Source organism: Mercenaria mercenaria, chromosome 6 (assembly GCF_021730395.1).
Source record: "Mercenaria mercenaria strain notata chromosome 6, MADL_Memer_1, whole genome shotgun sequence".
Classification (NCBI taxonomy): domain Eukaryota; kingdom Metazoa; phylum Mollusca; class Bivalvia; order Venerida; family Veneridae; genus Mercenaria; species Mercenaria mercenaria.
In genome coordinates, this window is record NC_069366.1 from 24,596,414 (window position 1) to 24,720,354 (window position 123,941).

The window sequence follows — 123,941 nt, forward strand, 5'->3', positions numbered from 1 at the left end:
TTTAACGTTGCTCAGCGCGCGCGCGTGCATGTGTTTGTGAGTTTATTTATAGTCGCCATCGGTTACCCATATGGGCGACTCCTCCAGAAGACTGTTAGTAATGTTAGTAGGAGGATAGTGCAAGATACAGAAGACGCTCCAATTCCAGAAGTTTCCCTGGTTCTTTAACGTGCCAGGTGTAAAGCATCCATACACGGGACTCTTATCCCAATGTTAGTAAATTTTAGTTGGAGGAGCGGTGGCTCGAACTCACGACCCCTGGTTACGTAATCAAACAGTGTTACCTCTGGACCACTGCTTCTGCTTAACGTTTCCAAAGAAACAACATTTAAAACAGAATTCAAGAATTAATTCATTTTAATTGGTCTATTTACAATCTCATTTTATTTTTGCCAACAATCCATAAACTTTGAGCTATAAGAAGGTAGTATTTCGCCGGCGGTAAGAGGTGTAACTTAGTAACACCGCATAAATTCTAGAACGGAGTAATAACGGAAAATAGTCTGACAATTTGTTCATTGGTTACTTTATAAGGACCCGGATGTTCAGTCGGTTCCTGTAAACTTCTGAATGGAAAATTATTTCGAGGTCAAAACATGAATTTTAACCTGTTTTAACCCAATTGTCAGTGCTTTTATCACTCAATTTTTTTAAAATGGTGTGTAAAGAAGATCTTTGTACGTGGTTCAAAAACCTGAGTCCACACAAAAGGATAGATTATATGTGCGGAATGTTACAAATGTGTCTCCCTATGGAACTACGATTCATAGGGTCATATGTTGAAGACTTAGCAAGGAAAGATTTCCACCAATTGAGGGAATCTGAGGGCAAAGCAAACAATCGTCATGAACTGTCAAAATTTAATGAAACAGATGGCAGAGTGTTTAGAACTAAAATGGCAGTGTACCTTGCTCTCATGCATTCGTCAAACAGAACCTGTTCCAACATTATATTCAGATTGTTGGAAAAACATGTTCGAGAGGCCTTAACTGTGATAGACACTATGGATGTAATAACTGTACACAATATTCTTCTGGTTTTATCAATGGCAATGAATCATCCAGCATTTACTTTCCACCAAAAATCGAGAATGTACGAGTATTACAGAGAAGCTAATGAAGCAGCTGAAAGGATTCTAAATAAGGTATAATGTTATTAATGAAAAAAATTAAACACAGTGTTTTCTAATCTGTTGAGGCTTTTAAATCGCCAGAATTTTTAGACGTTCAGATTGCAATTTACCACCGTTTCGGCGTTTGATGAAAGAGGATGAAATGATTTAAAATTAGCTTGGGAACTTACAAAGCTGCCCAGTCTGGGCATTATAATTTGGTGTCCTGGTTTAGACTGAGTTGTTGTCAAAGGCAGATGAACTTACCTAGTGGGCTTTGGCTTTGTGTTTGACCTAATAGTACTCAGCAAGAGGAAGCACTGACTAGGCTGGAGGGTGGATTAGGCTTGACAAATCTACTCTCCCCCATGCAGTTTTTGAAAGGAAGTGGCTATTCCTACGGTCCCGTAAGAATAGCCTCACAGGCTATTCCTACGGCTCTCCCGTAAGAGGAGTGAAATAGCCCGCAGGTGGCTATTCCTACGGCTCTAAAGACAGTTTTGTATGTCCATCTTGAACTGCATTGTACGGAATTAATTTAAATGGTATATTTTCGAACAAATTGTTTACCTTTTAGTATCACATCGAGAGAGAACTTTGCATGTCAATTTTCAAGAAAAAACAGTTATATATAAGGTGGTTTTGAAACGAAAAACGTATACGGGTGTTGATTTCGCCAGGTTCACTGTATAACGCAGAAATTTTAAATGACAGGCAAAATCAAGATATAAAATTTATAAGTGATATTTTTTAAAGAATCATTTAAGCTTTATTCACGAAAAACGTTTGAGGGTGTTGATTTGGACAGAATTTATATGGGGAAGAAATCTCAAGTAAAAGGCAAATCAAGACATAAAATCTAAAGTGTTGATTACTTTTTAAAAATCCTTTTAAGCTTTTATTAAGTATATATTTCTAACGTGTGCATGCCAATTTCAAGAAAAAATATACTTATACTAAGTATTATTAGAAACGAAAAGTATATACGGGTGTTGATTTTGCCAGATGGTCATCGACATGCAAAATCAAGTCATAAAGTCATAAAGATTACAGGGAGCACTTCAAAATGGTAAAAATTATTATCATTTCATTTCAAACCACAGTTTGTGGTTCCCATATCTTGCCATCCAAATTAATTGCCTTATTTTTCAGTTCACTTAGAGATAATCGTCTTTAAGATATGTAAGTGTTATTTTACATTGTTTTAAAGAAAAGGAAGTAATATTCAAATCACTGAACTTAGCACAAATATCGGTTAAAAACCATAAATTACCGGTATGTTGTTAGGCAAGGTAGAGTTATAATTCTTGCACACTGCACTTCCCCCCAATGTGTTCTATCAGTGTATGAAGTTTGAAGAAAATCCCTCCAGTACTTTTGGGGTTATGCTCCGGACAAATTTTAAGAAAATATGATAAAGGGGAATAACTAAAAAAATAGGCAAGGTAGAGTTATTGTTCTTGCACACTGCACTTCCTCCCAATGTGTTCTATCAGTGTATGAAGTTTGAAGAAAATCCCTCCAGTACTTTTGGAGTTATGCTCCGGACAAAGATCGTTGCGGACGCAAGCACGGACGGAGAGCATTTCTAATATCCCCTTTGCATTTGGCCTCCATTACATGTTCATTATCATTAAGTCACTGTTAAATTTTGATTGGAAGGTAGACCTGTGCATTTTCTTTCGGGTGGTGATCAGATATTCTTGCATTAAGGCTTTCATTGCTGGACAGCTACATATTGTGTGTGAAAATGCTTAACATAACATTGACAGGAAAATGTGTCATTTGATGATTTTCCAGCCTTTCTGGTACTAGAGGAAGAATCCAGGCGCTTGCCAGGCACGTAGGAAGCATTTTTAGAGTGGGGACGGCAGCTAGGGCGGCGTACATTTTGAAAGTCAGCCGACCTATAACAAACCCAGTTCCATAAAATGTTAAACAACGTTTTTTTTTGTGTGTTTTTTTTTTTTAAAAAAAAGTGGTTGTTAAAACCTCAAAAACAACTACAAAACTGCAGGACACAGCTAAAATTGACTCGTTGTCAAAAGATTGATAAGAGAATTAGCTTAATTGGTCAAATTATTGGGAGGGGGCGCCCTGGGCGTGAAACTGAAAAGTAAACAATTTCTTCGAAAATATACCAGTTGAATTAATTCAGTACAATGCAATACAAGGTGGACATGCAAACTGTCTTTAGAGCCGTAGGAATAGCCACCTGCGGGCTATTTCACTTTTCTTACGGGAGAGCCGTAGGAATAGCCTGTGAGGGTATTCTTACGGGACCGTAGGAATAGCCACTTCCTTTTTTTTCTGGCCAATTTGGGGCCAATTTCCCCAAAACTGGGCCCCAATTCCAATGACAAATAGTATGTTTTTTTTCCCCAGTTTCGAAGCTAAAATTCACAAAGTTAAATTTTTCTTACTTTTTTCAACTTTTTTTTACAAGACTGTACCTATGAAACCTTGAAACACGAGACAACATGCCTGCTTAATGTATAATGATCAATTTTATGACAATTTTTTTTTTAAATGTGACATTTTTATAGAAAATGTGACTTTTAACAATTCCCAAATTATGTGTTTTACTACACATTTTTCCCAATTGTAAAGGCCCCGGCTCCATTCCCAAATCAGTGGAAAAAAACACTGCCATGTAAGCTGTGAGTAGAAATCATCTCTAGTCTAGTGGAACTGCTACATAGTACTCGTCTTGTTTTTACTATGGATAAATTAAAACAATTTGAAAAGCAGGACTCTTAAACTTGTGGAAGTTGGAATGATTGTTGCAACTTTAAAATCTGTCATGTTTAATGAATTCCGGCTTAGTTCAGATTGTAGCAGGATGACTGAAAATTCCAGGCAGCTTATTCTGCAGGATGGCTTCCTTTCAGAGAATTTGTAGAGCCCTATCTACAGTTTTAGATTCTGATTTAAATAACATCAATTTCTCTCAACAAAATAAAAAGCCTACTAACTAATTTTTGGAGCATTACCCTTCAAACAAACAATATTTTCAGACCTAAGTCACCTAACCAGACACAAAAATGGTGCAAGTTCATCAAGAAATATGTTATGAACCCGTCTTTTCCAATCCAGTTTTCCATTGAATTGGTATAAATTAAACCATGTATACATATAAATCTAAGGCAAGCCATATAGATAGAAATTTCAAATATTAAACTGCATTAAGTTACAATTATTACAGGACAGACTGTTGAATTGGTAAACAAGTGTGATTGGCATTGGATTTTTATGCCCCCGCCATAAAATGGAGGGGGGCATATAGTGTTACCCCTGTCCGTGTGTGTGTCTGTTTGTTTGTGTGTTCAGGAAAGGGTGGTGTTCATGTCCAGGCCATAACTTTGACATGCATGATCCAGTTTCAGAATAATTTGACACAAATGATAAGCATGGATAGACAATGTGTCATGCGCAAAACCATTTCACTAGCTCAAAGGTCAAGGTGACTCACAGTGCTTGGTTAAACTTAGGCAATTTTCAGTACATATATACTGATAATGTGGTCTATTGTTATTTCTAGAGCTCAAAAAGGGCAAGGTGCTGCCTAAAAGGGGCAGGGTGCTGTCCGAAAGGGGCAGGGTGCTCTTTTAGACGTGAAAGTTATTGTAGCTGTAGTTGCATTCCTAGATATCTATAGTTAATATGTATTCCATTTATCATTGTATCATAGCTTGGTGTTTTTTCTTAACAAATTTGGTGCAGGTAATTCGTATACTCTGACTACAGGGTGCGGTAACTAAAAGTGTGCAGGTATTTAATACCCGCACTCTAGTTACCGCACTGTTGGATAGGAAAGTATGCCAGCATGTCTGGAACAGTAGACAGCGACGTGTATTTTATTGATTTTCTGCTCTAGCATTGTTTATTTTACCTGGCTTTACACATTTGTAAGCAAGGATTTTAGTACTCACAAACTGCTGTATAGACAATGTGGAACGCCTACAACTACATATATGGATGGCTATGATACAAAACAGAAAGAACATTAAAACTCTCGGGTAAACGATTTATACTCGGGGGCTATGCCCCCTCGTACAAATCGTTTACCCTCGAGTTTCAATGCTCTTTCTATTACTTATTGCACACTTAAAAGAAATGTCACAGAATAAAGTGGTAAGTCTTCCCAAAACCAGTAACATAGTTTACAAAGGTTTTTTACTTACTTTATAGTTTAGGTTAAACCATTCAAGCCTTTGTCTTAAAAATGTCACCAAGAATGTCAACTTATTCATATGAATATGAAATAGTGGAGGGCCTCAATGTAAGCTTAATCTTGAAACCAAGATCATGTTGTAAACAACATAGTAAAAGGCCTGTTTCAGGTCACATTGTAAACTGATAATTATCAAAAGTCATGTTGTATTGATCAGGACTTTCACCAATATTTCATTAACAGAAAAGTGCTAAATTTTTACAGTAAGGTTAAAGTTTACTAAAATACATATCCAAAATATACTATCCGGATACTGGTACACTTTCGGAATGTTGTCTGAAAGTAGTTTGTACTCATTTTACATGACCCACTAGGGTAAACCAGAGATAGTTCCTCAAAGTTTGATGTTTCTCATCATAAAAAAATACACCGACAGTCAGCTTTTTTGAAGGAAATATGGAAAAATTGCATACGACATCGGGAGTAATAAGACTCGTGAACGGACATTCAAAACTTACTTTTATTTTCGATATTCATTAAAATTTGTGCATTTTCTAGTTGAAATTACAGTAGAATCAAACTGCGTTGATATATACTTGTTATTATACTAAACAACGGTCTAATTTTAAATTTTGCACAAAGAAATCTGGGGCACTTTTCACGTACTCGGTAATCAGCTGGCCGCTTACGAACGCCTTTTTGACATTACACAGGATCCATACTCTTTATCAGTTAGTTTTAACACTTCATTGATTCTTATTACCTGTGTGCACTTGCTGTGACGTAATTTGCTGATCAAAAATCGTCGAGGCGTGTCAACAGGGAAATGTCGGGATTTAGCAGAAGATCAAAGGCAAGAGGGCGAATTTTAAGGGCAGCGTGGCGGCAGTAAAAAAGGGCAGGGCGGGGCGCCCCGCTGCGTCGCTCTAGAAATAACACTATGGTCTTCGTGTCTGGTCCATAACTTTGACATGCATGGTCTGAATTCAAAATAGTTTGACACAAATGTACAATGTACATGTACTAGATTTTTGCCTACTCCTGGTTGCCTAACCAAAACAGAATGATTTTAGCTTACATAGTTTAAGTATTAAATTTATGAACTTACTTAGCATAGGGAATAACATGAATATTTCATCATACTTGTGATAGATTTTCATCATGACTGACAGTCATATTATTCAGCTGAAATTCATGATAAATGCAAGCTTGTATGGTTATTGTTACCTCCCTTTGTCTGCCTTGGATGCATAATCAATATAGTTTGAAAATGAATTAATTGCAAAATTATACACTGTTTTAAAACATGCATTGATTTAGATTAATGAAATATTCCATTATCTATTTAATGCAAATTTATATAAAACTAGAACTTTTGTTGAAATCCAAGGAAATTTTCTGGAAAGTACTTCATTTCTGATTCTTAAGAGCTTTCAAAAATCCTTAAATATGGTTAAGAATAAGAAGTTCTCAGATTGAGTGATGTTTTGTAGTTTTTATTAACTGCATGAAAACACAAGTCAGGGGTTCCACTAGACCTGAAAACCCAAGAGTCCCAGGACCCTTGGGTCCAAATTTTGAAGGGTCCTTTTTCAAAATACAAGAGTCCTGTCCCAATACATCAATACAATTGACTATATTTTCTTACATAGTAATACTATGTAATAAATAGCTAATAAAACAATAAAACCAAGAACATGTTACAGCATAATAAGTGTCTGTTTCAGGTCATATAACCTCATATTGTAAATTAATATTTATTAAAATTCATATTAATTTGATGAGGTTTTTCTTCAATATTTTTTATTTCTTAACAGAAAAGTGCTAAAACACTGTAAAAATGTATCCAAAACGTACTATCCGGATACTGGTACACTTTCGGAATGTCGTCTGAAATGTTGATTTTGCTCAGTTAACTTGGTCCACTAAAGTAAACCAGAGATAGTTACTCAAATAATGATGCTACTTTTCATTAAAAATTGCATTGAAAGTCAGTTTTTTTAGTGAATTTTGGAAATATTGCAGTATGTCATTGGTTGCAATTAGAATCGTGAACGGACATTCTAAACTTATTTTTGCTTTCCAAATTCATTAAAATTTGTGGATTTTCTTGTTGAAATTAAGGTACGATCACTAAACAATGGTCTAATTTAAAGTTTGCATGAAGAAATCTTGCAGGGCACTTTTCACATGCTCGGTAATCAGCTGGTCGCTTTAATACAGATAATTTAATAATTGGCGCCTTTTTGACAGTACACAATCAATACGCTTTATCAATTAATCTTAACACTTCATTGATTCTCATTACCTATGTGCACTCGCCGTGACGTAACTTGCTGATAAAGAAATATCAGCCAGGCATGTCCACAGGGTAAAGGGCGGGAATCAGCAGAAGATCAAAGGCTGGAGGGCATGACGGCGAGTGTTTATTTTGAATACACGTGTTTATGGTGGACATAGCTTTACTGTAGAAAATGAATGATAAGAGGAAGGATTATCAAAGGAAAATGCCTCCGGGTCCAGAGTGATGCACAAGCAATTATCATGCCGGGTCCTTTGAGCGTCTTTTGAAAATCTCCCGGGTCCAGACCCGGGGTCCCGGCTCAAATGGAACCCATGACAAGTGTTATATCTGTTGGCTATATATTATGTATAGGGGCAAAATATAAGAGGGTCATACTACATTGTAATAGTGGGAGCAAAATACAGGTTCCTCGCTTGCACTTTCGCGTTATGAAGTTGGCACAGATCTAGCATTTTTGGCGTTCTGTTTCTGTCTGTCAGATGGTGTAATTAAAAAAAGAAATTGACTGAAGAAGTTCCAATGGTTGATCAATGTTAACTACAGGGTTCTCTGAAACGCTGAAATTGGCGTCCCTGTACGCATAATTGGTCCCGGTATACGCGTTTTTATTGTAGCTTGGGAGTCCCCGGACGCACGTTTCTGCAGTGAGACGCAATGAAAATTAATTGATTACATAAACCTGCGAATACACAAGGTTTGACTCGAGAGCAAAATATGTGGGCGGAGTTACTCGCTTGTAGGGTTGGATATCGTTAAGGACGAAGCGGTCCGATACCGATACCAACGAAACGATACGGTATTTTTAACGATACCGATACCATGCTTTGTAGTACATTACATAAGCAATGACTTGCTTAGTATTATATATACACCTATGTAAGTAGATATACATGAAAATTTGCTGTGATAAATAAACATTTAAGTCTGTTAATGGAATATTGTATGTATTAGATTATGAAAGAGTAAAAAATAAACATATCTTACAGACTAGTTTTCCAAAATAAAAATCTAGAGCAGATACCTTGCTCACTATGCAATTTAAATCTATGAATACACTCGCTGTAGTAATGCTTTTAAAGCTCAGTACTGTCTAGAACTGTTAAACAGAACACTTATTAGCTTTCAAATTACCCCTCTAACAAGTCAGACTCGTTCTCACTCATGATAATCTTCGACTAGGTTGACTAGTAATGTTTTTAAAGTGAAACACTTTGCAACACATTTTTAATTGAACAGTAACCTTCAAAACACTTGAAACAACCAACATTCCAACAATAACATTATTTCTAATGGTTCGCGAAAACGGATTATTTGTTTACGTAGGTTACAGCTTAGTCTCGTAATTTTTTATTTACATCATTTTTAGCTCATCTGATTTTTTGAAAAAAAAATGATGAGTTATTGTCATCACTTGAGCGGTTGTCGGCGTCTGCGTCTGCGTCGGCGTTGCCTGGTTAAGTTTTATGTTTAGGTCAGCTTTTCTCCTAAACTATCAAAGCTATTGCTTTGAAACTTGGAATACTTGTTCACCATCATAAGCTGACCCTGTATAGCAAGAAACATAACTCCATCTTGCTTTTTGCAAGATTTATGGCCCCTTTTGTACTTAGAAAATATCAGATTTCTTGGTTAAGTTTTATGTTTAGGTCAACTTTTCTCCTAAACTATCATAGCTATTGCTTTGAAACTTGGAATACTTGTTCACCATCATAAGCAGACCCTGTACATCAAGAAACATAACTCCATCTTGCTTTTTGCAAGAATTATTGCCCCTTTTGGACTTAGAAAATCAGTTTTCTTGGTTAAGTTTTATGTTTAGGTCAGCTTTTATCCTAAACTATCAAAGCTATTGCTTTAAAACTTGCAACACTTGTTCACCATCATAAGCTGACCCTGTATAGCAAGCAACATAACTCCATCCTGCTTTTTGCAATAATTATTGCCCCTTTTGGACTTAGAAAATCATTTTCTTGGTTGAGTATTATGTTTAAGTCGACTTTTCTCATAAACTATCAAAGCTATTGCTTTAAAACTTGCAACAGTTTTTCACCATCATAAGTGGACACTGTACATCAAGAAACATAATTCTGTCCTGCTTTTTGCAAGAATGATGGCCCTTTTTAGACTTAGAAAATCGTGGGTAGGACAATATTTCTATTACACAAAAAAAATCAGATGAGCGTCAGCACCCGCAAGGCGGTGCTCTTGTTTTTCATTGGTTTTAAAAGAAAACTGCAAAGAAAGATAGTGTCGTATATTTTGAAATTAAGTATTGGTTTACGTTGTTTAAAACGACGGCAAAAGAAGTATTTCAGGTAATATTTAGCATACGAAACTATTCGCTCGGTTAGCTCTCCATGTCAAGGGAGGTTACTCTGAGCAGTTTCACAGTAAACAGTGTCGATCGAGTTATTACGCTATTTGCTTAAATTTCTGCTTTATTTTGCCGCAGATTTTGTAAGAATTTTGTTTTTACTTTTATGGAAATACCGAAATCGGAACCGGTTCTTTTATGAAACGGTATATACCGGTACTTTTCGAAGTGATTATTCGGTATTGTACCGATACCGGGAACCGGTATCCAACCCTACTCGCTTGTCACTGATAGCCGTGTATAGCCAATCAGCGTTGCCCATTTCCGCTACACCGCGAGGCGGCATATGTATCAGGGTTTCCTCTGGGTCAATTTCACTTTGCGCCAACAAATTTGCCAATCAGGAAAAGTTTGCGCCAGTGGCTCTCAAGTTGGAGCCAATAGTCTGTGATCACTGATGGGCGACATACCATTTTCTTTTTCAATCTCTTTTTCATTTGATTCTTTACAGTAACCATGCAATTTGCTCTTGAACCAGTCTATCCTAATATCACATTAAATCAAAAATAGTTTTTAATCTTCTCAACCATTTTCAAGAACATTTTCTAAACAATAGTAACTGCTCAATCTATAAAATTATCCCTTTATATAGTTTGCCATTTTTAATTATCTCCCTTTAAGGGTCATTTTCACTAAATAGATGTTTTTAAAACATGAATATTTATCCTAATATCACATTGAATCAAAAAAAAGTTTTTAATCTTCTCAACCATTTTCAAGAACATTTACTAAACAAAAGTAATTGCTCAATCTATAAAATTATCCCTTTATATAGTTTGCCATTTTTAATTATCTCCCTTTAATGGTCATTTTCACTAAATAGATGTTTTTAAAACATGAATATTTATCTCTTTATTCTTTTAACTTTTTATTTCAAAATAAGTTTAGGTCATTTATCAAAAACAGTGTTGTTTTATATTATTTTATAGCTTTTGAAAAGCTTTTTAAAATGCTTAAGTTTCATTATATATATAACTAAATTTCTGTTTCCTTTCATACATACTAATGAATAGCGAAAACACCACCTATAGGTATTATAAGCTCTTTGTTTCGAATCTCTGGGGTTGAGCTTTTTAAAATTATCCCCCGTGTATCAATGCTTTACGTTGGGCATGTAAAAGAACCAAAAGAACTGCTTTAGTTCATTTGTATCTCAAAAATTCTCCGATTGAAACTATACGACCGCGACTGAAATTTACGAACGTGTAGATTTATTTAACAACCCTTGTGCAAGATTTATCTATTTACAATCAGAGAATATGTGTATCTTTTGATCGCGCTGTGACGTGTCATTATTTCCGGCATTTTCTCGGTCTCAATTACCATGGCGAATCGGATTGTCATTAAAATAACCTGAAAATTTATCTCGCGTTTTTTGCATCATAAAAATGGTGATGCATTCGACGAAGCACGCAGCTATTATTTCGTTTCATTTGCTTTCGTGTAAGTAGGCAGGGCTAAATTTGGCGAATCAGATTGACTGATAATCGTTCTTGCGTTGAGGAACGCTCTAGTGACTCGGCGAAGTTTTAAATTATGCCCCGAGGTGTAAATCGATATTGACACGTGTATTGTCTTCGTGTAGTGTTAAATATTGGAGAATCCGTTATTGCGTCATTGAGAAAGATCAGAAGATCAGATCGACGATTATCTTGTAGGCGCCAATGAAATTCGCCAATTGAAGATTTTTGGCGCCAGAATTTACATTTTGTCGCATTTGGCGCCATTGGCGACCGACAGTGGGAACCCTGTGTATGATCAGCTCGAATACATGTGACTGTCGGCATGATTGCATAGGTTACAATTTCTAATTGTTAACGACGGATTACGTAGTGTTTGAAGTAACTCCGATTGTTTTCTCACGTACTAATTACCAGGCAGTTTTTAAGAACTTTTTAGAAAAAGTGATAATTAAGTTTAATTATGAATGTCCGAGTAATTTTAAGATGCTGTTGATGTCGGTCTAAGTAATGTGATTATTTTTCTGCAAAATTGAAGGATTTCAAAGAAACTTGACACAAATGTTTACCACACCGAGATGACGTGCAGAGCACATGTTTTGGATTGTTCACTTCAAGGTCAAGGCCACACTTTGGGGTCAAATGTCGTATGACTGTTTCATATATGCTCTGTAACTCTAGAACTGCTTGAAGGATTTTTAGGAAACTTGACACAAATGTTAACCGCATCGAGATGTCGTGCAGAGTGCATGTTTTGGATGGCTCACTTCAAGGTCAAGGTCACACTTAGGGGTCAAAGGTAATACCTTCGGGCATATATTGCTCCGCATTGCTGTGCTCTTGCTTTACCAAGTTACGTTGCAAGTAACTGTATTGAGACTGTTCTAGGCTAACAACAGCAACCAGATGAAATAAGCATCCCTGCTAAACAGAGAAAGGCTTGTATTATTTGTAACTTACTCAAGTACATATAAGTTAGTTTAATTGTATGTCTTTTCATACGTATATCATACGTATAGCATGAAAAAAGCAGTGTACAGTCGAGACTGCCTTAACGACCCCCTGAATTTAGCGACTCCCTGTCATATGCGACCCTATTTTATGCTCCGGATGCAATTTACTATAAAAAGAGTCTGAATTAAGCAACCCCCTGCCTTACGCTACAAGCGACTGAAATCGGGCTCCCGAATCGATATTTAGACCGTTTTCAGCGACTTTGAGACGCTCCCTCACAAGTTTTTACACGATAGAGTTACTGTTCTTTATCTCGCATGAAGTTGTTTGAGACAAGAACTTATTTGTTTACAAAAACTGGCTGATGAAAAACATAAAAAAGAACTGTTTTGACATTTGAACAGCGTGTTAAGGCACTTGAATTGCTCGATTAGGGAAAACCAGCATATAAAGTCGCTGAAGAATTCGGAGTTGGTGCATAAATTAACTTTATTCCTGGTGAAACAAAAATATGGCAGTATTTAACAGGAAACGACGGAGTAAACACAGATTAAAGATGCAGTCAATAATCGAATAAATGTCAATGAACAATTAGTACACAAAAATATAAATATCATAAACCTCAGTGTGTAAACAGTTCAAATGGAACATTTATATTTTACTGCTCCCCTTTATTTTCTTGCCAGATCATGAGCTTAAATTTGTTTTATCAACATCATACGAATGATGCAAATTATTTGAAATTTATATTTTATCAATATGCAATTAAAGAAATAGTATTTAATCATTTTCCACTCCTACCTTAAAAGAGGCCAATATATAAGTATTCGATATTCATGTACTTTAATTGGAAAAATATATGAAACCAGCGTCATCCTGTTAAATGAGACTGTTTTAAGAGACTCCCTGTCATATGTGACCTTTTCCGCTGCTTCCCAAAGTCAGTCTCTTAAAACAGTCTCGACTGTATTATTAAGACATTAACTATTTTTGCCTTTCTTACTAGGGATATGATTTCAGTAGGCTGGATAGATATCAGGGATCGAATTTAACTTTTTTTCCAACTAGCAAATTTTTGCTAGTGCCATTTTTTTCCACTAGCAAAATGATGGGTTCAATTAGCAATTATTTAAAAGCTGTTTACGTGCTAAATTCAAGTTGTTTTGTTGTTGTTTGGTTTCATATAAAAGTTCACGGTTCGGACAGGCTTGGGACTTTCTGGTTTTGTAAGTACGATACAAACCAAAGTACTCAATGATTCTTTGGACTTTTGGCTTGACGTTGATCTTTTAAGTTTTTCTCAGGTCACTGTTGGTCGTGTTGCTAACATTTTCGAGCTCCGCCGGCTTTTTTGCACCAAGAAACATGTTATTTCCTCTCCATTTTCACAGAACTTTGCAAATTACAGACGTCCAAAATGAAAACAAATATTGCCTAGACGCTTACTTACATATCCCATAATTACTTTTGTATAGAGCGACAAGCGTCTAGAAGCAGTCACGTGATTATCGGTAAATTAACTGCCCGAAAGGAGTTTTTAAAGAGAAAAGGACAGTTTGAGCGAATTCCCCGATTTTCGAACGTGATCGCAAAAATATTCGAGTGCCATGATTTTCTACTCGCATTTTTTTATTCTTACTCGAATTTTGCGAGTTAGCGACCGTTAAATTCGATCCCTGAGATATCAGATTCTGCAAAAGAAATATTATTAAAGTTAACTAAAATTTCATGTAAGCAGTGATTTATTTTTGTTTTTTCAAAACAACCTGTGGCTTTTTGAAGGGGAAAACATAGTGCGGGACAAACCAAGTTACTTGATTTTCTTGATAACAGGCACAGTACCAGTTTGCAAAAACTGATGCTACTGTTCTTATGAATTCGGCACCTGATGAGAAGTAAACATAGTAAGTATGACTATGATATAATATCAGTCCATAACAGCTGCCAAGTTGTGAATTTGAAGCAATATAGGGGTAATTGGAGTTGAAAAACATAAAACGGCTTTTTATCCTTATATAACAGGGGCTGATATTCGGCCACTTCCCAATTATTGAAAATAAGGTCATTTTTTTCCCAACTGTGGCAGAGGAACTTCCCAAAGTGTTAATTTTTTTTTTTTATGGCAATTATATTTCACAATTCATAGGAAGCAATGAGCTGATTCATGATTAGGAAATCATCAAATTGTGTCCACTGTTAATACCTCGTTTGCAGACAGAAAAAAACAACCCTGTTTCAATAAAACACTCTTTTCCCAAAATGAGAATTATCACATATGAATTTCCCAGTTTGAAAGGCCTCTTCCCAATTTCCTGATGAAAAGCCAGGTGTAAACATAGACTATCGTAAAATTATTCACTACATTTATTAATATGGAATATTTCTTTAAATTCCAAGGGGAAAATATGACCTTCTTTAAGGGAAAATATAATAATTTTAGGCGAAAATATAGATATTTTTGGCTAGGGGAAACAGTTGTATTTGAATTTCTTTTTAGCTGTTAAAGATAGTAAAAAAGTCACTGGTAAGAAGATAATCTAATTATTGTCCTTTCTTTACTCAGAGTACTATATATATTGATTATTTAATACTGGAATATGTAAACTATAGAGAGATTGTAAATTAGAAATAATATTATGATTAAAATAAGGGATATGCAGTATTACTGTTGACAGTGTATAATGATTGGGCTGTAAAAAAGATATAATTAATTAAGTATACAGTCGGTATGGAATTTCAAATGTGATACATCTGTATTATCTATTATGACTTTGTCAGAATTATTGCCCTTTTTGCACTTTGAAATTTTGAGTTTCTTGGTTAAAATGTTTGTTTAAGTCACCTTTTCTCAGAAACTATAATAGTTACTGCTTTGAAACTTTGCACACTTGTTTATCATCATTAGGGAACAATGTAGGTCAAGCAACTCTAACCTGCATTTTGTCAGAATTATGGCCCTTTTTGTACTTAGAAAATCTGAACTATAACTCTTTTCTTACATATTGTCCAGCACTTGCAGACGAATGATGATACCTGTAGGTGGTGCTTTTATGTATGGTGTAAAGCATTGCACTTTTAAAGAACGCTAAAAATAGACATTGCTATAGGTTGTGTGTATGTCATATATATATATTGTGTTGTCTTTCAATATAGAGTTTGGGAGAAAATCATGATGGTATAATGTGGACTAAAAAGTGGTTACAGTATGTAATAAAATCCCATTACAAATGTTTTACTGTATCTATATATTTGTAAGACCAAAACAGCAGTCATCAATTGATATGGCAGGTGCATTCCTCAATTACTCAGATATACCTGTTAGTGAATATAATAATTAATTGATAGCTTGTTCGATGGATGTCTGTATTGCAAGTTTTTTTCTGTATAACTGATAATCTTACTAGCATGCCACTCATACAGAAACATGTATAGCTTTACACTTCGTTGAAACATCACTTTACACTTAACCTTTAGCCTGCTCGCGACAAGTGCTTTTGCTTTTGCGACCAGTGCAGACCAAGATCAGCCTGCATGTCCGTGCAGGCTGATCATGGTCTGTACTGTTTGCTATTCAGTTAGTAAATTTTCAGTGAACACCCTTTGAGTAAGAAGTGGTACTGCCCACATTGAATGATGGACTGGTTCATTTTAAAAATGTAGCAGGGTAAAGGTTAAAGATACATTGTGATACGTATTGCGATAAGGTGTTGCCGTATGACACTATATTGTGATACAAAATTTCTAATAATACCCATCCATAACTGAATGGTGATAATGTTTTTCTTTTTATGCCCCCGAAGGGAGGCATATAGTTTTTGAACCGTCTGTCGGTCTGTCGGTCTGTCAGTCTGTCCGCAATTTTCGTGTCCGGTCCATATCTTTGTCATCGATGGATGGATTTTCAAATAACTTGGTATGAATGTGTACCACAGTAAGACAACGTGTCCCGTGCAAGACCCAGGTCCGTAGCTCAAAGGTCAAGGTCACACTTAGACATTAAAGGATAGTGCATTGATGGGCGTGTCCGGTCCATATCTTTGTCATCGATGGATGGATTTTCAAATAAGCATTGGCATGACAGTGTGTACCATCCAGCTAAGTAGAACTAGACAGTAGTGTGCGCGCCCTTGCAAGACCTGCAGTGTCCGTAGACTCAAAAGGTCGTGTCAAGGTCAACACTTAGACATTAAAGGATAGTGCATTGATGGGCGTGTCCGGTCCATATCTTTGTCACATGGATGGATTTTCAAATAACTTGGCATGAATGTGTACCACAGTAAGACGACATGTCGCGCGCAAGACCCAGGTCTGTAGCTCAAAGGTCAAGGTCACACTTAGACGTTAAAGGTCATTTTTCATGATAGTGCATTGATGGGCGTGTCCGGTCCATATCTTTGTCATTCATGCATGGATTTTAAAATAACTACGCATGAATGTGTGGCACAGTAAGATGACGTGTCGCGCGCAAGACCCAGCTCTGTAGGTCAAAGGTCCTAAACTCTAACATCGGCCATAACTACTCATTCAAAGTGCCATCGGGGGCATATGTCATCCTATGGAGACAGCTCTTGTTTAAAATGTTTCCTTGAGAATCCACTTCGTGTATTTCAGAATAGCAATATTTATACGGCAACATTTATTTCAATGGAAGCTTCTGTTTTCACATTTAGTTCCAGTAACTGCCACCTGTAGGGATGTGGTATATAAACTCTCTCCAGAAAGTCAACATTTAATGGGTAGCATTACATGTGCTATATCTGCAGTCTACATGCCATCACATAATTCTGTATCTCAGACTGCATCTTGATCAAAAACATGTGTTTGTAAGTTTGTTAAGCTGCAGTTGTTATGTCGGTGACAAACGTCATTAAGTTTGACTTGTTGTTAATGCATGCAGCACTCCTACAGAAACAGTTTGAACTAAATTAAAAATTGTACTATAATTAGCTGTCATAGTTTATTTTGTTTTGATTACTGAAAATTTAACTTGAAGTACTAGTATATCCATGATATTGTTTTTTTGTAATTTTTAAAGAGTACTTGAAGACAGCCATTACTCATTTTCGGAAACTTCCTGTTTATGTGTAGGTCAAGTTTGTGTTGTTCAAACTAAACATTCATAAGTCATTTTACAGACACTTAAAACTGCAGATATTTTCCCTTCTGGTGTACCTAGTTAAAACATATATAGCAAACTTACATTATTAATTGTACTTCAACATAACTGTTGGGACGGGGAACTAAAAGGAAACACTTTGTCCCTTCCACTCCTGTCCCATCTAGGTATAGATATCATATTGGAACTTATAAAATCTTTGTAGGGTAATAAGACAAGTTGACAGTACTGGCCTCGTATTTAGGTGAGAGACACTCAAGAGCATCTCAGAATTTCCAGTGCCTGAACTGGGATTCGAGCCTGAAACCATTGGATTGACAGTGAAGCGTGTTACCACTAAAACACTGTGCCCCCTTTAACATGTATAATAAAAGAAGTATGATGAATTAAGTAGTAAAAGCTCAATGAATATAAAAGAAATAGTGCTTTGTAAATCCATCTTACTTCCTCATAGTGGAAAAGACTTGTTAAGATTATATTGGGGTGTAAAAAATTTACCAATATGGATTGGTAAAAGACATTAACCCTTACTATGCTAAATTTCTATAATGAACTTGTGCATCTTTTAATTTGGGCAGTACCATTGACTGTTTAAAGGGGTGCTTACCTAAAAGATACTGACTGGATGGCGAAACATGCAGATCATGATCAGACTGCATGGATTTGCAGGATGATCATGATCTACACTGGTTGCAAAGGCAGAATCAGTTGTGTCCAGCATGATTAGGGTTAAGGGTATTTAGTATTTTTTTTTCTCCAAAAACTTCTTCATAAGACCTTGGAAACTACAGTCATGACTGTAATTTTTCTACTCTCGTTATAGGGTTTTATTTTTAATTCAAGTCTTTTTATATTTCAGACTCTACCAGAGCAAGAGCTGTTGATCTTATCCGAATCTTGTGACATGCGGTCATGTGACCAGCGGTTATCACCAATGTGTTCTCCACGAGTACCTCAGATGCATTTATTACCTAGTCCAGTAGCACCTTTATCCTCACAGTATATACATAGTCCAGCAACACAAGATAAAGGTGAGAAATACACCTTTCTATACATCAAAGTCTCGCACATTGAGTGCCAGCTACGCAAAGGTCTCACTGGCTCAAACGTGACATGATTAGGAGTTTAGTTATAAAATGCATGTAATATTTCCAAAAAAAGAAAAAAAAAAAGAGCTTGGTAACGATGGGAATAGTTCAGATGACAGATGGCTGAATGACCCCTGTTACACATTTTGGATTCCTGTTCAAATCAAATGAACAGTTAAAAGCAAGTAAAATTTCATGTATTTGGTTGTTACTCTTTCCGCTGTTGTTTTACTGTGGTAACTTAAATTTGGTTTCGAATTTCTTACTTTTTTGTCATTGTATATTTCAGTGTATGTGTGTGAAATAAATGTGAAAAGTTCAAGACAGAGAGACAAAGAAAAGAACACTATAGAATATATCATTCAGGTATGTCCTTATTTCTGCATGCCAGCATGTTTATACCATGTTCAGTTGGTTTAAAGTCGTGTTGCCTGAGATATTCATGTTCAGATTTTCAGGTGTAAATGATCTTGTCTTTTGAGTTGAGCATATCAAAGATTAACGTCCATCCTCTTTTGACAAGACCCATAAAGTGCAATCTCTGCACAGCGGCGATAGGTAGTGCCCACTTTGAGTGCGGGCAGTTGTGGGGTCTTTCCTTGGTCATATTATACCAAACAGATGGACAATGGTACCAGTAGCTTCCTTGCTTGGCACTTAGTATTAAAAGGAAAAATGGCTACTCTTTCTCGTACCATCGTGGTGATGGATGCCATCAGGGATGATAAGTCGAGAGTGATTAATATAGGTTGTAGAACTTCAGTTTGCTTCACATAAGTTAGTTAGTATAAACCAAACACTACCTATGCAAAGACTGTTATTGTCATTTCTAATAGGTAATAATCTCTTAAAAGCAACAACTCTACTCAGCTGTGTTTTCTTTTCAGTGAGCTTAGGAATTATGTCTCCGAGACTTATAGTTTTTGCCTTTGCCGTCTGTCGGTCCGCATTAAGCTTGTCCGGCTTTCACAGGTCAAACTGCTGGTCGGATTTCGATGAAACTTCACAGGAGTGGTCAGCACCAAGCCTAGTTGTGCATATCGCCGGCACGTTCAGCTTCGCTGCACAAAATGCTCGCAAGAGCTAAAAATAGAAAAATCATGTCTGGCTTTCACAGGTCAAACTGCTGGACAAATTTCGACGAAACTTCACAGGAATGATCAGTACCAAGCCTAGTTATGCATATAGCTGACATGTTCCACTTTGCTGCACAAAATGGCCACCAGAGCTAAAGGTAGAAAAATCTTGTCTGGCTTTCACAGGTCAAACTGCTGGCTGGATTTCGACGAAACTCACAGGAGTGATCAGTACCAAGCCTAGTTGTGCATGTCGCCGACACGTTTCACTTCGCTGCACAAAATGGTTACCATAGCTAAAAATAGGAAAATCTTGTCCGGCTTTCACAGGTCAAACTGCTGGACAAATTTCGACGAAACTTCACAGGAGTGATCAGTACCAAGCCTAGTTATGCATATAGCTGATATGTTCCGCTTTGCTGCACAAAATGGCCACCAGAGCTAAAGGTAGAAAAATCTTGTCTGGCTTTCACAGGTCAAACTGCTGGCTGGATTTCGACGAAACTTCACAGGAGTGATCAGTACCAACCCCAGTTGTGCATATTGCTGGCACGTTTCGCTTCGCTGCACAAAATGGCCGCCAGAGCTAAAAATAGAATACATAGGGTTCACAAAAACACCTTCTAGTATGTGCCTAATTTTCCTAAAAAAAGAACTGACTGTTGCGTAATAGTTGTTGTTGGAATTTCGTATCAGTCTAGCAAAAAATCAAGCACACAACCTTTCATTTTCTGGGCTTGACGAATTCTTAGGTTTTAGATTTGCAAATATCAAATCGACTTCCGTTTTAGGTTTTTTAGCTAGGTTCCTTTCTATTTGGATTTATCATTTATTATATTTTTTGTAAAAAATTGCCCTGTACTACAACAAGTTCCACTCACTTATTTCTTCTTTTATTTACCAGCAGACAGGTGGATTTGTCAAGACCTACTTTATGTTTGCCAGAAATTCCAAGTATATATTCACAACTTTTTTTAACCAAATTCTACGTTTTAGAAAAAAATGTTGATTCAAACATGTAGAACTACAAAGAAAGGTTGGGGGATTGTATTGGTGGCTGTGAGTAATAGTCACCATTAGGTTAAGGTCATTGTTACTAAAAATAGAAAATGTTTAAAAAACCTGGTTTGTGGGGAATTACCATGTCTCTTGAGTTTCCTTTTTTTTTTTGAAAAAAATTTCAGTTTTTAACATTTCCAAATATACCACCAATTTTTGTTGCAAAAATATACCTGCCATTGAATGGCAAGTACACTTCTTCAAGGGTGTCCATTGGAAAATTGGGTAATTTTCTTTGATTAAACGTCAAAGTTAGGAAAGAAAAGTAATTTGACTAATTGACAAAACTGAGAAGAAGAGTGAGTTCTGTTCAGATTTTGTGACAATTCATTACATGTAAATTTGTTTTATGTACTGGTGATTCAAATATTACTGGAAAGATTGCTTCTGTCAAACCAATCACTGAAAATCATTTTCTCTTGTAACATAATGTAGATATTCTGTGTTTACTCCGAAGTACAAAAACTGTTTATCTAAATTACAGTAAAACTGTTATTAGTAGGTTTTTAACATATGCAAATAATACTTCAATATTGTTAAAATTATATTGAATACATAAATCATGTTAGAGGACATTGATATTGGTTGTAGTGACATTTGAACATATCATATATATAGTTTTAAATGGCTTTTTATCTGTCACAGTGAAATTCTAGATCAAAATCATGCACACACTGTCTAAAAATAGCATCTGTTTCATCCTACATTGAAAAATCTAACAGTGTGAAGAAAAAGTAAATAATGAAAGCTTCATTTAAAATTTTCAAGTTGACAATCAAATATGTATTCAAAATTTATAAATGGAAAATCCTTGCCAAAAGCTATTTGAAATTTTATGATGAAAGAGAAGCGATCACATTCACATGGTAAATATTGTGAAATTTATTGTCCAGTTCAAGGTTAAATATGCTGCTATCCTTTAGAGATGTTCCTCCCAGAAGCTCTCTCCCTCCCTTTATTCACACATTTGGGTGATTTTTTTTTGTTGTGTAAGAAAAAAGAATTACTACTGTTATATGGTTGTTTCCAGTACAAATGTACTTGTGGCTGTAGTTGATAGGCAGCTTTATTTAATTCTTATTGATTACTTTTATCAACTGGGGCAAACTGAGAGTGTCTGGTCAGAAACTGTAGTTGTAGAGGAAATCATCTGTATTTAAAAATGCTGTAAATCTTGAAATAAAGCTGTTTGTATTTAGACTTATGTTAAGCCATAATGGTGACACCTCTCCAGGACTGTACAGGAGACTCTTATTCTGATGTTAGTAATTCTGATTTGAAGGAGTTTGGGAATCAAACTCGTGAGCATTGTTATTACTGCCATACTGGACCACTGCCCCTGCACTTTTTCTACCTTGTCATTTACTGCCATTGTTTGTGACAGGTTAGTCAGTTTTATTATTCCCCCCCCCCCCCCCCCACCCACACTTGGGGAGACATATTGTTTCTGCCCTGTTAAACTTCATAGGATGCTTGGACATGCAGAGCAGATGACCCTAATTATTTTGGTAAAGGTCAAGGTCACAGGGGCTTGAACATGGAAAATCATTTCCAATCAATAGCTTGAAAACCAGTTGACCCAGAATGTTGAAACTTCATAGGATGATTGAACATGCAGAGTAGATGACCCCTGTTGATTTCAGGATCAGTCTATTAAAGGTCAAGGTCACAGGGACCAGAACATGGAAATCAATTACCAATCAGTAACTTGAGAACCATTTGACCTAGAACCTTCAAACTTCATAGGGTGATAGGACTTACAGAGTAGATGACTCCCATTGTTTTTGTGGTCACTCCATCAAAGATCAAGGTCACAAGGGCCATCTGTCCATCACACTTCATTTTCGATCAATAACTGGAGAACTGTTTGACCTAGAACCTTCAAACTTCATAGGATGATAGGGCTTACAGAGTAGATGACCCATATTATTTTTGAGTTTACTAGATCAAAGGTCAAGGTCACAGGGACCAGAACATGGAAAATGGTTTCCGATCAATAAAGTAAGAACCATTTGGCGTAGAACCTTCAAACTTCATAGAATGATAAGACTTACAGAGTAGATGACCCTTATTGTTTTGGGGGTCTTTTGAGCAAAGGTCAAGGTCACAGGGGCCTGAACATGGAAAACTATTTCCCATCAATAACTTGAGAACCACTTGACCCAGAATGTTGAAACTTCATAGGATGATTGGACATGCAGAGTAGATGACCCCTATTGAATTTTGAGGTCACTTGATCAGAGGTCGTGGTCACGGGCCAGAACATGGAAAACCGTTTCCAACCCATAACTTGAGAACCACTAGGCCCAGAATGTTGAAACTTCATGGGATAATTTGACGTGCCAAGTAGATGATCCCTATTGCAGACAATCATCAGTATCTCTTTGACTTTCGCTCCTGTCCCCTATTGACTTCTTGCCTATTACTTCTATGCATTCAATGGGGGAGATATGAGCTTTTTCTACAAAAGCATCTTTTAGTTAGGATTTCGTTCTGTACTGTGATATTTTTTGTGGGTCAGTTGCTGTTGAAGCAGATTGTTTCTAAATAATAATTTGGAGAATACTGAAACTTGCAGGCATATTGAAGGTCATATTGACAACAATAAAAGAACAGAGTGGTGGGGTCTACAGACATTTAAACTTGTTACATGTGAGACATTTTGAGTTACAGGTCTCTGAATTCCAAAATAATAACCAACTTTTGAACCTAGAAACAAGCATTAGCATAAACTGACATGAACCTTTCTGTGTAATTTTTATAGCTTAATAAAAACAGCAACACATTTTAAAGCTTGTAGCTTTGACCCTCCAAGGCTTTGAAAGGCAGCTGAAATGGTTGGTAACTGCTGTAGCTCAAGCCCAATTGACCCATGTGGTTCTGGGATGATCTTTGTGTAAAAAGAATTTGAACCACTGTCCTACCATTGCATGATCGCAAGTGGCAATTAATAGAGTCTGAACACTGCTTTGCTGTATCTCTGTGATTCCAGCAGGTATAAAAGTTTTGATTCCACACCTAAGGTTTTTATTTCTATGAATGAAAATATTTAGTCCTGTTCGGAACCATATAACCTTTACTGTGTTTGGTGCACAGTAAAACCCAAATCAAAATCAGATCAAATCAAGTCCTGATCATGCACACAGTTCCATGGACTTGGTGAGTTATTATGCCCCTGGCATCTACTGATGCGGGAGGCATATAGTGATTGTCCTGTCCCTCCGTTCGTTCGTCCGTCCGTCCCTATGTTCGTTCATCCGTCCATACGAGGTTAAGCAAATGGGACCGTTTCGTCTAGCATTATTACCCCTTACTAGAATGACTTGATACTAATGCAGATGTAACCTGTGACCATTCCTCATCTTCAGACATCACCTGACCTCAGTTTGACCTTGAATTTGGCCTCGTTTTGGACTAAGGTTGCTTTGTATCGACAAGGATGCCACCGGGGGCATCAAGCGTTTATTGAACGCAACTTCTTGTTTTCTTTGCTAAGTTCGATAACCAGCCAGATAGTCTTTGTTATGGCTGTTGAGAAAGTGGAAAATGAAAAAAGAAATTGACAGCTAGTGTGCTCAATATTAAAGTGTAGTATTTTAAAAGTCAAAAGTAATTTGCTATTGCGAGCTTATATTGTGACAGTTTGGCACTCTTATTTAGGATGTGTGATTCTTATACTCATAGAATCCTAACACTTCAGTATTGTTACTTTTAAGTCAAACTGATAATATGGAACAGATGTATAACTTGTATATTTATGGCTCAAAAAGTGGTGTTAATTAAGATATGCTTGAGAAACAAGCTGCTTTTATAGTTATGATTATATTACAAATGTATGCTAACTGGAAATCAATTAACACTATTGAATTGTATAAAAATATTTTACCTACCTACCTACTTACCTACCTACCCTAGGCATGGGTTGTGAGGGGAAACAACCCCATTCACCTAGATGAATTACGATGTTATATGTCTCCCATGATTTCGAGGTCATAAGGTCAAGGTCACACTGAATCTGAAGGAGAGCTTTTCACTACTGATATCAAACTATATAGGTTTTTGTAATACCAGACTGATTAAAATTGTGTAATATGAAGTTTGGATTTGAAATAATTCATGTATAGATTGCTAGCATTAATCAGTGTATCCAACTTTTATAGAAGTTATGTTGTAGTTACATTGCCACACTAGAATTTGAGTGGTCAGTCATGTTAGAATAGAGAAAAAAAGTTTCAGGTGACTTCCATAAGCCTATATTGCAAAAGGAAGTAGCTTTACTGTTCCTTGCCTTCTTCCTATAAGAGTATAAACACTAAGTCACAACGACATCCAGTTAAGTTCATTTAATGTAATTATTAATACTGGTGACGAATATTGTTGTCTCTTAAAGTTTAATGACTGCACATCTTGTTAATTAACATCTGTTGTCTCCTTTCCTCTTTTTCTCACTGCCAGTGATCATATAGAAGAAAACAGTAAAATACATTGACATAAATGTCATCTTTAGACTTTTATTTTGTTGAGTAAGCAAAATATATATTTTGATGAGGATGTTTCACTGGTAATTAAAGTTCACTACTGAAATTAGCAGAAAAAAACCTGAGATAACAATGATGCATGAGTTATTTATTGTGATGTATCTTGTTTGAATGTATGTTAGTGTGCTGCAGTGTTGTGCAAGATTGATGGCCTTACTCTGACCTTTTCAATATTTGCAGTGTATTTGTGGGGACAAGACTTAAATGTGATTTTGCGATAGAGGTTGTTGGTCTAAAGAGGTTGATATGCTAAAATTACAAAATCGATTGTCAGACTTGCTCAGCTTGTCCCAGAGCCCACATGGACCAGTAGAATTTCACCTTACTTTACTGTATAACCATTATAACGCACAATTATATAATAGCTCTTAGCAATGACGGCCAAGTATTCGCCACACCGAGGTAAGGTGTGAGAAAATATTTGTCTTTGTAGAGGTTTTTGCTCTTCAGAAGTTTTAGCATATGACATATGGACAAGGATGCCGGGTAGAATATATTTTAAAAGATTAAGTGTAATTTCCGACTTCGAGCATTAATGAAAACAGTCCACGGTTCCTGATATTGTTATGCTTTTTATTTTCAGGTGACCTGGTCAAATGGTGAGAAAAAGAATGTGTTCAAAACATATCAGGAATTGGTTGAGTTTCATAAAAAGGTAAAGAAGTGTTTTAGAATTTTAGCAAAATGGCTTCATTTGAAAAGTTTCTATTCACGTCATCACATGTCGAGAACATTAAATGATTTCAAGCAGTGAAACTTCTGTTTTGTCAGAGTAATTTTTGATGACAGACAAAAATGTCAAGTATGTTGTAAGAGACTATAAAAAGACTTTTTATGCCCCCGAAGGGAGGCATATAGTTTTTGAACCGTCTGTCGGTCTGTCGGTCTGTCAGTCTGTCAGTCTGTCCGCAATTTTCGTGTCCGGTCCATATCTTTGTCATCGATGGATGGATTTTCAAATAGCTTGGCATGAATGTGTACCACAGTAAGACGACGTGTCGCGCGCAAGACCCAGGTCCGTAGCTCAAAGGTCAAGGTCACACTTAGACATTAAAGGATAGTGCATTGATGGGCGTGTCTGGTCCATATCTTTGTCATCGTTGGATGGATTTTCAAATAACTTGGCATGAATGTGTACCACAGTAAGACGACGTGTCGCGCGCAAGACCCAGGTCCGTAGCTCAAAGGTCAAGGTCACACTTAGACATTAAAGGATAGTGCATTGATGGGCGTGTCCAGTCCATATCTTTGTCATCGATGGATGGATTTTCAAATAACTTGGCATGAATGTGTACCACAGTAAGACGACGTGTCGTGCGCAAGACCCAGGTCTGTAGCTCAAAGGTCAAGGTCACACTTAGACATTAAAGGATAGTGCATTGATGGGCGTGTCCGGTCCATATCTTTGTCAGCCATGGATGGATTTTCAAATAACTTGGCATGAATGTGTACCACAGTAAGACGACGTGTCGCGCGCAAGACCCAGGTCTGAAGCTGAAAGGTCAAGGTCACACTTAGACGTTAAAGGTCATTTTTCATGATAGTGCATTGATGGGCGTGTCCGGTCTATATCTTTGTCATTCATGCATGGATTTTAAAATAACTACGCATGAATGTGTGGCACAGTAAGACGACGTGTCACGCGCAAGACCCAGCTCCGTAGGTCAAAGGTCCTAAACTCTAACATCGGCCATAACTACTCATTCAAAGTGCCATCGGGGGCATATGTCATCCTATGGAGACAGCTCTTGTTTTCTTAATTTTCCTACATTAGCTCCCCGTTTAATATTCAGGATTTCTAGTTTTCACAACTTCCAGTCGTGCATGTGTGCATATATCGGTAGCTGCATGTTAATTATGATGCACAACAGACTGGAACAGATGCTAGTAATTAAATCTCATTTAATCATCTTAATTGATCAAAACATTCGTTAATTTCAATAAAGTATTTTAATTGTCAATTTCATAGTCTGGATGCATTTTATTTTCTGTTTGTATGTTAATTTTGTCATTTTTAGCTCATCTGATTTTTTTGAAAAAAAAAATGAGTTGTTGTCATCACTTGATCGGCATCAGCGTTGCCTGGTTAAGTTTTATGTTTAGGTCAGGTTTTCTCCAAAACTATCAAAGGTATTGCTTTGAAACTTGCAACACTTGTTCACCATCAAGAGCTGACCCTGTACGGCAAGAAACATAGCTCCATCCTGCTTTTTGCAAGAATTATGGCCCCTTTTGGACTTAGAAAATAATAGTATCAGATTTCTTGGTTAAGTTTTATGTTTAGGTCAACTTTTCTCCTAAACTGTCAAGGCTATTGCTTTGAAACTTGCAACAGTTGTTCATCATCATAAGCTGACCCTGTACATTAAGAAACATTACTCTGTCCTGCTTTTTGCAAGAATTATTGCCCCTTTTGGACTAAGAAAATCAGATTTCTTGGTTAAGTTTTATGTTTAGGTCAGCTTTTCTCATAAACTATCAAAGCTATTGCTTTAAAACTTGCAACACTTGTTCACCATCTTAAGCTGACCCTGTACAGCAAGAAACATAACTCTGTCCTGCCTTTTGCAAGAATTATGGCCCCTTTTGGACTTAGAAAATATCAGATTTCTTGGATGTTTTATGTTTAGGTCAACTTTTCTCCTAAACTGTCAAGGCTATTGCTTTGAAACTTGCAACAGTTGTTCACCATCATAAGCTGACCCTGTACATTAAGAAACATAACTCTATCCTGCTTTTTGCAAGAATTATTGCCCCTTTTGGACTTAGAAAATCAGTTTTCTTGGTTAAGTTTTATGTTTAGGTCAGCTTTTCTCCTAAACTATCAAAGCTATTGCTTTAAAACTTGCAACAGTTGTTCACCATCATAAGCTGACCCTGTACAATAAGAAACCTAACTCTGACCTGCTTTTTGCAAGAATTTTGGCCCCTTTTGGACTTAGAAAATATCAGATTTATTGGTTAAGTTTTATGTTTAGGTAAACTTATCTCCTAAACTATCAGAGCTATTGCTTTGAAACTTGCAACAGTTGTTCACCATCATAAGCTGACTCTGTACATCAAGAAACATAACTCCATCCTGCTTTTTGCAAGAATAATGGCCGTTTTTGGACTTAGAAAATCATGGGTAGGACAATCTTTCTATTATATAGGCTGGGATATCTGTGGAATAGAAACTTAGAATAATTTTATGCTGTTTAAATCATTGTTTCATGTATGAAAGATCATGTAAATGTTTACAAAAATACTGTGAAAGTGGGAACCTTGGAGTAATTTTGATGGCGTTTTGGTGTGCTGGGACTTTTTAACTTTGCCCTGAAAAATGACATTTGTATGCAATTGACAACTTCCTGCTTCTTTAGCATTTATTATGTTTAATATTGAACTTTATTTTTCCACCAATTGAAAAATAATCATAAAGCTTTTATCAAATGTGGATGCATTTCATGTGTGCAGTCCATTCTTGCACCTTGTTACTTAAAAGAGTAAATTTGGTACCTGCAAAATGGATTGCATAATAATTGCAATTGCAAATGGCATTTCAGGAAGTCATAATGTAGAAAAATGTAATGTCTTATCAGCATGATCAATGCCATGAAGTTTTTGTGGTTTGATGTATTCAGATGTAATAGTAAAGTACACTTGTTGAATTTTAATGATCTTTACTTGGAAAAGGGCAAGTAATTTGGATTATGGCATGTCTTCAGTGACATTGTTTTGAGAACAACAAAAATAATACATTTTGTAGTTTTAATTTTAAATGAAACTCTGGTTTCAAGGTGGAAACTTGAATGTGGAGATTGGTCCTTTGACCCTTGAAATGCTGTGGTCTCATAGGACAGACAAGCGGGTCTGGCTGATAGGCAAAGAGTCTTGATTTATGCTTTCATGTAATTTTCAAGGATCACAGCTAACAATTGTTTAAGGCACTGACCTCCAGATTATGGCTAAAAATGGTCTTTCTTTAAGATTAAAGTTTGGTCATGCTAAGGGTTTAGATCCAGTCACCAGTTAATTGTTCCCAGATTAACGGCTCTGAGAAAATTGGAATAAAATGGCTACTTAGTCTACTAGGCAGTTTGGTATCATGTATTGTTGGAATAAGGCAGAATTTTAAGTGATTCTGCCATTGCGACCAGTTCAGACCAAGATTTCAGAAAACACCCCTTTGAATAAGAAGTGGTACTGCCCAAATTAAATGATGGACCAGTCCATTTTAGAAATATAGGAGGGTAAATGTTAAAAACATTGTCAGGTACAGATAAAACTTTTGTATGGATTGTTCCTAGTGGAATGTTCCCAGTGCTCATAGATTGGTAATTATCATGTTTACAGAAAAAGATTGTTTAGAAAATGTCTTAAGATTATTGTGTTCATTTATTTTGCAGTTAGTGAAGACATTTGAAAAGGATATACTGTCTCATCAAGAAGCATTCAAACTGCCGTCTCTAAAAGGTTAGTTCAACCTTTATGTTTTATATCAATTTCTGTTGGCCAGGTTGATGTCTAAAATTTGAAGGCGCTTTCCAAAACAGAAGCTGATTATGTGTTACAATTGTTTTTTTTTAGCTCATCTGATTTTTTGAAAAAAAAATGATGAGTTATTGTCATCACTTGAGCGGTTGTCGGCGTCGGCGTTGCCTGGTTAAGTTTTATGTTTAGGTCAGCTTTTCTCCTAAACTATCAAAGCTATTGCTTTGAAACTTGAAATACTTGTTCACCATCATAAGCTGACCCTGTATAGCAAGAAACATAACTCCATCTTGCTTTTTGCAAGATTTATGGCCCCTTTTGTACTTAGAAAATATCAGATTTCTTGGTTAAGTTTTATGTTTAGGTCAACTTTTCTCCCAAACAATCAAAGCTATTGCTTTGAAACTTGGAATACTTGTTCACCATCATAAGCAGACCCTGTACATCAAGAAACATAACTCCATCTTGCTTTTTGCCAGATTTATTGCCCCTTTTGGACTTAGAAAATCAGTTTTCTTGGTTAAGTTTTATGTTTAGCTCAGCTTTTATCCTAAACTATCAAAGCTATTGCTTTAAAACTTGCAACACTTGTTCACCATCATAAGTTGACCCTGTACAGCAAGAAACATAACTCCATCCTGCTTTTTGCTAGATTTATGGCCCCTTTTGGACTTAGAAAATATCAGATTTCTTGGTTTAGTTTTATGTTTAGGTCAACTTTTTCTCTTAAACTATCAAAGCTATTGCTTTGAAACTTGCAACACTTGTTCACCATCATAAGCTGACCCTGTACAGCAAGCAGCGTAACTCCATCCTGCTTTTTGCAATAATTATTGCCCCTTTTGGACTTAGAAAATCATTTTCTTGGTTGAGTATTATGTTTAAGTCAACTTTTCTCATAAACTATCAAAGCTATTGCTTTAAAACTTGCAACAGTTTTTCACCATCATAAGTGGACACTTTACATCAAGAAACATAACTCTATCCTGCTTTTTGCAAGAATGATGGCCCTTTTTAGACTTAGAAAATCATGGGTAGGACAATATTTCTATAACACAAAAAAAATCAGATGAGCGTCAGCACCCGCAAGGCAGTGCTCTTGTTTAATCTGCAATTGTGGTCAAAATTTGTTGGGAATTCTATGATTAATATCACGTGTAAAAAGTTATGTCAGTTTACTGTTGGTGGAAATGATCAAACAAAGTGTGTTGATTGACACATGATCTGTCTTCTAGATTCTATATCCTCCTGAAGCAAAAAATGCACCTGTGTGTACAGGAAAAAATGTTTCTGAGAATTACTTCAAATTTCTGCTTCAGAATGATTAGATATTTCTAATTTTCTAAAGTCTCACAAACAGATGACTTCCAGTGGTGTATATCACAGAATGTACATTCTTTAATGTCTCCCAACATTTTTGGGGGGGATTTAGATGTGCCCTTGTCTGTCAGTTCATTCGTCTGTCCATCCGAATTGTGTATATCTCAAATAATATTTCGTCTAAAGTCATGAAACCATGTAAGAATATTATTCAGCATGTGAATTTATGCACCCGAGTTATTTTGTTTTTGATTTCACTCTGCAAGACAAGTGTTTTTACCCTTATTTGGTCAAAAATATACATTTAGGGCAAAAAAGTTTGTTTCCCATGTATCTCAAAATGTACTTAGCTAGAGTCATAAAACATTAGAGGATTGCTAAAGCATGTGAAATTACGCACCAGGTGTTCTGTGTGTGATTCCACTCACCAAGACCAGAGTTGTGGACCTCGTCTTGGTGAAAAATACACATAAAGTGCTTAGAAGTTGTGTTGCATATATGTTAAAAAATATTTCTTCTAGAGTCATGAAATTATGTGCAGTGACAGGAAGTGGGGGCACCAGTGTCCTATGGACACATGTCTAGTTCATAACTAGGCAACCATTATTGTCCTGTCTGTGGTTACATATAAACTTTACAATTTGTAATTTACTTGTTTGGTCATGTTTAGGGATGCAGAACCATAGGAAAGAGAACAGAGAACTTTTGAGTCAATATGCGTCGTCCTTGTCGGACTTGCCGGAGCACATACAACAGAGCAACTTCTTCACATCGTTTTTCGAGAACACGATACAGAGGCCCGTCAAGATGACCGATGCATGTACTAGTCCCCGCCCGTCTGTATTAGCCGATGTCCCAGTAGTGCAGCGATTACCCAACTCAGGAGGTATAATACATAATAATCTATTATATTAAATTTCTATGGCATTTATTGGGTACTGCTTGAAATGGTTTTAGGTTTTCAAGAACTTTCTAGTTCTACACTAGAAGCTGACAACTTACTTAACCCTTACCCTGCTAAATTTCAATAATGAATTTGTCCATCTTTCAGTTTGAACAGTACCATTTACTGTTAAAAGGGGTGCCCATCGAAAAGATACTGACTGAATGGTGAACAGTGCAGATCTTGATCAGACTTCACAAATGTGCAGGCTGATCAAGATCTACAGTGGTCACAAAGGCAGATTCAGTCGTTTCCAGCATGGTAAGGGTTAAATGATAGTTTGGAGGAAAAATAACTTTGGAAATCTAGTCTGCTGTTAAAATTAAAGGAGAAAATTTACCTTGCTTGGGGAAAAGATCTTTTCAACATACTTCATTACATGGATATAAATATAGCTGTAACTTTTTAATGAGTGATGAAAATAACATTTGTAAAACCTGTCTGGATTTATAGATGTCATTCATTTTTTAATACTTTTTTTTTTGCAAAATTGCAACATCTTTTCCTACAATGATTTGAGCACAGCAGACAAATCTGTATTCTTTTAAAACAGCTGTTACATTAGTGAAGAGAAGTTAATATTAATGGGCATGTTAGCGGTTAATAAGCTATTTAAGTAGATTTCAGTATTGCTGCTATTTCTGAACTTCATTATTAAAGTCTGACTTGTAATTCTTTGTTAATAGACTGTAAAGCATTTTGTATGTAAATGTTAAAATGGGAGAGGCAGTATGCTAAAATTATAGTCATTTAGAGAAGAAACATTGAAAAAATGTTCCATTTATGTCGCCTCAAGGTAAGGGTCATAGGCTTTGAGCTTTTTGTTTAGTGTCCTTTGAATTTTTCATAAAGCCCACAAAGGATTTTCATGAAACTTTTGTCACATTTACATCTCATTAAGGTGCTATGGCAAATCCATGTTCCATTTAGGTCCACACAAAATTGCAAGGTTTAAATCTTTTATGAATTTCGAGTCTGATTTATATCTGCTAAACCTGTGAAAGGGGAGTCATGAACCTTAAAATAAGTATTTACATTATGTAAACCTGAAGGATTTTTCATGAACCTTATGATATATTCACTGCATAATGTTGCAACCACTTTGATTCAAGGTTATATGTTGGCATAGTGCTAGGTCAATTGTCAAGTGCCTGTATTTCTTGTTTGTTCAGATTTGTTTATTCTTGATTAGGAAACAATATATTCAGCTTGTATTGAGACCCTTCAGAATTGAATCAACCTCACAGAAAGAGGCATGAGACAATAATTGACCACTAACATTTCCCTCAACTGTTGTAGACCTATTTCAAGTATGGGAGCTGTCCACAGGGGTGTAAAATTCCACTGGGTCGCTCACATTGGCGAGTTAAAGTCTTGGTAGGACGAGTGGATCTCGCTGTATACTCGACTGGTCGGACGAGTGGGTTTTACGTCGTAGCTTTAATGAAATTCAGAAATTACATCTTGAAAAACATCAACAAACTTTGAGATAGTTCAGTTGCTACTTTGATTGACTGGAATTTACCTGCGAATCGTAAAGATATCAAAACGTTATGCCGGTAATTTCCATTCCGGGAGCACGTGCGACCTATCATAATATCAAATTTACATCTTCGTTACTTTTGTTTATCGACACGTACACAAAAAAATGTGCTTAGTGCATTCTTTTTTAACATTATCGCTTCAGTTTTTCAACATCGCTTGAGAAGTAATACAATTTGAATTCTAATAAGATTTAAATAAAATATCGAAGGAAGCGTAAGAAAATTTGTATGAAAACGGTCGAATTTTCATATAATCATTTGTTAAATTTCAAACAGCGCGATCTTAATTACTGATTTCTTTCTAAGAGAAAATAAGTGATACATACTATGGGCATAAAATTTGGACTTTTGACCAGAAAGAACAAAAAACGGAATTAAAAAATCTTAAATAATGAAAAAGCGGCAGTAATTTAAATACACTGAGTAAAACGATTTGTTTGGTAAAATGGTGCTAGGGGGCGTGGGCAGTGTTGCGTTTTCCATATCTGCTCATGAACAGACTTAATCAAACCGAGTCTGCAATTTTCACTTTTTGCTTTGTTTTTGGTGCTTCCGAGGGATCTACTTTTCATATAATATATTCTGTTAGTGCGGTGGAATAAGGTATCTGACCTCGTGGACGTAGCTAGAAATGTGGTTTTAAAATAAAACAAAATGATGTTGTTGCAGTTTTTAGTAAGTTTTAAATGAATCTTTGTACATGTATTTTTTTATTATAAAATATTCTTCTCAAACGATAATGTAAATTCCTTGTTGGCAAATAGGTCACATGACGTAAAAACTGTAATATGACGTAATGCCATGACAATCTCGTGCAACAATATCACTTTGATCTCCACTTCAGAGGTCATGATACCGACTCACTTCTTTTAGCTCTTTGAGAGGATGTTAATTGATGATGAAAACAGGCCAATTACTTAGTTTATCAACAGAATAATTACAGATGATCGTCAACTTTTTTTTTTCGCCTTCAAGACGGGTAGGTGGATGATGATTATTGTGTCCATATTTTTAGGGCATTTTTCAAAATAATTATTTTTCGGAAAATAAGTTTTGAAAAAATGAAAATAACTGATGTTTAATACTTTCTTGACACTTTAGGAAACTACGATAGGGGTTAAAAACAAAAAATTAAAAAGAAACACAAATGAATAATCAAAAAGGAAACTTAGTGTACGAGCTATGTGTTATGTTTGAAATTTGCTTGTTGTGTTGTATATAATACTCCTGTCAATTATTAGGGCGAGTGACTGTGCACAAAGGGCGAGTAGATTTTACTAGCTACTATTCCTGCAGGGCGAGTGGTGTGAAAAAGAATTTTACACCCCTGGTCCAGCTGGTTTTTTGTCGCCCTATGAGGTCATCCATTAAAAACAAAGCAGGTTTCTATAAGTTGAATTTTTAGCTCATCTGAGCAATGCTCAGGTGAGTTTTTCTGATCGCTCGATGTCCGGCGTCCGTCGTCTGTCGTCTGTCTGTCAACATTTAGCTTGTGTATGCGATAGAGGCTGTATTTTTCAATTAATCTTCATGAATATTGGTCAGAATGATAACCTTGATGAAATCTAGGCCGAGTTCGAAAATGGGTCGTCACGGGTCAAAAACTAGGTCACAGGTAAAAATCGAAAAAAAACCTTGGGTTATGGATAGAGACTGTTTTTTCAATGTTTTTTATAAAATTTTGGCGGAGATTGCCTTAATGAAATCAGGTCGAATTTGAAAGGGGGTATCGAGGGTCAAAAACTAGGTCACTGGTCAAACAAAGAAAAAACTTGATGGATAGAGCTGTTTTTTTTCAATTGACTTTCATGAATTTTGGTCAAAATGATTGCCTTGAAAAATCTAGCGAGTTTGAACAGGGGTCATCTGGTAAAAAACTAGTAAAACTAACTAAGAAAAGTTGTTTTATCACAAAACCTTTTTTTTTGGTCCAATCTTAATGAAAATTGGTCAGAATATTGTTTTCCAAAAATCCTAGGTCAAAATGTTTTACACGTTATGGTGTGTTTCTTAGGTGAGCGCCCGGGGCCATCTGGCCCCTCTTGTTTATTAACCCCCACCACAAGTGGGGGGGGGGGGGTTTAGGAATGGTCCCTTTTCTGTCCTCCTCCCCTGTCCGAACACTTTCTGCCGCTCCTTCCCTAAACCCCTTTGAAGGATTTTCATAAAACTGGGTCAAGTGTCACCCACAAACGATGTGCAGAAAACATGGTCACCCTTTGTCAGCTCAAGGTAAGGCCCAACCAAAGGTAAAAAGGTTTTGGCCCTTCCTTTTTGTCCACCATACCCAAACCCTTTTAAAGGAATTTTATGAATTTGAGTCAAAGATCACCCACAAGAGATGTGCAAACCCATGGCGCCATCCGGCTCAAGGAAAAGGCAAAACTTGGGGAAAAAGGGTTTTGACCTTTCATTTGTTCCTCAATAATTCTCCAAACCCCCTTTAAAAGAATTTCATAAAACTTGGTCAAATGATCCCCCTCATAAAAGGAAAAGTGAGCCATATGAGTCAGCCAGCCGGCTCAAGTCAAGGTCCCAACTGAGGTCAAAGGGTTTTTGAGCTTCCCTTTTTGTGCCGTCGACTCCCTTTCCCCCTAAAGGGATTCATAGAAACTTGGGTCAAATATCACCCACGGGGGGATGTTAGAACTATGAGTCAGCCATCCCGGCTAAAGGGTCAAGGTCACAACTCAAGGTAAAAAAGGTTTTAGCCTTCCTTTTATTCCGTCATATCCAAACCCCTTAAGGAATTTATAAAATTGGGTAAAATACACCCATCTAAACGGGGTGCAGAACTTTTTATCCCATCCCGGGCTAAGGCACAACTTAGGGCCAAAGGTTTGCCCCTTCATTTTTTTCCATCGTATCTCCTAAACCCATTAAAGGGTTTTCATCAAATTTGGGTCAAATGATTACCTAATCAAAAAAATCAAGAAACCATGCAACTCAAGGCAAGGTCAAAACCGGGGTAAAAGGGTTGAGCCTTGTAAAAACCTAAACCCCTTTTAAGGTTTTTCATGAAATTTGGGGCCCAAATGATACCTCATAAAGACGTTGCAGAATTCATGAGTCAGCCAGTCTTTTCGGGGCAAGGTCACAGCTAAAGGTAAAGGGTTTACCCTTTCATATCCATAGCAGTGGGGGAGGTTTATTTTTCAGACGCCTTGTTAATTGAGTATTAATGAATATAAACTAACATCAGGCTCCAAGTTCGAAACTGAATTTGGAAACCCAACTTTAGTTAAAAAAATTGTGCTCAGAAAGTCAGTCTGCTCCGAAATCACCAAAAGAAGTTAAGACTGATCCTAGCCCCAGTTTGTTATAAACATTTTTAAAAGATAATTGTAAATTTTTTTTTCAGATGAAGACCGTGATAGACCGCCATATTTGGGTAAACCCCGCTCAAAACTTATACACCTCATATCTTCAATCCCCAGCAAGGGTAAGACTTTTTTATTTTTTGATTTCATGTACGTCGTATAATGCAAGGGAATCTAATTTTTTCGGGTGATTTTTCTGTCGAAGCTCATCGAGTAATGTAAAAAGAAGCATGAAAGCCTCACCTGAGCAAATCTTTGTGTTTTTGCTAAGGAATCTATAAAAAGTTAAGTTAAATTGTTGTAACGACATAGTTTGTTTACAGTACTAAATGTTTCATGACATTTTGTTAATGAAAGTAGCTTTAGCGTAAATTGCTGGGAATTTTTAAAGGCTATGATTCAGAACTAAAAATCAGAGAAATTCAACATTTTTTCATGTCTGGTGAAATTTTGAAGTCTTTTAGAAATATTTTTGTTTGTACACTGCAGGGTAGTGGAATTGTTAACCCCCCTCAGAAGAGGGGTTAAATTTTTTTGCAGATTTCGGCCTGGGGTCCTTAGACCGTTTGGTTTCCATAAACCAAGAACACTTAGGCCTAGGACAAAAATTTTATAAGGAGGTTGGTCGTGCCCAGCGATGCCCCCAAAAAGTTTTTGAACAGTAGGTCGAGGTAAAGGGTAAACAGTGCCCGGAACATTTTAAACTTTTCGGATGAAACTCAAAAACACGGGGCCGGATCTGAAATTTGATAAAAGCTTTGCATGCCACAAATGACCCCTATGTTTTTGGGGAAATAGTAAAAGGTCAAGTAAATATGACCCAGAACATTAAACGGTTTAAAAAGATAACTCGAGAACGTTGGGCCCGGGATCTAAAAGGATAGGGGGGTTTGGGTCAGACCAGCAAATGACCCCTTTGATTTGAGGTCAGGGGGTCAAAAGGAAAGGGCACAGTGACCGGGACATTGTTGTAACTGAATTTTAATGAAGGGAAAAGACGGGATACAAGATTTGTATAAGTTATACTCCCCACCATAATTGGCACCTAAACGCATTCGCTTTGCAATAATAATCTTAGCGGAAATAAATTTTATACTCCCCCCAAAAAGCTTGTTTCGTGTATTTTTAGAGTTTTTTGCCAAAAGATAATCTGAGGGAAATTTTAATTCCAAATTTATTGGTTGCTGATTTATATGCTTTGATATACAGATAATTTGTTATATAGGTATTGTTATATTTTCAGGGGACATGAGTAATTTATCTCCCCACAGTCCATCACATCATGAATTAGTATACCAGGCTGCCGCTCATAGGTAAAGCTTTCTTTGTATTAAAGTTACATTGTTCAGTTTGTAGGGAAAATGTAAGTTTGCTAAAAAACTAGAAATCAAGCTTAAGCATAAGTCCCTGTTGTAAAAAATTTTTTCCCATTCGGGAGAAAAAATAGCTCCATGAAATTTAATTTCAGTGCGTTAAACACAAGACATTTTGTAAAAAAGAGAAATAGTTTAGCAGCTGTTTAAAATTGCTAAGCTGTGTATGTATGGGGTTTAGAATGACACCAACACAATTTGGGCATAGGGGGACTTTTCCAGCTTTTCATAGTTCCTTTCCATTTAAAATGAAAGGGGGAGAAAAAAAACTTGAGAATGTTTCATTCTGTTCAGTTTTGTAAAACACTGGCTACCGGAACAGACGGGTGCCAAAGTCAACCCTTTACCTAAAGTTTAAGCCTTCCTCCCCTGCAATTGGGGCATTTTTAAGGGGGGAGACAACGTGTTTTTATTTTTTATTATTATCTTTTTCAGTCCCGCCAGCTAAAAAATTTTCTCCCTTGAAACTCTCCTGCCCTTTCCCATCTCCCCCAGGAATCTTTGAAAACATGTGCCTGGTTCCCCTCCTACAAGATAAAAAACTAGCCCAAAAGCTAACAGTAATACATACCAGGCTTCTCATAGCAGGGTACCGTCTACTTAATCAAAAGCCCAAGGTTTCCCCCGGCTGAAGTACGGAGGCATGGCACTCTCGAAGCAGAGGATTTTAGTGTCCCAAATTTACTGAATTTAATAATTTAGCTCTGTATGCTGAATTCTTTATTGGCTATACCTTGGAACAGGTAAATATTTGTTTTATATGGTTTATTCCAAAAATTATTACCATAAAACTTTGTAAATCCAATCAGTTAATCAGCCTGGTGTGTCTTAAGTTACTGACAATGTCCCCCGCATGATTCAGAGATGAACTTTGAATGACTTCTTCCAGATTGTTGTGGAAAAATGCCCTTTCATGATCAAACATTGGGTATCATGAAAATACTCGGTCCCCTTCTCAATTGAGCTAGTGGTGGCAGAAACAAGAGTGAAAAAAAACTTGTATTTTTTTTTAGCTCCCCGGGGCCAAAGCTCATGGGATTTTTAAAATTTTTTACTGCTAAATGTCCGTGGTGTGGCGAAGTCCGCCGTCAACTTTTAAAAAAAAAAAACTTCTTGAAAACCACGGGCAAAAACACCAAATTTTCACTTGACCCGGGGGGTCCCCTTTCAAAATTGTTAAAAGAATTGAATTCAAGGAAAAACTTTAAAAATCTTCTTATCAAAAACCAAGGCCTGGGGTTTTGGTATCTGTATGAACATAATCTAGGGGTCCTCCCAAGATTGTTCAAATACCCCCCTGGGGAAAAAATTTGGGCCCGCCCCGGGGGCACATTGTTTATTAGCTCACCTGTCCACGAAGTGAAAAGGTGACTATTGTGACCGTTTGGGTCCCGTGCTTTGTGCGTCGTGCGTCAAAAATTTGAAAAAAAATCTTCTTCTTGAAAACCACTGGAATTTTTAAAACCAAAACTTCACGGGAAATGATTTTTGGGGGGCCCCCTTTAAAAATTTGTTCAAAAAATTGAATTCCATGGAAACTCGGTTGCCATCAACCAAAAGGGAAAAATTTTAAAAAATTTTCTCAAACCAGAACCCTAACTAGTTTTTGGTTAAAACTTTGCCAGGGCCCTCCCCAAATTTTGTTCAAACTACCCGGGGGGCAAAATTGCCCCGCACGGGCCTTGATTTACATAGGAAAATTTTAAAAAAATCCTTCTCAAAAATCAGAAGCCCAGGCTTGATATTTGAAGTAGCTTGCCAAGGGGACCTCTCTAAAAGTTCAAATAAAACCCGGGAAAAAATTAACCCCGCCCCAGGATCACTTGTTTTTTACATATAAAAAACTTCAAAATTTTCTGAAAAAAAACCAGAAGGCCTAGATTTTTGAATTTGACTGTAGCATTGCCTAGTGGAACCCTCAAAATTTGTTTAAATCACCCCGGGGGTCAAAATTGACCTGCCCCGGGTCACTTGATTTTATGAGGTAATTTTAAAAAAATTTCTTTTTCTCAAAAACCAGAAGCCCTGGCTTAGAAAAAGGGTGAAGCTTGCCTAAGGACTATACCTTTGTCAAAATGACCCCACCCTAAGGGTTACTGATTGTACAAAAAAACTTAAAAAATTTTTTCTAAAAAAGCATAAGCCCGGGACTAGTATTTGACATGTAGCTTTGCCTGGCCTTACAAAAAGTTCAATCAGACCCCGGGTCAAAATTACCCCGCCCCAGGGCATTTTGATTTACAATGAAAATTTTCAAAAATTTAAAAAAAAAAACCAAAGCCTAGAGTTAGATTTTTCCTGTGCTTTGCCTAGTGGACCTCAAAAATTTTTTTAAAAATTCATACCCAGGGGGGTCAAAAGGGCCCCCCCGCTGGGCACCGTTTTTACATAGGAAAATCTTAAAAAAATCTTTTTCTCAAAAACGGAAACCCTAAGCTTAGAATTTACGTGTCCCTTGCTAGTGGACCCTATTTAAAATTTGTTAAATCAGCCCCGGGGGTCAAAATTGACCCCCCCCCATGGTCACTTATTTACATATAAAAAATCTTCAAAAATTTTCAAAAAAAAAAAAAGGGGCCCTAGAGCTAATATTTGACATTAGCAGGCCCTAGGGACCTCTAAAACATTTTTTCAAATCATGACCCCCGGGGTCAAAATTGACCCCGCCCAGGGCATTTATTTTACTAAAAATTTTCGAAAATTTTCTAAAAAAAAACCAAAAGGGCCTAGGTTTTAGATTTTTGCAGGTAGCATTCCTATAGATTCTAAAAAAAAAATTTAAAATCATGACCCCCGGGGTAAAAATTGGCTCCGCCCCATGGGTTATTGATTGTACATAAAAAAAAACCAAAAATTTTTCTAAAAAAAAAAAAACCCCAAAAAGGCTTAGACTTAGTTTTTAAATAAAGCATTCCAGGGACCTTACAAAATTTGTTAAATCTTGCCCCCCCAGGGTCAAATTACCCAGCCCAGGTTGTTGTTGGCAAAGGTAAAATTTTCAAAATTTTTGCAAAAAAAACCAAAGGCCTAATCTAAAAGCTTTAGCTAAAATTTGTTCAAGAAAAGCAACTCTACTCAGGTAGCTATAGGGCCATCAGGGCCCCTTTTGTTAGATTAAAAGGGGAAAACTTTGAAATTTTCTTGTACAAAACCAAGGGCCGGGGCTTTGATTTTTGGGTTTGTAGCACATCTAGGGGGTCCCTACCAAGGTTGTTCAAATTTTTCCCCTAGGGTGAAAAATGGCCCCGCCCCGGGGGGCCCTAGTTTTACATTATTGGGAAAAAAAGGGTTTTAAAAATCTTTTGTCGAAACCAAAAAAAAAAAACCCTTTTGATATTGGGGTTTGTGCTTTGCCCAGGGTCCTCAACCAAAATTGCTAAAATTGTCCCCCGGGGATGAAAAGGGGCCCTGCCCTGGGGCCCAAGTTTACAAGACTTATATAGAAAAGGCTTTAAAAATCTTGTCCCGAAACCACAAGCCTAGGCTTTTGTATTTTAGTTTATGCATTGCCTAGTAGTCCTCACCAAAATTTTCAAATTATGCCCTGGGGTTAAAGAGGCCCCCCCCCCAGGGTCCATAGTTATTATACGGTTTATAGGAAAAAAAACTTAAAAAATTATCTGATCCCAATTTTTAGGATGTTTTAATTTTAATTACCTGATGACCCAAGTAAAATGATGTCATTTACGTGACCTTGACCTGCTGACCTACTTTCTTGTTTTTTTACAGCCCCTTAAATTTGGGGAAAATACACAGTTTTGCACACCGATCGTAAAAAGACTTTCATTGACCATAAAGTGACCTACGACTTTCTTAATATTTTATCATCAGTTTGAACTTGAAACATGAAACTCTATTAGTCAATGACGATCCAGGGTCACCCGACCCTTTTTGCTCATTAGACTGATTTTTTTTTCTCAGTAAAAAAACTAAGCTATGACTAGTGGTTAAGTGTTGTTGGGTAAAATATTAAACACATTTAAAGGGCATAAGAGAACTTTTTAAGACATTTTGGCAGGGACCCCAGGGCCACAGGCAAAGGGAGGCACGTGGCACTGACAAGCAAGCTATGTGGGGTGGCCAAAAAAACAACACCAAAACCCCCAGAGGTGACCAAGTCACAATCTTAAAATTTTGTTTAAAGGGCCCCCCATGGGAAAGAAGTTTAAAATAAAACACAGTAGAGGTTATTCAGTGTTTAATATGTAGTAAACAAGTTTAAAGATAAACAAGGTAATAACTGAAAATTTTTTTGGGGTTTTTTATTGAACGATTATGTATGTTGCAGGTTGCTTTTAAGAAATGAAGACTAGAAAGATGGGGCAGGGGGTTTTCCAAAAAGGGGATGTTGGCAATTAAATCTGCAGTAAGGAAAAAATTTGGGAATCAAAAAATTTTTTTTAAACTATATATACTTTTTTTCTAAAGTGGATGGGGTTTTCGAGGGAAATAGTATTTTTTTTAGTTTTATTTTAGCTCACATGTCACAAAGTGACAAGTGACTTTTTGATCGCGCAGCGTCCTCGTCTGTGCGTCGTGTGTCCCCGGGGTGCTAAACTTTTCTTTTGACCCCTCTAAGGCAAGTTTTCATGGGACCTTTTTGAAATTTGGTCAGAAAGTTTATCTTTTGATATCTAGATCAATTTCGAAACGGGGTCAAATTTCGATCAAAAACTAATCATAGGGCAAAAATAGAAAAAAACCTTTTGACCCCCTAGGCCATATTTTCAATGGATCTTTATTCCGAAGTTCCCCTTTATAATCAGGCAAGTTCGAAACTGGGTACGTGCCATCAAAAACAGGTCAATAGGTCAAAAAATAAAAAAAATTGTGACCTCTCTAGAGGGGCCATATTTTTAATGGGATCGTTGAAAATTTTGTCAAATGTTCATCTTGAGTTTCTGGTCAGGTTCGAAACTGGTCAAAGCGGTCAAAAACTAGGTCAAAATAGGGCTAAAAATAGAAAAACCTTGTGCCTCCTAGAGGCCAAATTTTTAATGGGTCTTCATGAAAGTTTTTCAAATGTTCCCTTGTGATATCTAGCAAATTCGAAACCGGGGCACGTGCCAAAAAACCCAGGGCAGAGGTCAAAAAAAAAAACCTGACCCCCAGAGGCCAATTTCCAGGGGTCGTATGAAAGTTTGGGCAGAATGTTCATCTTATGAAACAGTTCAAGTCGAAAATGGTAACTCGGTCAAAAAAATAGGTCATAAATAAGCAGGGGCCCTAACTCCTACAAAAGTAAAAAAAAAAAAATTTTGCCTCTCTGGGCCATATTTTTTTCATGGATCTGTATGAAATTGCAGAATGTTCATTGATGATGTCTGTTTAAGTTTTTTAAACTGGGGCACTGCTCAAAAACTAGTCAGAGGGCTAAAAAAAGAAAAAATGTCCTCTCTAACCATACTTTTGAATGGATCTTCATGAAAATTGGCTAATGTTCACCTTTATGATATCTAGGTCAAGTTCGAAAATGGTCAATGCCTCATAAATAGGTCAGTAGGCAAATAACAAAAAAAAACCCTTTTGACCCTTAGAGGCCGTTTTTTATGGGATCTTATGAAAATTTTTTGAATTTTCATCTTGAGAAAACAGGTCAAGTTCGAAACTGGACAACTGCGTCAAAAAAAGGTCATGGGCTAAAAATAGAAAAAAACCCGTGACCCTCAAAAGGGGATACTTTTTAATGGACTTTAGAAAATAAGTCAAAAGTTCACCCTTAGAAATTTTTAGTTCAAGTTCGAAATTTTTACTTTTCAAAACAGGGGTAGTCAAATAATAAAAAACCTTTAACCTCTCTAGAGGGGCCCTATTTTTTCATGGGGTCGTATAAGGTTTTGGGCTGAAGTTACTTTAGATATTTGGTCAAACCAAAAATGGGTCAACTGCAATGAAAAACAAAGGGCTTGGTCCCAAAAAAGAAAAACCTTTTGACCACTCTAGAGGGCCTATTTTTATTAGATCTTCAAAAATTGGTCAGAATGTTCACCTTGATATATCTGGTCAAATTCGAAAAGGTCACATGCCGTCAATAACTTGGGCAGTAGGTCAAATAATAAAAAATCTTGTACCCCTCTAGAGGCCAATTTTTCAAAGGATCTTCAAAATTGGTTAAATAAAATCTTGGGAAATCTAGGTCAGATTCATCCGGGTCACAAGACTCAAAAACTAGTCACAATGCAAAAAAGAAAAAAACACATCATGCTCGTTTAAAACGGGATGTGGGGACAGGGGAGTGAACAGGCCATCATGGGGCCCTTGTTGAAGAAAATTAAAATCTGTTTTATTTAACATTAAAAACTAGCAATACTTTAGCTATGATTAACAGTGAGGGCTATTTTTTTTTTATTTAAAACAAAAATACTGTCCCTTTGATACCTTAGGGAGGTCAAAATGGAAAAACTGTTTGAAAACAAAGACACCAGGAAAAAAAATTCAAGATATGATTACGTAACTGGTATTTTTGTACCATTTTTATAGCTAGTCAAGAGCTTATTTGCACGTTTTTAAATACGGCATTTTCTTGTTGCTTTTACTTTTAAAGGTTATGATCAAACAGCCAAACCAAATTTCTTGATTTTTCTGTTTTGGGGAGTTATACTTGTTAGAATTTTTAAAAGGGGAATCCATCACTTATAAATATTTTATAGAATGTATTGTTGAAATTTACCCCATTTTAACAAAACTTTTTTCTTTTTCAGTGAAAAGCACCTCCGAACTAAAAGGATTTATATTTAAAAACCTCCGGCAGGTTGTGGGCAGCCTACCTACATCACCAATACCGGCCCAGGCCCCGCCTCCCAAAGCCATATCATTTCCCCCCCCCCGGGGTTTTCCCATATTTAACTATCCACCATTCCAGATGGAGTTGCTATGGTGCCTGGGGCCAGATCTGTCTCCAAACCAAATTCTGAGTATTCAAGTCCACACCAAATCCCCCCTGCCTCATCCCGCTGTACCAAACCCAGCTGATGCACCAGAACCAGACAGTCCTCGGGGGATGGTAAAGGGGGAAAGGGGGTTTTTTTAGTATTTGAAAATTTACACCATCCATGCTCGAGTATATTTTTGCACATTGATGGTGACCCTTTTTTTCCCTTTAAGAATTTTTTTGTTTTGTTTGTAACAAGACTTATTTCTTTTTTAAACCCTTTGAGGGGGGGGGGGAGCATATAATTTCCCCCTTTTTCCTCCATCCCCTACGTCCTTCCGAAAATTTGTGTCGGCCCAGCCCCCAAAAAAATTTGACATAAGTCACAAAACTTTCAGGAAAATTTCAGCATGTATAGTTGTCACCCCGGGGGTTTTGTGTCCGAATTTATTCAGTCAGTAAGTTTTACCCCTGACTTTGTTTAAAAATTGGGCATTTTAATGTTGTGTCACACGTAGCTCCAAAGATTTGACCAAGTCACCCAAAATTTTTAGGAAATTTGGGCCAGCATGTGCAGGTTTTGGGATATGGGGTTTCGCGTCTGGATTCATTTAGGGTTTAGGGTTATGGCCCCACTTAGTTAAAAAATTTGGCATTTAATGTTGTGTCGTGCTACCCAAATATTTGCCTAAACACCCAAAATTACGGGAAGGGTCACAGGCAGTTGTCCCTTGGGTTTTTGTGTCCGTTTTTTCAGTCATGTAGGAGTTATGGCCCCATTAGTTAAAAATTGGGCATTTTAATGTTTTTGTCGCCGTATCCAGAATATTTGCCTAGAGTCACCAAAATTTTCGGAATGTTGGGGCAGATGTGAATTTTTGGGAACCGGGGTTGCTTCAGGATTCATTCAGTCGGAGGAGTTTTTGGCCCCGATTACTTTAAAAATTGGTCATTTTTCCCCCCCCCAAAGGCGAAGGGGTATTTGAAATTCTTCCGGTGCGGCTCCGCAACGATCTTTGTCCGGAGCATAAATCCAAAAGTACTGGGGGGATTTTTAAAATTATCACTATAGAACCCCCAAAGGAGGAAGTGCAGGTGCAAGAACAATAAATCTACCCTTTCCAAAATTTTTTTGCTCACCTGCAAAGCTCAGTGATTTTTTTGAATCGCTCGATGTCCGCGTCGTCCCTTCGCGCGTCTGTGTCGTCAACATTTAGCTTTGTATGCGATAGAGGGTATTTTTTCAATTTTTCTTCATGAATATTGTCGAATGTAACCTAGAAAATCTAGGGGGAGTTTGAAAATGGGTCCTCGGGGCAAAAACTAGGGCCTAGGGGCAAATCAAAAAAAAAACCTTGGTAGCGATAAGGTGTTTTTTCATTTAATCTTCATGATATTGGCAAAGATAACTTTGATGAAATCTAGCCGAGTTCAAAAAAGGGGCTCCGGGTCAAAAACTAGGCACTAGTCAAATCAAAAAAAACCTTGTTACGAAGAGGTGTATTTTTTAATTAATTTCATGAGATTTGGGCAAATGATAACCTTTATAAATCAAGCCGATTCGAAAAAGGGTCATTGGGTCAAAAAAAAAAGGTCCAGGTTCAAACAAAGAAAAACCTTTGTTGCAATAGAGGGTTTTTTTCAATTCTTCTTCATAATTTGGCAGAATGAAAACCTTTATGAAATCTGGGGGAGTTCGAAAATGGGGCTCTCGGGCAAAATAGGTCAAGTCAATCAAAGAAAACCTTGTTATCGATAGAGGCTGTATTTTTTAATTTAAACTTTATGAATATTGGGGAGAATGATAAACCTTTTATGAAATCTAAGCCGAGTTCGAAAATGGGTTTTTCTCGGGTCAAAATCTGGTCACAGTCAATCAAAAAAAATTGTGTATGCAAAAGGTGTTTTTTCAATTCTTCTTCATGAAAATTTGGCAAAAAGATAACCTTGATGAAATCAAGCCAGTTCGAAAAAAGGGTCTCTCGGGGCAAAAAAAAGGTCACAGGCAAATCAAGAAAAAAACCTTTTTATCATAGGGCGAATTTTTTTTTAAATTTATCTTCAGAAATTTTTGGGCAGAATGTTGCCTTGATGAAATCTAGGCCGATTTTAAAAAGGGTCACTCGGGGGCAAAAATGGGCACTAGGTCAAATCAAAAAAAAACCTTTTGGGATGCGATAGAGGCGGTATTTTTCAATTTTATCTGCATGAATTTTGGTCAGAATGATTTCCTTTATAAATTTAGGCCCAGTTTTGAAAATGGGTTCACTGGTCAAAACTAGTCACTAGCAATCACTAAAAAACCCGTGTATGCGATAGAGGCTGATTTTTTCAAAGATTTTTATGAATTTTTGGGGCGAATGTTTCCTTGATGAATTTTGACCAAGTTTTAAAAGGGGCAAGGTTAAAAAAATAGTCACTAGCAAAACAAAGAAAAACCTTGTTATGCAATAAGGCTGTTTTTTCAAAATGTCTTTATGAAATTTAGCCAGAATGATTACCCTTTAAAAAATCTAGGTGATTTCGAAATGGGTCATCTGGGGGCAAAACTAGGTCACAGGCAAATCGAAGAAAAACATTGTGTATGCAATAGAATTTTTTCAATTGATCTTCATGAAATTTGGCAAGTGATTTCCTTGATGAAAAAAAAGGTCGGTTTTGAAAATGGATTATCTGAGGTCAAAAGCTAGGTCACTAGGCAAATTAAAGAAAAATCTTGTGTATGCGATAGAGACTGTTTTTCAGTTGAATTTTTAAATTTTTTTCAGGTTGTTGCCCTTTAAGAAATCTGGTCGAATTTTTTAAAAGGGACTGAGGCAAAAACTAGGGCTCTTGGTCAAAACAAAGAAAAAACTTCTGTATTGATAGAGGCGTATTTTCAGTTGATCTTCATGAATTTTGGTCAGAATGATTGCCTTGATAAAATCTAGGTCAGTTTGAACAGGGTCATCTAGGTCAAAAACAGTCATATCTAAGAAAATGCTTGTTTTTAATCGCAAGAGACCAATTTTTGGTCCAATCTTAATGAAAATTGGTCAGAATATTTGTTTCCATGAAATCACTAGGTCAAACTTTTTTACACTGTTAAGGAGTGTTTCTTAGGTGAGCGACCTAGGGCCATCTTGGCCCTCTTGTTTGGGGTTATTACCCTTTATCATATTTTCTTAAAAAAAATTGTCCGGAGTATAACTCCAAAGTACTGGAGGGATTTTCTTCAAACTCATACACTGAATGAACACATTGGGAGGAAGTGCAGTGTGCAAGAACAATAACTCTACCCTTGCCTATTTTTTGAGTATTCCCCTTATTCATATTTTCTTAAAACATTTGTCCGGAGCAAACTCCAAAAGAAACTGGAGGGATTTTCTTCAAACTTCATACACTGAAGAACACATTGGGAGGAAGTGCGTGTGCAAAAACAATAACTCTACCTTGCCTATTTTTGAGTTATATCCCCTTTATCATATTTTCTTAAAACATTTTGTCCGGAGCATATCTTCTTCAGCAGGGAGGGATTTTGATATATCTTGGCACAAATGTTTACCACTACGAGGCGGATGTCTGCGCAAGAACCAGGTCCCTAGGTCTAAGGTCAAGGTCACACTTAGAGGTCAAAGGATACAAGAAGAAAACCTTGTCCGGAGCATTTCTTCTTCATGAAATAGAGGGATTTTGATATAACTTGGGCACAAAAGTTCACCCACCACGAGAGGGAGTGCCCACGCGCAAGTTTCCAGGTCACTAGTCTAAGGTTCAAGGTCACACTTAGATGCCAAAGGTCAGATACAAGAAGACTTTGTCCGAAGCATTTCTTCTTCATGCAGGGAGGGATTTTGAAAAACTTGGCATAAAATTATACACCATCATGAGACAAAGTGTCATGCGCAGTTCCCTTCTTTAGAATTACTTCCCTTTGTTGTTACTAAAATACTTTTATTGTAACTTTTCATTACTAGTCGTAGGGAAAAATCGAGACCACTTTTCTGTAGTACAACATCATGCTATATCCAATTTTGAGGTGTATTTTCACCAGTTTCTACCTGATAAAGATTTTTGTGTGGACGGGGTTTTTTTTTTTTTTTTTAAGATTAACTTTAAAGCCCCTGATGCGGACCACAACTAAACGGTTCTTCAAAAGCTTTCCCCAAAATGAAATACTTTTAGACACTAACTTGCCAGGAACTTTAGCCTTCAATTATAATATGCCCGGCGGGGGGATTAGCCATGTGTAACATGGCTCTTGTTTTAATGTTGTCACGCATAGCTCTAAAAGTATTTGAACTAGAGTCACCAAAGATAACAGGAATGTTGGTCAGCATGTGCAAATATGCACCTGGGGTTTCGCATCCAGATTCATTCCAGGGATTTTTTTTCGGCCGTTTTTATAGCCGTTATGTGGCTATATTCCCAATGCCAAAAAGTATGTATTTTTCCTAAAATGAGTGCAAAAATTCCCAGTCTACATTCTGAAAAAAATTCATCAAAATTGCAGAAACATTGACCAAATTATTGACAATTTTGTAATGGAAGTATGTTAAAGAGGTTGTACAATGTGAAACAAGTGTATGAGAAAGTGCTTAAACACATCCTTACTATATCCTATTGGACTAAATATTTCCCAATTTGGAACATTTGCTCATCAAAATTCCCAATTTTGGGGGTATAGGCTATGTTCCCAAATCAGCTAGAAAAAAAACATGCATTCAGTATTGTAGGAGTTATGGCCCCTGACTTAGGAAAAAATTGTCATTTTAATGTTTTGTCATGCGTAGCTCCGAAAATATTTTACCTACAGTCATTATGAAGAGAAATGAGTTAGTTGATCTGTGTCCTTTGTCATGTAGTGGGGGCATCTGTGTCCCATGGACACATATCTAGTTTAGCAGTATATTATAAAGGAAATACCAGGTTTTGCTAGTTTAGAAAATAGAAAAACATTATTTCCGTAACTGTTTTTATGCATGATTTAATGCACTGATGCTTTCATTCTGCAAGCATTGCATTTTCGTAAAATAAAACCTATCTTTCAGACAAAAAACCTGGCCAGTATAGAGGAAATGTCAGAGTTAAAGGACATTCTGCCCCTAACTCAGCTAGATCAGCTCGTCCGGAGAGAATGATCGATTCTAAACAAGACACATACTCTAATAATGGCACTCCTCCACTCCCAACAGAGAAAAGTGACTCTAATGTTAATAATGCTGGAAGTAATGGGAGTAGCGGGTACACCTCGGATCCTACATCAACACGACCTTTGATGCGGACATACAAAGCTCAGCCAGCACACACCAATAACATACAGTCACATTCTAAAGTTATCAACATGCCTGAAAATAACTTTAAAGGTGGTGCACAACCTTTTGTGCAAATAATGGCTCCTCAACACTTGAGAGATATGACCTTGAACTCGACCTCTGGACATCCAGGTTACACCATGTCTCCAGCTGATATAGGTCATAGGTCAATGATATATTTTCCACAGGGAACATCCAGTTGTTTGGCAAGATCTCATTTCAACCCAGTAATGTGGGCTGGTTTCCCGGCCCATTTTCCATCCTGCACTGCAGTAAACCAGTCAATATTCCTGCTCAACCTACAGTTATTAATGGGAATGCCCAGGTATAGCAGGAAAAAAGCTAAAGGTTTTCCCTGGATCTCCAGCAGTAGTTACAACCAAATCCACTACCAGAACTTTAAACAGGAAAATCTCCAAATGTACTACTAAATAGTGTAGATAACCAGGTGCAGACTTCAGATACCAGCACGCATAGGTGTCCTGCTACACAGACTGTAGTGAGCTCTGCTTCATCCAGTAACTCAACGGCTACCTATACAAGTAGTGGCCAAACTGTGACAACAAATCGCCCTGCATCATGTTCTAATTGTGGTTGCCCCGGACATAGAGAGGGATCAATTCCTAATAATATATTCTTGCCTCCAATGCAAACCAATATGTGGCCAACGCCTTACCCAAATGGCCTCGTACCAATGCATATGCAAATGCCACATCTCTATCATCATCATATGCCCTATCATCCAAATGGACTCAACCAAGAGCTGTATAATCCTACTGTGTATGGAATGTCTCATTCAAACAGTCAAGGGATGGCTGGTATTTCAAATGTGATATATAATAGTTTTAATAATCACCAGCCATCGAGTGGTGGATATAATCAAAAGAAGCCAAGGAAAATAAACTGTCACAATTGCGGCTCATCAAAACACACTGCAGGAGACTGTCCCGAGGTCTCCATGGAAGCCATGTCAGGTATGCTGGATTTTTCCTATTCAGATGCTTTCCTATTTTATAATTTATAGAAATGTTTTTTCTTACTTCAAAAATGGTATAAGTTATTGTATGTTCATCTTGTTTTGATTTTGTGGTTGGCAAGTGCCAACTTTTAAAGAGGTGTAAAGTGGTCTTAAACTGTAATGTTATTGTTTGACAATTTCTGCAACTTTTTTAATGCAGTTTACATTGAATTTACTAGGAATTAGTTTAGTATTTTGACTAGTGATGCATTTTGGGGTTATGGTATACCTTTTACGGTCTATTTCAGACTTGTTAAGAACAATAAATTTCACTCTGAACTATTTGTTATAATTATCAGTTGAAAACCATGCTGACTCCTTGTTACCATGGATTGTATATATGAATAATAAACAGGAAATTTTGGAGTAGTTTACCCCATTGAATGAATGAAGAATTTTTTTTGAAGTCTTGTAAAAATAAAACAATTTTACTCTATTTCAGGCCATCCAATTTATTCGTACAAACCAAAAAACGAGTCTGATTGACAGAAAGCCAAGGCATAGATCTGCAAGAAATGTTGCATTCATCCTTCGTGTATAGGAGAGTATTTATTGGAGAAAGGCATCAAACGGAATTTAATTTTTTTACTGTATATTGTTAGGGCAAAATGAATTGTGCAAGAAATTTATCATAAAATATTACGGCTGTTTACATTAATTATACAATGTCAGGTTGTTTCTAATAAACCGGTAGTAGTAAAAAAGGTAGTACTTAAAGATTTTGTTTTGAAAATTCTAAACCTATTTTTGTAGGAGCTTTTAGTCTTCTTTTATTTAAGTGGCAAGCAGTTACTGAGAAAATTTAATTTGCTTACAGCTAATAAAGTCTCCTTGCAAATAAAAATAACTTTGAAACAATTTTGAATAGTTTTCTTTGTACATAAAGACTTTTTTACTGATCAGTTTTGATTTCGTCATGTTCATATCTGTTCTTCAAAGATGTTTTAAAATTATGAAAAAGTAGATTCCCCAAATCCACGAATATTTTCCAGCTTTATTAAAATTGCAGTATATTAGGATTTATTTTTGCCTGTACATGCCATTATGTTTTAGATGACAGTTTTAGTTACTTTTCTACCTCGGTGTTTTATGCTTTTAAAATTGGATTGTTTACTAACTTTGTCACAAACCAGGAAGTATTGCAATACAGAAACATATTTGTATAGATAATTTTACCTTAAAGTTTAGTTAAATAAGAAAAAAAAGGAGAAATCTGAGGAGCTGATTTTTGCCAGCCTGTATTTAGATTGCATCTGATTTTGCAACGTTACATTCATAAACTTTATCAGAAAGAATTGTGTAATATATCATGCATTAGGATGTTTTAGACACATACAATGATTGGCCTAATTGTAATTTAGTCTACTGGGAAATACGAGAAATGATATTACACAAGCTTGACTCGATCGTATAAAAAAAACCATGTTGTTTTGCTTTAAGTACTGGACTATCCAAAGTATTCCAAAGTAATTAAAACTGCTTTCAGTCAGAAAAAAAGATAATTTTCTTGTTTTATTAAAATGAGATATGTAAGAATGGCCTAAAATGTGAGGCTTGAGTGCCAAATTGTTCATTTTAGATGTAAATAGTGACATGATGTATAAAGTTAATCTGTTAACTCTCGTGTGATGTAATGAATATGCATATTACAGCTTGTGTTTACGCTTAACCCTTAGCCTGCTGGCGGCAGATGATTCTGCCTTTGCGACCAGTGCAGACCAAGATCAGCCTGCACATCCGTGCAGACTGATCATGGTCTGCACTGTTCGCTATTCAGTCAGTAAATTTTGAGTGCAAACCCCTTTGAATAATCAATGGCACTGTCCAAATTGAAAGATGGACCAGTCCATTATAGAAATATAGCAGGGTAAGGGTTAATATGATAAATACAGGAGAGGGAAAACAGGTAAAGCAAACTTGCAAGGACATGTTCGGTTTTACATATGATTATGCTTTAAGATTATCTAACAACTAGGGCAAAATTCAGCTGCAATATTGTATAATTCAGTCTATTTTGAAATGTTTTGTTACATATTTATCTGCATAATACATATTACTGTGTTACAGTGCTGTTGTAGATCTCATTATGTGACTCAAAATGTGAAAAAGTGTTGTGAATGAAAAAAAAAAAGAAAATAGGGTCAAGTGGATAGTACATGCTAGTGAAAGTGTAAAATAGGAAAATGGGAAAGTGTGTGAAATAGGGAAATATGAATGTGAAATAGTAAAAAAGCACATGTTAGTGAAAAAGATGTGAAAATGTAAAAACAAAAAAACAGTGAAAGTGAAAAATAGTAAAATTGGAAAAAATGTGTAAATATTTGATAGTTTTGAAAATGTTAATCTTGTAAATCAAAGATAAGCATCATGTATGAGTGTATTGTTTTAGTTGCCTAGTTCTTATTCAAGTGCTGTAACATAAAAGTTTAGATAAAAGTTGTGATAACAGATATAAAATAAAATCATTTATATTTAAACAGACATTATCAAGCTCATCTCAGTTCTTGTAACCTAAGTGTTTATTTTTCTTTCTTTTTTCATTGAAAATACTACATGCTTTTGTCTAGTCATTGCGGAAGTGCTGAAAAACATGCATTTTGACATGCACAAAATTGAAATAAAACCTACATTTTGACATGCGCAAAATTGAAATAAAACATACATTTTGACATGTGCAAATCTGAAATACAACATACATTTTGACATGCGCAAAACTGAAATCTTTAGGTTGACCAGCCAGGTTAAAAATCGATTCTTTCAAGAATAAAAATTTACAGTGATGTGTTGACTTTTGGCCTGAGGTGTAAAGCTTGTATATGTTTGTGCAAAAAGATATTGAAAAATCCATCATAATAGTAAATGTTTACGTATCACTCTGGATAACCAGCTATCCCAATGCTGACGGACAAATAACCTCAGTGGAAAAATTAACCTCAGTGTAAATAGAAAGGTTGATTTTAGTCGAGCCCGCTTGCGGTGAGCTCGACTTAGTCGTCACTTTTGCCGGGTAGGTGTATGTGCGACTGTGTGTGCGTCTGTCCGATTTTGTCCGGACCCTAACTTTGACATGCATGGACCAATCTTGTTTATATTTGGCATGAATGTTTACCTTATTGAGGAGTGTCATGCGCAAACCCCATGTTCCTATCTCAAAGGTCAAGGTCACTTTTGGATGTCAAAAGTCAAATTGAAGTTTGTCCGGAGCATTTCTTCTTCATGCATGGTGGGAATTTGATGTAACTTGGCTTGAATGTTCACCATTATGAGACAGAGTGTCATGCGCAAGAACCGGGTCCTTAAGTCTAAGGTCAAGGTCACACTTTACAGCTGGCGAGCTTGACATTCTGCCCGTGAGCATACTTGTTTTATTTTGTTGATAGGAAGGCACTTTCTGCTCATACCTGTTAAAGCAAAAGGTCGGGGTTCACAGATTGAGTAAAACTTTGGATTTTCGTTCATTTTTTAGTAAATGGAATTTCTAGAAACATAAAGAATGTTCTGAGAACAGAAGGAATAAATGTAAGTCATGCCCATTCCATAACAAAACTGTCGTGTTGATATGCAAAGATTGGCTCTGTATCAATAGAAATAAATGAAAAAATCACCCTACCTATTTACATCTGGGTTAATATTTCTATCTGGGTTGTTTGTCCGTAGGATGTGGGAACAGCCTGTTACCCAGTATGCATATAGATTATGGTGATACTGAATATGCATGTTTTTATCATTCTGCTAATAGGTTTACAATTCTATGCCATCTTTCTATAATTTTGTTTATTTTGCTGCATTTGAAAACAATAAAGTTATGTTCAAAATTAATGAAATAGTGATGTTGCTTTTGTTGAAAAATAAATGTTTAAATTGCAAAACTTAAATCAAAATTATAACTGTTGAAACTCTGTTTTTCAGATTCAGTCATTCTAAAGAGACCAAGCTTTATAAACTTGAAAAAAAACCCTGAAATTTAAACTTAAAAAAAAGGAAGCTTTATGTAGGGTTGTTTTTTGTAGTGTCTTAGACTTAATGTACTGGCAACATATTGCATTCAAATAAAGTAGGAGGACTGTTTCAGTGTTTTTGAAATACATGTTAAACAATTATTTATTGATTCAAAAGTTTTTCATATTAAATATTAAGCAAATTTTTTTATTAAAAAATATACATGGAATATATTGCACTGAGAATTCATAGCATTTGATACTTAAAGAAGGAAGTTATGTTTCAGAAATTAAGTCAGTTTTACAAGTCGTATTAAGGGTATTTCTGTAAAAATATAACTGTTTGGCACTTTCAAAAGTAGGAATTAGGTACCTATTAAAACAGTGACTACCATTTATTAAACACACAATCACCAATAATATAAATTGGGCTTTTGTAAAAATGTTTTGATTTTTAGCTCACCTGTCACAAAGTGACAAGGTGAGCTTTTGTGATCGCGCGGTGTCCGTCGTCCGTGCGTGCGTGCGTGCGTGCGTGCGTGCGTGCGTCAGTCCGTAAACTTTTGCTTGTGACCACTCTAGAGGTCACATTTTTCATGGGATCTTTATGAAAGTTGGTCAGAATGTTCAACTTGATGATATCTAGGTCAAGTTCGAAACTGGGTCACGTGCCGTCAAAAACTAGGTCAGTAGGTCTAAAAATAGAAAAACCTTGTGACCTCTCTAGAGGCCATATTTTTCATGGGATCTGTATGAAAGTTGGTCTGAATGTTCATCTTGATGATATCTAGGTCAAGTTCGAAACTGGGTCACGTGCGGTCAAAAACTAGGTCAGTAGGTCTAAAAATAGAAAAACCTTGTGACCTCTCTAGAGGCCATATATTTCATGAGATCTGTATGAAAGTTGGTCTGAATGTTCACCTTGATGATATCTAGGTCAAGTTCGAAAGTGGGTCACGTGCCATCAAAAACTAGGTCAGTAGGTCAAATAATAGAAAAACCTTGTGACCTCTCTAGAGGCCATATTTTTCATGGGATCTGTATGAAAGTTGGTCTGAATGTTCATCTTGATGATATCTAGGTCAAGTTCGAAAGTGGGTCACATGCCGTCAAAAACTAGGTCAGTAGGTCAAATAATAGAAAAACCTTGTGACCTCTCTAAAGGCCATATTTTTCATGGGACCTGTATGAAAGTTGGTCTGAATGTTCATCTTGATGATATCTAGGTCAAGTTCGAAACTGGGTCACGTGCGGTCAAAACTAGGTCAGTAGGTCTAAAAATAGAAAAACCTTGTGACCTCTCTAGAGGCCATATATATCATGAGATCTTCATGAAAATTGGTCAGAATGTTCACCTTGATGATATCTAGGTCAAGTTTGAAAGTGGGTCACGTGCCATCAAAAACTAGGTCAGTAGGTCAAATAATAGAAAAACCTTGTGACCTCTCTAAAGGCCATATTTTTCATGGGATCTATATGAAAGTTGGTCTGAATGTTCATCTTGATGATATCTAGGTCAAGTTCGAAACAGGGTCATGTGCGGTCAAAAACTAGGTCAGTAGGTCTAAAAATAGAAAAACCTTGTGACCTCTCTAGAGGCCATACTTGTGAATGGATCTCCATAAAAATTGGTCAGAATGTTCATCTTGATGATATCTAAGTCAAGTTCGAAAGTGGGTCACGTGCCATCAAAAAGTAGATCAGTAGGTCAAATAATGAAAAAACGTTGTGACCACTCTAGAGGCCATATTTTTCATGGGATCTGTATGAAAGTTGGTCTGAATGTTTATCTTGATGATATATAGGTCAAGTTTGAAACTGGGTCAACTGCGATCAAAAACTAGGTCAGTAGGTCTTGAAATAGAAAAACCTTGTGACCTCTCTAGAGGCCATACCCTTGAATGGATCTTCATGAAAATTGGTCAGAATGTTCACCTTGATGATATCTAGGTCAAGTTTGAAACTGGGTCACGTGCCATAAAAAACTAGGTCAGTAGGTCAAATAATAAAAAAACCTTGTGACCTCTCTAGAGGCCATACCTTTCATGGGATCTGTATGAAAGTTGGTCTGAATGTTCATCTTGATGATATCTAGGTCAGGTTTGAAACTGGGTCAACTGCGGTCAGAAGTAGGTCAGTAGGTCTAAAATTAGAAAAATCTTTTGACCTCTCTAGAGGCCATATTTTTCAATGGATCTTCATGAAAATTGATCTGAATGTTCACCTTGATGATATCTAGGTCAGTTTCGAAACTGGGTCACGTGCGGTCAAAAACTAGGCCAGTAGGTATAAAAATAGAAAAACCTTGTGACCTCTCTAGAGGCCATATTTTTCATGAGATCTTCATGAAAATTAGTGATAATGTTCACCTTGATATCTAGGTAAAGTTCAAAACAGGGTCACGTACCTTTGAAAACTAGGTCAATAGGTCAAATAATAGAAAAACCTTGTGACCTCTCTAGAGACCATATTTTTCAATGGATCTTCATGAAAATTGGTCAGAATTTTTATCTTGATAATATCTAGGTCAGGTTCAAAACTGGGTCACATGAGCTCAAAAACTAGGTCACTATGTCAAATAATAGAAAAAACGACGTCATACTCAAAACTGGGTCATGTGGGAAGAGGTGAGCGATTCAGGACCATCATGGTCCTCTTGTTTTTGTTCAAGATAGGTTATGTCATCAACCTTTCTTTTCGATAGGGAGGCAGTGTTTTTCAACTAGAAATGTCAGGTGTTAAAACAGGAACTTTACTTGCTGAAATAAAAATTTGTTTCAGTGTTACCAGAACTTTGTGACAAAAAAGTTTGAGATACAGAATTTCAGCAGCTGTAATTCAGATAAAAATAGATCCAGTTACTTCAAGGGTCATGGTCCATTAAATATCAGAATTATCATTTTAGTGTGGGCAGCATAGCATATACTTTGCGGCAGATTTCAAACAAGTTTTTATGATCTGAAATAATGTAGTGATATAATGTTTAAAGCAAATACTGAGTGCAAGATAAACTGCCGTCAGCCCCTTTGTCCCAAATAATAAAGAATTGATGATGTGTACGTACATTGAAGTGGTCAGAAATGAAGATATTTGAGCCACGCCATGGGAAAATCAACATAGTGACTTTGTGACCAGCATGGATCCAGAGATGCGCAGTCTGGTCAGGATCCATGCTGTTCACTTTCAAAGCCTATAGTAATTAGAGAAACTGTTAGCGACCAGCATGGATCCTGACCACTATGTTGGTTTTCTCATGGCACGGCTCATATTATTTAGATTGGTTATGAACTACACTATATTTTCTTTATTGTTTCATTGTAGTAATATTCATTTCATTAATGGTCCTGTTTTTAAACATTTATTCAAACTTTGTAGCATATTTTAAATCAAATGTAAACTTGCAGTAGCAGCAGTCTGACCATTTCACAAATTGCATCTTAGTAATACTTGAAGTGAATCTTAATGTAATAATTTGTACCAATAGTCACTTTCAAAGTACTCAGATTTTATGGATTTTTTTAGAGAAATTCTTTTTCGCCTCATATGTGTGGGTTAGTCTCTTTGATTATATTGTGCAAATGTGGGATTAACCTTTAGCCTGCTGGTGGCAAATGCTTTTGCCTTTGCGACCAGTGCAGACCAAGATCAACCTGCACATCCGTGCAGGCTGATCATGGTCTTCACTGTTCGCTAATAATAAATGGTTTTGCCAAAATTGTATGATGGACCAGTCCATTTTAGAAGTTTAGCAGGCTAAGGATTAAACACAGTACATTGTACCACTGGATTTATTGTCAAACATTGCTCAGTTACTGTCATAACCATGTAGTCTCAGGTACCTCGTCGGCAAGAACCAAAAAAACATCAAACACCTGTCCAGGTATAAATAGAGCTCTTTGAATTCTTTATTTACTGTAACATATTTTAAGTGTGTTTTATACTGGCTGGATATTCACTCTTCAGAATCAAAGTTTATTAGCTAAAATTGAAGGTTTTTTTTACATGTTACATTTGTTGTCATATTTTACATACTATATTTAAGCAAGAATAATTTCAGCATTAGTGTCTATTTTGGAGTCTAGTTCAGTCTGCAAAATTAGGTTTTAGAAATGGTTGTCATTCAGTCAACCAATTTATCAAATTTGGTTGGCTGAAGTAAAAAGTGGTTGCTCGAAATTTTTGTTGAGAAGTTCTACATGCAGTTGAAATAACTGATGTAAAGCGCCTCATAATATTTTAACCAATGAAACATGTACATGTCTCAGCAAAAATGTCAGCCAGTAATAACTGGCATCCCTCAATGTGTAAGTGCATGCCTGCACCAGTTACACAATTACGAGAGGGGGATTATTGAATTATCAATTGCTGATAAATTGAGACTGTGCGCTGGTGTTTTCTCACACATTTAATCAATGATTTTATCCGTATTTGCCAGTGTTTTGAAGAAATTTTTTTGAAAATTCTTACTTGTCCATCGGTAAGCAAACATTATAAAAGTGGTTGTCCGAGCCAAAAAATGGTTGCCCGGAGCAATTGGACAACCGCTAATTTCGCAGACTGCTAGTTTGAATTATTGACTTATACACTGGTCTTTTTATTAGTAGTTAACTCTCACATAGTTTGGTATTATTTCATGTTTCATAGAATTTCTTCATTTCTGCAGAAACTCTCTGAGTGTAGTTTGCAATTGTTTATTTCAGGATTATTTACTGAACTCACTGTAAATATACCATATATAATTTAATCAACCTTATGAAGATACATTTTGAAGTCCACATTCTTGTCAATCATAACTGTATAATACGCATTTGTCAGTTGGTTGTTCTGTAAATGGTACAATTTATTTGTTTCATAAATATAAAATTAATGTATGTATTTCAGAAATACAGGAAGGGGATTGTAACAATTTGGCCCAATGTTAGCTACACTATAGTGATAATATTAAGTTCCTGCTTTATAAACAGGCATTTCTAATTCTGTTGCCTTTACGTCAGTAATTTTGTTTTAACTGTTGGAGATTTCACATGGCAACTGTAATGGTGGGTGAAGTATTGCAGGTAGCGGTAACAAATGTTTGTAAGTACTTTTTAGCTCACCTGAGCACAAAGTGCTTATGTTGAGCTATTGTGGTCATGCGTCCGTCCGTCCATTGTCAACAACAACAAAACGACATCTCCCCCAAAACCACTGAATGGATTTTGCTTAAACTTGGCATGAATGTTCCTCTACCAAAGTTGTTCAAACAGTTCTGCTTGGTTGCACATAGGGGCCACCAGAGCTAAAAATAGAAAAATCTTCAAACGACATCTCCTCGTTTGGTCTGATATTGAAATAATTTCGCACAAATGGTCCTGACGTCACCCTCTACCAAGATTGTTCAAATTATACCAATTCGTCAAAAAGCATGGCCGCCAGGGGGCGTTGTCACTTTTCCCTGTATGTATTTAGTGGGAATTAAAAAAATATTGTGTGAAACTGTTGGGCGGATTTTAAAATAATTTTACACAAATGGTCCTTGTGAGACCCCCTGCCAAGATTGTTCAAATTATTTTGATTCGTCAAAAAACATGGCCTACAGGGGGCATGGTCACTTTTCCCTTTATGTATATAGTGAAAATTTTTAAAAATCTTGTGTGGAACTGCTAGCCCGATTTTAAAATAATTTTACATAAATGGTTCTTGTTTGACCTTCTACAAATATTGTTGAAATGTTCTGATTCGTCAAAAAACATGGCTGCCAGAGGGCATGTTCACTTTTCATCAACAATTTCTTTAAACAATATCTCCTCCAAAACCACTGAATGGATTTGGATGAAACTTTACACAAATGATCTCTTGGTAACCCTCTTTCAAAGTGTTTAAATGGTTTTGGTTCATTGAACATATGGGTCTTTTTGGTTAAAAATAGGTTTTTAGCTAACATACTTGTAAATGAGATGTGAAACCAAAATTTGTAGTCCTGTTTGGCGCCATATAACCTATACTGTGTTGGTGCGCCGTAAAACCCAAATAAATAAATATAGAAATCCTTTTCCCTAAGCTTTGGTATTTGGCCTGTGATATAATGGTTTGACTCTGTACCATACCTACTACGCCCCTGTGTCTGACATGTACTTACTATAGGCTTTTATATAAGAAACATTAAAAATTTTCTTCTCTGAATCAATAATAGCTAGGGCCTTGATATTTGGCAAGTGATATCAGATTTGTAATTTCTACGCAATTATTCAAATTATTGCCCTAGGTTCAAAAATGTGTGTGAAATGTATATAATATAAGCTAACATAGAAGAAACCTAACTCTGTACCTATACAAACACACTTGAAGCCTTTCACACAGGTGAGCGCTTTAGGATCAATGACCCTCCTATTATCAAAGTTTATTTATGTCAGATCAAAAGAAAAATGAATTAGAAATAGGCGAGTCTGTAGCATTTGATGTGACAGATTATAGCTTGACAGATTTCCAGCACATTCCCTGGTCAGTTCAGAGATAAACATCTCAGGAGATGAAGTTTTTTAACAAGATAATCAAATGAGAAAAGGTTTCATACTTGACACATTTAGTCGACTTCATTCTCATATGTGATGGTTCAGAGTATGCTGGTTGTATTCTCTCTTGTAAGCATGCCATATTACAAAAACATTGTTAGGGGACCTAGTTGTCCAGTTGTTTGAAAAGTAACAGATTATGATAAAATTACTCTGCATAAAAAGTTTCTTTTAATATTTATGTATTGCATGCATTTTTTAAGCCAAAGTATTTTTACTTTGTTGCTATGTAGTATGTGTTAAAAGTTGTATGGAAACAAGATCAAAATAATTTATTGTATTTAATAGAAATGAAATCGAAAAAATATTATGTGTGACATCCTGTAGAATTTTTTGATTATGCTGTGTACAAAGACAGTAACATGGAAATTAAACTAGATTTTTCTTATTCCCTTTATTAAAACACTGGACTCCTTGAAGCTTGGATGCATTTGTGAACATCCTATTTAAAAAGACCAAAATGTTAAATACATATAATGTACACTTACTCAGGTCAGTAGTCAAAATTATCAGCTACATTCATGTAATAAAAGACTTTCTAAATAGTTTGCCAGCTAATAGCCAAACCTGTTAGCCTTCAGACTGTGGGTAAATAGTTTTTACTATTGACCAGTCATTTAATACTGTATAGCGGGCTATTTCTACGGGGGGGGGATATTTATGCGTTTCTGCGGTCTCGCGGTAGAATCGCAAAAATATTTCCAGCAGAATATTCATCCAGCAAAAATTTAAAACGCAAAAAATCTGCATTATTTTCACCAACGTTGTTTCACGCTATGTTTCCTTAGGTAATCCGAAATTCACAATGGCATGGTCTGATTATTGGAAATTACCATCGCCATCTGACAATTACCGATAATTGTATAATTAGGTGTGAAGGTCAATCAAAGTCCTAACTGTTAATCCCTCAGGAAACATTTTTCTTCTGTGAATGAAATAAACTGAGTGAATTTCACTTGTGTTATTAATCCCTTGTGAAGATCTTCTGAAATTTACTTTAGTAACCTTTATATAAGCAGTGTAACCGTTATGCCGATATACTGTAGTTTGAAGTTGTTGTTTGTGCAGTTGTTGTTAGACTTATATTTTTTCAATTCACATGTTATTATATCCTGCAGTGTATTACTTAAATGCAAAGATATTTTACAACAGTTACCAGTAATTTAGTTTAATGTTTTCATACGCTATCATTCTCACAACGCCCGAATATGCGAGGAATACCTCCTCTTTGGCATAAAAACGCAGAACTTTCTCTTCCTTTTATGTGAAAATGCAGAAATTAAACACGCAGAAATTTGTTTCTCAATTTTTGGGGCCAAAACGCAGAATATTTTGACCACAGAAATAACCCGCTATACGGTAAGTGCTGTATTACATGACATTAGAATAAATTTCAGTGTTTTTTTTTGAACTTCAGCCGAGTAAACCTAGGTTGACTGAATGACTAGCGAGTAGCAAAAGTTATCTCTGTTGGCAGTGGTTGGAAGGCTAGTAGTTTGGATTGTTACCAGCAAGCCATTCAATATGTGTTTTATTAATAAAAAGTAGAAATGAATTTCATTTTTTTTTTTCCCAGTATTTGGCTTTATCCTGAACTTTAGATTGGTCAGTAGCACGAATTATAGACTGGCCATTTACATAAGTTTTCTGCTGGTATTTAACTCTGTTCTTTAAAGAAAAGTTACTATGGCGGTATGTGTGTGTCTATAAATACTGTTAAACAGTATGACTTGATTTTTAATATGGTCAAAATAATGTTTTTATTGTTATTTTTATATGCATTAAAATTGTGAATATTATGCTTTGTGTAAAATGTATAACTTGCAGAGTACATAGATTATTATCCCCCGCCGATGAAATCGGGAGGGGGGTATTGAAATGGCGTTGTCCGTCCGTCAGTCCGTCAGTCTGTCAGTCTGTCAGTCCGTCCGTCCGTCCATCCGTCCGTCCGTCCGTCCGCAGCCATTTCTCAGTAACTACTTGGTAGAATTTCATGAAACTTGAAATAAACATGAACCAACATACTGCGATGATGCCCGTCAAGTTTTTTTTTTGATTGGTCAATTTCCCTCAGAGTTATTGCCCTTGATTTAATAAAAAATGTCCATCTGCAGCCATTTCTCAGTAACTAACAGGTAGAATTTCATCAAATCTGAAATAGACATGAACCAAGATACTGCGCTGATGCCCGTCAAGTTTTTTTTTTTGATAGGTCAATTTCCCTCAGAGTTATTGCCCTTGATTTAATGAAAAATGTCCGTCTGCAGCCATTTCTCAGTAACTAGCAGGTAGAATTTCATCAAACTTGAAATAGACATGAACCAAGATACTGCGACGATGCCCTTCAAGTTTTTTTTCGATTGGTCAATTTTCCATATAGTTATTGCCCTTTAATTGTTTAAAAATCCACAGATCTGTACATAACAAACCAACCAATTGGAAGAATTTCATTAAACTTCTTTCATTCTTTTCCATGAACATTTATTATAAACATGTGATGTTGTGTACCTGCACCTGGTCACCACCTTACCTTGGTCCCCCCCCCCCCCCCCCCCCCCCCCCCCCCCCCCCCAATTTTTTTTTTTTTTTTTTTTTTTTTCATTTTCTATCAATATTTATAATCAACATGTAAACTGTTGTATCCTCACCCCACCCCCCACCCAAACAAACCATTCATTTTCTTTTAATTTGATTTTGACTAATGAAATTATTTGCTTCTTGGTAACATTCTTAACTTTTTGCTGGATATATTTTTTTGCCGTTCCTCAACTCTGACCCTTTCGGCGGGGGATTCCAATTCATCGAATTTGCTTGTTAACTTAAAGATAATTTGCAAAACATCTCAGTCAAGACATAATGGTTTCAATTTTAGAAAATACAAGAAACATCTGTCTTATTTTTAAAATCTAACTTTGATCTTTGGAACTTTACCAAATTAACCAAACTCTTTCTGGTGTTTTCCTGAACTTCAAGAGTATCATCATTTGAGCCGTGCCATGGGAAAACCAACATAGTGGGTTTGCAACCAGCATCCGCGCAATCTGGTCAGGATCCATGCTGTTCGCTAACGGTTTCTCTAATTGCAGTAGGCTTTAAAAGCTAACAGCATGGATCCTGACCAGACTGTGCGGATGCGCAGCTGGTCTGGATCCATGCTGGTCGCAAACCCACTATGTTGGTTTTCCCATGGCATGGCTCATTTTGCATTTGTTTCTCTGCAAGTTCCTTTTCATATGTTCCAACTTCATTTGTTGATTATAATCAAGCATTTATCAAGTACAGTCAAACTTGTGTTCAGGGCCACTTGATTGAAACATTAGAAGTTTATTTCAACCTGTGAATAGAGATGCCTGCAAAATAGAGGACAGTTTGGGCTCTCTGAAATAGATCTTCATATTCAGGTCTGATAGTACTTTAATGGCAAACATGGTCACTATTGAGAGGTCTGACTGTATTTTAATGCCAGACATGGTCATTATGCACAGGCTTGACAGTATTTTAAGGATGAGAATCAGACCTTGAGAAACAAAACTCAAACAACACTAAATCATAGAAAGAAAGAGTTGTTTGACATGAAAATTGAACAGCATGTAAAGCATGTATATTACTTTACGAAACTAGTGTCAGTAGACTGATAAAAACATTGAATTCCGGAAAAGGACCGCCTAAAAGGGCTCCACTTCCGGACAGTTAAACGCCTGTAAAAACTCACCATTTTTAAAGAACTGTTACACATGTTCGTTTTGATGCATTTGCAATAGCATGCGAGTGATGAAATTTCGCATAACAAGGTGGAACACAGTTTTCAGCAATTGTTTATCTTTATTTCTTTACAAATGTCATTCATTGTCAAAGGGAGACAACTTTTCCGGAATACTTCAGGTACAAATGGCATTCATTTTCAAAGGGAGACAACTTTTTCGGAATACTTTAAGTACAAATGGCATTCGTTTTCAAAGGGAGATAACTTTTTCCAACTATTTTAAGTAATCGTCGAGAAAAAGTTGTTTCCCTTTGAAAATGAATGCCATTTGTAAAGAAATAAAGATGAAAAATTGCTGAAAACTGTGTTCCACCTTGTTATGTGAAATTTCACCACTCGCACGCTACTCCAAATGCATCAAAACAAACATGTGTAACATTTCTTTGAAAATGGTGAGTTTTTAAAGTGGTTTGACTGTCCGGAAGTGGGGCCCCTATAGGCAGTCATTATCTGGAATTCAATGTTTATATCAGTATACTGACACTTGTTTCGTAAAGTAATATACATCTTTTACATGCTGTTTAATTTTCATGTCAAACAAATCTTTCTTTCTATGATTTGGTGTTGTTTGATTTTTGTTTCTCAAGGCCTTCATCGTAACCTTAATGCCAAACCTAGTCAATATACATAGGTTTGACAGTATTTTACAATTTGTGTCAAAATTGGTTGTATCTGGTTACTACCAATGTTTGTTTTAATTGTGAAATGAGTGATGCTTGTTAGTTCTGGTAAAAAAAAAAAGAATAAATCGGCAGTATTTATGTATAAAATACATGTTCATGTGAAAAAAAAATGAATAAAACTGTTAAAATGTGAAAAAAATACAATAAACTGAAAAAAAAAATTGTTGTTCTTTATCTTTAGGAGAGTACGAGCTGCAATAAAGATTACAGATGTTGTTCAGTAAGTAAGAATACAGAGTTTTTTGGCCAAAGCTGTTTAAAGAAATTAAATTAGTCAAAAGTATTAGTAAATATAAGAGGGCCATGATAACTAGAACTGTCACAGGAGTGCGGAATACCCCCACAATAATCTTGTCACAGAAGAATGGCAACCATAAGAAAGACATGGCCACAACAAGGTGCAATTTAAATCGAATTTGACCTGTATTTTATGATGTTACACCTGTGTACCAAAATTTATCTAGATATGTCGAGCCTTTCGTGAGTTACTGTCAGGCAACCACGAGTTTGGCAAATTTAAAGTTGGAAAAGGGCCATAACTACATAACATTGTAGCCAAAGTCAAACTTTACCTGTATTTTATGATGTTACACCTGTGTTACAAAAACATTTAAATCTGTCGAGCCTTTCATGAATTATTGTCAAGGAAACATGAGTTTGGCAAATTTTAAGTTGAAAAGAGGCTATAACTATGTAAAACAAGAGCTGTCACAGGAGACAGCGCGCTTGACTATTTCGATGCTGGATAGTGAAACGGCACATCTGAGGAAACTGGAACTGTCACTGGAGTGTTTAATGACTCCAATGGTGGAAGAATATTGCACAATAGCTTGAGTCTGTGTTAAAAAATATCAAATAATACGAGAGGCACAGATAAAGTGTATCAAAACACTATACAAGTATAATTCTAAGCAAAAAGGGGGCGTAATTCAGGAAATATTGGTGCAAGAGTTATGCACCTTGTGTCCTATGATGTGGAACAACTTCAAGTTTGAATCAAATGCACTTTGTAATAACAGATACAGTGAAAATGCATCAAAATTAGCCTTAAATTCTAAGTAAAAGGGGGCATAATTCATGAAAATTGGTGTCAGAGTTATACACCTTGTGTCACATGATGTGGGTGATAAGATGTAACATCTATTTTAAGTTTGAATCAAACCCATTTAGTAATAAAAATAACTGAGACTGAGTGAAAGTGTATCAAAACTTTAACCTGAAATTCCAAGTAAAAAGGGGGCAAAATTTATGAAATATTGGTGCAAGAGTTATGGCCCTTGTGTCATATGATACGGTGGTGATGTTGAACAACTATTTTAAGTTTGAATCAAATCCATTTAGTAATAAAACCCTTCCAGGCACATGGAAGTTATTTAGCAAAAACCAAATAGATATCTAATCTTTGACCTTGAATTGTGACCTTGACCTTTGACCATCAGGCATAGGTGATGTGTTCAACAAGTCGTCTGGTCTTGAGAAATAATAATGTGAAGTTAAATTAAAATCCTTCCGGCATATAGATTTCGTGACGGGATGCGACAGGACATGCCAAACTGATTCCTATATAGCCCCCACCCCCAACATGTTTGGTGGGGGTATAGAAATGTAGGTAGAAGTTGGCCTTGTACTTTCTGAGAAACAAGCTTACATGAAAAACTTTTCTAATTTGAATCAAATATAAGCCATAGTAATGAAATCTGCTCTGTGACATCATCTCTTGATGATAAAGATTTGTGACAAATTTGAGAGCATCCAGTCAACTATATTATGAGAAACCTGCTTACATGCAAAACTTAAAGCAATATGTTTTAGTTTAAAAAGGGGGTAAATTTCGACAAAATGAAAGCTGAAGTTGTATATCTTGTTCTGTGAAGTCATTTCATGATGGAAAAGTCAAGTGTGAAGTTTGAAAACGTGAAGTCTATAGTAGAGCAGCAAACCCCCAGTTTTAGCATTCAACCTGGCCATCAAAAGTTACAAAATATGTCATATACCAAAATGTTTGGGAGGGTCTGAAGTTTATTGGACTGCCGGCATAAATTGCAAATTTTTGGTGCGGACCGAGAAATCCAAGATGGCGTCCAAGATGGCCACCATTTTTAGTCCTTGTACGTAGATTTGAAAATAAGGCTAGTAAATATTTATGAAGAAAACACAAGTCACTTAACCACATACAAGTATATAAACTAAGAAAGTGTTAAATAACTGTTATATTCTCGAGGTCACTCAAGGTCATTTCAAGGTCATACTTAAGGTCAAAATGTCAAAAACGGTCTAAAATCACTGTTTCAGCTACAATCTTTTTAATTGTCTCCAAACTGAATGATGTAATTTGTCATTTCTCATATCAGAGTAGATCAGTGTGTACTGCAGTTTCATTTGCACTATTTTAGGCGAGTACAATTGGTTAACATGGTTACCATAGTTGAATTAAATACGTTACAATATAGCCGCTATTTCAGATCTATTTAATGGATTCATATACAAGTTTTTAAACTGTCTTTGAAAAGAACAAATGTTACAAACTTACTTCTATTGTGTGTAGTAAGAAGAAGTGTTATAATTTTGAAACTGGTCAATGTCATTTCAAGGTTAAGGTCAAGGTCAAAATACTTACAAATTGAGGGGATGGATCTGGTAACTATAGTAATACCTAAATGTTCTTTACTATGGCCAGAATTTAATCTCTATTAGGCAGATTAAGATATACTTATGAAGAAAACGCATGTAACAGAAAACCTGTTTTTTTTTTCTGAAAGACAGTTTTTAACAAACAGAATATTCTGGTTCATAGTCAATGTCATTGCAGTGTTTTAAGATGGCCGCTATTTTTGTCCTTTTAGGTCACGTCAAAAATAAAGCTATTAAATATCAATGAAGAAAACACATGTGACCTAATTGCATACAAGTATTCGAACTAAAAAAGTTTAAAATAAATGTTATATTTTTGAGGTCACTCAAGGTCATTTCATGGTCATACACAAGGTCAAATGCGGTCTAAAATCACCGTTTCAGCTGCAACCTTTTTTCATTCTGAGACTCCAAAATGAATATCATAACTTTTTATTTTTCATATATCAGACTAGGCTTGTGTGTATGACAATTCATTTGCATTATTTTAGGGTGAAAAATTGTGTTACCATATACAGTTACCATGGTGAAACCAAATGCGTTTCAATATAGCCACTAGTTTAGATCTAGTTAGTGGAAACCGGTCACGGCCAATTTCAATGTCATATTCAAGGTCAAAGGATGAAAATAGCCTAAAACTACCTAGACCCTATACACATTTTCAATATTTTAAATTGCACGAATTTTCATATTAAAGATTGTACATTTGTTTAAACATATATAATGATACATATTTTGCTCGTTTGGCTGTGTAGAAGTAACAATTGTAGACGTCAAGATCACGAAGTTAATATATGGTTTCGGGGGGCGTTCTGGCCATAATGACCCGAAGGCCATTGTGAAACTAGATGTGCCATTAGTATGTACTTTTTTTCAGCTTGATTATGACGAAAGCTTAAAGCTTATTTGAACCACTCTCGAGTCTGTCTCCTGGAAAAACTAGTACCAATGCCACGTGAGTTTGCATGGTCATGACCCTAGTAGGGCTCATACTCAGAGACCCCGGGTTGTTTGTTTTGTTTTGTTTGTTTTGGGTTTAATGCCATTTTTCAACAGTATTTCAGTTATGTAACGGCGGGCAGTTAACCTAACCAGTTTTCCTGGATTCTGTACCAGTACAAACCTGTTCTCCGCAAGTAAATGCCAACTTCCCCACATGAATCAGAGGTGGAGGACTAATGATGTCAGACACAATGTTGTTTATCAAATAGTCACGGAGAACATACGCCCTGCCCGAGGATCGAACTCACGACCCCGCGATCCGTAGACCAACGCTCTTACCTACTGAGCTAAGCGGGTGGGCTAGACCCTGGGTTGAGCGGTTGACACCTTAACCATAAGACCACTGCCATTTAGAGCAGAACGCACACGTAAGTCATTTATTGACAATATCATGTTATCAACAAATGTACCTAAACGTTTTTGTTTACTTTTAACGTAAATCTGGTACTATTCATACTATACGTTTCAACACCACGGCTGTCATTAGTGACGTCACACACCTGAGTTAACAACAATATTGACAGATGTTCCATTTCAAAGTTGAAAATAGTATGTAATAATAGAAATTACATAATTACTTTAGTGACGTATGCAATTTTTGATTTTGTAATTGGTATGGTAAATAATCTACATCCGATTGTTATTGTTATCATGTCTTCTTCAAACATCTTAATCATTTAAATGTATTACAAAATATTGCAGACATAACGCTTCCTTTAGCATTTTTAACCACATATAAAAGAACGTTTCCAATCAAAAGGAAGTATTTCTTTGTACAGTTAGTTAATATCTCATCTCAGAATAAACATTATCTTCAAATGTTTTTGATATCTACTCCATCGGCTTCAACATCTACAAATGTAAAATGATTGTACAAAGGCAGATCTTTTGTGGTAACTGATGTCACCAGCACAAAATATTTTGCAAGTCACTGGAAAATGACACTGCTAATGGCTTTTCACCTTCAAATTGCCACTTTTCCGATATAAACTAAATATATTTATAGTTAAACTCTAGTAGATATTTACATCCAACTTAAATTTGCAGTTTCAGGAACCATGAAATCAAACAATAAAGCAAATTTATTAGATACCAAGTTTCAATCTGTATTGGCCAACAAATCACCATAATCTTTCAAACAAGAAAAGGTTTTCAAAAACAGAGGGTCTGTATCTTTCTATTGTAACATTGTCAGTATCCCAATATTTCTTAAATCCTAACTGATAGAATTGCATGGTCTCAAAATGCTAGCTAACCTTAAGTCAGACAAAGCTCCTGAATAAGACTGTATTCACCCAGTTGTCCTTAAGCGCTTTGGGTAAAACTTGTTGATGCTCTAGTAATAATTTTCCAAACCTATCTCCTTTGGTTACTAGCCCAGCGGATTAGTCCCGCTGCTCAAAAAGGGAGACAAAAGTAACTTAGCAGACTATTGGCTTATACCATAAACTTGTATGTTTTGGTTAAGTTTTTGCTCACCTTACGTAACACAACATTCTTCATGACCTCCAACATGGCTTTCGTGACAAAGTCTTGTCTGACTCAGCTGATTGTATTTAATTTAACAGATGAAATGACTAGAAACATTACCATTTATAAACAAACTAACTTGATCTTGCTCGACCTAAGTTTAGTTTTTGAAAAGGTAAACCACTCAAACTTCTTCTAAAGGCGTTTGCCTACAATTTCTCGAGTGGCTTGGGGCATTCCTACTCAATAGAAGTCAGTCTGCAGCCATGGAGGTGAAGTACCTGTAACATCTGGTGTTCCACAAGATATAAACAATCTTCCACCTCTATCAAATAACAAGTCCGACACATTGTTGATGATATTGTAATCAAACTTACACAATCTTTCTTAACAAGTTTAAATGGGGAAATGAGTGGGACATGGAGTGGAATCCTTCCAAATGCAACACAACAAAAACAAAAAGAGCTGTCTTTTGACAGCGCGTTAGACTAATCGAAGAATTTATGGAAATATGGGGTCAAAATATAACAAGAGATTTTCAGACAAACGAAGAAAAATAGACAAGACAAACAATGTACCACTATTTGTGGATTTGGATAAGTCTTGCACTATGTGTGACCATGATGGTAAGCATGTGTTCAAAGCCAATTATATTAAACAGTTTAGACAAAATATGGAATGGTTTGCAAAAGTTAACTAATTTCTGTGTCAAAGAAGGGCCATAACTGAGCTACAGTACTTGTCCTAGTTATGTAGTATTGCCTACATTTGTAAACTATGATGGTAAACAAGTTGTCAAAGTGTCAAAGCCATATGACAAACATGTTTGACAAAATAGTTGAACTATTGCCAACAGATGGAAATCATTATGAAAAGCAAGTGTTCAAAGTTTCAAAGCCACATGTCAAATACTAGTAGTTTCGACGAAACATGTACGAAAACTGAACCAATATCCAAGTCCAAAAAGGGGAACAAATCAACCAAAATATGTAATAGAGTTAAGACTTAAAGTACTCTTGCCTACAGATAGAGACTAATATAATAAACAATTGTTCAAAGTTTCAAAGCCACATGTCAAATAGCTGTTGCAAAAATGGACTTGAATGAAATCTGAACCAATTTCCAAGACCAAAATGGGCCATAATTCAGCCAGAATACTTGACAGAGTTACATACTCTTGCTTACTGGTAGATACTGTTATAATAAACAAGTGTTCAAAGTTTAAAAGCCACATTTCAAATAGTTTTTACAAAACATGGACTTGTACGAAATCTGAACCAATTTTCAAGTCCCAAAAGAGCCATAATTCAGCCAAATTACTTGACAGAGTTATGTACTCTTGCCTACAGGTAGAGACTAATATATATTTAAACAAGTGTTTAAAGTTTTAAAGCCACATGTCAAATAGTTGTTAGAAAACATTGACTTATCATTAGAATAGCTTCAAATGCAAATTTAACTTCAGGCTTCATAAAACGAAACATCACAACAACCAACGAAAATGTCAAAATTCTACCATATAAAACTCTTGTCCACACATACATGCCATAGCTGGAATATACATCTACCATCTGCATCCATACACTCAAGTTAAAACACACAAGATTGAAATGGCTCCACATCCCCATTTGGAGAATTTTCCTGTTATACTTTCTTACAGAAGACACATGTTGTTTGAAAAATAGAAAAATGAAACTAAAAAAAACACACTGCATTGTAAGCAATGTTTTTATCTTTTAATCGTACTTATTTCATAATTACACACATTACGTTAACAGTTTTTTTCCATCTTATTGCGCATTCTCACTTTATCTGATGTTAGACCCATAACTAATAAGTCTGAAAGAGGCTTTGGCATTACCATAGAGATAGAAAATAGTGTAGAAATGTTTTTCAGTTACGTTACAAAACAGCCTTATTTCTTTATATCTCGTATAAACCCAGTCCTTGGTTAGCTTATTTTCTGTCAGTAGTTTTTCAAAATTCAGAAAAAGAAAATTGTTTACGTCAATTTTAAGCGTTGGAACTTCGATAAAGCTTCAAAATGAAGCATGCATCGACTGTAATTCAAGATGTTTATGCAAGTGCTGTTTAAGTATTTTATAACTACAAAGAATAGATGATTTAAATACAGGTATAATATTGATCTTGTAACTGAATTCATATTAGTTTAAGTTTATTTGTTAATGTAGGAAATAAATACGAATATGTCTTTTTGGAAATGAAACAATTTAATAGTTAAACAAGAGGACCATGATGGTCCTGAATCGCTCACCTCTTCCCACATGATCCAGTATTGAGTATGACGTCGTTTTTTCTATTATTTGACATAGTGACCTAGTTTTTGAGCTCGTGTTTCCCAGTTTTGAACTTGACCTAGATATAATCAAGATAAAAATTCTGACCAATTTTCATGAAGATCCATTGAAAAATATGGTCTCTATAGAGGTCTCAAGGTTTTTCTATTATTTGACCTATTGACCTAGTTTTCGAAGGTACGTGACCCTGTTTTGAACTTTACCTAGATATCATCAAGGTGAACATTCTCACTAATTTTCATGACGATCTCATGAAAAATATGGCCTCTAGAGAGGTCACAAGGTTTTTCTATTTTTATACCTTCTCGCCTAGTTTTTGACCGCATGTGACCCAGTTTCGAAACTGACCTAGATATCATCAAGGTGAACATTCAGATCAATTTTCATGAAGATCCATTGAAAAATATGGCCTCTAGAGAGGTCAACAGATTTTAATAATTTTAGACCTACTGACCTAGTTTTTGACCACAGTTGACCCAATTTCAAACTTGACCTAGATATCATCAAGATGAACATTCAGACCAACTTTCATACAGATCCCATGAAAATTATGGCCTCTAGAGAGGTCACAAGGTTTTTTCATTATTTGACCTACTGACCTAGTTTTTTAAGGCGCGTGACCCAGTTTCAAACTTGACCTAGATATCATCAAGGTGAACATTCTGACCAATTTTTATGGAGATCCATTCACTAGTATGGCCTCTAGAGAGGTCACAAGGTTTTTCTATTTTCAGACCTACTGACCTAGTTTTTGACCGCACATGACCCTGTTTCGAACTTGACCTAGATATAATCAAGATGAACATTCAGACCAATTTTCATACAGATCCCATGAAAAATATAGCCTAAGAGAGGTCACAAGGTTTTTCTATTATTTGACATACTGATCTAGTTTTTGATGGCACGTGACCCACTTTCGAACTTGACCTAGATATCATCAAGATGAACATTCAGACCAACTTTCATACAGATCACATGAAAAATATGGCCTCTAGAGAGGTCACAAGGTTTTTCTATTATTTGACCTACTGACCTAGTTTTTGAAGGCACGTGACCAACTTTCGAACTTGACCTAGATATCATCAAGATGAACATTCTGACCAATTTTCATGAAGATCTCATGAAATATATGGCCTCTAGAGAGGTCACAAGGTTTTTCTATTTTTAGACCTAATGACCTATTTTTTGACCGCATGTGACCCAGTTTCGAACTTGACCTAGATATCATCAAAATGAACATTCAGATTAACTTTCAGACAGATACCATGAAAATAATGGCCTTTAGAGAGGTCACAAGGTTTTTCTATTATTTGACCTACTGACCTAGTTTTTGAAGGCACGTGACCCAGTTTCGAACTTGACCTAGATATCATCAAGGTTAACGTTCTGACCAATTTTTATGAAGATCTTGTGAAATACATGGCCTCTAGAGAGGTCACAAGGTTTTTCTATTTTAAGACCTACTGACCTAGTTTTTGAAGGCACATGACCCAGTTTCAAACTTGACCTAGATATCATCAAGATGAACATTCTGACCAATTTTCATGAAGATCTTGTGAAATATATGGCCTCTAGAGAGGTCACAAGGTTTTTCTATTTTTAGACCTACTGACCTAGTTTTTGATGGCACGTGACCAAGTTTCAAACTCAACCTAGATATCATCAAGATGAACATTCTGACCAACTTTCATAAAGATCCCATGAAAAATGTGACCTCTAGAGTGGTCACAAGCAAAAGTTTACGGAAGCAGGCACGCACGACGGACACCGCGCGATCACAAAAGCTCACCTTGTCACTTTGTGACAGGTGAGCTAAAAATGATATAAATGTCATTTTGTATAGTTATAAAAATGATATAATGGTTATTCTGACACTTTAACCTTAATATGTATGACCTAAAAATTATCTTGATAAACTTAAAATATAACATATTTTAAACATTTGAGTATTACGTTAGTAACTATTTGCAAATATATCTTATTAAATTAAGATTGCAAATGAAATTGTAAAACACATAGGTCTATTCTGAAATGAAATTTTGTACCATTTGAAAAAGAATGAAACGTGTGTACGGTATATTAAAAAGTGTTTTTTTTTATCTGTCCTTTTTTGCTATTTTGACCAACTGTCCTTGAATGACCTCAATCACTCCCAACTATATAACATTTAAAAGAATCTTTTACTACAAACAATTAAAGGGAGTTTGTAAAATGTGTTTTTTTTTCACACTTGTATGTGACTTCACCAACTAGATCTTAATAACAGATATATTAGAACCAATTTTGTTTCACCATGGTAACTATGGTAGCCAAATGTACTCCTCTAAAAATATTGCAAATGAAATTGTCATGCACACAAACTTGTTCTAATATGAAAAATGGCCAGTTATGTCATAGAATTTAGAGAGAATGTAAAACGATTGCAGATAAAATAGTAATTCTAGACATTTCTGACTTTTGACCTTGCCTACGGCCTTGAAATGACCTTGAGTGACCTCAAAAATATAATATGTTTTTACACATTGTTAGTTTAAATACTTGTATACAGTTAAGTTACAGGGTTTTTCTTCATAAATTATTTACATCCTTATTTTTAAATTTACCTAAAAAATCTTAAGGTGGTGGCCATCTTGGACGCCATCTTGGATTTCTCGGTCCGCACCAAAAATTTGCAATTTATGCTGGCAGTCCGATAAACTTCAGACCCTGCAAAACATTTTGGTACATTGTATATGACATGTTTTGTAACTTTTTGTGGCTAGGTTACTCATTAACTAAGCCATTTATTAGGTTTTGCTGCTCTACTACTAGCAGTTTCTGAGACACCTGCTTACATGCAAAACTTTTGTGATTTGGATGCCTGCAAAAGGGTAACAGCAAAAGCTCTCCTAATTGAAAAAGCTGCAAAGTGTGTGTTTCACTAATTTATTTTCCACTTGCACAGATCTTTATTAGACAAATTCACTACCAATATCTTAGTTATTTTATCATTTTCGTCTATTCTTTTTCACAGCATTTGGGTTTTTTCGTTCCCAGTAGTGTGTCTGACCTTTATGTGACCTTATGCCCAGCTGAGCTGCTCTACTTGTGACGTCGTTAACAGCAAACGGAGAGCTGCTGGCAATGTAGTCTGGGTCAAACACGTCCATTTTTGCACGAGCTTTATTTGATATTCTGTTCTGTGCCGAAGGTTGATCTGCAACCAGGCGTGGATTGGCAGCATGCTTACCTCCCTTTGGCATAGGTAATGAATACTGAAAAAGGACAAACAGATTGAGATATATACTAGCTTTGAAGTATATTTTGTTTGAGAAGAAAAGCAGATCATGATTTTTGTTTAATATTTAAGAAATAATGTTTAGCAAAACAGTGTTTTAATGTTATTAATACAAGGAAAGAGGTTATAGGTCGCAGAATAATTTCATGAGGGTGTAGCCCTTGTGAATTATTCTGGTGACGTATAATCGATTTTGAGTGTATTAATTTAGGCAAAACACGATTTTGCTATGCATTATTTCGATTCTGCCATTAATCTAAAACAGTAGATAACATGCAGAAGTGCTCTTTCTTGGTCGCAACAAGAACATTGACGTCGCACGATAAAGTGACGTCATTTTAGAGCAAGTGTGTTTTAACATTTTAACAAGCATATTAGAATATCAAATGACTCCTAACTAATATAAATCAATAATCAATAGATTGCTCTATCATGTGATGTAATAAAACACTTGAGCCATGCCATGAGAAAACCAACATAGTGGCTTTGCGACCAGCATGGATCCAGACTAGCCTGCGCATCTGAGCAGTCTGGTCAGGATCCATGCTGTTCGCTAACAGTTTCTCTAATTACAATAGGCTTTGAAAGCGAACAGCATGGATCCTGACCAGACTGCGTGGATGCCCAAAGCCACTATGTTGGTTTTCTCATGGTGTGGGTCATTTACTAAATGGCTTGCTGACCAACAGTCAAAATTTCTGGGCAAGTACTAGTAGTCTGACTAGTGGCCAGCAAACCAGCGTATAATATTTTATCTGTGGCAAGATCCATAATCAGCAGTTTGACTTATATACTGCCAGGAATCAGTTTGCTATATAGATACTGGTTAAAGACTGACCAGAAATAATCTTGAGGAACACACAGTACCATTCTTTGTCATTAAATACAAAATTAAATCAAGGGAATTTATTTAATCTACTATTAAAGAAGCATGCCCTTTATTGCCAGTCAAAAAGTGTAAACTTCATTATCACAAATCAAATGAAACTTTATTTAAATGATATTTTAGCTACTGTTCCTACTATCTTATAATAATAATTGTAATCTGTAACTTTCATGGACCTTTTTTTTCCTCACTTTGGAAAAACCGATGGAATTGGGAAAATGTCTTAGGAAATCATCTAAGTTGGGAAAAATTGAAAATGTAACATGATACATATGAAGATTCCTTTCTGGAGGTGGGACAGCATTTTAATATTTATTTAACAGCACTTATAATATAACTGTTGTTTACTTAAGTTCAAAACTCATACAAAGTTGCAAAACCATTATAAAACAGCAAAAACCCTAAAATATTAACAACCATTTGGGAATTTAAAGTTCTGAATTCGGGAAAATTGTGAAAAAAAAACACAAAAAAAACTTTGCTTTGGAACTGCCTCTTACCGAAAGGTAGCTTTATAGGGGAAAAATGTCCTGCTTTCAATTCAAAACAATATTCATTCCACTTATTTCTTATTTACAATTATTGGTATAAGCAATTATGCACATGTCTGAATTTTTACATAAAACTGGGAGTCAAGCGGTTTGAACAAAGAATTACCTTGGTTCCCCGCAAGTTCATGCGCCTCCTCTTGGACAGGAAGTACTTAATGGAACCATCATCATTCACCGTCATAGAAACCTTAGTGAGTGTTTTGTTACCACACTGGGGACAAAATGTCTTCTCTACTTGGGTTGTAATTCTGTCAATTAGAAATAAATCAGAAATAAAATCAGTGTTGCAAGTGTGTAACACAAAATATAATCCCTGAACATTTACTTGTTTCACTGGGCTTAAGACTGTTTTTCAACAGTAATGTAACCAGTGTAATCAGTTAACCCAAGTGAAATGAAATTGTTGAGTACTCCCATTCTATCCAGAAATATTGATCTGTACTGGGTGGAAAGTGTAAAGCTAGTGGATCCAATATATACTTCCTGTTGCATCTTATACTGCTGTTATTTTCTGTCATTGGATCGCAATGTATGATTTCATTGATTTGGTATTCTACTATAGCTGCATGTCTGTAGGTAGTCTTCAATGCATCAAGACTCTGCATATACATAGGATCTATATTGCTTCTTTGCAAAGAGACATCCATATAATGGATATGTCTAAGGTTCTCCTATCTTTGTTGTTTCAGTTTCACTCTCTGTTCTGCAGCAATATAATGTTAGTGCCCTCGGTAACTATACTGTTGGCGGAACTAGAAGCAAGTATTATGTTGCATAGACAATTGCTGAGCTGGAGTTACTCCAAGATGTGAGATTCGAAGTTGGTGTTGCCACGGAGCAGGTCCCCAGGGTCCCAAGTGAGGTTAATATTAGTACGATATGGCTGAGTGTGAGCTATGGAAGAAGTGCTCTCTTGTTGGCTAGACATCTTCCCTGCACTATGTGCAGACTAAACTTGCCTAGTTATTAGTGTGCAAACTAAACTTGCCTACTTATTACCATCAAGTCCTCTGAAGAAGTTCACAACTGCTGAACGAAACAGGTCAGGGAAGATGTCTAGCCAAGAAGAGAGCACATCCTCCATGGCTCACACCAAGCCATATCATACTAGTCAGTCAACCCAACCAGAACTCCTTGATTGTTCATCAATAGTGCTGGATGGCTTCCTCATACCAGTATGCAGAATTCAATGCCCTGAGTGAGGCTCGAACGGTAAGTGATTTGAAGTCAGCAACCTAAACCATTCGGCCACATCATCAACATAATCCTGTACCTTATTTGTTCAATTCACCCAGCAGTCTATAATTTCTAAATCATTGATAGATCAACTGTCAATTTGGATTAAAATAGGAAATGATACTAAAATCTTACTTAAAGCAAGCAAAACATCTGAGTACAAAACTCTTTGCTCTCTTGATCAGCATCCCATCCACTGATACCACACTGAGACCCATTTGTATCAATACATTCTGTAATTAAAAACAAACAGAGAATATTTGTTTGTTTCAGTGACTTAATGCAGAATAAAAATTGTATATGTTAGTATTTATGAATGAATTCAGTGTAACATTTTAAGGAGGGAAAAACTTCTTAATTCCGGATTCATTTATTGTGTGTAATAAAAATCTTATATTTAACCAGTGTGTATAATATAATGTACCATCTTTTATATACAGATAAATATGTAATGGGCAATTTAGAGCTTGTCTGATTTATGACACCATCAATTCAGAAAAGGAAATTGAACAAAAACAACACAATAATATGAGCCGCGCCATGAGAAAACCAACATAGTGGGTTGGTGACCAGCATGGATCCAGACCAGCCTGCGCATCCGCGCAGTCTGGTCAGGATCCATGCTGTTCGCTAACAGTTTCTCTAATTGCAATAGGCTTTAAAAGCGAACAGCATGGATCCTAACCAGACTGCGCGGATGCGCAGGCTGGTCTGGATCCATGCTGGTCGCAAAGCCACTATGTTGGTTTTCTCATGGCACGGTTCATATTGTAAAATGGTAATCTACCTGCATTGCAAAATCAGTAGTCAAACAACCAACTTGAACTTCTGCTCTCTCTACATCACCTCCACCCATCTTTTCCTTCACAGATTTAATATTACTAGGCGTTATCCACCCATCATCATCATCCTCATCTTCATCATCCTCATCTTCCTCCTCACTTTCAGATTCTTCACCAATCATGTCATCAGGAATTACACCCCCTTCTTCTAAATCTTCAAACTTATTACATGACATTTCACGTTCATCTTTAATATCTATTTCTGTTTTATCATTTTCATTTGTTTCAGTTACATTTTGTTTTGACCCTCCTGATTTTATTTCACAACTGTTAGTACTGTCAGCTGTGTTAACAGTGTCAGTCTGTATTTCATTTGCTGTCTGTTTGGAGTCCTGGTTATTCTGAGCAAACCTGTCCGGAATGTCATCAGATCTCAGGTCAGTTTCCTCAGGATTGACAGAAGAACATTCTGAAGTAGTTCTTGAACTTGGTGATTTCTGTCATGTAAGAAAAAAGTAACAAATCTTCACACACTTCAGTTAACACATCCAACTATCTTCTTTTTTTATCATGTAGGCTTTTACAACTAAACTGGTCTAAATGTATTATGCATGTTCTAGCATAAATTTGCAGGCTTTTTTATTCTGTGTGCATTACAAACTAGAAAATTCTTTTGTAAAAAAGCGCATGTCTCCCCCAATGCAAAGTCCTATAGGCAAGAAGTCAATAGGGGTCAGGAGCGAAAGTCAAAGAGACACTGATGGTTGGCTGCAATAGGGATCATCTACTTGGCATGTCCAGTCATCCCGCTAAATTTCAATACTATTGGCCTAGTGGTTCTCAAGTCACTGTTCAGGCTCCTGTGACCTTGACCTTTGATCAAGTGACCTCAAAATAAATAGGGGTCATCTACTCTGCATGTCCAATCATCCTATTAAGTTTTAACATTGTAGGTCAAGTGGTTCTCAAGTTATTTCCAAAAAATGATTTTACATTAACAGGCCACTGTGACCTTGACCTTTATTAGACTAACCCCAAAATCAATAGGGGTCATCTACTCTGCATGTTCAATCATCCTATGAAGTTTCAACATTCTGGGTCAAGTGGTTCTCAAGTTATTGATCGGAACTGGTTATCAATGTTCAGGCCCCTGTGACCTTGACCTTTAACAGAGTGACCCCAAAAACAATAAGGGTCATTTACTCTGCATGAATAATCATCCTATGAAGTTTCAAAATTCTGGGTCGAGAGGTTCTCAAGTTATTGATTGGAAATGGTTTTCCATGTTCAGGCCCCTGTGGCCTTGACCTTTAACAGAGTGACCCTAAAATCGTTAGGGTTCATCTACTCTGCATGACCAATCATCCTACGAAGTTTCATCATTCTCGGTCAAGCGGTTCTCAAGTTACTGACCGGAAATGTTTTTCAATGTTCGGGCCCCTGTGACCTTGACCTTTCACAGAGTGACCCCGAAATCGTTAGGGGTCATCTACTCTTTATGACCAATCATCCTATTAAGTTTCAACATTCTGGGTCAAGTGGTTCTCAAGTAACTGACCGGAAATGGTTTTCAATGTTCAGGCCCCTGTGACCTTGACCTTTGACGGAGTGACCCCTGTGACCTTTAATGGATTGACCCCAAAATCGATAGGGGTCATCTACTTTGCATGTACAATCATCCTATGAAGTTTCAACATTCTGGGTCAAGTGGTTCTCAAGTTATTGATCGGAACTGGTTATCAATGTTCAGGCCCCTGTGACCTTGACCTTTAACAGAGTGACCCCAAAAACAATAAGGGTCATTTACTCTGCATGAATAATCATCCTATGAAGTTTCAACATTCTGGGTCGAGAGGTTCTCAAGTTATTGATCGGAAATGGTTTTCCATGTTCAGGCCCCTGTGGCCTTGACCTTTAACAGAGTGACCCTAAAATCGTTAGGGTTCATCTACTCTGCATGACCAATCATCCTACGAAGTTTCATCATTCTCGGTCAAGCGGTTCTCAAGTTACTGACCGGAAATGTTTTTCAATGTTCGGGCCCCTGTGACCTTGACCTTTCACAGAGTGACCCCGAAATCGTTAGGGGTCATCTACTCTTTATGACCAATCATCCTATTAAGTTTCAACATTCTGGGTCAAGTGGTTCTCAAGTAACTGACCGGAAATGGTTTTCAATGTTCAGGCCCCTGTGACCTTGACCTTTGACGGAGTGACCCCTGTGACCTTTAATGGATTGACCCCAAAATCGATAGGGGTCATCTACTTTGCATGTACAATCATCCTATGAAGTTTCAACATTCTGAGTCAAGTGGTTCTCTAGTTATTGATCAGAAATGGTTTACAATGTTCAGGCCCCTGTGACCTTGACCTTTGACGGAGTGACCCCAAAAACAATAGGGGTCGTCTACTCTTTATGACCAATCATCCTATCAAGTTTCAACATTCTGGGTCAGGTGCTTCTCTAGTTACTGATTGGAAATGGTTTTCAATGTTCAGGTCCCTGTGACCTTGACCTTTGACGGAGTGACCCCAAAATCAATAGGGGTCATCTACTGTTCATGACCAATCATCCTATGAAGTTTCAACATTCTGGGTCAAGTGGTTCTCTAGTTATTGATCGGAAATGGTTTTCAATGTTCAGGCCCCTGTGACCTTGACCTTTGACGGAATGATCCCAAAATCGATAGGGGTCATCTACTCTTCATGACCAATCATCCTATGAAGTTTCAACATTCTGGGTCAAGTGGTTCTCTAGTTATTGATCGGAAATGGTTTTCAATGTTCAGGCCCCTGTGACCTTGACCTTTGATGGAGTGACCCCAAAAACAATAGGGGCCGTCTACTCCAGCAGCCCTACAACCCTATGAAGTTTGAAGGTTCTAGGTCAAATGGTTCTCCAGTTATTGCTCAGAAATGAAGTGTGACGTACGGACGGACAGGGCAAAAACAATGTCTTCTGGGGGAGACATAATAACAAGAGACCCAAACAGGTCTAGGCCTCTCACATAAGGAGGACTGTGACCTTTAGACCATGTTTATGGCCGAAATTGGTGAATGTTCATTAAGTTGTTCATCAGTTAATGAAGTTACTTGAAGATTTTTCTATTTTCTACTGTGGCAATTAAGCAGAACCACTTGAACAAACATGAGAGAAAGTCTATGAAGGATAATATAGACCATGTTCTGTTTTGATCCATCAAGTAGTTTACAAGAAATAATTCATGAGATGACTTTGAGCCGCACCACGAGAAAACCAACATAGTATGTTTGCGACCAGCATGGATCCAGACCAGCCTGCACATCCGCGCAGTCTGGTCAGGATTCATGCTGTTCACTAATGGTTTCCCTTATTGCAATAGGCTTTGAATGTGAACAGCATGGATCCTGACCAGACTGCGCAGATGCGTAGGCTGGTCTGGATCCATGCTGGTCGCAAACGCACTATGTTGGTTTTCTCATGTCGTGGCTCATTTTTATCTCTAGCAGCCCTAAAATGGACCAAGTGTAACCATTTAAACTATCTTGAGAAGCCCGTACAAGGATGCTACTGATCAAGTTTAATGTTGATCCATCAAGTGGTCAGTGAGAAGAAGTCATAAAATTATTTTTCTATTTTTAGCTCTTGTGACCCCCCCCCCCCCCCCCCAAACTTAATCATTTGAATAAATTAAATACAGGTCCATATCTGGATGTTCCTGACACCGTTTAGTGTAATTCTGACCAGTTGTTTCAGAGATGTTTAAATTAAGATGCTAACACAGGACGATGAATGCTGTAATGTACACCTATACTAATAGCTCACCCCGAACAAAGTTCAGGTGTGCTGAAAACAAGTTCACTATTTCACCATCACTTTAATATATACTGGGGAAAGATTCCTGCTTTATTTCATTCTCATTTAAACTAAATTTTGAAAGAAATGAAGAGAGAACATTATAAATATAGAATATAATATAAATTTAGACACTGTAATACTTTCTATCTAAACATGAAATATACCAGTAACACTTAAAATTTGCTTGGTTTTGGCCTGGAATTTTTCATTGAAAAATTGGAGAAAAAAAAACACTTTTCACCAATGGGAGTATGACCCATTAATGGCTATAAATTAGCTGAAAAACAAGTGCTGTTGGATGACAGCAACAGCTCCACACAAATGGTTCTTGAGGTACCAGCTGAAATCAGAAAACTAAAAGTCGGAAAAGGGTATTTGAGCCGCACCATGAGAAAACCAACAGTGCATTTGTGACCAGCATGGATCCAGACCAGCCTGCGCATCTGCGCATTCTGGTCAGGATCCATGCTGTTTGCTTTCAAAGCCTATTGCAATTAGAGGAACCGTTAGCGAACAGCATGGATCCTGACCAGACTGCACGGATGTGCAGGCTGGTCTGGATCCATGCTGGTCGTAAAGGCACTATGTTGGTTTTCTTATGGCACGGCTCATATCTTAAATAGGGTCATAGAATCTGTGCAGTGCACATCAGATTATCATTTTATTTCCTGCCCACTAATACTAATATACTAGCTCAGCCAAATCAGGACAAATGTGCCAACAAACAGATGGGTGCAGTAGTTATACCTATTCTTTGTATTGTTGAGCTAAAAAAACTTAAACCACATGTTTATTGTAAATAACGCTAATTCTGCAATTTGTTACGCATACCTTAGTTTTAACATAAAATCCCGCAATATCAGTGGCCTTTTCAAGGGGTCTTTTAGATGCATTCCATTCTACCTAAGTACAAAAAAAAGAAAAGATATGACATTTATATATCATAAACATATACAAATAAAACCACAAACTTTTGGAATTTTTTTTTCAATCTAATCAACAGTATGATTTTCTGGTTTTGTTCAAATGAAGAACTGAAAAAAAAAAAAAAAACAGCTATGAATCAAGAAATTTCTGTCACTTGTGATCACATAAAAATCAAATTAAAAATTACAAACTCAACAAGATTAAAATAATTCAGAGTAAGCAGTAACACCATGAGAAATATACCAGACTGTTTTAGTTACATTATGAATTAATTTCTAAAGATTTTTCTGACACATGCATTTGCATGGTTTATCAGAGTTATATCATGGTTCAGAGTTCAAGAGTTTTAACCAGAAGGGCTTTGCAAAGGTTTATCAGGAGTATAACTTATACCATGGCTATTGTACCACTTCAGCTAAAACTTTCATGTTTAACCCTTAACATGCTGGACACGACTGATTCTGCCTTTGTGGCCAGTGCAGACCAAGATCTGCCTGCACATCCGTGCAGTCTGATCATGATCTGTACTGTTTGCCATTCAGTCAGTATCTTTTAGGTAAACACCCCTTTTAGTAGTTAATGGTACTGTCCAAACTGAAAGATGGACAAGATCATTATAGAAATTTAGCAAGGTAAGGGTTAAATTTAATGAATCTGAACAATGAGCTGTGGTATATCAGATGATTAACCACAAGGTCTTGACTACTGGATCATGCAGCTAAATAGCTTTCTCACATGAAAACATACAACATACCTCGTAGGCTTTTGAACCTACAACAATTCTCCCATACAAGACTGCAGTTGAAAATTTAAATAATCAAAAGCAATGAACATTACCTTTTTATCAGGCTCTGTTTTTATGTGATCTGTTCCTACAAATTCTTTCTCAAGCATATAAGCAAGGGCCATAACTTTTATATCAACTGCTGACAAACTCCTGTAGTCTCCAGTCTTTTTTGAAAACTCTGTCACTGCAATGAAACATTTTCTATTGTTTTGATAGCTATAAATTTCAAACTGAGTTTTTTCAAATTTGTATCAAACATCAAATACTTCAGACTTACTGCTGAAGCCTGATTATTGATGGAAGTAACAAAAAGATTAAGGTAGTTCTGTATGTTCAGATCAAATTTTTTTCTACAATGTAGAATTTGATTAAACCTCGACTTTTTAAAACTTCAGAATATACTAGAAAATTAGGCAAATACAAAAGAAAGGGGTGGTGGGCTTGATTTTTTGCTAGACCGATTTGAAAAATTTGGATCAGGCACAAGTTTTCATAATGGGAGTCTATGGGAAAATCACAATTTTCATAATATTTTCCCAAATAGAATTTTCGCTACAATGTAGATTTTAATGAAAATACCGAGTCGTAAATATACATATAGCCCATAAAATGATGGAATAAAATGTTAAGGACCATGTGCTTGTTTTTTAGGCACTTGCCCATGATTAAACTTATAATTATTTAAAGTGATCCGCACATTTCAAGCTGACTTTAACACATTATTTGGAATTATTTAACATGTCTGACAGATGTTTTAATATCATTTATAACTTTAAAAAGATAGTGAAGTTGCTGTTGTAATAAATTTACTCACAGATTGCCTTTGATTCATAGAATGATTTTCATTTCTGTATATGCAAAATCCAGGCTTTATTTGTTTATACAGATAAATAATGTTACGCCATCAACTTCAGTTTATCAAATGTGCAGACCCACCCTAACATGTTTTCAATCTTAACATTTTAACCTTTAGCATGCTAGATAAATTGTCGTCTGCTGGAAATGTCGTCTGCTAAAATTGTAAAGTTCATTCAATTTGCTCCAAAATTGGAAGAAATATTGTCAGAGTAGCAAACAGCTTGGAACCTGATCAGACGCCGATTTTATCGGCGTCTGATCTGGTTCCAAGCTGTTTGCAAAGGCTGTTAAATTCGCCTGCAGCAGGCTAAGGGTTAATCAAATACAGATGGTTAAATGATTTGTGCATAGAATACCATTTATACAAAACAGCTATTTCCCAGATTCCCCAAAAGACTAGATATATGTAATGTTAAAGAGATTACCATTTCATATCTGTACAGGTACGTAATATATGTGTAAATTTTCCTTTATTACATTATGCATCTGATGTACCAAAAAGCTTTTCACAAAATATAGCCTTAAACCACAGGCGCTTGAAGTTCTATCAATAGATATATGCATTACCATACCCCACCCTATATGCATTACCATACCTCACCCACCTAATATACTATGAAATACAGAGATCTACAATCTCTTCAAGAGATCTACTAGTAACCTGCATATGTATATTATTGACTGAGCTTCAGACACCTGTGCTTAAACGTTCATCTACTATAAAAGCAAACCTACACATCTACATCAGTAGATTTACTTTTTACGAGTGATTACCTAGACTAAAATTATCAGAAATTTTAGAACAGCACTACTGATGTGTGTATGACTACTAGATTACTCTACCAATTTTAATGATCTATTAAATGTAAAATCTGTATCAAATATGCTATCTTGATGGTATAGATATGAAATCTTTAGAAATATATTGTCCACCCACTTAGCTCAGCAGGGAGAGTGCAGATCTACAGATCGCTGAGTCATGAGTTTGATCCCTTGGCAAGATGCATGTTCTTTGTCATGACTGATGAAAGCCATTGCGTCTGAAATCATTCATCCTCTACCTCTGACTGATGTAGGAAGTTGGCAGTTACTTGCAGAGGACTGGCTAGTATTGACACAGAATCCAGAAACAATGGTTAGGCTAACTGCCTGCCAATACATAATGATTCACTGTTGAAAACTGGTGCTGAACGAAGAACAAAGAAACAAATTAGAAATGTAAAACTAAAGGCACTTTAAGGCAGTACAAAGGTATTAAATATAACACATTGTTCATTTACAAGTCTGTTCTTACCAATTTTGATGGCATCTGACGAAGGCTCTTTGAAGATTAGCTCATATGGTAAGACTTGAAGACGCTGTTTGGTTGCCTTGTCTTTAATCTCAGAGACCACTTCTGGTATAGTGTACACATTTTCAGCAATATCCTGAAAAGTATGGTTTTACATGAATAACTCATGACCAGTAAAACTGTTCCAGCACTGAAATCTTTTCACCTAAATCCTGGATTAAAGATTATACATCTATGTATACAAAACGATACTCCCGACATAATTTAGCCATAATCCAGGTGCATAGGTCAAGATTCAACAGTGCTTCAGACATTTTTTTAACCTAAGGAGAAATTACTGTTATTTTTGAAAATACAAAAGATTTAGGAAGAAACAAAAGCACTGTGATTTTGGTACTGAAGAACCACTTTTTACAAGTATTCATTGCATATAAATAGTGCACACATCAGTGAAATACTGTGAAATCATTAATATTCGTGGGGGACTAATTTTCGTGGATTTCGTGGCTGAGTCAATCCACGAAATTTAATCCCAACGAACAGGTAAAATTCCCATTCATTTTATGTTCAAAAGTTGAAATCCACGAATTCATATCCCCACGAAATGGCCGTTTTGACCAAAACCATGAAATTTCATGCCCACGAAATTATATGATTTTACAGTAATGTAAGAACTGTGCTTGAAATTTGTGTTTTGCACCTTGTCCATTGATTTGTCCTTCTGAATTTGTGTTGTTCATATCTCATTAGAAGATTGTTATATAGCATGTAAGTTATGCACCTGGTGTTCTCTTTGGGATTTCACTCAGCCCAGAGTTATGGTCCTTGACTAAGTGAAAAATACACAAAGTGCTTAAAATTTTGTGTTGCATATATCTTAATAAATATTTCATCTATAGTCATGAAACCATGTACAGTGACAGGCATGAGGGCACCTGTGACACAGGTGTGTCCACACATCTGTATGGACACACACCTAGTTGAACTAAATGACAATGATTTATAATTAGTGACAAGGTGACAAATCGTTATGTTATAATATTATACCATAAAAGTCTGAAAAGATTAGCCATTCCACTCTAAATTGGCAACAATTTGTTTTTATTAACTTAAAACTGGGCATATCCAAGAAAATACAATTCATGATAAAAACGTGGAAATGTTTCCTTGGGGTTTACGTCACACTGACAATATCTGGTTATATGGCGTCTTTCCAGCATTTGACAGTGAATCATCCGCTTTATCTTTGTTAAAAGCACTAACCTCCAAATCGTACGACAAAAAAAAAAAAAAAAGAAACTGTTTAGATATAAGGAAATTATTGCTATATTTCTAAAGAAGGCTTTGAAACTTAGTTACTGGCAGATTATATGTTATAACAAGAGATCACAGAGTGATCTTGGCGCCCACCAATGTGCCATTTTTGAGAATTCCAAATTTTAAATCTTATTGACTAGCTCAAGGTCAAATTTCATTTCCGTACAAAACACTGTGCATGTGGTCAAAATTCGAAACCTGTAGCTTGAGAAATGTGAAAGTAGGTCACCATATCAATTTCAAGGACAAAGTTCTTTGTACACAAAACTATGCATGTGCATCAAGTTTGAAGGCTGTAGTTTGATAAATGTGAAAGTAGGTCACTAGGTCAATCTTAAGGTCAAAGTTTATTTTGGTACACAAAATTATGCAAGTGGTCCAAATTTAAAGGCTGTAGCTTTAGAAATGTGAAAGTAGGTCACTAGGTCAAAATCAGGATCAAATTACACTTCAGAATATAAATCTATACATGTGGTCCAAATTTCAAGCCTGTATATTCAAAAATGTGAAAGTAGGTCACTAGGTCAATGTCAAGGTCAAAGTTTGCTTCGGTACACAATCCCTTGCATGTACGTCTAAATTTGAAGCCTGTACCTACAGAAATGTGAAAGTAGGTCACTAGGTCAATCTTAAGATCAAAGTTCATTTCGGTACACAAAACTATGCAAGAGGTCCAAATTTGATGGCTGTAGCTCAAGAAATGAGAAAGTAGGTAACTAGGTCAAAATCAAGGTCAAATTTTATTTTGGAACACAGAACTATGCATGTGGTCCAAATTTGAGGCATGTACCTTCAATAATGTGAAAGTAGGTCACTAGGTCAATGTAAAGGTCAAAGTTTGTTTCGGTACACAAAATTATGCATGTGGTCCAAATTTGAAGGCTGTAGCTTGAGAAATGTGAAAGTATGTCACTAGGTCAAAATGAAGGTCAAATTTCATTTCGGAACACAAAACTATGCATGTGGTCCAAATTTGAAGGCTGTAGCTTGAGAAATGTGAAAGTAGGTCACTAGGTCAAAACCAAGGTCAAATTTTATTTCGGAACACAGAACTATGCATGTGGTCCAAATTTGAAGCCTGTACCTTCAAAAATGTGAAAGTAGGTCACTAGGTCAATATCAAGGTCAAAGTTTTTTTCAGTGCACAAAACTATGCATGTGGTCCAAATTTGAAGGCTGTAGCTACAGAAATGTGAAAGTAGGTCACTAGGTCAAAATCAAGGTCAACTCAAGTCAAGGTTCATCTTGCCACTCAAAACCATACAGGTGGTCCAAACTTGAATGTTGTAGGTTATTGACAAGAAGATTTTAAAAGCTTTTCCCTATATAAGTCTATATGAACCATGTGACCCCCAGGGAGGGGCCATAGGGCTGTCATTGATTGGGTCTTTTGCATATCGACGATACCGATATATCGGAAGACAAATATCGACGATACATCGATTATTAAGTTAGATTAACAATCTCTTTGTTTATGGGCATGCTATATACCTTCTTGTTAATGTTATGTCTTTTTTTTTGCCTGCTTTTTATATTACTGTTTGATTGTGTTGTATTTGTATCTGTGAAATAAATAAAATAAATGAAAATTAATGAAATCTTTTATAGATCTTTATTGTGCCTTCACTCCTCTTTTGCATTTATCCTACTTTACAACCTAGTAAACTATAATACCAGGCACTGGCGTTGGGTTTCAAACAGCTAAAATTCTGCATTTCTCTTCCACAGATATCTATTTATTTATTAAATTAATTAATTTATTTATTTACAATGTTTTTATTTATTTTTAGCCTGTTTCATACCCTGTCTTAATTTTTAGCTTGCACAAGTTTACATTCGGATTAGGTACTGGCACCGCGTTTTTTTTTTTTTTTTTTTTTTTGTTGTTGTTTTTTTTGTTTTCTTTTTTAACTTCTGCCCAAGTTTTCAATGGGCCTCAAATTTGTAGTGTTTGACTGTTTGTTTGTTGTACAGAAAGGCATGTTTAAGCAACACCCTGTGTTTCTACGAACCAAAACAAAGCTTTTCCTTCCGTCTTTTGACTGTTTTTCCACTATTTAAGCCGGCGGCGGCTTCCTCTTCGGTCATCTTTGATTGTTATTGTTACGGGCACTAGCTAAATTCTGTACCTTTTACTGAGTGATCAGCTATACGCGAACAAGTAAAAAGCCGAGATTGACGTAGAAACAGTATATATACTCTATGTTTTTACATGCACAAACAACGAAGCGACCTTCCAAGACAGGACAACGTAAATTTTTGCAAATAGATTCTGAAGTTGAGCCCTTTTTACTTCTACCCATATAGGTAGTGCCGGCTAGTGGGAAAAGACTGCTACGGTACAAGTTTAGACATGACCTTTTTTGACAACTTCCGTTACTTTCGGCACATTTTTGCAGGCAGAAAAAGTTGTTTTAGAGGTTTATCTAGACAGTTGTTTTTTCTCTCTGTAAAATATCGATTTTTGAAAATGGGAATCGATAATCGATCGACCAAAAAATATCGTTGATACATCGATATCGTTTCTATCGATGACAGCCCTAAGGGGCCATAAATTATTGACCCTAGGGGATGATGCTACATTACAAATGCCAAAACCCTAGGCTTTGTGGTTTGGACAAGAAGATTTTCAAAGTTTTTCCCTATATAAGTCTATGTAAACAATGTGACCCCCGGGGCGGGGCCATATTTGACCCTAGGGGAATAATTTGAACAATCAACATTCAACTATCTACTGCCGAACAATCGTCTAGCGATTATGACTGGCAGGCGCTGTCAGGAAACAGTGTTTTAGTAAAAATGTTATGTGCAAAATTAAAAAGATAAAAGACCCAAAGTATACAGTTTAAAATCAGCGGATTATAGTATTTAGAGAGACTGCGAGTCCAGCCCGCTGACAAATGTCTGCAAATTGGGACTGGGCTGGATATATGTTGGTAAACTGTTCCATAGTCTGATAGTCCTGGGGAAAAAGGAATTTGCATGGTACGACGTTTTGGACTGGGGAATTAAGTAATTTTAATTTCGTGTCTGTGTGAGATGATGATGGTCCACAGCCACTAATTCATTTCTTATCTTATAGAAAATAACCAGGGAGGAATGATTTCTTCTTTGTTCTAGGGTCTTCCAATTTAGTTCAGATAACATATCTGAGACGCTACTGGTATACTGGTAGTCATTAAAAACATAGCGGGCTGCAGATCTTTGTACCCTTTCTACTTTATGAGTTAGATATTTTTGCCAGGGGTGCCAGACCGTGGAACAGTACTCGACCTGGGGGCGGACATAGGTTTTGTAGGCCATTTCTTTAACCTGTCTGTTGGTAGTCTTTACATTCCTTTTGATGAAGCGAAGGGTATTACTGGCCTTGGATGTTATGTTATTTATGTGATTTGACCAGGTCAAGTTATTATTTAGGGTAACACCAAGATATTTTGCATGGTCAGTGGACTGAAGTTGGACATTATGTAGGGTGTAAGGATATATAACAGGATTTCTTTTACGATATATTCTAAGAACTTCACATTTATCGGGATTAAATTCCACTGACCATTCTTTTTCCCATTTTTCTAAACAATCTTAGTAGAAGACCACTAGATAATGTCGCATACAAAATATCAAAGCCCTAGGCCCTGTGTTTTTGAATAAGAGGTTTTTCCAAGTTTTTCCCTATATAAGTCTATATAAACCATGTGACCCCTGGGGCAGGGCCATATTAGACCCCAGGGAAATAATTTGAATCATTTTGGTAGAGGACCACTAGATGATTCTTCATACCAAATATCAAAGCTCTAGGCTCTGTGGTTTTGGTCAAGAAAATTTTCAAGTTTTTCCCTATATAAATCTATGTAAATTATAGAAATAAACAAAGGGCCATAACTCACTAAAGAATTGTTGAACAAGTCTGATTTTCAGGGGGACACAACTAGGGTACCAATACATCATTCTGACAAAGTTTGGTCAAAATCCCCCTGGTAGTTTCTGAGGAGATGCTTTGTTAAACAATCTAGCCACCTGCTGCCTACCCTAGTTACTGGGACACCCGCAGCAGTTGACAAATAAACACATGATATGATGATGATGATGCGATAACGAGAAATTGTTAACGTAAGAATGGACGTCGGACCACGGACGCAGAGTGATTTGAATATCCCACCATCTGATGATGGTGGGCTAAAAAAAAATAATAATATTCTGTTTTTACTAATTTTTCCATTCAAAATGAAAAGCATTTGTAACGGGGTACTGGAGGTAAACTGCCTTAACTGTAAAGCTTTATACTTAACGACCATAAAGTAAGCATTCCTCCGTGGTGTATTGGTCAAGAATGCTGGAATATTTTCATTGCCAAAGTGGCCAAGGTTCAATTATTGAATTGGGCATGACGTTTTTTTCCTTCTTGATTTGGCATTTTTAAGATAATTTAGAAACAACTAGAGCTATCACTGAAGGTGATGAATGTACACCCCGCAGGCACTGACACAGTACATTGCAATTTGATGCACACAATGTAAAGTAACAAAAACCAAAAAAATCAACAACACTGAAGATTGTTCTTCTTAAAGAACATAACATCTACCATGCACAACTTGGGTTGGTACCGATCACTTGAGTGAAGTTTCATTAACTTTAGTGCAAGGGTTCAAGAGATTTGGCACGCACAAGATTGCATATGCAGACACTATGTATATAGTATAGTAACAAAACAAAAAATCCCATAACTCTGCAGAATATTTTTCTGAAAGAACCTAACATGACCATGCACAACCTGGGTTGGTACTGATCACTTGTGTAAAGTTTGAATAAATTGTGTGCATGGGTTCAGGAGATTAGGCACACACAAGATTGCATATACAGACTCTATGTATGGGTGTATATAGTTTCTTGCATAAAAGTACTTTTTTCCCTGGATCCGCCCGTGTATTAACAGGAGAAAAATTGTGTGCAAACAAGGCAATTCACATGCTCTTAATACACAAAAAAAAACGTGTATTATCCCTACAATAGTAACAAAAAACAAAGTCCCATAACTCTGCAATTTTTTTTCTGAAAGAACCTAACATGCACCATGCATAACTGGGGTTACTACTGATCACTTGTGTGAAGTTTCATTAAATTGTGTCAAGGGGACGAGGAGATGTGGTGCGCACAAGATTGTGTCTACAGACAGATGGACGGTCAGACAGACAACCTGAAACCAGTATACCCCATCTAACAACAATGTTGTGCGGAGTGGGGAGGGGGGAAGGTGGTTACAAAAACTCATGTTGTAATGTTCATACTATGACCAAACTTCAATTTTTAAATTTAAAGAAAGACTATTTTAGCCCAAATCCTGAGGTCAGTGCCTTTAAATTCAGTTGATATGTTTGTCTGAAAATAGCTCATAAGGTATGTTGTATTCTACAGGATAGTTTTGCATATCGAAACTGTAAGTAGGCGTTTATTATGCAGGCAAATATATTTTCAGGGTAGCAAACCCACACTGACTGGCATTTGACTATAAACATTCAACCTCCTATTTTCTTGCATTCTTTTTTTTTTGTTAACTAATGACAGAGCTTTCATGAAAAATAGGTGTATGAAATAGTAAGTCTAAAAGGAAGAAGACCTGAAGTTGTTCAACTTGACTACTGTTGTTTTTTTTTTGTATGAAAGGAAAGAATTTGAGTTGGGAAGTGTCTATCTGCATGATGGTCGTGCCGATTATTTTTCTTATTCACATGATGGTCGTGCCAATAAGTATCCTTCTCTGCACGAGGGATGTTTCAGTAGCATTTCTATTTTTGGCTTGAGGTATATCCTTAAAAGCCTATAAGGCTTAGCATCATGTAATTCATGTTCATTGCTTAAGATCAGTAATCAATATATATTAATTGGATATTAAAACAACACCATAACAAATGATATTAATACCATCAACTACACAAGAGAAAATCGAAAGAATGCACAGAAAACTACATTTGTAATATCTGATTAAAATACCTTACAGGGCTTCCATTAGGATTCAATTTCATGGAGTCAGGACTGCCTAACATTCAGATTTTGGAGTCCCTCTTAAATTTTCTTGGAGTCCTACGTAGTATCACTTTGTACAACGACCTTCAATATCATCATCATCATCATCATCATAATCATTACTATCATCATCATATCTAATTGTTTCAGGACAATGTTTAAAGTAATAGAATTTAGAGAAAAGGACCACTAGATTGATTAGAAAACAACTTATTTAACAAAAAATATTTTGTTTTATTATATGTATAGCAACAGCTCGCATTTTACTATAATCAACAGACTTACTGTTGTTCTGCTACATAACGAAAATCCACTTAAAAAATCTAAAGTATACTTTACTTGGAGTAGAATTATGTCAAATTACGTCATTCACCTGGCTATACCCAACCAGTTAACTTTCATCCCACATCAAAGAAAATCAATTATGAATAAAGGACAAATTTGCCGACACTCCTTTTGTAGTTTAGCTTTGTGTTTATTTCAGGCTATTCATCAAAATGTGTCAGAGATATCAGACAAATTTTAATGTGTTTTTTTTTTCTAAAAAATACTGTGAAAGTAGGATTTATCATTTATGAAAATCCAAAGTAAGTAGCAAATTTATTTCTGATCGGAAAAAATGTTTTAATTTAAACTGGATGTGAAATGTCATTTGCTAGAAGAATATAGTTACTTGCTGAGATTTTTTGTGCTGAAATTATCAATATATTTTCCACAATTAGTTACTTTGTCTTCGGAGCTTGTTTCACCAACTTAATCCGAGCCAAATGCATGTAATGTTTTATTGTCGGCAATTAGCGCCTTCTAAACATGTCAACTGATCTGGATAACGGTTTATATTTCAGACGGTCTCTAGTCTAGCAAACACGATGCTTTCACACTAGTCTCGCACTTCAAACACTGCCGGCAGTTTTTACGAGGCTGTCAATCATCAAGAGTTAAACCGATTTGATTAATTACGGGGCAGAGCTAATCACGTCATTCGAGTGAAGTTACGCCACGGTGTATTGATTTTGTCGTCCTTTGAAAATATCGGAAGTCCTTTGTACGCCTCTGACATTGTGTATTGGTGTAAGGATCATAATTTCTGGCATATTTCACACCGGGACGCTGCTTAATGGAAGCCCTGACCTTATTTATCTCAATATTATACCTTAATAAATCTTATTTTTGTGTTTATAACTTTTTACATGATGTTTTTAATTCAATAAATCAGATATTTATTATAAGTTATTCAACATGATAATTGTAACTTTGTAAATTGTAAGCATCGTAATCACACGTCGTCGGGGTTGTTATTTAATGTTAACTTAACAAAAGGTGCATGCTAGAAATTGCCAAAACATCGGTACAATGGAGACCTGAAAAGCAAGGAAAAACTTCAGGAAAGCTTTAAATTTAAGTTGGTTCAAAAGCTCTTAAGAGCTTATGTTTTGTAATGTTGTCTCCTTGCCAACTCAAAATAAAACTTTCTGTATTGTATTGTATTGTATTGACATATGTATACAGCATGTTTAGTAGGGCTGGATCAATATACCGGTATATCGATATGAACTGAATATTCATGTTTACACCGATACACATATCGGCTTTCTTTGTGTATAAATATATGTAGTGACACCCCTTTTAACGCAAAATAAAATCAAACTTCTTCATTTTTTATCACTTTACAATAAAATATTCAGAGAAATTAAAAGAAAAGTACAATTTTGTAACCTCGGGTCGCCATTATATCCCGAAACAGTCATTGCGTAAACCACTTTTTGTTTTGACAGCTAATTTCAAAGACATCCGCCGACAAGCATGACGTCTCATGTAAATCAAGCATGTGATTTAAGGAAATCTCGCTTTTCATTGGCTTTTTATTTCTATTCTTGCACTAACTGGAAATTACCTGCTAAAATGAAATGAAATCCATACGTAACACCGGTAGTTTTCCATTTCGGGTGCACCTGCTACGTAATTTCAGTTGCGGGGAATTCCATTTACACGGATGTTGTTACCGCGAGTGTTGCTGTTTTAATTTTAGCAATCTTGATAATTAAAGACAGTGATTTTTTTACTTTTTTTGGCAACAGCCCATGCCTTTTCAGTTGGGAATTTTTAGCGCAATAAACTTCAAAATTGGGAAAAATTAACAAACCTTAATAAAGAAATCATTTTGAAAAGTTTTATTTTAAGGTAAATTTATTTCATTCAAATATGCACTGAGGTTGAACAGAGTTACAGACAGGACAGACAGGTTATTTTCTGATGTGACAGGATCTGATGGCTCAGATAGCTTAGGGTCACCATGAGCTTCTGTTGATTTCTGAGGGTCATTTTGTGGGGACTCAGATAATTTTCTTGGACAGATCACTTGCTTTTCTGGCCTTTGATTTGAATTTAATTTCTCTTTAACTTTACCAAAAGTTCGAATGTCCGGAGTACCGATGGCATGTTTAAGTTTTATTTTCTTATTATAATATTTGGAATTATGCGACATTTTTCGATAATTTAGGTAAGTTTCTAACAATTTTTTTTCTGACTCATTTTGACACATTAAAAAGCGTTTAGCGGCCGTGATGAAAGTCATACTAAATGCCGTACTATGCCGTGACCCGTTTTATGTAAACAACACGCTTCGAGTTAGCAACAAAATTCTGCGAATAAACCATAATTAGAGTCGGAATTTTTATGATTATTTGCATCGTTTTAGTTCAACTTTCATAAGAAATCAATCTAATTGGGAAAAATCATCTGGTTTTTGGGAATTTTGACCATTTTTGTCAGTTGGGAAGACGCCGAATTTCGGAGTCAAATCGGCCCAAAAAAAATCACTGAAAGAAAGAAGTAAAAACAAAACAAACTTAAAGATCTGGTATACTAATAAAGGCCTTGCATAAGTGTTAAGTTCTCAGTCGAAATTTACGACTTTAAGCAGAAATATATATTCATTTTCCCGACGTATAGTTCTGAAATATAGACTGATACATCAGTCAGGGGTGTAACTGTTTTAAGTTATGTAACCTATTTCAGTTACTTTTTCAAGTATTTTATAACCTGTATTAGTTATAAAATATAGATAACCCAGGTAAGTTATTCAAAAAAAGCCTTTTTGCTGTTCTCACAAAGTGACCTTTAAAGTGTAATTAGTAGCAAACTGTGGTTAATAAAATTCTCTTTTAGTCTGATCATGGCCTGATGAGCATAATGGGATATTAATGGGATATTAAGAGTTTTATAGCTTTAAAACCATTTGCGTAAGACTTTATCAGCCTTGCGTAAAAGAAATTACTGCATAGCTGGAAAGATAAAAGACCAAGGATTCAGGAAATGATTGCATTAGTCACATTCACAATAAGGAATTGACACAAGAGGGCTTTGTAATATTTGATGATAACTGAAACAAGTTATGAAAGTAAACGCAATAACTCAAATGGGTTATAAAAAGTGATAACTTGAAACAGTTACACCCCTGACTGTACATGTATTTGATAAAAAGATCGTGCACTAACGTTTCTTTAACAATTCAAATGAGTTCAAATTTTATAGGAGCCCATAGAACTAGACATTTTCAGTTTCTCACGGTCATGTTACCCGAAAAAAAGCTATATTTTGGACCCATCATGTTGTTGCTTTGAAGTTATAGGTCCTACTAGATGTTGTATTGAATCGTCAATACGTATCGTATATTGATCCTACTTTATTGCAGTAGGTATCGTATCGGTTTTTTCCATTCAATACACAGCCCTAATGTTTAGTCCAATTGATAACAAAAATAATCTGCAAGACTGTCCAGGTATGAACGTTATGTGCAGCAGATAAAGAAAATAATTGGCATGACCGTTGTATCTAGTCACACCGGTCCCATTTCTTGAAGTAACTTGTGTAAGATACATCTGTGTGTGTGTGTCCTACCTTGATTGTGCAATTTCTTCCAAAATATTATCAATATTCGCGACATATTCAACATGTCAGCCGAAAATACGGTGAAATTTCGCAATAAAATAAAACAGTTTGAATTACAGTCTGCAAGGCGGTTGAAAGTGTGAATGAATAAGTTAATAACACTTTGTATACTTCACCTGGACTTTAACATTTTTTATAAACGCTCCCGAGTCCAAAACAACGTGTTTGACGGTCGCCATTTTGTACAGTCACGTGATTTGAAAGAGTGTGGAAATACAAATACCGAAAAGATAAAAAAAAAACACAGTAACGAGATCATAGTTCGTAGATATTTTCTCAAGTTCAAGTTTCTTAATGATATTGTTATTATGTTGATTAATAGTGATATGTACATCGCTATTATTTATTGTTATGTAGAGGTCGTCGGTATAATTTTGATAACGAAACTAATTTTTATGAAAAGGAAAATTTAAGCTGTAATTGGTAAATCAATTGGAAGTGTCTAGGGGTACGGATCCGTACCTCTAGAAAAGCCTGTTAGGGGTTTTCTAGGGGTAAGGACCTTCTTTTTCTAGATATATAGGGTTATATGTATCTTAAATTTTGTTGAAAATGAAATAAAAAATAAGACTTAACCAGTGTTCACTTAAAACTTGGATCTAAACGGTTTACAGATACCAGCGTTCACCCGATTGTTTACCTTCTCTTTCAAAACCTAAATAACCGAGGAACTCCAAATGAATACACTGTAAACTGTTGATAACAGATAAATGAGTGCTTGTAACCCTTAAATGAATTCTATTTGAAATTCAGCAGAAAAAAAAATAAATTAAGCATAATAATATGCACCTATTTATTTTGTTATTTAACAAGATATAATGATAATCTGCGCGGAACTGATAGTTTAATAATAGATTAACCGACATTAAGTAAAAGAAACTGTTTGTGAAAACGTCCCTTGTATCTCGTAACGGCTACCAAATGTGTGGAAAACATAAATACCCTAAGGGTTAATTATCTTTAAAAATAGTTTTTCCTCAAGATATTTAACATTTTTTTGTTTAATCTTTATATCTCTTTTTCTGCCAGTTCGAATCATCATGATTTATAACAGTGGTTTCGTCAAATCACCGGTTCGTCATACTAAATTTATATAGTAAGTGAGAAGTGGTTTCGTCATAAAGACTTTATATATAGTTAATAGCATAATAGGTCAATACAATGGAAGATGATCGCACCTATTTAATGGCAGTTAATCTCGATGATTGCGTTAAAGTAATTCGCACATACTTAATCGATAATATTACTCAAATTGCAAATGAGTTATTAAAAATTATTGTGTATTAAAAACGAGTTCTTGATAAATATTTTTATTTTTGAAACATAGTATAAGAAAAAAATCTACTACGTTTCTGAAATAGACGGCTCGATCTATACTTCATTTCATGAAAAAAAAAATGAATGATTAGCGAACAATATAAAGCTGATCTTGATCTGCACTCGTCGCGAATGCAGGTACATACTTACGATTAGGATGTTGATAATTAAAGGATGCTGTAAGAAAAATGTACAATTTTGGTAATATGAATTATTGAACTTGTATTAAATTACATTAAAAATTTGGCAAAACGGTTAGATATATTTACATATCTAAAATATGAATGTTATAAATGTACCAATGGAAATAAATTGTGTCTATCTTCACATTTACTCTTATAATTTTGTATTTGTAGAGTAAGTATTTGTTTGCCATAATACTAATTTTACACAACTTCAATTACGGCCTTTATCTTTGCTTCGCAGAGAGATCTCCAAATCAAGCTTGTATCAGCCCATCTACTGACGAGGCTACACAGAGCAAGATACGCCAGACTCCATGGGGCATTGTTTGACGCTTGGGACAAATACGAAGACGGTGAACTGACGACGACACAACTTCTATGTAGATGCAGCAACATCGCGGGACTCGGACCTTCCACTGGATCTACCAACAGCGCGGTACAAGAAGATGTATAAATTAAAATTAAAGAAACTGACATTGAAAATGTGTGTTTTGTAGTGTATTGTATTGTACATTGAATGCGTATGTTCTGTTGCTTCTTTTTCTTTTTCAGGGTTGACATGACATGTGTATTATAATGTATATAATTATATTGTATTGATATTGAATGTGATATTTTATAATGTATAAAATTATCTTGTATTAATATTGAATGTGCTATTGTTTCTTTTTCTTTTCAGGGTTGACATGACATGTGTATTATAATGTATATAATTATATTGTATTGATATTGAATGTGCTATTGTTTCTTTTTCTTTCATGATATGTATAAAATTGCATTGTGTATTGACTGTGATATTAATTGCTTCTTTTTCTTTTTCAGAGTTTACATGGCATATGTATTATAATGTATAAAATTTTATTGTGTATTGAATGTGCTATTGATTGCTTTTTTTTCTTTTTCAGAGTTGACATGTGTATTATAATGTATAAAATTGTATTGTGTATTAAATGTGCTTCTTATTTTCATTGTTAAATGTGTGTCTTTTGTGATGATGTAAATAAATGTAAAAATATAAAACGCTTTGTTTTTCTTCTGCAAATACATTTTAATGATAAATTAATTTCTAATTAGAAACATCTATGAAATGTCGGGAATTTAATGAGCAGAATGTGCCAGAATTAGCACCTCACTGACATTCTAGAAATGCAAGGAATTTAGCACATTTTAAGTATAATAATCATCGATCATCAGTTAAGCTTTGGGGACAGTTACGCTAACTTCTTAAGATAAGAATTTTAATTCTTTTACTTTAAATATATATCTAAATTTTACTTTTTATAGTATTTGTTTTTTTTTCTTATCAAATTCATATTTTCAAAATAAATTTAAAATGTTTTAATTCTCAATAGAAATTCTTAATTTTTTATTAATTGAAATTTAACATTTTGAAAAATAAATTGTCTTGCGTCGAAATTAACATTTGTAACCAGTAATAAATACATAAGTTTCGTCCATAAGAATTAGTTTAACAAAAACTAAATCTCTATATATCTTAAGTATCGATCGGCAATTTTACTTTTTATAGTATTTGTTTTTTTTTCTTATCAAATTCATATTTGCAAAATAAATTTAAAATGTTTTAATTCTCAATAGAAATTCTTAATTTTTTATTAATTCAAATTTAACATTTTGAAAAATAAATTGTCTTGCGTCGAAATTAACATTTGTAACCAGTAATAAATACATAAGTTTCGTCCATAAGAATTAGTTTAACAAAAACTAAATCTCTATATATCTTAAGTATCGATCGGCAATTTTACTTTTTATAGTATTTGTTTTTTTTTTCTTATCAAATTCATATTTTCAAAATAAATTTAAAATGTTTTAATTCTCAATAGAAATTCTTAATTTTTTATTAATTCAAATTTAACATTTTGAAAAATAAATTGTCTTGCGTCGAAATTAACATTTGTAACCAGTAATAAATACATAAGTTATAATAAATATCGATCGGCAATTATATCATTTATTTTTCTTTTCATTTTCTGTATAAATAATTAGCTTTGAAATTATCTTTTCAAAATTAACAACTTGTTTGCCACACAAAGTACATCAACAATAAAACGACCAACAAACAATCATTATTACACTATAACAATAAGTATGACGAAACCACTTCTCACTTACTATATAAATTAAGTATGACGAACCGGTGATATGACGAAACCACTACCATCCTTCCTCGGTTATAATAAATTTTACGTTTCGAAACAAATCGGGTGAACGTTGTTATCTGTAAACCATTTAGACCCAAGTTTAAGGTGAATTCTGGTGAATTCTTATTTGTTATTTCATTTTCAACAAAATTTGAAATGTAAATGACCCTTAATCTCTAGAAAATCGGAGGTCCGTACTCCTAGAAAACCCCTAACAGGCTCGTCTAGAGGTACGGATCCGTACCTCAAGAACCAGATTCTAGAGGTACGGATCCGTACCCCTAGACACTTCCAAATATATTTACCAGACAGGAAATATTCATATCTTCTATGCATAATAACAGGGAAAAGGGGAAAATACCAAAATATATTAGGAATACCTACTGGCAGTATTTAGATAACATAATCTTTACTGCTGACACCAAACCAGACCAAAACAAGAAATTTTACTAATTTGTTAAATCAAATAGGACAAAGTATTGTGGTGTTGGACCTCTGAAAAGTGAAGGTCAAACATTTGTAGATCCTTTAGCAAAAGTCAATATACTCAATCGGCAATTTGAATCAGTTTTTTTCTCGGCCTCAGCCCCTTAGCTTCGCCCAATCCTGCAAACAGTTGCTGACTCCTGCAAATCAACCAGTCATGCCCAAGATGAACACTGTGGACGCATCAATCGGTCGAGAGAGCTAAGCCGCTTTCCTAAGGAGGTGAAGGCCCCAGGTTCGATTCCTGGCTACACCCATTACGGTGTGTCCTTGGGCAAGGCACTTTATCACGATTGCCTCAGTCGAATTGCTTGCTTGGGGTAAAGTATAATTGGTTTCAACTGTTCTTAAAATAGAATCGGTCAAAAGCTCTACAGAGCTGATGTTCATTGTTTCACAAAGCGACGGTAAATAAAATTTACCTTCACCTTTTTACCTTATCCCAGGACGGAGTGGAAAAGCCCCTTAAAAATCTAAATCATAGAGCAAAGCTAAAACAGGTCAAAAGTGCAAACCCTCAAATTATCGCCCCATTTCGCTCACATGTATCGCCTTAAAGCTAATGGAATATATTCTGGTCTCCAACATTATGTCATTCTTTGATAGGTTTAATATCCGTAGTCCTTATCAATATGGTTTCAACATGGTTTCAGGTCATAGCACACTAACAAGTTTCTTTCAAGAAGTCCATGACAGCTTTGAACTAGGTCAACAAATAGATATTATAGTCATTGATTTCAGGCAAGCTTTCGATAAGGTGGATCGTCGTTAACAAGTCCATAAGTTAAAAAGATTATTAGTCAACCCACAGGTCACTTTTTTGGTCAAGTCCTTGCTTCAGAGTCGCACTCAGCAGGTTGTCGTTGAAGGTCACAATTCAGATAAACTCCCCGTCCTCTCTGGTGTTCTTCAAGACTCCTCAAGACTCGGTCCTTTGACCTTGCCCTTTTCTTTCCTATATAAATGATCTGTCTGACAGTGTTAAGGGCAAAGTGAGGCTGTTTGCAGATGATACGATAGTCTATATTACGGTCAAATCCAACAGTGATGCCCAAGCTCTACAGGAAGACCTATTAAGCATTGGAGTCTGATTGGTCCATGGAATTCAATCCAGACAAGTGTGCAGTCCTCAGAATCAGTCGCAAAAGAAATCATGTAATCTTCCCCTATACGCTGCATGACATAGAATTAAAATCGGCTGATTCTGCCAAATATCTAGGGGTTACCATCAGCAAAGACCTATCACGGACCAATCACATGAACAACATAATATCCAAAGCAAAAGATTTCCTAAGATTTCTTAAACGAAATGTGAAAACCCCAAATAAAGAGTTAAAGAGGTTGCATATAAAACTTATGTTAGACCCCAGTTAGAGTACTGTTCCACCATACAGCATCATAGCAAGTCCAAAGACCAGCAGCAAGATATGTCTATAATGACTACAGTTACACCAGTAGTATTTCCAAAATGTTGAATGAACTAAACTGGCAAACCCTAGAAAAACGCCTTTTAAGATCAGTGCAGTTGCAATGTTGTATAAGACCCAACACCACCTTGTTTTTGTTGACCATAGACACCTTAGAAGGACTAGAAACGTGAACTATTTGATACCGTATTCAAAGACAAACTATTATGCAAGCTCCTTTTTTTCCCCAGAAGTATACGTATGTGGAACAGTCTCCCTGTGTCTGTGCAAGCTAGTCCCAGCTTAGAAATATTTGCTGGGCAGCTGCCTCCTTTCTATCAGTTCTAATTCAGCTTCCTGCTTTTACTTTTTACGTAGCCTGTAAAATAGGTATTTTACTCCATCTTTGTGATGCACATAATTTCTGTATTTTACTATTTTTAATAACTATCCCTGACAACGCGCCTGCTAGTCATACTCGTTAACGATTGCTAAGCAGTACAACATAGACATAGACATAACAGAGATCACGTAATTGCGGAAAGTACAGGCAAGGTGGTCGAAAATTCAAAATAGGAATTTGTGTTTTTATTACGAATTAACTTTCAACAAGCTTTTTTAGGAATTTTACAAATACTGCTTTTTTACAATACCCTCTTGGTATGATTATCTAGAATTTTATCAATTCAAAATCATTATATCTCATAAGAAGGAAATAAATAACTTTTGAAATTGGCTTGAAATAAGAACAAGTTAGTTTAACACTATCTTTCTTATTCCTCTTTTTTTTTAAAAGAAAGGTAAATGAAAACACAAAACAAATGAACAAGAATAAAAATCAAAAGGGATGAATTACAAGTCTATCTAACAGTACTATAACGACTTGAGTATTTAATTCAAATGAGTCTATAGTTGAATCTGGTCGTTTTGATATTTTCTTAAAGTAACAAATAATCAATTTAAGATACTAGTACCATATTTGCAATACAGTTTTAAGTGCTTGATCAGAACTGTCAATGTTTACTACATACACATATCTTTGCAAACATTAATAGTGTTATATTTCCCCTGGTCTTTTACAAGATCTTATAGGTTACATTAAGGTTCATTTTCTGAGATGCCATATATTGATATTTCAGTTTTCTTAAAATTGATTTCACACAGTAAGTTCAGCATGTTTCAGAGTACTCTGTTTTTAAAGGAAGTGATAAAAAAGATAAAGTAGGCAACGTATTTACATTTTACTCATAAACTAGAAGTAAACATACAATACATGATGTAAGCACACTAAATCTATTTTACAATTTACTTAGACACAATCACATTAGGGTTAGAATATAGAATAGGGTTTGCTAGGACATAAAACTCAAATCAAAGAGAGTAGATGTTGCTATTTCGTGTAATAACAATTTTTATCAAAAAAAAAAAAAAAAAAAAAAAAAATACAAAATGTACCACCATCTATATGTTAGATATATTAATCCGCATAGATTGTATCTCAAAAGTTTATTCTATTCCTATTCTAAACATGATCACAGATGGTTCCTACATGAAGACCAAAATAATCTAAATGGTACTCAATACATTGGATTAAATCTATTGTACAAGGATTGTTCGTGATCGCTCCGTCACTGCAGTTATCATCATCATCTCCTTTACAGTGTACGTATAGCGAACCCTTATTCATTGTCACATTAGGGTAGAAGATCTCCGTACGATGGTGGTAAGGTCCATTTGTTGGGAAAGTACAGCCTGTAATAAGGTTACAAGTTGGTAAATGACTCACAATATCTCTATTATGGACCACTCTCCAACTGTTGTTTACAAGCTGATCATGATTTAAGGCATATTCTTTATCACCAACTCTAGGTGATCCGAACGTGTATAGGGACATTCGACTGACCGGAACTACTCTGTGATAAACAAGAGACACAGCTGCGAGAGAGGCGAGGGCACCACCTAGCGAGTGACCTGTGATGACAATGTCGTACGTGGGATAAGTTTTAAGAAGGGAAGTAACACTTGCATTTACTCCTTGATACAACTTCTTATGGGCATTGGCAAAATAGTGTTGAACTTTCCCTCCGGCAGGGAAGGAAGTTTTTGGTTCAGTTAATATTGAAACAATCTGATCCAAAATTTGCAAGCCATGGATAATTGTTCCTCTGTATGCCACGAGTATGATTTTCTTTTCATGAGAAACAGAGGTATAAGCAAAACACTCCTCATGTCTGAATAATGGCAAATCTTCACATCTGTGTCTAATTTGTTTCTCTATCTTAAAATCACTTGAAGGGTAAATCTGTTTTAGGCAGTATTGTGGGTCTTTCGAGTATGCAGCAGCCGACATTAGTGTATACGAAAATGCGGCTTTAGGGTCATACTTCCCATACTTCATTTCTTTGCACATTGTTGAACTTACAATATTTTGGTTCTTTAAGCAGGAATTTCGTAAAGAATCCTTGTCATGGCAGTTACGATCCAGTGGGCACCAGCGACAACTTCCACCATCAGCACATGTTTTACAGTCCATATATATACCACAAGTAGGGCTTGCTTGCGATAATCGTATAAGCATATATATCAAAAGTAGATAAAAACTCGCCATTTTCACTTATTTTGTATATATTCTTTTATGAATTACTGTTGTTTTTCTAGAATACTGTAAGTTGAACGTAATCTTATTAACAGTTGTTTCTCTGTTAAGCTTTACACGTATTTTCTTTCTAAAATTCTTAAATATTAATGTTTGTAGTTTCTCTGTATCACTACCATTTCAACGTATTTGCATCTCTAAAATATCACATACTAGTAGTGTAATATGTGTGCAGTTCAGCGTATTTACATTGCTAAAATATCCGTTCTTGATGTTTCCATAAAACACTGGTGATTGAACAACGAATTTATCCATCTACTCAATGATTATGGTTTATTGTAGATCAGTGCAGCTCGGCGTAATATCACTTATATTTTGTTTTCCTAAATGTAACAAGGTCGACTCAAAATTATTACACTTCTAAAATACTAGTTATAGATTTTTTTGTAACATCACCAGTGCCGACATATTATTTATTGTAGTTTCTCTTAGACATCAAAAGTTCAGTATACTTAGTATTTACCTTTCAGAAATATCACTTGTAACACTACCCACACAAAATATCTGTAATGTCTTAGCCAGGAAAAGGTTAATACTAGTAGATATCAAAGCTAACCCTGTACTATTCAAATATTTAAACAATGTTCATCTTACATTTTATATATATATATAAATTAAGAAAGTTTTATTCCGAAGGCTGATTATCGCCAACATTCTTTCAGATAATTTAAATGTCCGTTCAACAACAGGAATATTTCATAATGATAACGTATTCAAACATTACTTTTAAGTTATTCGGCACTTCCTGGTTAACATGTGGAAAGACCCGTGGTGACATTTCAACTTCATTATTTCACGATTTCTGCTTCATGATTTCACGATTTCCACTTCATGAATTCACGAATTCAAGATTTCTGCTTCCTGATTTCACGATTTCCACTTCATGAATGCACGATTTCACGAATTCACGATTTCACGAAAAAACTCCACGATTTCTTGATTTCACGATTTCATGATTTCACGATTTCTTGATTTCACGATTTCCTCTTCATGAATTCATGATTTCACGTTTTCTGCTTCCTGAATTCACGATTTCCACTTCATGAATTCACGATTTCACGATTTCCACTTCATGAATCCATGATTTCACGAATTCACGATTTCACGAAAAAACTTCACGATTTCTTGATTTCACGATTTCCACTTCATGAATTCACGATTTCACGATTTCTGCTTCCTGAATTCACGATTTCCACTTCACTAAATCACGATTTCCACTTCACGAATTCACGATTTCACAATTTCCACTTCATGAATTCACGATTCCGCCATTGTGAAATCGTGAATTCGTGAAGTGGAAATCGTGAATTCATGAAGTGGAAATCGTGAATTCGTGAAGTGGAAATCGTGAATTCATGAAGTGGAAATTGTGAAATCGTGAATTCGTGAAGTGGAAATCGTGAATTCGTGAAGTGGAAATCGTGAATTCATGAAGTGGAAATTGTGAAATCGTGAATTCGTGAAGTGGAAATCGTGAATTCAGGAAGCAGAAATCGTGAAATCGTGAATTCATGAAGTGGAAATCGTGAAGTCAAGAAATCGTGAAATCATGAAATCGTGAAATCAAGAAATCGTGAAGTTTTTTCGTGAAATCGTGAATTCGTGAATTCATGAAGTGGAAATCGTGAAATCGTGAATTCATGAAGTGGAAATCGTGAAATCAGGAAGAAGAAATCGTGAATTCGTGAATTCATGAAGTGGAAATCGTGAAATCAGGAAGCAGAAATCGTGAAATAATGAAGTTGAAATGTCACCACAGGTCTTTCGTATGAACTAACATATTTGTTGATTTATCAGTTAGGTTTTAGGCTTTATTATTGCACCTTCATAATTTAGGACAGACTGGAAATTTAGATTTGAGATGTGTAAGAGTAATAAATAGATGATATCAATATTCAATATTTTTATTTAGCCCGTTGTACCGACTTAAGGTATCATTTTTTTCTTCAATGTACAATTGTATACTTAGAAAATTGGACAAATAAAAAAAATAGGGTCGCGTGCTTGACTTTTTTGCTGGATTGATTTGAAAAATCTGGATTTCTCACTTGGTCTTGGAAAATCATAATTGTGACGACATTTTTGCGAATAAAATGTTTTCTACATGTAGATTTTAATGAAAATTATCTCAATTATAAACATATGGTCTATAATATAGTGAAAAATGTGTGGGTCAATATGCTTGTTTTTAAGATATTTGCTTGCGATTAATGGTAGGGTGACTTCGGCCAAGAAAGTCCACTATTTCTAGGGGTAACCCGGACCCAATTTTTAACAAGGCATGTTATATACCGTTTGTAGATTCTGAAAGTACATGTGTAACATTAAATATTGACCCCGTTGAAAATTGACCCCATTGAACAAAATTTAATGTTGAATTATTGGCGGGATCAATTCTCAACGTTGAAAAAGGACCTTTTGATCAAAATTCAATGTTGAAAGCTGACGAGGTCAATTCTCAACGTTGAAAAAGAACCCATGGGGTCAATTTTCAACGGTGTCAGTATTTAATGTTACACCGGCATAAATTGGCGTAAATGGTGGCGAGCTGAGAAATCCAATATGGCGTCCAAAATTTTACCTATTCATTAACACTAATTTGTAGTTTTGAAAAACTTATAAATCCTTTTGAGAGAATTCAAAGAATGGCACAAAAGAATTACCTGATACAAAGAATGACAATTATTGATATTTTACAGTAAAACTTTTGTAAAAGATACTCATACTAATGTGACTTTGTATGCGCATTACAAGCAAGTAAACAGAAAAGTACTTGAAGAAGCTGATACATATTGATATAAGTGTCTAATTTTCTTTCTCAAGTTATGCAGGCATGAAAAACAAATGTTGTGGTCTGTTTCTAGTTCTATTTTATGTTTTGTATTCACCCAAGTATAGGGACTTTTTTTTATCCATTATGAGGTCAGAACATCAGAATAGCTACATATTTGGTTCATTTATGGTAATTGTTTTAAATTCTGTATAACAGTACATTTATTTATATTTGTTATCATGGGCACGGATAATGTCGTATTATCCATAGACAGGTTTTCAAAGCTATTCATTTGTTGTGCGCATATTGCCTCAAGCAAATAGGCCTAGAGCTGGAAGGTGAAACCCTCCCCTATCTAGGGATTTTTGTAGACCCCATTAGTTTTGAAGCCCCTTGTATGTAGATCATATTTCTGAATTCTGCCATCTGGCAAGCGGGTTCTCTATGAGTTACAGCCTGTTATTTACGTTACCTTAACAATTATTTAATAAATGATAAAACTGGAATGTGGCGATTTATATGGTAAAAACAACCAAAATCATTAGCAAGTGGGTTTAGTAATATGCAGAATATGCTTTTGTCAATGTTCCCGCTTAGTTTTGTTCTCTCAATCGATCAATTCATTTTGTAATTTACGTTACTATATGTTTTATAAAAATTCTCATATCAGTTAATTCAATAGGTTTAATTGTCAGAAAATATCAGATATGTCTAAATTATAGTATTTTCAGCTACACATTGCATTAGTATTTAAATATTCATCGTTAAGCCGTTTTAAGAACAAGTACGTTACCATTATATACGTTACTAAAATTCACGATATAATATTTTCATTTCTCATTCAATAGATTGTTTATGTAATACTTATAATGATGTTCAAACTTAAATAATGCTAGTATCTTATCAAGTTCGAACTAGTTTGGTATAAAAATGCATATAGCACAGCACTGACATTGTAACCTACGTTACGATACGTTACTGAATGTTTATTTTAGTAACTGTAACTGAAAAATACACGCTTATTTGTTTAACCAAATAAATTCACACAAATCTAAATTGAGAAACAATTAAGTTGTGGGGTTCAGCCACCTAAGTCATCATAATCACTGTCTGTTTTGTATATGGTGTCAATTATATTGGTCATCTCTACTTCTTCATAGTCATCATCAGAGTCATTAGAGTCACATGTTGCTGATGTGTCACAGATAATTTCAGCTTGTTCTTGAAGCAGTATATTATCGGAACACCAGTCATATTCCAACAGATTTTCTGATCCAAATTTCTATCAACTTTCATCTACTTTTGGTATAATTGGGTAAATTGATATTTCACACGTGTTATGTGCATTTTAAGTGACATTTGGCACAGTGGAAATAGAATCATGCTCATGCCATTATATTTGCTCGGGACATTGCCAGCACGTACTTGATACTTTGCAAGAAACCTGTCATAAGTTTGTTGATGTTATTGTATTCTTCAGTCCATAGATTGCACAGACAATATTTTCGATGCCGTTAAGAGGTCATCTGATCAGTGATGTGAACTACTTCTGCTAATGTTGCAACATACACCTGGTTTTTCTCTACTAATTTGAGCGGTGTTACTTTTGCTGTGCGAACAAAAGCACTGGTTGTGTCAACCCGTCAGACAGTGTATTGCAGGAAAAATTGAGCAGATTCTTTCTCCTTTGCTTACAAAGATGCTGTGAGCATTTAAATGGTGACTCTTATTGCCTGTTCCAGTGTAAAAAAACAGTATTTCGTATTTTTTAAGATATCACCAATAACACAAACGCTTCTGTATCTGGGGATCTAACCTGGGTCTTCGCCTTTCGTGTAATGCTAATAGTACTGATATCCATGCAATGAATATTATTCCTGTGTCTGCTTCTTCCTTTTTATAGAAACAGTGGCACGGTATATAAGGTCGAGATTGAACTTTTTTGTCATCTTCACTTGTGAGTAAATAACACTTTTCACCATTGACAAAATACAGTTGTCTTCTTCTTCATCTTTGCTGAATAGGAATCACATTTTCATTCTTCGAAAATTAGATTGATTAACTGTGTTTTGTTTTCACTATTTGACATGAATGCTTTTCAGTCACATGGTACTTTGGTTTTCACTCCTGAAAAATAAGAATTTTGGAGAAGATCTACGTCTTCCACGCTGATATGATCTGATCGACTGAGGACTTTGTCAGTTACAAAATCAACACGAGCTGTCTTAGGTAGTTGACTTTGGCTACGTCTTGGAATGTTGCAGGGATGGTTACTTAGCTTTGCAGCAGGGCGTTACTGTCAATCAACAAAACAATGTCATCTTTTTGGACGGCTGCAGCCTTTACATAGTGAAGTATTTTTGACTTGTCTGTTTTCATTAGCATTCCAGTCGCAGTGGCTATAACGGCCAGGGGATAGGTCCTAGAGGAAAAGAAGGTGTCAGTTTTAGATCTATGTTGTGCTGAACAGCCAAAAGTACCAACTGTTCATACACGTTACGTTCTGCTCTAATCTGTAGTATTTTGTTTTGAGTATTTTAACTTCAGCTGTGGCAGATGTTTTTAGTTTTCTTCTCTTAATGGGGTCTTGAAAAGGAATTGATTTTTTCAGTCAGTCTTCTTTTGGTAATCCATCCATTGTCTTTTCACCTATTTCAGTTGCCTTAAGGTCATGAGCGACTTCTGATTTCACAGGAATACCATACAACACACAGTAATTTTCATCTCTGTTGTTTTTTTTTCAGCCTGGAATGGGTTCGTGAAGGATTTTATGCCATCATAAACCCGTTAACTTCTTCTTCACTCCTGCTTATTTGAGTAGGTTATACTTCTATGTGTTGGGACATGTCTTCTCTGTGTATTTCTGCATTCTGAAGTGTTGCTTCAACATACTGGTTCTGTAATGACGTGTCATGCACCAGTGGACATATGCAGCATAGTTTCTACTGAAACCAAGTATGCCAACCTCAGACCTTGCATGTCTGTTACTTGTCTGCTCTGTAGTGATATCTACAGCATTTCTCAATGCTGGTACAGAAGACCTAGATACACTAAAATCATTACTTAGGAGTAGCTCTTCTGCACCTGGATCAATATTCATCAATGTCAACAGGTAAACGAGGAGGTAGCGGGCATCATTATTGCGATCAAATGCGAAGAACAAAGGGCACAGTTTTTACAGAGATGCTGTATGTAAACAAAAACATTAATCTGTGTTGCTTTGATGTGCAACAATATCAAGTGAATTATGTCTACATACATTTGCCAAAATTGAGCAGTTTTTGCCACTTTCACCCTTTCTGATTTCTGATTTGAACTGCCCATGTCTGTTGAAATATTCTTCAAAGTCAGGAGAGTTATTATTTCAAACACCTTTGCATGGACTTTCAGTCCGTTTCTGTAATATTAGTTTGTTCTAAAATGCTTTCCGTGCGGGGTTTTGTCTCTTCGATCTTGCATAGGAGCAAACGCTCAAGAGCTTCCTTACAGTCCTGTGTACATTTAGGGTATGGTTGTAGCATTTACCTGGTAATACTTTATCAAGTGAACCACTTGAACAAACTCCTGATTCTATTACAAGTTCTATAAGACCATTGCTCTTCATTAATTTTCCTACAGGCCCAAATATAGAGCAGATTGTGTGAAACACACCCATTCTAACAATTATGTTACCAAGTCCATCTCTAGACTGTAGAACCAAAGAATATGCCTTCTCAGCAACAGCCGAGTCACATGTCACTATAATATATTGCTGGCAAACTTCATTACTTGCATCTATTGACGTTTTTATCATATGCTAGACTGTAGTATTATCATTGATGGTGCCATACATATGAAGCAAGTTTGAGCACTCACTCTGCAAATCATTTCACATTTTTGTAATTTATTTATTTATTTATTTCATTTCACTTGAAAAATGATTTTTTTGTTAATCTTGATTGTAAATTCAGTTTGAAGAAAACTATATATGATTTATGTAATTAGTAATTTTCGTTACATAGATTTATATTTTGTTATATATTTATATGCTTTAAAATATATAGTACACATTTATGGAATTTGTACATGTAACATATCTGTTTAAACAAAATATTTTACAATATCCCAAATATTTTTTCAACTTAAAAAAAAAATAAAAAAATTATAAATTTGAAACTCATATTGTCAACATTATATTATTTCATCTTCTTTACTATACATTACCGCTTTTTTGGTAATAATTCGAAATATCTTACAACTGATATAATTATGTCAAGCTCTCATCTGTTATAACCGCAACCTCTTTTTATAACACTTTTGACATAGACACTTCAAATAAAATATGAAATCATATGGTTATATTTTCTATTTTCGTTACAATTTTTGGTAACGTACATTTGATAACGTAAAGCACATGCCTATAAGTGTCAATTTTACCTGCAAAATGTAAATCTGTATATTCTGTCTTGATATGTTGACATATTGTGTAGCTAGTAAACCATTTATGGCTAACTGTAGTGCCAGTCAGTATTTTCTAGTAATTATTAATGGTAACGTATAAAGTAGGCTGTAACGTAAAAAGAACCCGACTGCCAGATGGCAGAATTTCTGGAATGATATGCTTTACGAAAATCATAGCGTAGCGTAGAAATATCTCTAGAGGGGGTGGGGGTGGGGGGGGGGGGGGGTGGTTATTGTCAGCTCCAGGTCTAAAAGCTTTGCATACAAAAATAGAGTATATTTTTGCATAACTTGACGATGTCACTGAAATGATTAAAAGTCTAATAAATCATCTAGTAGTGTTCACGACACTGTGATTACTACTTACTGGGTAGTGTTCATGGTTCTATGAGGACTGCTCACTGTGTACACATTACCATTCACGGTACTATGAGTACTGTTCGCCGAGAATGAACTTAAGGACATGTTTTTTTTTTTTGCATAAATACTTTTGAAATCTGAAAACTGTCCTGAAATCACATGCTAAATTTATACTTCTTTCTATCCGATATTTGAGTTTTATGATTGACCTTTTGACCTTTAATCTGCATAACAATTTTAGGCATATGTTAAAAAGATACTCATAAAATATGACATATCGTAGTAAAATATTCAACAGAAAAATCATTAAAATTTATATGAAAATGTAGATATGATGATATGTTGATTATAATTTCCTTATCACCACTTTTTAGTAGCCGTGACCCGGGCCCGTATTCAGTGGTCACGGCTACTAAAGAAATGCACCACTACTCAAATCTGGTGATAAGGAAATTATAATCAACATATCCGTGGTGCAGCTATCACGGATTTTAAATTGTAAATATTTACATTCTGTCTTATGTTTTTATTGATAAAATGTGTTTCAAAAATCGATGAATGTAGTGCCGTGTAAGAACACTTTTACTACAGGATGACCGTGTGTACGGTCAGTGATTCGGTGATTCGGAAGGAGTAAACGTCTGAGGCGCTTTTTTAATGATGTACAAAACCAACATTTTACAAGTGTTTTATTCCGTTTTCATTTCTCTATAATTTTTTAAAGCCATTATGAGAGAAGAATATGAACATCTTGTGATTAGGACTTGCCAATAGTAATTTGTTAATATAATTTTTGCCCTGTTAATCATTTCAATTTTGTTATGCCTAATTCATATTTGACCCGGTGTAACAGCCCAATTTTTCTCCCAGTCAGTTCTTTCCCCGGGGAAAAAACTGACTAGTCAATTCTTTCCCCCGGGGAAAAAACTGACTAGTCAGTTTCTCCCCCACCCCCCTAGTTAGTTTTTCCCCCCTTGGAATAAGTTTTCTGATAGGGAAAGAAACTGACTAGTTAGTCAGATTTTTTCCAAGGGAAAAAACTGACTATTCAGTTCTTTCCCCCCAGTCAAGTTTTCCCTTCAAGTACTGGATTCTTTCGGCATTGTTATTTTGGATACAAGTGCCTATTCATTTTCCATTTAAATTTCTGATGAAACAGGTATTGTTTTTCATTTGAATAAACCTATAAGTTTCTTTTTTTTGTAACTTTACTCAATGTTTTGTTTTTGTCAAATCAAATTTTTTAACTTCTGTTTAATTGCCATTATTATTTAATATCTGTCAGGTGGGGGGAAGAAATTGACTAGTCAGTTCTTTCCCCCTTGCATATACTTGACCTATCAGGTGGGGGAAAAACTGACCAGTCAGTTCTTTCCTCCATTGCCAGTACTTGACCTGTCATGTGGGAGGAGAAATTGGCCGGTCGGTTCTTTCCCCCCTAGCCAGTACTTGACCTGTTGGGTGGGGAGAAGAAATTGACCGGTCAGTTCTTTCCCTCCTAGCATATACTTGACCTATCAGGTGAGGGAAGAAATTGATCAGTCAGTTCTTTCCCCTCTAGCATATATTTCACCAATCAGGTGGGGAAAGAAACTGACCAGTCAGTTCTTTCCCCCCTAGCATATAGGTGGGGGAAGAAATTGACTAGTCAGTTCTTTCCCCCCTTGCATATACTTGACCTTTCAGGTGGGGGAAGAAATTGACTAGTCAGTTCTTTCCCCCCTAGCCAGAACTTGACCTGTTGGGTGGGAAGAAGAAATTCACCAGTCAGTTCTTTCCCCCCTTGCATATACTTGACCTATCAGGTGGGGAAGAAATTGACTAGTCAGTTCTTTCCCCCCTAGCATATACTTGACCTATCCGGTGGGGAAAAAATTGACCGGTTAGTTCTTTCTCCCCTAGCATATACTTGACCTATCAGGTGGGGGAAGAAATTGATCAGTCAGTTCTTCCCCCCTAGCATATATTTCACCAATCAGGTGGGGGAAGAAACTGACCAGTCAGTTCTTTCCCCCCTAGCATATAGGTGGGGGAAGAAATTGACTAGTCAGTTCTTTCCCCCCCTTGCATATACTTGACCTATCAGGTGGGGGAAGAAATTGACTGGTCAGTTCTTTCCCCCCTAGCCAGTACTTGACCTATCGGGTGGGGGAAAAAATTGACCGGTCAGTTCTTTCCCCCCTAGCATATACTTGACCTGTCAGGTGGGGGAAGAAATTGACTAGTCAGTTCTTTCCACCCCCCCCCCCCCCAGTGCTTGACCTGTCGGGTCGGGAAATGAAATTGACCGGTCAGTTCTTTTTCCCCTAGCCAGTACTTGTGCTGTCAAGTGGCGAAATGAAATTGACCAATCAGTTAGACCAGCCAGTTCTCTCTCCCCTAGCCTTTACTTGCTCTGTTAGGTGTGGGAAGAATTTGACCGATCAGTTCTTTCCCCCATCTAACAGATCAGGTACTGGCTTAGGAGGGGAAAGAACTGACCAGTCAATTTCTTCCCCCACCTGACAGGTCAAGTACTGGCTAGAGGTGAAAGAACTGACTGGTCAATTTCTTTTCCCCACCCGACAGGTCAAGAATTGGCTAGTGGGGAAAGAACTGACCGGTCAATTTCTTTCCCCACCTGACAAAGCAAGCACTGGCTGGAAGGAAAGAACTGACTAGTCAATTTCTTCCCACACCTGACAGATCAAGTACTGGCTAGTGGGGAAAGAACTGACCGGTCAATTTCTTCTCCCCACCCGACAGGTCAAGAACTGGCTGTAGGGGGGAAAGAACTGACTGGTCAATTTCTTCCCCCACCTGAGAATTCAATTCAATTCAATTCCCCACTCGACAGGTCAAGTACTGGTTAGGGGGGAAAGAACTGACTGGTTAATTTCTTCACCCCCCTGACAGGTCAAGTACTGGCTTGTGGGGAAAGAACTGACTAGTCAATTTCTTCCCCCATCTGACAGTTCAAGTATAATGCTAGGGTAGAAAGAACTGACTGGTCAATTATTTCCCCACCTGATAGGTCCTGGCTAGAGGGGGAAGTACGGTCAGTTCTTTCTAGCAAGAAATGGCTAGAGGGGAAAGAACTGACCAGTAAATTTCTTCCCCCACCTGACAGGTCAAGCATATGATAGTGGGGAAAGAACTGACCGGTCAATTTCTTCCCACTTAACAGAGCAAGTACTTGCTAGGGGGAAAGAACTGACCAGTCAATTTCTTCCCCCACCTGACAAAGCAAGTACTGGCTAGGGGGAAAAGAACTGACTGGTCAATTTCATTTCCCCACTCGACAGGTTAAGTACTGGCTAGGGGGGAAAGACTTGACCAGTCAATTTCTTCCCCCACCTAACAGAGCAAGTACAGGCTAGGGGGAAAAGAACTGACTCGTCAATTTACTTCCCCCACCTTACTGGTCAAATACTGGCTACGTGGGAAAAGAACTGACCAGCAGTAATTTCCTTACCTTAGAAGAAATTGAAACAGGAAAAAGGCAAATAAAAAAATACAACAGAAATTAAAATAAGTTCATTTAAAAACATTTCTTTAATTTACACAAAATATGAAACATATTTCTTATTTTATATGCAATTTAAATGAAAACCGACTATCAGAAATGAAAATCAGGCTAGTTAAGAATAACCAAGAATAACCAATTCCAATTCACTAACAGGGGAAATAATTGACTAGCCAGGAAAATTGATGAGGGGGGAAAGAATTGACTAGTTAGTTTTTCCCCCCCATAAGAATGATCAAGAGTAGCCAGTTGCAATAGGGGCGGGGGGGGGGGGGGCGAATTGACTAGAGGGGGAAAGAACTGACCGGTCAGTTTCTTCCCCGGGGAAAAAACTGACTAGTCAATTCTTTCCCCCGGGGAAGAAACTAACTAGTCAGTTTTTTCCCCGGGGGAAAAAACTGACTGGGGAAAAAACTGATCGTTACACCGGGCGCCGTGCGATAAATTAGTCTACGATTTTTTTTTGCAGTTTTGAGGGCATCGTAGGTGGCTACGGGCTACAGCGTATGTGTTCAAATTATAAACGAACATCGTGCCATTTTTTTGTACAGGCTCTCGGGGAAGGCCGGGAAAAATCCGTACGGACGCCACGCGGAGATTATGCGGAAATCGTGCAAGTTGCCGCGCAGTCTCCGCAAGCTTCCCACGGAAATCGTACGACGCCCGAATAAAGAGACGAATAATGAAAACATGCTGGAGATTGCCAATATATCTAATTATCTGAAAAATGTTTTGCCCTTATCAAGGCCGCCGCACGGCAATGATGCGCGATGATGGCTCAATATCTGTGCGTTTTCACGGTTACTGCACGGGCAGCGAGCGGCAACTTTGCGGCAGCTGTGCGAGGGGCGAAGGTCCAACGAATCTACAATCTCCGTATACGATTTCTTTTGGGCACCATGTCCACGGAAAATCGTGCGTTGGCTGCATGATCAGTTCGCGGCTTCCTAACGATGCCCAGGTGGGGATTGTGCAATGCCACCTGCGACATGTCTACGAGCTACGGGCTTACGATTTTTTCAAATCTGTATAACTTTTCGCTAAACAAATTCGTAAAGGCTGCCTACGAAAATCGCACTGCCGCCTCCTGCCTCCGCACAGATGCCGCATGGAACTGAGGATACGGGCAGTCTACGGGCTCCACAGACGCGAAAGGGAAATAATAATTTGCTTTTGATGTAATATTGTTAATTTGGCTGACCAGTTGAAAACTTGAGAGATTGTCAACCCCCAGGTAGTATGGGAAATATAGGATTTCCTTTTCCTAGTTATTTGCATCTCCCCACACTTACCAGAGTTGCACTCTATGGACCGCCTCTGTTCCTACTGTTCTAGAGCATGCACATAATTACATTTTGGAATCTGATTAAGATTTGACTGTGATACTGCAGTTTTATTTCATACCTACATAAGTTTTAACAAACTGGTAGCTTTTCTTGCTGTCAAGTGACCTCACAATAGAAACCGGTATTGTATTATGTAATTAGTTCGACTTTTCGAAGAAAAAGAAGAGCTATTGCACTCGCCCAAGCGTCGACGTCGCCGTTGGTTAAAGTTTTCGATAAAGTCAAATATCTCTGTTACTATCAAATCTATTGATTTGAAACTTAAAACACTTATTTACTATCAAAGTCTACACCAGAAGAAACAAACCCAATAACTCTGATTTGAATTTTGACAGATTTATGCCCCTTTTAACTTGGCATATTTTACTTTGAACATTTCCTATCTGATCATGGTTTCGGTTCAAAATTTGATGAATTTGTTTTCATTTTTTTTGCGGTGGGAATAAAACCTGATAACGCAGACATCTAACATTAACATTTTATAAGAGAAGAATATGAATGTTCTTAAGTACTGGAAATGTTGTCAAGCGTCATTTAAAAATGTGTGAATATTTGTATTTTTTTTTTTGTCATTTTATCTTTATTCTGGAATGAAATAAGAGGTAGCCTAATGTACAATACTGAATTAAACTGGACTCGACTCGTTCACACAGCAGTAATATTCGGTATTTGGACTATTTCTGTTGTGAACATGTTCAATATAAATCAGTATTCTACTCAACAAATACTATTTACAATCAGTCTTGCTTTGCTTTTACTGGAGTCAGGAAGATCATTCATGCAGATAATTCATGCAGGAAATAAATGCAGACAAGGAGGAGAACGGAGCCTTGCGGAACCCCAGACAGGACAGGTATAGAGTATCTGATTTATTCATTTTGCGCTAATGTTTTAGTATCAACATTCAGTTAAGAATATTTTTAAACAGATCAAATTCGTATATAAGCATTCCACAATAAATAAATGATGACTTCGTACGTACGTTATTCGTGATGTATTGGCCTTCGCATGTTTTGGAATTGCGCGACTGTGCCGATGCATTCTGAACCTATCCGCTTACTATGTATAACAATTACTTTTTTTGTAAATGTGGTGCATAACAGTTTTGAGTGACCAGTTTCCCACAAGCCACATCTGGGTAAGTGTATAATAGTCAATTGTTGTTTTTAAAGGCACTGACCTCCAGAATTTGGATAAAAATGATCTTTCTTTGAAATTGAAGTTTGGTCATACTATGAACTTTAGAACATGAGTTTTTGTTTCTAAACTGTTTTAAAAATGTCAAATCTAGAGAAAAACAAGAAATATCTTTTAAAAAGATGGTCGGCGAATTGTATTAAGACAATAAGTTTATACGGTTTTCATATCATTTGTGTTATTCTATCATCTATCTAACATTTTGAAAATAGCAAAACTAAACACAACACTCAAACAATTTAAACGGTTCTCTTTTAATTTTTCACAAAGGTCTCGTAACGGTGCAATATTGTTTCGTTTTTTTTCTATGTCGAATAATTACAGCAGTGGTCTTGAAGTCACTTCTCTACCTGGAAGACATTAATCGATCGGCTAATCATACCCTCATTCATGTGATACGCAGACCGTATTCAGCTCTCCCTGTAAATTGATACATTTTGGTATTTGAACAGGTTTCTATTACATTTATTAAACTTACTTATCATTTTAGATATATCAATATTCTTGCTAAATGTACTGAGACTTCACTTAGCGTTGCACAATCAGGAGAGTGAAAATCAAGAACAATCTATAAAAAAGATTGTCGGCTAATTGTAGTAAGACAAGAAGTATATGAGATTTACAAATCGTGTCTTTCTATCATCTATCTAACATTTTGCAAATAGCAAAAGCAAACACCACACTTAACAACTATGTCGGTATTTGAACAGATTTTTATCATATTTATTAAACTTACTTATCATTTTTTAGATATATCAATATTCTTGCTAAATATACTGAGCGAAACTTAGCTTTAAAACTGTGAACAGCGTCGTTTAGGATAAACGCTTTGTCTACATTTCACCCATCGTAGCACAATCAGCAGAGTGAAACAAATTGACACTCTCGTCCAATCAGGCAGAGTGTTGCATAAATCGTTCATTTTGATAAATCATTTTTAATGCGTTATCGAGTAGTCTGATTTGCAAACTGAAATCACGTGGCATAGTCACGAATTCGTTTTTAATACGGCATTCGCCGAAAAAAACATGCACGCGCAGGGAATCTCAATCTGACTAAAGTACATCTCCTATTACGCTACGCATAGGATCTGAAAACGACCTATTCATTGCCTCGTTCTGACGGCCCTTTCACTAGCCAATCAGAGCCTAGCTTACAAAATCTTGCAAATCTACCTGTAGCATTGACTTTTGATATTTACAATTCTTATGTCGTAATGTATCAGATAGCCGGTTAGCTCAGTCGGTAGGCCACTTGCTTTGTAAGCGAGGGGTCCCGGGTTCGAGTCCTAGAATAACGGCATATTTTTCTTACTCTTTGACAATCGAACAAGTCGTCTGATTGGATAACATAAAAATAGCAATAATGGAAATCCAAAATATACAGAAGACGTATGTGAATGGGTCGTTCTCAGATCTTCGTTTAGAAGATCAAGTACTTTAGTCAGATTGCAGGGAATCTATACCGGGCCACCGCGGCAATAAAAATTTTCCAGCGTTCTTGACCAAATCACCATGGAGGAATACGTACTTGAAAGTCGACAAATATAAAGCTTTTTGATTAAGGCTGTTTATATCCGGTAACCCTTTACAAACGCTTTTCAATTTTGAATGGAAAAAAATAGTAAAAACAATTAATTCTTATGTGTTTCAATAACATGTAACCGGTCAGTAAAAAGTTTTAAGAAGTATAGAAAGAAGTTTTTTTTCTGAAATCATTTTCCCCCTTGTAACTGTATGGGTTAGTTACATGCATGTATCAGATGTATAATATGTGTGGTTATACGTGTAACTCTTTATTCAACAATGAAGTTTTCAAACTCTAAAACTGTAAATTCTGTGAATGATCAATTTAACCTTGATGTCTTAATATCATGATTTTTCTTTCGATCTTGTTAACTTTACAAGGTGTTATTAACTTCAAGAATAATATGAAATAAGGCACTGCCTCAATCGGGAATCGATCCAACTTCAGCTCATCCCATAACGTTTGAAAAGAGCATGGAATGACACATTTTTTAATTCGATAGTAAATATCTCATTCGGTATATCGCATGTTACCGTAGAGGGATCGATCCCGATTTTCGTCGCTACGCGTAGGATCGATTCCCTGTCAATTTAAAGGTAGATTTTGGAAAAAAAAACAACACTGCCCATATTGTATTGTATTACAGGTAATTTCCGCCTCTTGTATAGGCGCACCCTGCGGAGAGGTATATTTATTTATATGAACTGTGCTCACTAGGTGCTTTTATTTACAAGTGCACACTACGTGTATATATACCATATATCCATATTTGTACTGATGTGCAAGACGTTGCGGTTCGGACAATTTATGTGACGCTTATTTTGCACAAGGAAAAGGCATATTCTTCCAAAAAATCCGAAGTCAGACGCTCTGTGCACGTGCCGGAAATACACATTTTTTAATTCTAAAGTATATATCTCCTTCGGAATATCGCTGTTACCGCAGAGGGATTGTCTTTTGCATGACATTAAACACGCTTACCAAATGTTAATTTAATTAGTTAATTCCCATGTTTTATTACTATTTGTTACCATTCCCTCCAGAAATAGCGTTGTCATATGTAGACTTTGCAGGAAAAAATAAGTTACCCAAATATTC

At 36.0% G+C, this 123,941-nt stretch overlaps 3 protein-coding genes across 3 annotated transcripts; 1 reads left to right on the forward strand and 2 right to left on the reverse strand.

Annotated features, from left to right (window-relative positions):
- The first annotated feature begins 544 nt into the window (after positions 1 to 544).
- Positions 545 to 51,897, forward strand: LOC123549384 (zinc finger CCHC domain-containing protein 2-like). Its single transcript, XM_053546712.1, has 11 exons — positions 545 to 1,144; positions 18,354 to 18,525; positions 18,872 to 18,948; positions 25,839 to 25,910; positions 29,644 to 29,710; positions 31,719 to 31,934; positions 36,897 to 36,977; positions 38,099 to 38,107; positions 50,130 to 50,718; positions 50,799 to 51,367; positions 51,854 to 51,897. Exons 1-11 carry the CDS (start codon positions 656 to 658, stop codon positions 51,895 to 51,897), a joined length of 2,385 nt encoding a protein of 794 aa, XP_053402687.1. The 5' UTR covers positions 545 to 655.
- A 24,781-nt stretch (positions 51,898 to 76,678) lies between these two features.
- Positions 76,679 to 99,711, reverse strand: LOC123549383 (RNA-binding protein NOB1-like). Its single transcript, XM_045337418.2, has 8 exons — positions 99,603 to 99,711; positions 88,204 to 88,336; positions 86,102 to 86,235; positions 85,169 to 85,240; positions 80,505 to 80,996; positions 79,853 to 79,950; positions 78,588 to 78,729; positions 76,679 to 77,021 (listed from the first exon to the last, which is right to left on the reverse strand). The coding sequence occupies exons 1-8, from the start codon at positions 99,663 to 99,665 to the stop codon at positions 76,755 to 76,757; spliced, it is 1,401 nt and encodes a 466-aa protein (XP_045193353.2). The 5' UTR covers positions 99,666 to 99,711; the 3' UTR covers positions 76,679 to 76,754.
- A 6,850-nt stretch (positions 99,712 to 106,561) lies between these two features.
- Positions 106,562 to 107,647, reverse strand: LOC128557998 (lipase ZK262.3-like). Its single transcript, XM_053546713.1, has one exon. The coding sequence runs from the start codon at positions 107,645 to 107,647 to the stop codon at positions 106,562 to 106,564; it is 1,086 nt and encodes a 361-aa protein (XP_053402688.1).
- Between the last annotated feature and the right edge of the window lie 16,294 nt (positions 107,648 to 123,941).

Coding starts and splice junctions, on each gene's coding strand:
- LOC123549384 (XM_053546712.1), top strand. CDS start 656: ATGGTGTGTAAAGAAGATCTTTGTACGTGGTTCAAAAACCTGAGTCCA. Junction 18,526..18,871: donor TCCAGCAACACAAGATAAAG/GTGAGAAATACA, acceptor TGTATATTTCAG/TGTATGTGTGTGAAATAAAT. Junction 50,719..50,798: donor TTATTAATGGGAATGCCCAG/GTATAGCAGGAA, acceptor AGAACTTTAAAC/AGGAAAATCTCCAAATGTAC.
- LOC123549383 (XM_045337418.2), bottom strand. CDS start 99,665: ATGGCGACCGTCAAACACGTTGTTTTGGACTCGGGAGCGTTTATAAAA. Junction 88,337..99,602: donor TAAAAAATGTTAAAGTCCAG/GTGAAGTATACA, acceptor CATACTTTTCAG/GATATTGCTGAAAATGTGTA. Junction 86,236..88,203: donor GTCAGATGCCATCAAAATTG/GTAAGAACAGAC, acceptor GTTTCATTGCAG/TGACAGAGTTTTCAAAAAAG.
- LOC128557998 (XM_053546713.1), bottom strand. CDS start 107,647: ATGGCGAGTTTTTATCTACTTTTGATATATATGCTTATACGATTATCG.